The 144,179-nt window shown below is 48.9% G+C and overlaps 2 protein-coding genes across 3 annotated transcripts; both read right to left on the minus strand.

Annotated features, from left to right (window-relative positions):
• Positions 1–8,554: 8,554 nt before the first annotated feature.
• On the minus strand, positions 8,555–33,035 carry cav1 (caveolin 1). 2 transcript variants are annotated; one of them, XM_072485265.1, is made up of 3 exons: positions 32,836–33,035; positions 24,078–24,242; positions 8,555–10,707 (listed from the first exon to the last, which is right to left on the minus strand). In XM_072485265.1, the coding sequence occupies exons 1-3, from the start codon at positions 32,863–32,865 to the stop codon at positions 10,366–10,368; spliced, it is 537 nt and encodes a 178-aa protein (XP_072341366.1). In that variant the 5' UTR covers positions 32,866–33,035; the 3' UTR covers positions 8,555–10,365. The 2 variants fall into 2 exon arrangements, with proteins under 2 accessions (XP_072341366.1, XP_072341367.1); XM_072485266.1 differs by lacking the exon at positions 32,836–33,035 and adding an exon at positions 32,409–32,522.
• Positions 33,036–54,910: 21,875 nt separating this feature from the next.
• On the minus strand, positions 54,911–64,678 carry LOC140396539 (caveolin-2-like). Its single transcript, XM_072485267.1, has 3 exons — positions 64,447–64,678; positions 62,719–62,906; positions 54,911–57,583 (listed from the first exon to the last, which is right to left on the minus strand). The coding sequence occupies exons 1-3, from the start codon at positions 64,588–64,590 to the stop codon at positions 57,433–57,435; spliced, it is 483 nt and encodes a 160-aa protein (XP_072341368.1). The 5' UTR covers positions 64,591–64,678; the 3' UTR covers positions 54,911–57,432.
• Positions 64,679–144,179: the final 79,501 nt, after the last annotated feature.

Consider the following 144,179-nt stretch of genomic DNA (forward strand, 5'->3'; position numbering starts at 1 on the left):
CTGCACCCTACTTAAGGCCACACCTCCACCCTATCCCCATAACCCAGTAACCCCACCTTACATTTTCTGACACTATGGGGCAAGTTAGCGTTGCCAATCCACCTAGCCAGCACATCTTTGGACTGTGGGAGGAAACCAGAGCACCCGGAGGAAACCCACTCAGACACGAGGAGAACGTGCAGACTCCGCACGGACAGTGACCCAAGCCCGGAATCGAACCTGGGACCCTGGAGTTATGAGGCAACTGTGCTAACCACTGTGCTACCGTGCTACCCTAAGGTAAAGCATTGTTATAAGAGGTGATTTAAAAGCCTGTTTTTGAGAATGGAGTTTGGAAATTCTCGTGATCATCATTGGGGGAGATTCTGAGGAGGCATCTACAGACACCAACTTGGGTTCAGAGCGGTGTGTGTATTTGGCCACCGTCATCTTGTGTTTTTAAAGGGGACTTTGTGGGCTAATGAGGTCATTGTAGCTCAAGATGTACTTTGTAATCCATGTCAATCCTAAATCCTGTGTGTGATTGTTCAACTAAAGGGGGAGTAAAGGAGTATTCTATTATAATCATTTTTTTTCATATTTAATAAATGTTTTTTCTTGTTGTTAACACTAATACTGGCCTGTGACTCTGTCCCTCCAAGTTTTATATAAAAACGTTGGTACAGGATTCTCCGTCCCGCCAGCTCCGCATTCCGGCGTGGCGCGCCTCCCCCAGGAGCGGGATCCTGCACTCCGGCAGCCGGCCAATGGGGTTTCCCATTGTGGCCATCCCATGCTGCCAGGCAATCCGAGGGCGCAAGTGCGCTTCCGGAGAAGCGGAGGATCCCGCCGATGGAGAATCCCCCATATGATCCACTCTGGGATCTTCGCGTCCATTTGTAACATCAACTGGGATCGTAACACCACCTTCCAAGCTTCTCAACTGGGAATCACATCTTTGTGGTAAATGTGAGGGAGGAAAGAAAATACAGCGAGTTCCACCCTTAAAAAAAACTTGGACCGAGAGAGTTGGAAATCACAAGCCATTCAGTTTCTTATTTGGTAATCTCCCATAAGGCAGTGCAACAGGTACATGTTCAATAAAGGAAGAAATTCGGCAAACCTTTCAGGGCCCCATCGCCATAGGTGCAAATCCCATTATGGCCACCAACTCTTGCAAGACGGCCAAACGGGATTTTCACCAGCGAGATTTCTGGGCGCACTATTCCTGGGCCCTCCCGATGATCCGATAATGTTCACGCCAAATTCCAATAAATTAGAATGCATTTAAATGTAGTTAAATGGCTTGATGCCGCATCTTTGGATAATTTAAGGTGCACTCTTCCCGACCCCTTGATGTCACACCGGCGGGAATTACTACTGATTTCCAAACCAGAAATCAGTTATGATCACCACATCGGGGACGCGGAGATCAGTATAGCTCCTGGATGGTGGTGGACATGGCTGGCGCCGCCTGGGAAAAGTGGCAGGTTGGCAGTTCCAGGGGACAGGGCCAGGGGTGGAGACTGTAAGGATCCCTATCGGGTGTTCTGATTATGTGAACACCTGATCCAGCACTCTGTGCAATCTTTAGGAAATTCCACCCAAGGCACAGCCTGATGTATTATTTCTAGTCACTTCTCTGATCCTACTTTACTTCGCTGACAACAGACATAGCTCTGTTACCAACACTTCTCTCTTTGTTTTGCATGCTTTTGTTCAATGTGAGCTTTGTAGCTCATTAAATAGAATGAGATTTTCCGTCCTCCCCGTGGTGTTTGTCGGCGGAAGGAGGTGGCCCGTCATTGGCCAGCGGTGAGACATTCTGATGCCGACGATGTCAATGGGATTTTCCATTGGATCCACCCCACGCCGGCAGAAAACCCCGTGGTGGAGGTGCTCCATCGGAAGACCTCGCCCATGGTGCAAAGCCAATGTGTTGGATTTTCTGGGGGGGGGTGGTCAGCGTTGACTACAACAACAACTTATATTTATATAACCCCTTTAATGGAATGGGAAATTCCAAGGTGCTTCACCGACGTATTATAAAACGCAATTTGACATTACGGATGGTTAGCCCCTGCCTGCGTTAGGCCGGCAAGGAGGAATGGGAACGGAAATTCTGTTTATTGTCAGCTCTCAAGGGGCTGCAGTCCACAATTAAAGGGTTGTGGCTCTGACACTTATGAAGTGCGTTATTCATGATACAATATACCACTGACTTATTTGTCATGGTATGTACATATTTACAATACTTAAGTTACTAAATTACTTAGGTATCAGAGAATACACCCAAACTGGGGAAAGGGTTTGAAAATAAATGTCTTGAATTCTCTTGGAGGAAGCCACTGTGGATATTGTGTACAGAAAAACATGAAGAGGTGTGGAACGTCAAGCCATAGGCTTCTTCCAAGTTCAGAGAGAATGCTATCCAACTTGTCCTATGTTCCAATTTGGATTTACCACCAGATAAACATGGCCCAAAGTCAGGAGCCTTTCTGAAGCCTTAGAACATAGAACATAGAAAATACAGCACAGAACAGGCCCTTCGGCCCACGATGTTGTGCCGAACCTTTGTCCTAGATTAATCATAGATTATCATTGACTTTACAGTGCAGAAGGAGGCCATTCGGCCCTTTGAGTCTGCACCGGCTCTTGGAAAGAGCACCATACCCAAACTCAACACCTCCACCCAACACCAAGGGCAATTTGGACATTAAGGGCAATTTATCATTGGCCAATTCACCTAACCCGCACATCTTTGGACTGTGGGAGGAAACCGGAGCACCCGGAGGAAACCCACGCAGACACGGGGAGGACGTGCAGACTCCGCACAGACAATGACCCAAGCCGGAATCGAACCTGGGACCATGGAGCTGTGAAGCAATTGTGCTATCCACAATGCTACCGTGCTGCCCTTAAGAACAAACAAATCTACACTATATCATTTTACCGTCATCCATGTACCTATCCAATAGCTGCTTGAAGGTCCCTAATGTTTCCGACTCAACTACTTCCACAGGCAGTGCATTCCATGCCCCCACTACTCTCTGGGTAAAGAACCTACCTCTGATATCCCTCCTATATCTTCCACCTTTCACCTTAAATTTATGTCCCCTTGTAATGGTGTGTTCCACCCGGGGAAAAAGTCTCTGACTGTCTACTCTATCTATTCCCCTGATCATCTTATAAACCTCTATCAAGTCGCCCCTCATCCTTCTCCGCTCTAATGAGAAAAGGCCTAGCACCCTCAACCTTTCCTCGTAAGACCTACTCTCCATTCCAGGCAACATCCTGGTAAATCTTCTTTGCACCTTTTCCAGAGCTTCCACATCCTTCCTAAAATGAGGCGACCAGAACTGTACACAGTACTCCAAATGTGGCCTTACCAAAGTTTTGTACAGCTGCATCATCACCTCACGGCTCTTAAATTCAATCCCTCTGTTAATGAACGCGAGCACACCATAGGCCTTCTTCACAGCTCTATCCACTTGAGTGGCAACTTTCAAAGATGTATGAACATAGACCCCTCTCTCTGCTCCTCCACATTGCCAAGAACTCGACCGTTAACCCTATATTCCGCATTCATATTTGTCCTTCCAAAATGGACAACCTCACACTTTTCAGGGTTAAACTCCATCTGCCACTTCTCAGCCCAGCTCTGCATCCTATCTATGTCTCTTTGCAGCCGACAACAGCCCTCCTTACTATCCACAACTCCACCAATCTTCGTATCGTCTGCAAGTTTACTGACCCACCCTTCAACTCCCTCATCCAAGTCATTAATGAAAATCACAAACAGCCTTCAGAGAGAGAAAGATACTCTGTACTTTTATTGGCTATCCTTGCTTGTGAGTTTTATTGGAATGTTGTGCAGCAAACCGTCAGTGTCCTCAAACACAGTTACCTCAACTGGGGAACCCTTCAGCACTTGTCAGAGTGAATCCCCAAATTCATGGTGGTCTGCTGTGTTTTAAAATCATAGAATCATAGAATCCCTACAGTGCAGAAGGAGGCCATTTGGCTCATTGGGTCTGTACTGGCCCTTGCTCAGATAGAGCACCCTCTAGGTCCAATCCCCCACCTCTAGCCCGTAACCCCACCTACCCTTTTGGGCAATATTAGCATAGCCAGTTCACCTAACCTGCACATCTTTGGACTGGAAGGAAACTGGAGCACACGGAGAAAACCGAAGCAGGCACGGCGAAAGGTACAAACTCCACAGAGGCAGTCACCCGATGCCAGAATTGAACCCGGGTCCCTGGCGCTGTGAGGCATCAGTGCTAACCACTGTGCCACAGTTGTGATGATATATCATCTAAGTCTATAATATAATAACCAAACCGTATGTAAATATTAGTGCCTGTATGTATAGATTAGTATTCTAGCATACGACCACAGGTGGCGTGATGACAGGAGAAGGTTACTGGAAGATGGCCACATGGTGAGACAGGACACATTCTAGCATCCGACCACAGGTGGCGTGGCTGCAGGAGAAGGTCACTGGAAGACACCCACCTGTGGGAGACGTATTCTCCTGGAGAGCACAAAGACACAAGCTGGGCAGCAAGCACAGACTGCAGTCACAGATCGAGCAGCTCCTGAGTCACCAATAATTAATATTAGTTAATCATAATCATGTATTTAGCTGTCATATCCGACTGTAATCTTAGTAGACACCATAGAAACTCTTCAGTTTTTCAGTTAATTAATACACAGTTTTGTTCATTTACAAAGCCATATATTCTCTGATCACTTCAACCCCAAAGACCTCGCCATCCGTGCAAACAGAGAACATTACAACCGTGTTGCCCACAAGCTGCACACTTGGAGTGCAGGGGCTGGAAATTTTATCGTCCAATATGTTCTTTCAACTATTTTATTCATGGGCAGCACGTGGCGCAGTGGTTAGCACTGCTGCCTCACGGCGCTGAGGTCCCAGGTTCGATCCCGGCTCTTGGTCATTATCTGTGTGGAGTTTGCACATTCTCCCCATGTTTGCGTGGGTTTCACCCCACAACCCAAAGATGTGCAGGCTAGGTGGATTGGCCACGTTAAATTGCCCCTTAATTGGAAAAAAAAAATGAATTGGGTACTCTAAATTTATTAAATAAAAAAAAAAGAAGATTTATTGAATGGAAATTTGGCAGGGGAGTGGTGAGCACAACTTTAGAACGTAACACTTCATGTAACGGGTTGATATTAATAGGCCAGTGTTACCTATCACGCTAGTTGGATTGTTTACACCATTTCTGACAAAGTTTAGAACACACATCATTAAAATCAACCACAGACATTACAGCGACAAGTTGGAAATCTGTGTGATTTATTTTTGTTAATGGCAGGTTAGAAAACAAACTATGCTTTAAACAAATTCAGCAACAGACATCAAAAATGGTATTGAAGCAGAGACGGAACTTTGCTGCACAGACTTGCATGCACCGAAAAGGATAGTTATATTTTACCATTAATAGTCATTTGATCGTATGGAACTGGAAACTTGCTGAAAAAAGTGACATTTGTTGAAGTTTCTCATCTTGCATTCAACAGGACATTTGCAAGAATAAAATGTAAGGGAATTCAACACATTTATACTGTATGAGAAGAGAGTGCTGATTGGTTGGCAAGTGGGCTCTGATTGGTAGAGGAGTTGTCATGGAGAATGCACCAGTGATGGTGTCTGACAGTTAACTGTCCAGCATTGTTTGAACTCAGACCAGGCAGCTTGACTTTGATTGGTCTAGACATTGCCCTGAGGAATGAACCAGTGAATGTCTATCGCTTATTTTGTTTAGCTGAAGCAGACACAATGTTTGTACATGTTTTATTTTGTTGCAAAGAACCAAGGTGCTGTGCATTAATGTGTGTAGCTTCCAGTACACGCAAATGGACTGTGAGCATGGCTGACAATCTTAAATTGGTGGTCAGCATAATTCTCAGCACACTGAGCATTATTTAGCAAATGTTGTTTAGTCGTGGAATCAAAGGTAATATTGGACACTATGTTTCAAGTTTTGCAAGCATGGGCTGGTTGGGTATAGTCTGTATCTTGCCTGTTGCAAACAGCAGAAGAAACATGCTGTTTGATATAATCCATCAGTCTTTGTGATGTGCAGCCTATATATCTGCTTGGATAATGATGACTGGCCAATGACCCTGATATTTACCAGGAGCCAGGGAGGCAATGGGTTTCACCTGTCAACTGTCAGGAAACTCCAATGTGCTGGGAACTTGGAGTCCTTCTGAATTTAACAGCAAGCTCCCATTAGAATTTTTAAAACTGTGTCTCCCACCTGGCAATCGAGGGTTGGTTGTGGAGGCTTGGAATGTGGTGGAGAGATGGAGTAGAAGGAGGGACAATTTGTGGTGGAGGGAGATTGAGGGGGAGGAGACCTTCGCTGCGGGAGGGCTAGATTGTAAGAGAAGAAGGGGAAGGTTGATCGAGGTTGAGGGCGGCAGACTGCGGAAGGTCTGTTTGAAGGTTCTGGGGTGAAGCACTCCGGTTCTTCCTGGCCCAAACATCGGGCTGGAAATGCACTGAACTGGATCTGGTCATTCCTGCCTCCCTTCAGCTGTTGGGCTGCCAGAACCTTGGGAAAACAAGCCCGAAGCGGCTAAATCCAAACTGCTAACCAAACCTGTGGCTCAGAGCTTCATGTAAATGTTATAATTACTGCCCTGCCTCTTAAGAATGGTTTTCTTGGCTGACCTCAAACCCAACAGATTAAACCAGAAGTAGTTGCATTTGGGATTTCCTGTCACTAACAATTTAATCCGCTATTTTAGCCAACACACTCCTGACCATCTTGGTGGGATTGGGGGGGGGGGGGGGGGGGGGGGGGTCGGGCACATGGTGAGTGGTTGTGGTTAAAATTACCCCCAAATAGATCCTGGTTAAGAAAGGTTTTTGTTGTGAAAGTTGTTTTTATATCAGTGTAACGCTTAACTAAGCTGGCGAAGTTCACCCGTATTCCCAGATATAAAATGAGGAAAGATTTGCATTTAAGTGGCACCCTCAGGATGTCCCAAAGTACTCTACAGCTAATTAAATAATGCAAGAAATGCAGAAACCAAATTGTAAGCAACAAACTCTGACAAACAACGATGTGATAAGGACCAGATAAAGTTTTTTGTTTTGTTACGTTTATTGAGGGATAGATTTTGACCAGGACGTGAAGAAGAATCCAGGTATTCTTGTTCATAAGAGTCCCATAGTTTCAAACAATACTGCCTGGGACTCATTTTTATCAACTGGGCATCCTTCAGGACCCACGCCGGCCGGTTTTCGTGACCCATGCCGGCCGGCTTTCGCGACCCATGCCGGCCGACCTTTGCGACCCACTATTTTTGCTTACCTTTAATGTGACAGGTGAGCCTGCTCGGTCCTCACGACCTCACTTGCTTTGTTATTCAATGTTAATTTCTGATAATGACTTCACCTGACATGTAAGATCTCACTGCATCCGTTGAAAAAAATAAAGAAGTTTGCCCTTGAACTCGTCATGTTTAGCCTTCAAATGTCTTTGAAATTTTGAGAGTTTTAAACTTACATTTGTCAGTGCTTACCTGCATAGAACACACGTGAACCTTGCATCCTGATGTGCATCGGCATAATTAATAACCCATACCTCAAGCAATCATCTTATGTTGCTTTGTGGGTTTCTTCTTCATGGGTTGTTCACCAGAGGCCCTGGAGTTCACACCAGCACTGCTGGCAGCTGCAAAATGGAAGAATCTCTCTCTCGCGTGCCGTTGAGCACTTCTTTCCGTGATTGGGAATGCAGCGACGCATGGCCCCGCGACCCACCCGCGGGTCACAACCCGGGGTTGAAAATGACTGTTTTACAGCCTTTTGAGAAAGCCTTTGTTAAGTTCCTCATCTGAACTCCAGCAGAGCAGTACTTTCCCCAGAACTGAAGTGCCTGATTTTTATACTCAAATCTCTGGAGTAGCACTTGAACCCACAACCTTCTCACTCAGAGGTGAGAGCACCATCCTATACAGAATAATTAAATTAGATTGTTTGTGAGCATCTGACTGGAATTAACAGTACAAATTGCAGGATAACATCGGAATGAATACGCAATTAATTATTTACAATGCTCACCTCCAAGAGCATTTCTTGAATTGTTCATATTAACAGTATCTTACTTATCTTTACATTTAACTTGCGATGATACCAAATACTATTCCACACGAGAAGTTAAAGTGGCTGTTACTCTATTGGTGAGGCACAGTGTCTGTGGCTTCAGGGTGTCGAACAACTTAATCGAGAAATTATTTTCACTTTTGTAACATGAATTCATGTGTTGTCAATATTAGAAAATGCTCTCCACAACTCTGGTGCAGCAATAAATATGTTGTCAGATTACTACATAAACATCAAGCAGCATGAATTCCGATACTACTATTGCTCTGTAAAACCTATGTGAAATGTTAGATAAATTATCTCTATGGCTATGATTAAGTTGCAAAGACCAAATTTGATCTTAGTGAACTTGAGGAAGGAACTTTGTACATTACAGGATTAATACAATAAATATTGCATTCAAAATAAACAACTCAAACCCATTAGTGTAAACATCTGGTTCTTTATTTTTTTTCAAATAATTTCAGCTCTTACATGCTAACATACTTTAAATGGTTGAAAATCTACTGCGTCAATAAGCTCCAATTTGACTTGGAAAGGTCCACTAAGAGATCAAATAATTTGCAACACAATTAAAAGGTGACAATTAAAAAATAAAGACTAACTTTTATATACTTAATGATTAATAATTGATATAATTGCATTTGTAGAAAATAGCTTCTGCAAAAAAAACCCTCCTCTGATTATAAAATTCTTTCTTTAATTTTGCGGAAGACCTTAAACTATATTTTGACTATATACAACCCCCATAAGAACTTTCCAACATGGCCTATGTAAAACAGCAGATGTAGCAATCCCTATTCTAACTTTTTGTTCAAATGTGGCATGAAAAGAGATTGGGCCCATGGATACGTTTGAAGGTTTAAAAAGTGGAAGGTGTGGCGCACACAGTGTTCCACAGGTAACTACTTATCAAAACATATCCTACTTCAGTAGTATGTGTGGTGGTTTTGGCATTAGGCGATTGCTGCCATTGATTAAGCTGGAAAATTCTGGATATTAACCCCTTTGGGTTGCATATTGCCTATTTCTTTTAAGATAGCTGGTTCGCATGTTGCAATGTACAATGTGGAGAACCTTAGGTACATTCAGTAATTTAATGTGATCATCCATGTGACGCGGTGACAATTTATCGGCACATTTCAAACGGTGCAAGAGTCAGGTGCATTGCAATTTTTATTTTTGACGTTGCTCTCTTTTTAATTCTCTGGAGCAGGTTAAAGTGTTTCAGAAGTTACAGGCAAAGGAGGCAAACATCGCTCAACCGCTTGCGAAAGGAAAACTTTAATAAGGGATATCATACATTTTGAATGGTGGTGTGGGAGGGTTCCAGCCTGATGGCATCCAAACACTACATAGCTCCTGAGGAGCTATTTTCTTTCAATGAAGATGATCATTCAACACATGTCCAGCTGTAGGCTATTCTGGACTAACGCTCTAAATGTGTAAATTATAATTAAACTTTGGTTTTGAGGAAGCCCAACAACCTGTGTGTAAGATTAAACAGTGGAAATTATTTGTTGCATTGCGTCTTCAGAAATAAAACTATCGTCTCACTGCAAAATAATTCTAATCTCACCTTGTTGCAAGTCTCTGCTATTTAAAACACCAGGTCAAAGTCCAACAGGTTTGTTTCAAACACTAGCTTTCGGAGCACTGCTCCTTCCTCCTTCCTTCATTCACCTGAGGAAGGAGCAGTGCTCCGAAAGCTAGTGTTTGAAACAAACCTGTTGAACTTTAACCTGGTGTTGTTAGACTTCTTACTGTGCTCACCCCAGTCCAACGCTGGCATCTCCACATCACTGCTATTTAAACAGTGTGAAGGATCCTACGCTCAGTGTTTAATCCTTGATCTTGGCAAGTACAGTACTGTGAAATGGAGAATCGGTCTCTGGTTTTATGGATGGGACACAATAGAGTGAAAAAGCAGTCGGGCTAAATTACTGGTGAAAGGCAATGACTCGTTTTGTTTACAAAAGCAGTCATATAGTATATAATAGTGAAGGAATGTAGGTGTTAAGCTTAGATCAGTGTTAAAACGCAGAGTACCTTAAAAGGGTAACAAAACACTCCAGGGATAAGTAATAAAATGTAAGATCATGCACCATTGTATTCCTATGACAGTGATATTAGTTTAAAGGCACCAACTTGTTTCTCTGAAAGGAAACCAAACTTCCATTTGGGTGGGAAGTGATATATGATAAAGTGATCAGCCACTTCTATCAATATTTTCCTATTTACACTTCTTTCTGAATTGTTACTCGGATCTTGCTGAACATTTTCCCCACTGCTTCGTAGAGAGGGTCACAGAAGGTGCGAATGCAAATGGAGAAAACTCTGCTGATGCACTGGATTTCAATCATATAGCTCTTAATGCAGGGCATCACCGCCCAAATGTGGATGAATGTTAAAATTGCAAAGTAAATTCCCCAAATGACTGCTAAAGGTATGCCAAAGAGCGCCGACAGCAGGCGGTAGCACCAGTATTTCGACACTGTGAAGACAGTAAAGCTGGCTTTCCAAACACCATCGAAGCTGTGAGTTCCCTCGGGTTCAGCAATCACTTCTTCAAAGTCCACCTACGGCAAGAGAAATACAGAAGCATTCTGATTAACCTCTACTGCAGATGCATAACTTTTGTCCACAAGTTAACCATCAAAATATACTGGGTCGCAACAACACTGAACTGCTTATTCTGCATGAATAATATCTAAATTTTAAAAAAAGCATCGTTCTCCATGAATCAGAAAGATTGGAAAATGTCACATTCACCACCTCGTTACTTGCGAACTCCAGTAAGCGGGCAAGATTGGCAAACTAATGCCACTTGCCTGCTCAGCAACACCCACACTTGTCATTTTCAAATTCTTCTCTGCTGCCCTGCATTTTGGCTGCATTCAATCATTCATCTTTTTGTTCAGAATTGTTTCTTTCAACTTCCTCATCATTTAATATCTAAGCTCTACCCTTTCTCCTTTCTCCATATTTAAACAAAAAAGAAAGTGGATTCCTTGGGTTACAATTTTCGCTTTTGGCTTCTCTCCATTAGGACTGAGTTGGAAATGTTAAACGCTCATTATAAGAATGGCCTATTCGACAGGACGAAAGAAAATGTTCATTCTACCCTCCTGACATCCTCCCTTTAGCAAAAATAGGGAAAAGAAACTGGTTTAGCTTTTGTGATGAAAATCAGATCGGTAAGTACGTGTGGCAAACAATGGAAATGGGATAAACACAGTGGAGATTGAGTTTGGAGTCCAAGATACTTTGGGGGGGGGGGGGGGTGCAAATGAGGTGTGACTGCACCTCATGAGGCTGCAGTCAAATCACAAACTTGGATGCAGATGGTAGAATCAATCAGATGGAATATTTCATATGATCATTTGGAAGAGTATATATGAGAGCTTGGAATAATGGTGCATTGTATTATGGAGCAGGTAAACCTCTAAACTACACTGAAAATAGCAATTATATAAACCCCCGGCATGAAAATATTCACATACCGGCAGATACATAGAATTTACAGTGCAGAAGGAGGCCATTCGGCCCATCGAGTCTGCACCGGCTCTTGGAAAGAGCACCCTACCCAAGGTCCACACCTCCACCCAATCCCCATAACCCAGTAACCCCACCCAACACTAAGGGCAATTTTGGACACTAAGGGCAATTTATCATGGCCAATCCACCTAACCTGCACATCTTTGGACTGTGGGAGGAAACCGGAGCACCCGGAGGAAACCCAGGCACACACGGAGAGGATGTGCAGACTCCGCACAGACAGTGACCCAAGCCGGTATTGAACCTGGGACCCTGGAGTTGTGAAGCAATTGTGCTATCCACAATGCTACCGTGCTGCCCACGGCAAGGTAATTGGTATTTGGATACCATTACATTCAAGTGATGACAAAAACTATAAACATGGACTAATTAGGATTATTTTTTAAAACTCCCCCTCCCCGATGTGCTTGAGAAAAACTCTGTTACTTCGCTCACATGTAATAGCTAGCGAAGCACTGGTGTTTTGCACTCTCTGAAAAACGCAACCAATCTGATATCACCAGGGAATAGAAAACTTCAGTTATAGAAACATTTAGCTCTTTAAGGAAATGTGTTACATTTATCCAGCAGTCTGATGATGTTCATGTGCACATGGGGGCACACAGGAAATGGCATTTAAACACTAACTCAAACTGACTATGGCCAATTTGGACTAATTAAATCAGAACGGCCTGCACATAATGAAAATAATAATGGCTTGCGATCATTCACTTACAATCTTTTGATACATCACTGTACTGGGAATACTACAGCTCAAGTACAGGAGACACAGTTCGGTAGTAAGTTTGCAGCTGGAAATAATTAGGCGATGAACAAAAAAGTTTTGAGGTATTATAATTCTTGCCTCAACTTAATTAGCAAGTGCTGTCTCCAATACTGACTGTGGATTTCATTTCTGGGAGAATAGCATCAGATAAGTGGTGTGTTTGAGAAAGATGTGGCTGAATAGGAGCTAGAAATGAGCTGACAGCAAGATGTCAGAGGGAAAGGAGTGGGAATAGAGGGCTATTTATTTAACCTCATTACATCTCTCAAAAACGCCTCAAATGTGTTTCAAGTGAACTGAATGTATTTGAAGTACAATGACTGTTATCAGAGTGACTGCAGAAGATATTCTGCACAGAGCAATGATATGAACATGTCACCTTCAAGATGCGAAAGGCGCTTTGTAAATGCAAGGGGCCGGATTCTCCCATTCGGCGGCAGAGTGTCCACGCAGTCGAAAACGGCATCGCGTTTCACGACGGCGTGAATGTGCCACTGGGTGTACCGATTCTGGCCCCTACAGGGGGCCAGCACGGCGCTGGAGCGGTTCATGCCGCTCCAGTCTCCCATCCTGGCGTGAACTGTGCGCCGCGGGATCTGCGCATGCGCAGTGGCGCCGGCGCCAACCCGCGCATGCGCGGTGGCCTCCCTCAACGCGCCAGCCCCGACGCAACATGGCGCGGGAGATCAGGGGCCGGCGTGTAAGAAGATCGGCCCGGGGAGCGATCGGTGGACCCCGATCGTGGGCCAGGCCCCATCGGAGGCCCCCCCCCCCCCCCCCCCCCCCGGGGTCGGAGCCCCCCGCAGGCAGCCCCCTGACCCTGCGCGCAGAGTTCCCGCTGGCTGGCACCAGGCCTTTTTCGTGCGGCCGCTCGGCCCATCCGGGCCAGCGAATTGGCGGCCCGGCCGCGTAGAGCGGCCCACGACCGGCGCCGCGCCAAACGCACCGGCGCCATTCTCTGCTCCGCAGAGACTCTCGGGGCGGCGGGGCGCGGTTGCGGGGATTCTCTGGCGCGGGGCTGGGAGAATCCCACCCCAGCTTTTTACTTTTCCTGTGAAAAAAATATTTGGCCACTCTACAGCTTCAGAGATGTGGCAAAAAAAAAGCTGCAGTATTTACTATTTAAAACAAGACCATAAGTGTCTTGTTTATTAATTTGCCATGGTCAACAGTCGAAAGTCCTGCACATGTGATTTCTTAAAAATGTTTACACATCTTGTATATAATAGTGTTTTATATCCATTTTAATCTCCTTAATCATGATGCTGCACTCATGTGGGCAGGAATAAGCTTTCTGTCAACAGTGGAAACTTATATTTAGCAATTCTGGTGAATTGCCACATTCTCGCATATGGCAATGATGATGATTAACATGTTTAACAATCCTCCCAAGGTAGAATCTGAAACTTTTGCAGCACAAAACTAGACCATTCAGCCCACTGCATCTTTGCCAGCTCTCGGAAACTTGGACTACTGCCAAGTTCTGTACCCATACATTTTTAAAATGTCCTCTTCAAATATTTCCCTGTGTTCGTCTTGAAAGCAAATACAGACACTAATTCCAGCACCGTTTCCAGTAGGGGAAATGCATGTCATAAGAATATAGGACTGAGGAGCAGGTGTATTCGATTTAACTCTTGGAGCATTCTCCACCACTCAATAGGATCATGGCTGATTATGTCCAAACTCCACTTCTCCATATTCCCCTCATAACTCTTGACTCCCTTTTCGATCAGAAAAATGCCTTGAATAAATCCAATTAGTCGGCCTCCATTAACAGCTCTTTGCGTAGAAAACCTAACCTTCTAACCTCTTCCTTTGCTTTAGTGATGTTTGTAAACTTAAACCTTCTGAAAGTTAATTAAACTGCCCACTTAAGGGCAATTGGCAGAGGGGCAGGCGGTGTTATTGACTTTCCTGTCGCGGACTTTGGAGTGGATGCAGGGAGGTGGTGGGGGTCCCCGTATGCCACTCCCACAACTGATTAAATGCCCCCCTCGTCACCAAATTCACCACGGGGAAAGCACAAGATTCTGTCCATTAAATCAGCTGTGGCCTAACCAATGGTTTCTACACATTTGCCATTACCTCAAGTAGCAGCCCTGGCTCAGCAGTAGAACTGTGGTTGTTGTTTCAAGCCTGCCTTCAGAGCTTTGAGCCAATTATCTAGGTTGGCAGTGCAATTCAGTGTCAAAATATGGATGTACTTTCTCTTAAATGGCACTTTAAACTGGTGTTGCCCAATAGAAATTGCTGATTAGTCACGAGTATGGTTAGGGCAACACAAATCAACTTTACTAGAAAGTGGCTTCTATACACTCATACAGTATAGGTATGCATGCTTCATGTATGTATGAAGTAAAAATCTACCACTATTCAGTTAAGAAGGGAGTGAAACATCCATAATATATTTTTTTAAACCCTCATAGTCCGCTTTTAAATTTACCAACAAATGCACATGAAAGTTTTTTTTTAAATTTAGAGTACCCAATTATTTTTTTCCAATTAAGGGGCAATTTTAGCATGACCAAGCCACCTACACTGCACATCTTTGGGTTGTGGAGGCGAAACCCATGCCAACACGGGGAGAATGTGCAAACTCCACACGGACAGTGACCCAGAGCCGGGATCGAACCTGGGACCTCGGCACCGTGAGGCAGCAATGCTAACCACTGCGCCACCGTGCTGCCCTAATGAAAGTTAAAGTGCATACTGTGTGACAATGAGAATTGAGATCACTTGCCCAAGTATCTATTACTCATTTTATTTTATTAATCAGTGATTAGTGACAAATGGATTCCCAATTAGTCACATGTGGCTAACGTATTGGACAACACTGTTTTAAACAACAAAGTGGCTGTTCAGTTTGGATGTACGGTAAATGATCTGTGGATGTCAACGTGCAAAGACCATGGGAAGAAGCAGGGTAGTTTTTCTGCTGCCTGATTAACATTTGTTCCTCAGTCAACACAAATTAAACTAGATTATTTGGTCATCTATCTCATTGTTATCTGTTGTTTTGTGAGGGCCACAAAGAATTCAGCACGTGTTTGTAGAGTCAAATAGAAAGTAACTTTATTTACAACAATATGTACACAGCACCGGTAACTCACCACTGGTTCCCTCTCTAGCCGGTACCACACTGGCCAGCTCTATTTATACAGCTGCACTGCTAATGATTGCCCCGCCCTCTCATTGGGGGAGCTCCTATTCCTCACGGAACATGAGGTAACCAATTGTCTCCAACCAATACGATCCGGACGGGTTATAACATGTGAGATCTTGTTTTGTGCATTTTCTCTGCCACGTTTGCCTCTATTACATCAATGGCCACACTTTAATGGCAATTCATTGGCTGGTAAGTATTTTGTGACTGCTCGCGGCTATGTAAAGTGCTATATAAATACGAGTTATTTTGATTCTCTTTGCTTACATATTCCTATTAAAAAATAACGGGCGCGATTCAACGGGGGAAAAATCGATGTCCGATTTTGGCCACATTTAGCCAGGTGTTTCATGCTGACTGCAACACCAGAATACCCCGCTATTCAACGTGCTTTTGCCTCGGGCAGTTTTTCTCCACTTAGGCCGCGCTTGGGTCATTTCGAAAAAGCTATTCGCAGATTGGGGCACCATTGTGTCTGGCTGCCCTGATCCTCCCCCCCTCCCCCCCCCCCCTCCTCCTTTCAGCCCCCCCTCCACCCCACCCCCCCACCCGCCCCAACCTCAGGGAGGCTTCCAGGAACCTCCTCATGGCAAGGGCCCCCCAGGCACGATCCCTGGCACTGCCACCCTGGCAGTGCCTATGCAAGGCTGGCAGAGCAAAGGTGCCCAGGTGCCAGAGGGAGTGCCAGGGTGCCACCCTGCCCTTACCTGACCACCCAGGGGTCTTTAATTAACTGGGCGATCCCTTGCCAGATGTCATTACGACCGGTCCATGTTTGTGAAAACCAGTGCTAAACGACGCACTAGCGAGGTCTCCCATGCACGGACGTTTGGTACCAGAGGGCCTCTTGTGAGGTTCAACCGCCTCGCCCCGACACCAAGTCGGGCATGACGAGGCCGCTGAATCGTGCCCAACATTTTGTGCTTCATATCAAATTACTCTCTCATTTTAAAGATTTTTGATCTTTGAACTCCGAAGCCTCTTCTGCTACTGCTTCTAAACCTCATCATTTCCTCGCATTCTTCCTTTCAAAATGTAACACTTCATATTTCTCTTTATTAAATTTCATCTGACATCTATCTACTGAACTTGCTAACCTCGGTGTCTCCATCCCCTTGATGTTGCCTACAGCCCTTTTTTAGAATCTACCAAACTGAAACAGGGTCATTTGACTGGCACAAGTGCGATGGGCTGAAGGGTCTTGTCTGTGCTGCAGATCATCTTTAAAAATAAATAAATTTAGAGTGCCCAATTCTATTCTTCTTTCCCGATTAAGGGGCAATTTAGCGTGGCCAACCCACCTAACCTGCACATCTTTGGGTTCCAGGGGTGAGACCCACGCAGACACGGGGAGAATGTGCAAACTCCACACGGACAGTGACCCGGGGCCAGGATCGAACCCAGGTCATCAGCGCTGTGAGGCAGCAGTGCTAACCCCCAGACCTCTATGCAGGGCGGCATGGCAGCACAGTGGTTAGCACTGTTGCTTCACAGCACCAGGGTCTCAAGTACAATTTCCAGCTTGGTTGACTGTCTGTGTGGAATCTGTACATTCTCCCCGTGTCTGCATGGTTTTCCTCCTGGTGCTCCGGTTTCCTCCCACAAGTCCCGAAAGATATGCTGTTAGGTAACTTGGACATTTTGAAATCTCCCTCCATGTACCCGAACAGGTGTGGAATGTGGCGACTAGGAGATTTTCACAGTAACTTCATTGGAGTGTTAATGTAAGCCTGCTTGTGGCAATAAAGATTATTATTATTTAATAATAAAGATTATTATTATTTGGGGCAGCACGGTAGCATTGTGGATAGCACAATTGCTTCACAGCTCCAGGGTCCCAGGTTTGATTCCGGCTTGGGTCACTGTCTGTGCGGAGTCTGCACATCTTCCCCGTGTGTGCGTGGGTTTCCTCCGGGTGCTCCGGTTTCCTCCCACAGTCCAAAGATGTGCAGGTTAGGTGGATTGGCCATGCTAAATTGCCCTTAGTTTCCAAAATTGCCTTTAGTACTGGGTGGGGTTACTGGGTTATGGGGATAAGGTGGAGGTGTTGACCTTGGGTAGGGTGCTCTTTCCAAGAGCCGGTGCAGACTCGATGGGCCGAATGGCCTCCTTCTGCACTGTAAATTCTATGATTATATTAGCTTCTACCCTAAAAGTCTTCTCCTTGAACATTTTCCGTTGCTTCTCTGTTGGCTTATATACCAGATTTCTTTTCTTTCAAATTTACCTGAGCTGATTCCTTTGCTTGTCAAGCTGACCATAATTTTCCAGAGAAGTACCATTATCTTAGGACTGTTCCCTCTCCTTTTTAGCACTTTTGCATTGAACCTGATTATGTAATAGCCACTGTTCCTTAACTTTGTCCCAACCTTTATGGGCACCTGCCTGTCCCACTTTAATTGTTTGGCACCTATCTCTTTTGTGCCATCAAAAGGTCTTTGTCTTTTGGTGAAGTGGAGGGCATCTTGTTGGTATTGCACTGCTGCACTATGTTATCATTTGACACAATTCAGCTCCACTGTAAATTAGTTTTGCTTCTGAGAACTCCCAACTTTGACTGGTTAAGAGTTCAGTAAAGTATGTGTGTTCTTTTCTCCCACTGCATTAAAAGCCTGGAGCCAGTCTTATTTCTCCCCGTGTAGTCATGTTTAAGTCTGGTTTAACCTGTTGTCAACAGCTGCTGGCAGCTTAAAGCGATTTGCCTTGCCATTGACACTTCCTTCAATGGCCAGCAGAATTACCAGGCCAAACACCATCTGCCAACGGTTGAAATATTGACGCAGGGCAGCACGGTGGCCTAGTGGTTAGCACAGCTGCCTCACACCGCTGAGATCGTGGGGCAGCACGGTAGCATTGTGGATAACACAATTGCTTCACAGCTCCAGGGTCACAGGTTCGATTCCGGCTTGGGTCACTGTCTGTGCGGAGTCTGCACATCCTCCCCGTGTGTGCGTGGGTTTCCTCCGGGTGATCCGGTTTCCTCCCACAGTCCAAAGATGTGCAGGTTAGGTGGATTGGCCATGCTAAATTGCCCTTAGTGTCCAAAATTGCCCATAGTGTTGGGTGGGGTTGCTGGGTAATGGGGATAGGGTGGAGGTGTGGACCTTGGGTAGGTTGCTCTTTCCAAGAGCCAGTGCAGACTTGAAGGGCCGAATGGCCTCCTTCTGCACTGTAAATTCTATGAAATCTATGAAATCCCAGGTTCGATCCCGGCTCTGGGTCACTGACCGTGTGGAGTTTGCACATTCTCCCCGTGTCTGCGTGGGTTTCGCCCCCACAACCCAAAAATGTGCAGAGTAGGTGGATTGGCCACACTAAATTGCCCCTTAATTGGAAAAAATAATTGGGTAATCTAAATTAAAAAAAAAAAAAGAAATATTGACGCAGGTAACAAGAGGTTGGAAATTGGCGTTTACCTTCTCCGGTACTTGGTAGTTTTATTTTAAATCAAAGCACCAGTCTCTCTCTCTCTCTCCTCTCAAACATGGTTCAATGTGGCATAATTCCAAACGTGCTCAAATGCCATATGATTCAGCGGGTGGGAGTGGGAGAGTGGGAGGGACAACAAAGAATTGTATTCACTGGACTCAGCTTCCATTTATCACTTGGTTAGATTTTTGTGCTCCCTTTTAACTGCCTGTGGTGGTTTCAGCCCAAGGAATAAAGTAACTAAACAGTTGTTGGGCGAATTAAATACAGAATCCATACCCATGGGAATACCACAGGGGAACAGCTGCATATTTGACCATCAGTTACTGGTACTCTGACCAGTGCAGGAGTAAAGCAAATCAAAAATGACAATTAGACATGGCTGTACGTTAAAATGGGCCATGTCATTAAAGGGAATGCTGCAATTGAGCTGAGGTGATTGGATAGTGTGGTGTTCTTTGCGTTGCGTAATTCAAGATGGTTGGCGTGGTGTTCACAAAGACCACACAATTGCTTGAACTTAAACAAAGCTATAAATTTATTAACACTACTAATTTGGATTCGACACGTACTCCTAAAGAATATACAATTGATTATTAACATGCTACAGCAAATCATAGTACTGATATAAACTACGATCTGCTCTCACTCACACTATTTATAATTCTGACTCTCTCCAGCGAACTACTGCACACACTCTCCCATAAGGCTTAGCACCGCTGCCTTGTACACTTGTAACCGTAGCTACCTCTAGTGGCTACTCTACACGCTTCATTAACCCGTGCAGTTCTTACAGTTATGATAATACCGCAGGTAGTAAATAGAAAAATCACATTCGAATGTTAGTTTTTTTTCAAAAGGGTGAAGGGTTTTGTTAGCTTTGAATGATCACAGAAGAAAAATGCTGATGTTGCAACACCTGAGTACAGGCCCAGGGGTAGACCCAGAACGAAAAGCGGCAAGTATTTTTGCTTCAGTTGAGCTATTTTTCAAAATCCGTATTTGCACACAGCTTTTCCAACCTGTCATTTTATAATTTTCCTGCCTGATACTGAGTAACAACAATGCGTCGCCTCAAAAGTGGTTCGCAGTGACCAGTGTACCATCCATACTCCTGGCCCATGCTGTTGATGTAACGTTTGCAGCTGTATTTTTTTAAAAATGGAGAGGGGCACTGTTTTTGTATACACTCAGACGCAAATGCCACACAAATGAAAACAGCTGACAGCTTACACTCGTGGTTCCTTCCACATTTATATAATAGACGTGTTAGTGTCGGGACGGCACGGTGGCGCAGTGGTTAGCACTGCTGCCTCACGGTGCCGAAGTCCCAGGTTCGATCCCGGTGCTGGGCCACTGTCCGTGTGTGTGGAGTTTGCACATTCCCCCCGTGTTTGCGTGGGTTTCGCCCCCACAACCCAAAGATGTGCAGGGTAGGTGGATTGGCCAAGCTAAATTTGAAAAAATGAATTGGGTACACTAAATTTATAACCAAAAAAAAAAAAGAAGTGTTAGTGTCAGAGGACTTCTGTTTAAGAAAAGAAACTGCCCCTTAAATAGGAGAACAGTTTTAAAATTAAAATGCACATGAACAACAGTTGAGTACATTTGCTTTTTGTTTCAAACTGTTACCCTTTTGATCACAATAAGTGGTTCACTCAAAATTAAGCAACATCTTTGAAGACTTGAAAAAGCATCTTTGTATTCATCAATGCAATGGTCCCGGGTAACAGCATGTAAAAGAATTGCTTTGATATGCCATGCTATCAATTTAATTTTCCTGTAGTAAAGATTGTTACTATACAGGTTCCATGTGTGGACTTTGGAAGCAACTGGGCATCTAACAAGTATAAATACATAGAATATAAAAATTCATGATCATCTAAACTTTTCCACGTGTTATGTTTCCATCGTGGTTGTAATTTATTAAGTGCAACATATTATTTTGTCTACAGAATTTTCATCGGGAAGAAATGGCAATAAGGCTATCAAAGTGCTCATTCGCCATCCTCATGGTTTCCAGGATTAGGGCTAAATGATGGTGTCACTGCATTTTCTTTGGTGGGGAACAGGCTTCAGTTGCTAATCAGATAGTACAGAAATTGTTTTTTTTACAGTAATAGGTAATGACTGAACAATGAGCTTTAGGAGTATAGTTTCTGTACTTTTTTAAAATTAAAGTGCAATCAAGTAAATTGAGTGTCAGGTACAAGAGTGAAACAATAACACCTGAACGGAATTGATTATTTCTTTGCACATGATCACATATGTAGCCTCGGTTGATATTGGATTGGATTTGTTTATTGTCACGTGTACAGTGAAAAGTATTTTTCTGATACGTTATTCATGTTATAATGCCCCTCAGAGATATTAAATTAGAACATAGAACATAGAACATTACAGCGCAGTACAGGCCCTTCGGCCCTCGATGTTGCGCCGACCTGTGAAACCACTCTAAAGCCCACCTACACTATTCCCTTATCGTCCATATGTCTATCCAATGACCATTTGAATGCCCTTAGTGTTGGCGAGTCCACTACTGTTGCAGGCAGGGCATTCCACGCCCTTACTACTCTCTGAGTAAAGAACCTACCTCTGACATCTGTCCTATATTGTTTCCACTGGTCGGGGAAGCAGAACTAGGGGGCATAGCCTCAAAATAAGGGGAGGTAGATTTAGGACGGAGTGTAGGAGGAACTTCTTCACCCAAAGGGTTGTGAATCTCTGGAATTCCTTGCCCAGTGAAGCAGTTGAGGCTCCTACTTTAAACGTTTTTAAGAAAAAGATAGATGCCTTTCTAAAGAATAAAGGGATTCGGGGATATGGTGTAGGGGCCGGAGAGTGGAGCTGAGTCCACAAAGATCAGCCATGATGTTTCAATTGTATACAGTACATGACCATAGTTTTTCCTTTGAATGTCGATGATTGTAAATTTATGGGGGTCAATTATTCCTGATTTTAATTGAAAAAAATTGGATGTTTTAAAGGTGCACGAGCTTCACAAGGAATGTTTGGCAAACCTGTTTTCATTTCTTACAGCTACGTCAGCAAGTCACTTGTGTGTGACGTCATGACAAATGGGGTTTAGCTCAGTTGGCTGGACAGCTGGTTCATGATGCTGGAGCAAGACCAGCAGCGATGGTTCAGTTCCCGTACTGGCTGAGGTTATTCATGAAGTCCCCGCCTTACCTGGCGTGTGGCGACCCTCAGGTTAAACCACCACCAGTCAGCTCTCCCCCTCAAAGGGAAAAGCAGCCTGGCGCCATCTCATACTATGGCGACTTTAATTAGTTTGACTTTTATGACAAATATAAAAAAACTCAAGTCTGTCTTTTCTCATGTAAATACTTTGCCATTTGCGATGGTTCCCTCACCCATACAAAGTGAGTCTGCAATTTATGAACCAGCTAATTCAATTTGTTGGATTATTTTGTTATATACACATATAAATTAGCAATATGTTTGCAGGGGTATCATAAAGTTTTTGATTCTGACCAACACTGAGAACATTATCTGCTACAAGTTGAACTTTTTAGAGCATAGTTGGGTGGACTGAGCTCAGTGCTGGATTGAGTGGGAGAGGTGTAGGCTGGACTGAACTCATTGCCAAATGTAGTGTGTTGGGGGCTGGGCTGATGGGATGAGTGCAGTGAGGAGGGTGCAGTGGACTTGGCGCTGGATGTAGTTAGCTGGGGTCTGCGTGCAGTTGGTTGAGGAGTGGGTCAAGTGGGCTGGGTGCCATTGGTTGGGGAATAGGTTCAGTGGGTGCAGTCCTTTGGAAAATGTATCATGTGGGTTAGGGAATGGGCTGGGTGCTGTGGGTGGGGAATCGTGCATTGGGTTCAGGGATGGGTCAAGTGGGCATGGTGCAGAGGCTGGGGAATGGGTGCAATGGTTGGAGAATGGTGCAGGGAGTGGCGAATGGGTGCAGTGGGTGGGGAATGGGTGCAGTGGGTGGGGAATGGGTGCAGGGAGTGGAGAATGGGTGCAGTGGGTGGGGGGTGGGTGCAGTGGGTAGGGGATGGGTGCAGTGGGTGAGGAATGGGTGCAGTGGGTGGGGAATGGGTGCAGTGGGTGGGGGATGGGTGCAGTGGGTGGGGGATGGGTGCAATGGGTGGGGGAATGGGTGCAGTGGGTGGTGGATGGGTGCAGTGGGTGGGGAATGGGTGCAGTGGGTGGGGAATGGGCGCAGTGGGTGAGGAATGGGTGTTGTGGGTGGGGAATGGGTGCAGTGGGTGGGGAATGGGTGCAGTGGGTGGGGATGGGTGCAGTGGGTGGTGGATGGGTGCAGTGGGTGGGGAATGGGTGCAGTGGGTGGGGAGTGGGTGCAGTGGGTGGGGAATGGGTGCAGTGGGTGGGGAATGGGTGCAGTGGGTGGGGAATGGGTGCAGTGGGTGGGGAATGGGTGCAGTGGGTGGGGAATGGGTGCTGTGGGTGGGGAATGGGTGCAGTGGGTGGGGAATGGGTGCAGTGGGTGGGGGATGGGTGCAGTGGGTGGGGGATGGGTGCAGTGGGTGATGGATGGGTGCAGTGGGTGGGGAATGGGTGCAGTGGGTGCGGGTAGGTGCAGTGGGTGGGGGATGGGAATGGAGCTGGGGGCAGTGATGTGGGGGTGACTATAAGGGGCTGGGGGCTGGTCAATCCCCCAGATGAGGGTCTTTGCAGCCGGCTGGGGCAGCACCCTCGGTTTGTTCAGTCTGCTGACGGACCAAGTTCTGGCTGCAAGCTGGAATCTCAGCATTTCACGGCTGATTTGTCGCTTAACCCATTCCATGTTTGTCCTTGCAGCCCTGAGACGGGTTGTGACTGGCAATCCCGAGGAAGGCAAACCCATCCCAGCACCTCAGGGGGTAAAACCCCCAAAACACTTCCCCAGGGAGACAGGAGCCGCAGGCAAATAGGGACGAGGTCAATTTGGGACAGACACTGTCAACAGAAAGTTTGGAAATTGCAAATCTCTGATTCTCTTCCGCAAATATGTTCAACTCGAATCCTTTGCACAAACTCCAACTTTGTCAAAGCTCCCTTACCTTAACCACATCATCGTTCAGATGTTTGGGATCCCTGTCGATCAAGTCGATCTCTTTGGTGTGAACATCAGTCACGTATTTCTCGTTCAGCTTCTCATCTTCCATTTTATTGTTGGGTTTGTAAATATTCCCGTGGTCTCTGATCGTCGATGGGTAGAAAAGTCCCTGGGAAAAGTGGAAATAGCTCTTTCTTAAACCAGCTTCCAGCCGCTCGCAGCCCAAACCCCGGAGGTAGCCGCCTGCTGCCCGAGCGCAGCTTTTTGCAGCCTGATCGCGGAGAGGCACCACACCCCTGGAAAACCAGCAGCCGCTCAGTCCCACAGCGGCAGCAGGGGGCAGCACATAGAATCACCCGGGACACAGCCAGGGACTCCAGCAGGGAACTGACCATCTACCGGGAAATCTGTCACTGAGAGACATAGTGAGGGACTCCAGCAGGGAACTGACCATCTACCGGGAAATCTGTCACTGAGAGACATAGTGAGGGACTCCAGCAGGGCACTGACCATCTACTGGGAAATCTGCCACTGAGAGACATAGTGAGGGACTCCAGCAGGGAACTGACCATCTACAGGGAAATCTGTCACTTAGAGACTCCAGCAGGGCACTGACCATCTACAGGGAAATCTGCCACTGAGAGACACAGTGAGGGACTCCAGCAGGGCACTGACCATCTACTGGGAAATCTGCCACTGAGAGACACAGTGAGGGACTCCAGCAGGGCACTGACCATTTACTGGGAAATCTGCCACTGAGAGACACTGTGAGGGACTCCAGCAGGGAACTGAGCCGTCTACTGGAAAATCTGTCACTGAGAAACACAGTGAGGGGCTCCAACAGGGAACTGAGTCGTCTACTGGGAATACTGTCACTGAGAGACACAGTGAGGGACTCCAGCAGGGCACTGAGCCGTCTACTGGGAAATCAGTCACTGAGAGACACAGTGAGGGACACCAGCAGGGAACTGAGGTATCAACTGGGAAAACTGTCACTGAGAGACACAGTGAGTGACTCCAGCAGGTAACTGAGCCATCCACTGGGAAAACTGTCAGTGACGGACACCAGCAGGGAACTGAGCCATCTACTGGGAAAACTGTCAGTGAGGGACTCCAGCAAGGAACTGAGTCATCAACTGGGAAAACTGTCACTGAGGGACACAGTGAGGGGCTCCAGCAGGGAACTGAGTAATCTACTGGGAAATCTGTCACTGAGAGACACAGTGAGGGACACCAGCAGGGAACTGAGTAATCTACTGGGAACACTGTCACTGAGAGACACAGTGAGGGACTCCAGCAGGTAACTGAGCCATCTACTGGGAAAACTATCACGGAGGGACACAGTTAGGGGCTCCAGCAGGGAACTGAGCCATCTACTGGGAAAACTGTCACTGAGAGACACAGTGAGGGACTCCAGCAGGTAGCTGAGCCATCTACTGGGAAAACTGTCACTGAGGGACACAGTGAGGGGCTCCAGCAGGGAACTGAGTCATCTACTGGGAAATCTGTCACTGAGAGACACAATGACGGGCTACAGCAGTGCACTGTGTCATCTACTGGGCAATCTGTCACTGAGAGACCCAGTGAGGGACACCAGCAGGGAACTGAGTCATCTACTGGGAAATCTGCCACTGAGGGACATAGTCAGGGGCTCCAGCAGGGAACTGAGACATCTACTGGGAAATCTGTCACTGAAAGACACAGTGAGGTGCACTAGCAGGGAACTGTGCCATCGACTGGGAAATCAGTCACTGAGAGACACAGTGAGGGACTCCAGCAGGTAACTGAGCCATCTACTGGGAACTATGTCACTGAGATACACCACCAGGGACTCCAGCAGGGAACTGAATCATCTACTGGGAAATCTGCCACTGAGCGACACTGTGAGAGACTCCAGTAATGCACTAACCAGCTACTGGGAAATCTGTCACTGAGGGACACAGTGAGGGGCTCCAGTAGGGAACTGAGCCATCTACTGGGGAAACTGTCACTGCGAGACACAATGACGGGCTACAGCAGCGCACTTAGTCATCTACTGGGAAATCTGTCACTGAAAGACAGAGTGAGGCACTCCAAAACGGCACTGACCGTCTACTGGGAAATCAGTCACTGAGAGACACAATGCGGGACACCAGCAGGGAACTGAGTCATATACTGGGAAATCAGTCGTTGAGAGACACAGTGAGGGACTCCAGCAGGGAACTGACCAGCTACTGGGAAATGTGTCACTGAGAGACACAGTGAGGGGCTCCAGCAGCGTACTGGCCATCTACTGGGAAATCTGTCACTGAGAGACACAGTGAAGGACTCCGGCAGGGAACTGAGCCGTCTACTGGGAAATGAGTCAGTGAGAGACACAATGAGGCACTCCAGCAGCTCACTGACCATTTACTGGGAAATCTGTCACTGAGAGACACAGTGAGAGACTCCAGAAGGGAACTGAGTCATCTAGTGGAAAATCAGTCAGTGAGAGACACAGTGAGAGACTCCAGCAGGGCACTGAGTCACCTACTGGGAAATATGTCACTGAGAGACACAGTGCAGGACTTCAGCAGGGAACTGAGTCATATCTTGGGAACACTGTCACTGAGAGTCACATTGAGGGGCTCCAGCAGGGCACTGAGCCATCTACTGGAAAATCTGTCACTGAGAGATACAGTGAGGGGCTCCAGCAGGGGACTGAGTCATCTACTGGAAAATCAGTCACTGAGAGACACAGTGAGGGGCTCCAGCAGGGAACAGAGTCATCTACTGGGAAATCTGTCTGAGAGATACAGTGTGAGACTCCAGCAGGGAACTGATTCATCTACTGCAAAATCTGTCACTGAGGGACACAGTGAGGGGCTCCAGCAGGGAACTGAGCCATCTACTGGGAAATCTGTAATTGAGAGACACAGTAAGGGACTCCAGCAGTGAACTGAGCCATCTACTGGGAAATCTGTCTGAGAGATACAGTGAGGGACTCCAGCAGCGTACTGACCATCTACTGGGAAATCTGTCACTGAGAGACACAGTGAAGGACTCCGGCAGGGAACTGAGCCGTCTACTGGGAAATGAGTCAGTGAGAGACACAATGAGGCACTCCAGCAGCTCACTGACCATTTACTGGGAAATCTGTCACTGAGAGACACAGTGAGGGACTCCAGAAGGGAACTGAGTCATCTAGTGGAAAATCAGTCAGTGAGAGACACAGTGAGGGACTCCAGCAGGGCACTGAGTCACCTACTGGGAAATATGTCACTGAGAAACACAGTGCAGGACTTCAGCAGGGAACTGAGTCATATCTTGGGAACACTGTCACTGAGAGTCACATTGAGGGGCTCCAGCAGGGCACTGAGCCATCTACTGGAAAATCTGTCACTGAGAGATACAGTGAGGGGCTCCAGCAGGGGACTGAGTCATCTACTGGAAAATCAGTCACTGAGAGACACAGTGAGGGGCTCCAGCAGGGAACAGAGTCATCTACTGGGAAATCTGTCTGAGAGATACAGTGTGAGACTCCAGCAGGGAACTGATTCATCTACTGCAAAATCTGTCACTGAGGGACACAGTGAGGGGCTCCAGCAGGGAACTGAGCCATCTACTGGGAAATCTGTAATTGAGAGACACAGTAAGGGACTCCAGCAGTGAACTGAGCCATCTACTGGGAAATCTGTCTGAGAGATACAGTGAGGGACTCCAGCAGCGTACTGACCATCTACTGGGAAATTTGTCACTGAGAGACACAGTGAAGGACTCCGGCAGGGAACTGAGCCGTCTACTGGGAAATGAGTCAGTGAGAGACACAATGAGGCACTCCAGCAGCTCACTGACCATTTACTGGGAAATCTGTCACTGAGAGACACAGTGAGGGACTCCAGAAGGGAACTGAGTCATCTAGTGGAAAATCAGTCAGTGAGAGATACAGTGAGGGACTCCAGCAGGGCACTGAGTCACCTACTGGGAAATATGTCACTGAGAAACACAGTGCAGGACTTTAGCAGGGAACTGAGTCATCTCTTGGGAACACTGTCACTGAGAGTCACATTGAGGGGCTCCAGCAGGGCACTGAGCCATCTACTGGGAAATCTGTCACTGAGAGATACAGCGAGGGGCTCCAGCAGGGGACTGAGTCATCTACTGGGAAATCAGTCACTGAGAGACACAGTGAGGGGCTCCAGCAGGGAACTGAGTCATCCACTGGGAAATCTGTCTGAGAGATACAGTGTGAGACTCCAACAGGGAACTGATTCATCTACTGCAAAATCTGTCTCTGAGGGGCACAGTGAGGGGCTCCAGCAGGGAACTGAGCCATCTACTGGGAAATCTGTCACTGAGAGACACAGTAAGGGACTCCAGCAGTGAACTGCGCCATCTACTGGGAAATCTGTCTGAGAGATACAGTGAGGGACTCCAGCAGGACACTGACTGTCTACTGGGAAATCAGTCAGTGAGAGACACAGTGAGGGACTCCAGCAGGGAACTGACCATCTACTGGGAAATCAGTCACTGAGATACACAGTGAGGGCTCCAGCAGGGGACTGAGTCATCTACTGGGAAATCAGTCACTGAGAGACACAGTGAGGTACTTCAGCAGGGAACTGACCAGCTACAGGGAAATCTGTCACTGAGAGACACAGTGAGGGACACCAGCAGGGATCTTGACCATCTACTGGGAAATCTGTCACTGAGAGACACAGTGAGAGACACCAGCAGTAAACTGAGTCATCTACTGGGAAATCTGTCACTGAGAGACGCAGTGAGGGGCTCCAGCAGCGTACTGACCATCTACTGGGAAATCTGTCACTGAGAGACGCAGTGAGGGACTCCAGCAGGGAACTGAGTCATCTACTGGAAAAATTGTCACTGAGAGACACAGTGAGGGACTCCAGTAGGGAACTGAGTCATCTACTGGGATGTCTGTCACTGAAAGACACAGGGAGGGGCTCCAGCAGGCAACTGAGTTATCTAGTGGAAAATCAGTCAGCGAGAGACACAGTGAGGCGCTCCAGCAGGGCACTGCACCATCTACTGGGAAATACATAAGAACATAAGAACTAGAAGCAGGAGTAGGCCATCTGGCCCCTCGAGACTGCTCCACCATTCAATGAGATCATGGCTGATCTTTTGTGGACTCAGCTCCACTTTCCGGCCCGAACACCATAACCCTTAATCCCTTTATTCTTCAAAAAATTATCTATCTTTATCTTAAAAACATTTAATGAAGGAGCCTCTACTGCTTCACTGGGCAAGGAATTCCATAGATTCACAACCCTTTGGGTGAAGAAGTTCCTCCTAAACTCAGTCCTAAATCTACTTCCTGTTATTTTGAGGCTATGCCCCCTAGTTCTGCTTTCACCCGCCAGTGGAAACAACCTGCCCGCATCTATCCTATCTATTCCCTTCATAATTTTATATGTTTCTATAAGATCCCCCCTCATCCTTCTAAATTCCAACGAGTACAGTCCCAGTCTACTCAACCTCTCCTCGTATTCCAACCCCTTCAGCTCTGGGATTAACCTAGTGAATCTCCTCTGCACACCCTCCAGTGCCAGTACGTCCTTTCTCAAGTAAGGAGACCAAAACTGAACACAATACTCCAGGTGTGGCCTCACTAACACCTTATACAATTGCAGCATAACCTCCCTAGTCTTAAACTCCATCCCTCTAGCAATGAAGGACAAAATTCCATTTGCCTTCTTAATCACCTGCTGCACCTGTAAACCAACCTTTTGCGACTCATGCACCAGCACACCCAGGTCTCTCTGCACAGCAGCATGTTTTAATATTTTATCATTTAAATAATAATGCCTTTTGCTGTTATTCCTACCAAAATGGATAACCTCACATTTGTCAACATTGTATTCCATCTGCCAGACCCTAGCCCATTCACTTAGCCTATCCAAATCCCTCTGCAGACTTCCAGTATCCTCTGCACTTTTTGCTTTACCACTTATCTTAGTGTCATCTGCAAACTTGGACACATTGCCCTTTGTCTACAACTCCAAATCATCTATGTAAATTGTGAACAGTTGTGGGCCCAACACTGATCCCTGAGGGACACCACTAGCTACTGATTGCCAACCAGAGAAACACCCATTAATCACCACTCTTTGCTTTCTATTAATTAACCAATCCTCTATCCATGCTCCTACTTTCCCCTTAATGCCATGCATCTTTATCTTCTGCAGCAACCTTTTGTGTGGCACCTTGTCAAAGGCTTTCTGGAAATCCAGATATACCACATCCATTGGCTCCCCATTATCTACCGCACTGGTAATGTCCTCAAAAAATTCCACTAAATTAGTTTGGCTCGACCTGCCCTTTATGAACCCATGCTGCGTCTGCCCAATGGGACAATTTCCATCCAGATGCCTCGCTATTTCTTCCTTGATGATAGATTCCAGCATCTTCCCTACTACCGAAGTTAAGCTCACTGGCCTATAATTACCCGCTTTCTGCCTACCTACTTTTTAAAACAGTGGTGTCACGTTTGCTAATTTCCAATCCGCCGGGACCACCCCAGAGTCTAGTGAATTTTGGTAAATTATCACTAGTGCATTTGCAATTTCCCTCGCTATCTCTTTTAGCACTCTGGGATGCATTCCATCAGGGCCAGGAGACTTGTCTACCTTTAGCCCCATTAGCTTGCCCATCACTACCTCCTTGGTGATAACAGTCTCCTTGGTAGACACAGTGAGGGGCTCCAGCAGGGAACTGAGTCATCTACTGGGAAATCTGTCAATGAAAGACACAGTGAGGGACACCAGCAGGGAACTGAATCATGTACTGGGAAAGCAGTCACTGAGATACACAGTGAGGGACTCCAGCAGGTAACTGAGTCACCTACATTGAAATCAGTCACTGAGAGACACAGTGCAGGACTTCAGCAGGGAACTGAGTCATCTCCTGGGAAAACTGTCATTGAGAGACACAGTGAGGGACACCAGCAGGGAACTGAGTCATCTACTGGGAATTCTGTCACTGAGAGACACAGTGAGGGACACCAGCAGGGAACTGAGTCATCTACTGGGAAATCTGTCACTGAGAGACACAGTGAGGGGCTCCAGCAGGGAACTGAGTCATCTACTGGGAAATCTGTCACTGAAAGACACAGTAAGGGACACCAGCAGGGAACTGAATCATCTACTGGGAAATTAGTCACTGAGAGACACAGTGAGGGTCATCAGCAGGGAACTAAATCATCTACTGGGAAATCTGCCATGAGAGACACAGTGAGAGACTCCAGTAATGCACTAACCAGCTACTAGGAAATCTGTCACTGAGGGACACAGTGAGGGGCTCCAGCATGGAACTGACCATCTACTGGGAAATCTGCCACTGAGAGACACAGTGAGGGGCTCCAGCAGAGCCCTGCGATTATTTAATGGGGAAATTCCCCACCAAGGACCCAGCGAACGACTCCATGCTCCCAGCTCCCCATTCCCAGGAAAGCTGCGGAATGATCTGCTGGGTAATCTTCCTTCAGGGAAAGCAATCAACCCAGGAGACGCACTCTGAACACAGCACTGGGACAATGTGGGCCACTGATCCGGTAAAGCACGGTGCAAGGTGGAAGGGGCGCGGAGGCTGGAGTTGGTGCTGTGGGTGATTTTGCAGGAACAAGTTGCTGGGACATTGATTCCAGTCTCACTCTCCCGGCACACGGGCTCCGGTACACAGCTGTATCCGGACTTTCACCGCAATCTCCGATTTCCACCCTCCCAAAAGTGATTTACCAAAAGAAACTCCCAGAAAATGCAGCATGGACAAATCGGTACCAGTCTGGGACATGGGGGGGAAAAGGGAAGTTTTGGGGAGCTCCCCCTGCTGGGTCAGTGAGTGTAGAGGGCGGCAGTGTAGTGCCCAATGTCCTCTCGTCCCAGTTTGTCCCCCCCCGTCCCAAGCTTGGTCTGTATAAACCTCTCGTCTGCCTGCCAACTGCTGGCAATTTCTGATATCAAAGACTGGATAAAGTCGACTTAATGCCACAAACAGAGAAATATAAAATACACCCCCCCCCCTCCTGCCCGGGGAATGTAGGGTACAGGGTCACAGCTCCAGCCTCTGAAGATGAGGAGGTCCTCAATACAGAGCTCAGGCGAGGAGACTGTTCGTTATTCAAAGAAAAGTGAATCTTTGAAATATTCCGCCCCGTTGTGAATGTCTTTCAGCACATTCCAGAGAGCTGGACACCATGGGACATGGGGACTGAATGGGAATGGGAATGTCCTGAGATTGGAAGCTGAGGATAAGGGGATCAGAATGACTGGATTACAGCGAAGGGTCGGGTGGCCTCGCTCCTGTTTCTTAACATCCCGAGGATAGCTCCGTAAGCTAATGATTTGAAACAAACCTGTTGGACTTTAACCTGCTGCTATAAGACCTCGAGTGCTGATCAACTCACCCTCCGAGGAGGAGGACAGACCAGTCCCGGATGTTATTCCGGCTCACTGACTCAAGCAAGCAAGACTTAAAAGTTTTTTTAAGAATCCTAGTTTGTTTGCAGAAAAGTCTGGTGCATTAACCAACTTCTTTTGTTTACTGAGCGCAGGACAGGATATTTTGCTTCTGCAGCAGCAGTTAGCTATTCAGCAGTGCCTGCTCCTCTCTATCACTCCAGCAGCTTGCCTCCATTCTGCAACATGGATAAGAGACAGTCAGCGAACACCTCCCCCCTCCCCGACTGGACTCAATCCTCTGCTGTGGACAGTGCACTCTCATTCTGCACAAGTCCAGCCTCTCACACTGCTGCTGGTGGCGGCTGCAGCCCCCCTCCTTACCTCGAAGTCTCCAGTCTTGTCACCAGACATAGCTCCCCCCCGAACAACGGGAAGGTTTTCAATCAGCCCCCGTTACAGTTTCCAGCGATGTTTGAGTAACCGCCCCTCCTCCTCCTCCCCCTGAGATCAATGAGAATGTGGAGGTGGCTGGGCTCCGGGGCCAGTGCCCCTGGGCTGGGCTGCGACCTGCGAGTTCGCTGCTTCTCAATGCACAGATCAGCGAGACCCCAGTGACAGCGGGAAGCAGGGCAGGGGATTGCACACACTCACACACTCACACTCACGCACTCTCAAACACTCGCACTCACACTCACTCTCACACTCACACTCACACACTCACTCACGTTCACACACTCACTCACACTCACACTCACTCACTCTCACATACTCACTCACGCTCACACACTCACACACTCACTCACTCACTCACACTCACTCTCACACACACACTCACTCACACACACACACTCTCACACACTCACTCACACTCATACACTCACTCACACTCACACACACTCTCACACACACACACTCACTCACACACACTCGCTTACACACTCACTCACACACTCACTCACACACTCACACACACACACTCACTCACACACTCACTCACACTCACTCTCACACACTCACTCACACACTCACTCACACTCACACACTCACACACTCACTCACACACTCACTCACACTCGCACACACACTCACACACTCACTCTCACACACTCACTCACACTCACACGCTCACTCACACTCACACGCTCACTCACACACTCACTAACACACTCATTCACACACACTCACTCACACACTCACTCACACAATCTCACACTCACTCTCACACACTCACTCACACGCACACACTCACGCACACACTCACTCACACACTCACTCACACACTCACTCTCACACACTCACTCACACTCACTCACACTCACTGACACTCACATACACACACTCACTCTCACACACTCACTCACACTCACACACTCACTCACACTCACTCTCACACACTCACTCACACATACGTGCCCAGGAGGTGAATCATCGCTAAGAACAGAGCTGTGGGGAGCGGGGCAATGGGCTGATCATGTCCCTGAGGAGAGGCGAGGAAAGCATTTGAATGGAGGGAGAGAGATGGAGAATGTGTGTGTGGGGTGGGGGTGCGGGGGGGGGGGGGTGTTTGTGGTGGTGGTGGTGGGGGGGGGGGGAGGGTGTGGTGGGGGGGTTGAGGGTGTGTGTGGGGGGGTTGAGGGTGTGTGTGGGGAAGGGTGAGTGTGGGGGGGTTGAGGGTGTGTGTGGGGGAGGGTGAGTGTGGGGGGGTTGAGGGTGTGTCGGGGGGTTGAGGGTGTGTGTGGGGGGGTTGAGGGTGGGTGTGGGGGGGGGTTGAGGGTGTGTGTCGGGGGGTTGAGGGTGTGTGTCGGGGGTTTGAGGGTGTGTGTGGGGGGGGTTGAGGGTGGGTGTGGGGGGGGTTGAGGGTGTGTGTCGGGGGGTTGAGGGTGTGTGTGGGGGGGGTTGAGGGTGGGTGTGGGGGGGGTTGAGGGTGGGTGTGGGGGGGGTTGAGGGTGTGTGTCGGGGGGTTGAGGGTGTGTGTCGGGGGGTTGAGGGTGTGTGTGGGGGGGGTTGAGGGTGGGTGTGGGGGGGTTGAGGGTGTGTGGGGGGGGTTGAGGGTGGGTGTGGGGGGGGTTGAGGGTGTGTGTCGGGGGGGTTGAGGGTGTGTGTCGGGGGGTGAGGGTGGGTGTGGGGGGGTTGAGGGTGGGTGTGGGGGGGGTTGAGGGTGGGTGTGGGGGGGGTTGAGGGTGTGTGTGTGAGGGGGTTGAGGGTGTGAGTGGGGTGGGTTGAGGGTGTGTGGGGGGGGTTGAGGGTGTGTGGGGGGGGTTGAGGGTGTGTGGGGGGGTTGAGGGTGTGTGTGGGGGGGTTGAGGGTGGATGTGGGGGGGTTGAGGGTGAGTGTGAACGGGGGTTAAAGGTGTGTGTGTGTGTGGGGCTGAGTGGGAGGGGCGTGTTGAGGGTGTGTGTGTGGGGGGGGTGTTGAGGGTGTGTGTGGGGGGGGTGTTGAGGGTGTGTGTGTGGGGGGGGTTGAGGGTGTGTGTGGGGGGGTTGAGGGTGTGTGTGTGGGGGAGGTTGAGGGTGTGTGTTGGGGGGGTGTTGAGGGTGTGTGTGTGGGGGGGGTGTTGAGGGTGTGTGTGTGGGGGAGGTTGAGGGTGTGTGTTGGGGGGGTGTTGAGGGTGTGTGTAGGGGGGGTGTTGAGGGTGTGTGTGGGGGGTGTTGAGGGTGTGTGTGGGGGGGAGGTTGAGGGTGTGTGTGTGTGGGGGGGTGTTGAGGGTGTGTGTGGGGGGTGATTGAGGGTGTGTGTGTGGGGGGGTGTTGAGGGTGTGTGTGTGTGGGGTGATTGAGGGTGTGTGTGTGGGGGGGGTTGAGGGTGTGTGTGTGGGGTAGTTTGAGGGTGTGTGTGGGAGGGGTGTTGATGGTGTGTGTGGGGGGGATTGAGGTTGTGTGTGTGTGGGGTGTGGGGTGTTCAGGGTGTGTGGGGCTGGTTGAGGGTGTTGTGGTAATACCAGGTATTGCGGTACCAGAGAAAGGAATAACCATTGGCTAGACCGTGGGGTCTACCATTGGGCAATGTACATAGCCCCGCCCTGAGAGGCGGGGTATAAGAACCAATGTCGTCCCAGCAGCCTTCACTTCTGCAACTTCGCTGCTGGGTACAGTTCTATCTGATTATATGACTCCACGTGGACTCAAGTGTATTTTGAAATTTTTCAAACAAAAATTTTTCCCGTTTTTACAACTCAACAAGGATTATACATGAAACATTATTTAAATAATATAGTGAGCTTATAACAAAACTAGAAAACAAAAAACAAATAGCAAAAACACAAAATAGTGCTCTCCCCTCCCCCCCCCTCCCCCCTGGGTTGCTGCTGCTGTCCTTCCTGTCTTTTCATTATCGTTCCACAAGATAGTCAAGGAACGGTTGCCACCGCCTGGAGAACCCCTGAGCCGATCCTCTCAACGCATATTTTATTCGTTCCAATCTTATGAACCCTGCCATGTCGTTTATCCAGGCCTCCACGCCCGGGGGCCTAGCTTCCTTCCACATAAGTAGAATCCTTCGCCGGGCTACTAGGGACGCAAAGGCCAAGATGTCGTCGGCCTCTTTCGCCTCCTGCACTCCCGGTTCTTCTGCAACCCCAAATATAGCTAACCCCCAGCCTGGCTTGACCTGGACCCCCACCACATTTGAAATGACCCTTGCCACACCCCCCCAGAACTCATGCAGTGCCGGACATGACCAGAAAATGTGTGTGTGGTTCGCCGAGCTTCCCGAGCACCTCCCACACCTGTCCTCCACCCCGAAAAACCTGTTCAGTCTTGCTCCCGTCGTATGTGCTCTATGTGGAGCTTTAAATTGAATCAGGCTAAGCCTGGCACACGAGGATGAGGAATTTACCCTACTTAGGGCATCCGCCCATAGCCCCTCCTCGATCTCTTCCCCCAGCTCTTCTTCCCATTTTCCCTTCAGCTCCTCTATCATCGCCTCCCCCTCGTCCCCCATCTCCCGGTATATTTCGGACACTTTGCCCTCTCCAACCCATGCCCCAGAAATCACTCTATCTTGGATCACTTGCGTCGGGAGCAGCGGAAATTCCCTCACCTGTTGCCTTGTATATGCCCTCACTTGCATGTATCGGAAGGCATTCCCTGGTGGCAACTTACATTTTTCTTCTTGCGCTCCCAGACTTGCAAACGTCCCGTCTATAAACAGGTCCCTCAGCTTCCTAATTCCTGCTCGCTGCCAACACTGGAATCCCCCATCTATCCTCCCCGGGACGAACCTGTGGTTATTCCTTATCGGGGACCACACCGAGGCACCCGTCACTCCCCTATGTCGCCTCCACTGCCCCCAGATCTTCAAGGTCGCCACCACCACTGGGTTTGTTGTGTACCTTTTTGGGGAGAACGGCAGCGGCGCCGTCACCAACGCTTTTAGGCTCGTTCCCTTACAGGACGCCATCTCCAGCTTCTTCCACGCTGCTCCCTCTTCCTCCCTCATCCACTTACAGACCATCGACACATTGGCGGCCCAGTAGTAGTCGCTTAGACTCGGCAGTGCCAGTCCCCCTCTGTCCCTACTGCGCTGCAGGAACCCCCTCTTTACTCTCGGGGTCTTTCCTGCCCACACAAAGCTCATAATGCTCCTGTCTATTTTTTTTAAAAAAGGCCTTTGTGACCAGGATGGGGAGGCACTGAAACACGAAAAGAAACCTCGGGAGGACCACCATTTTAACTGCCTGCACTCTGCCCGCCAGCAACAGCGGCACCATATCCCACCTCTTAAAGTCCTCCTCCATCTGCTCCACCAGTCGCGTCAGGTTAAGTCTATGCAGGGTTCCCCAGTTCCTGGCCACCTGAATCCCCAGGTATCGAAAATTCCTTACCATTCTCCTCAGCGGCAGAGCATCTATCCCCCTGCCCTGTTCTCTGGGGTGCATCACAAAAAGCTCGCTCTTCCCCATATTTAGTTTGTATCCCGAGAACTCTCCAAACTCCCTAAGTATCTGCATTACCTCTGGCATCCCCTCTACCGGGTCTGCTACATATAGCAGTAGATCATCTGCGTAAAGCGACACTCGGTGTTCCTCTCCCCCTCTAAGCACCCCCCTCCACTTCTTAGAATCCCTCAGCGCTATGGCCAGTGGTTCAATTGCCAACGCGAACAGTAACGGGGACAGGGGACACCCTTGTCTTGTACCCCTATGTAGTCAAAAGTATCCCGATCTTTGCCTGTTTGTAACGACGCTTGCCATCGGGGCCCCATATAAGAGTCTGACCCATCTAATAAACCCCTCACCAAACCCAAACCTCTTCAGCACCTCCCACAGATAGTCCCACTCCACCCTATCGAATGCCTTCTCTGCATCCATCGCCGCCACTATCTCTGCCTCCCCTTCCGGTGGGGGCGTCATCATCACCCCCAGCAACCTTCGTACATTAACATTTAGTTGTCTCCCCTTTACAAACCCTGTCTGATCGTCATGCACCACCCCTGGGACACAATCCTCTATCCTTGTCGCCATCACTTTGGCCAGCAGTTTGGCGTCTACACTTAGGAGTGAGATGGGCCTGTATGACCCGCACTGCAGCGGGTCTTTGTCTCGTTTCAGGATTAGCGATATCGTCGCCTCCGACATTGTCGGGGGTAGCATCCCTCTTTCCTTAGCCTCATTAAAGGTTCTCGCCAAAAGCGGGGCCAACAGGTCCATATACTTCCTGTAGAATTCCACCGGAAACTCATCTCGTCCCGGGGCCTTCTCTGCCTGCATGTTCCCCAGTCCTTTAATCACCTCATCCACCTCAATTAACACCCCCAGACCTGCCACCTCCTGCCCCTCCACCTCCGGGAACCTCAGCTGGTCCAGAAAGTGTAGCATTCCTTCTTTTCCACCCGGGGTTGGGACTTGGATAGCCTCTCATAGAAGGTCTTGAACACCTCGTTCACTTTCCCTGCTCTCTGCTCCATATTTCCCGTTTCGTCCCTAACTCCCCCGATCTCTCTCGCCGCCATCCTCTTCCGAAGTTGTTGGGCCAGCAGCCGGCTCGCCTTTTCCCCATTCCTCCACTGTGCCTCTGCCTTTCCCGTGGTCAGCAGGTCAAACTCCGTCTGTAGTCTTCGTCTTTCTCTGTATAGCCCTTCGTCTGGGGCCTCTGCATATTTTTTATCCACCCTCAAAATTTCCCCCACTAATCTCTCTCTTTCTTTGCCCTCTTGTTTCCCCTTGTGGGCTCTGATGGAGATCAGCTCTCCTCTAACCACCGCCTTCAGCGCTTCCCATACTACCCCCACCTGAACCTCCCATCGTCGTTGACCTCCAGGTATCGCTCAATACACCCCGTCACCCTTCCGCAGACCCCCTCGTCCGCCAGTAGTCCCATATCTAGTCGCCAGAGTGGGCGCTGCTCCCTTTCCTCTCCTAGTTCTAGATCCACCCAATGTGGGGCGTGATCTGAAACGGCTATGGCCGAGTACTCCATTCCTGCCACCTTCGGGATCAGCGCCCTTCCCAAAACGAAAAGGTCTATCCGGGAGTATACCTTGTGGACGTGGGAGAAAAAAGAGAACTCTTTACCCATCGGCCTGGCGAATCTCCACGGATCCACTCCCCCCATTTGTTCCATAAATCCCTTAAGCACCTTGGCCGCTGCCGGCCTTCTCCCGGTTCTGGATCTGGACCGGTCTAACCCTGGATCCAGCACTGTGTTAAAGTCCCCCCCCCCCCCCATTATCAAATTTCCCACCTCCAGGTCCGGGATACGTCCCAGCATTCGCTTCATGAATCCCGCGTCATCCCAGTTCGGGGCATATACATTCACCAGCACAACCGCCTCTCCCTGCAATCTACCACTCACCATCACATATCTGCCCCCACTGTCCACCACTATATTCTTAGCCTCGAATGATACACGTTTCCCCACCAATATTGCCACCCCTCTGTTTTTCGCGTCCAACTCTGAGTGGAATACCTGTCCCACCCATCCTTTTCTTAGTCTAACCTGATCTGCCACCTTCAGGTGCGTCTCCTGGAGCATGACTACGTCCGCCTTCAGTCTCTTTAAGTGCGCAAACACCCGTGCCCTCTTAATCGGCCCATTTAAACCTCTCACATTCCACGTGATCAGCCGGATTAGGGGGCCATTCACCCGCCCCCCCCCTCGTCGACTAGCCATCCCCTTTTTTAGGCCATCTCCTCATCCAGGTCCCGTGCACCCGTCTGTCCCCCAGGCAGCGCCCTCCTGCCCCGACCACCTCATCTCTTACCAGCGCCCCCTTGCACTCAGCAGCAGCAACCCAGTTAATCCCTCCCCCCCCCGCTAGATCCCCCTCTTGCTTGATTACACCCCCATATTGCTTCCGGAAGTCAGCTAACTCTGGCTGACCTCGGCTTCCCCCGCTCACTCATTGACCTCCCTGCATGTGAGGCTCCCTTCCTTCCTGCGCCCGTTTTCCCGCTATAATTTCCATAGCGCGGGAAAATACCCGCGCTTTCCTCTCGGCCCCGCCCCCTATGGCGCAGTTCCCTCATTCCCCTTCCCTGTCCCTTTTCCCACCAGCGCCCACATTTCTTCGTGTCCCCCCCATCGGGGGGAGAAAAATTCCCTTGCGTACGCCCCCGCATGCACCGCGCCCCCCTGGGCTGCGTGGCACCCCGCCGCAGCAGATCCCCAGACTTACCCGCTTAACCCCCAGACTTACCCGCTAACTCCGCAGGCCTGCGCGGCAAGGCGCCCCGCTACTGCCGCTGGCCAACGCTGCTTCTTCTGCGGCCAGGCGAATCACCCGCACGCGCGCTGCCCGGCCCACACCGTCACCTGCAAAGGGTGCGGCAAGAAAGGCCACGATGCCGCGGTCTGCCTCGCCCGCGCGGTGAACGCGGTGTCCAATGACTACCCTCAGCCATTCCTCCAGCCGCCCGCTGCGCAACCACAGCCGTTCTTCCACGTCCCGACCATCCCAGGCCCGCCGCCGCACTCCCTTTTCCCAGCCCCGCCGGCCCAACGCGCACCGCAGTCTTTGCCCCGCCAGGCAGCGTCGCAGGCGCAGCCATTTGTCCCCCCGGCAACCATGCTGGAGGAGTGCGCGCAGCCATTTTGTCCCTCGCTGGTCCAATCGTTGGGGTCTCCGTCCCCGAACTCCATGGGCGATCCCTGGCTGGCGCCATCTTGGATGGGGCCTCAAGCCCCCAGCGCGGCTGGCTATGTGCTGCCGGACCAAAACCCCTTGCTGCAGCTGGCCTCCGCCACACTGGAGCAGCATGCGCCACCAGTTTGCTCCTCCCCGCCGCCATCTTCCGAGTCACTGGACTCCACGTGCGATCCATGGCCGGCGCCATCTTGGATGGGGCCTCAAGCCCCCAGCGCGGCTGGCTACACGCTGCCCGACCAAAACCCTTTGCTGCAGCTGGCCTCCGCCTCGAGGGAGCAGAGTGCACCGCCATTTTGTCCCTCCCCGCCGCCATTTTGTTTCTCCCCGCCGCCATCTTCGGAGTCCCCGGACTCCATGTGCGATCCATGGACGGCGCCATCTTGGATGGGGCCTCAAGACCCCAACACGGCTGACGATGCGCTGCCCGATCTTCACTCCTTGCTGCAGCTGGCCTTCATTACCCTGGACCAGAGTCGGCCCCGAACGCTAGCAAAGGCCACCACGACGATCGGCATCAACGGCCACGTGACGTCATACCTCATCGACTCCGGGAGCACGGAGAGCTTCGTCCACCCCGGCACGGTAAGGCGCTGTTCTCTGGTCACCTACCCCACCCAACAAAGGATCTCCCTGGCCTCCGGGTCACACGCGGTGCAGATAAAAGGGTTCTGCCTCGCGAACCTCACCGTCCAAGGCAGGGAATTCCGCAATTTCCGCCTATACATGCTGCCGCACCTCTGCGCAGCCACCCTTCTGGGACTGGATTTCCAGTGCCACCTACAAAGCCTTACTTTTAAATTTGGCGGCCCTATACCCCCCCTTACTGTTTGCGGCCTCGCGACCCTTAAGGTCGACCCGCCTTCCCTGTTTGCGAACCTCACCCCGGATTGCAAACCCGTCGCCACCAGGAGCAGACGGTACAGCGCCCAGGACCGGACCTTCATCAGGTCCGAGGTTCAAAGGCTGCTGAAGGAAGGGGTCATCAAAGCGAGCAACAGCCCCTGGAGGGCTCAAGGAGTGGTGGTAAAGACCGGGGAGAAGCATAGGATGGTCATCGACTATAGCCAGACCATCAACCGGTTTACGCAACTGGACGCGTACCCCCTCCCCCGAATTGCCGACCTGGTAAACAGGATCGTGCAATACAAAGTCTTCTCCACGGTGGATCTCAAGTCTGCCTACCACCAGCTACCCCTCCGTAATAGCGACCGCCAGTACACTGCCTTCGAAGCAGATGGGCGGCTCTACCACTTTTTAAGGGTTCTCTTCGGTGTCACAAACGGGGGTCTCGGTCTTCCAGCGTGAGATGGACCGAATGGTTGACCGGTACGGCTTACACACAATGTTCCCGTATCTTGACAACGTCACCATCTGCGGCCATGACCAGCAGGACCACGACACCAACCTCCGTAAATTTCTCCAGACCGCGCACCTCCTGAATCTGACCTACAATAAGGAGAAGTGCGTGTTTAGCACCGACCGTCTAGCCATCCTAGGCTACGTAGTGCGAAATGGAGTCATAGGCCCCGACCCCGAACGCATGCGCCCCCTTATGGAGTTCCCCCTCCCTCACTGCCCCAAAAAGCGCCCCTAAAACGCTGCCTCGGCTTCTTTAGCTACTATGCACAATGGGTCCCTAATTACGCCGACAAGACTCGACCCCTAATCCAATCCACAACCTTCCCCCTGTCGACGGAGACCCGCCATGCCTTCTGACGCATCAAAGCGGACATTGCAAAAGCCACGATGCGCGCCATCGACGAGTCCCTCCCCTTCCAGGTCGAGAGCGACGCGTCTGACGTAGCTCTGGCCGCCACCCTCAACCAAGCAGGCAGGCCCGTGGCTTTCTTCTCCCGCACTCTCCATGCCTCTGAAATTCGCCACTCCTCGGTCGAAAAGGAGGCCCAGGCCATAGTAGAAGCTGTGCAACACGGGAGGCATTACCTGGCCGGCAGGAGATTCACTCTCCTCACGGACCAATGGTCGGTGGCCTTCATGTTCTATAATGCACAGCAGGGCAAGATTAAGAACGACAAGATCTTGCGGTGGAGGATCGAACTCTCCACCTTCAATTACGAGATCTTGTATCGTCCCGGGAAGCTGAACGAGGCTCCTGATGCCCTATCCCGCAGCACTTGTGCCACCGCACAAGTAGACCGCCTCCGAGCCCTCCACGAGGACCTCTGCCACCCGGGAGTCACCCGGTTCTTCCATTTTGTTCAGTCCCAGAACCTGCCTTACTCCATCGAGGAGGTCAGGACTGTCACCAGGGACTGCCGAATCTGCGCGGAGTGCAAACCACACTTCTACGGACCAGAGAGGGCGCATCTGATAAAGGCTTCCCGTCCCTTTGAACGCCTCAGCATGGACTTCAAAGGCCCCCTCCCCTCCACCGACCGCAACACGTATTTCCTGAACGTGATTGATGAGTACTCCCGGTTCCCATTCGCCATCCCCTGCCCGGACATGACCACAACCACCGTTATCAAGGCCCTCCAAACTATTTTTACACTGTTCGTTTTCCCCGCATACATCCACAGTGATAGGGGGTCCTCCTTTATGAGTGACGAGCTGCGCCAGTTCCTGCTTAGCAAAGGCATCGCCTCGAGCAGGATGACCAGCTACAACCCCCGGGGAAACGGGCAGGTAGAAAGGGAGAACGGAACGGTCTGGAAGACCGTCCTGCTGGCCCTTCGGTCCAGGAATCTCCCAGTCTCCCGCTGGCAAGAAGTCCTCCCAGTGGCCCTGCACTCCATTCGGTCACTGCTATGTACTACCATGAACCAGACACCTCATGAACGTCTCCTTGTTTTCCCCAGGAAGTCCTCCTCGGGGACCTCTCTCCCAACCTGGCTAGCAACACCCGGAACTGTCCTGCTGCGGAAACATGCAAGGGCGCACAAGTCGGACCCGCTGGTCGAAAGGGTCCACCTGCTGCATGCCAACCCCCAGTACGCCTACGTAGCGTTCCCCGACGGACGCCAAGATACGGTCTCCCTCCGGGACCTGGCGCCCGCCGGAGCCCCACGCGCGCCCGAGCCACTGTCCCCCCCCCCCGTCCCCCCCCGTACCTGACCGGGGGTCAGTACTGCCGGCAGAACCCCGACCCAGAGCCGAGCAGGCACCGACACCCCCTATAGGCACCCCTCCCTTCCGCCCATTTTTTGACCTTACAGCGCCACCTAGGGATGAGGAAACTGCCTGGGAGGAAGACACCACGTTCCCGGAGTCACTACTGCCGGGGCCCTCACCAGGATCGCCGCTGAAACTCAGACGCTCCAGGAGGACGACCAGGCCGCCCGATCGTCTGATTGCAGCACCATGAAGAAAATTAACAACGCAAGAACTTTCTCCGCAACCCTCGATAGCATGGTACCTGCAATACCTGGTCCTACCATGAAAAGGCGACAGTATTACTGGCCATCACCCCGCTGACTCTTTTTTTAACAGGGGGTGAATGTGGTAATACTAGGAATTGCAGTACCAGAGAGAGAAATAACCATTGGCTAGACCGCGTGGTTTACCATTGGGCAATGTACATAGCCCCGCCCTGAGAGGCGCGGTATAAGAACCAATGCCGCCCAGCAGCCTTCACTTCTGTAACTTCGCTGCTGGGTACAGTTCTATCTGATTAAAGCTGAATCGATATGACTCCACGTGGACTCAAGCGTATTGATTGTGTATCAGGTGTGTGTGTGGGGGGGGAATTGAGGGTGTGTGTGGGGGTGGGGTTGAGGGTGTGTGTGGGGGTGGGGTTGAGGGTGTGTGTGGGGGTGGGGTTGAGGGTGTGTGTGGGGGTGGTGTTGAGGGTGTGTGTGGGGGTGGGGTTGAGGGTGTGTGTGGGGGTGGGGTGGAGGGTGTGTGTGGGGGTGGGGTTTAGGGTGTGTGTGGGGGTGGGGTTGAGGGTGTGTGTGGGGGTGGGGTTGAGGGTGTGTGTGGGGTTGAGGGTGGGGGTGGGATTGAGGGTGGGGGTGGGGTTCAGGGTGGGGGTGAGGGTGGGGGTGGGGTTGAGGGTGGGGGTGGGGTTGAGGGTGTGTGTGGGGGCGGGGTTGAGGGTGTGTGTGTGGGTGGGGTTGAGAGTTTGTGGGGGTGGGGTTGAGGGTGTGTGCGGGGCGGGGTTGAGGGTGTGTGCGTGGGCGGGGTTGTGGGTGTGTGCGGGGGCGGGGTTGAGGGTGTGTGGGGGCGGGGTTGAGGGTGTGTGCGGGGGCGGGGTTGAGGGTGTGTGCGGGGGCGGGGTTAAGGGTGTGTGGGGGCGGGGTTGAGGGTGTGTGCTGGGGCGGGGTTGAGGGTGTGTGCGGGGGCGGGGTTGAGGGTGTGTGCGGGGGCGGGGTTGAGGCTGTGTGTGTGTGGGGGATTGAGGATGTGTGTGGGGGTGGGGTTGAGGGTGGGGTTGACGGTGTGTGGGGGCGGGGTTGAGGGTGTGTGCGGGGGCGGGGTTGAAGATGTGTGTGGGGGCGGGGTTGAGGGTGTGTGCGAGGGCGGGGTTGAAGCTGTGTGCGGGGGCGGGGTTGAGGGTGTGTGCGGGGGCGGGGTTGAGGGTGTGTGCGGGGGCAGGGTTGAGGGTGTGTGCGGGGGTGGGGTTGAGGGTGTGTGTGGGGGCGGGATGAGGTTGAGGGTGTGTGTGAGGGGGGGTTGAGGGTGTGTATGGGGGGGTGAGGTTGAGGGTGTGCGTGAGGGGGGTTTGAGGGTGTGTGTGAGGGGGGTTGAGGGTGTGTGTCGGGGGGAGGTTGAGGGTGTGTGTGGGGGGGAGGTTGAGGGTGTGTGTGAGGGGGGTTGAGGGTGTGTGTAGGGGAGGTTGAGGGTGTGTGTGAGGGGAGACTGAGGGTGTGTGTGGGGGCGGGAGAAGGTTGAGGGCGTGTGTGGGGGCGGGAGGAGGTTGTGGGTGTGTGTGGGGGGGGTTGAGGGTGTGTGTGAGGGGGTTTGAGGGTGTGTGTCGGGAGGAGGTTGAGGGTGTGTGTCGGGGGAGGTTGAGGGTGTGTGTCGGGGGGAGGTTGAGGGTGTGTGTGTGTGGGCGGGAGGAGATTGTGGGTGTGTGTGAGGGGGGTTGAGGGTGTGTGTGAGGGGGTTTGAGGGTGTGTGTCGGGAGGAGGTTGAGGGTGTGTGTGAGGGCGGTTGAGGGTGTGTGTCGGGGGAGGTTGAGGGTGTGTGTGGGGGCGGGAGGAGGTTGAGGGTGTGTGTGAGGGGGTTGAGGGTGTGTGTGAGGGGGGTTGAAGGTGTGTGTTGGGGGAGGTTGAGGGTGTGTGTGGGGGGGGAGGAGGTTGAGGGTGTGTGTGAGGGGGTTGAGGGTGTGTGTGAGGGGGGTTGAGGGTGTGTGTGAGGGGGGTTGAGGGTGTGTGTCGCGGGAGGTTGAGGGTGTGTGTCGGGGGGATTGAGGGTGTGTGTGAGGGGGGTTGAGGGTGTGTGTCGGGGGGAGGTTGAGGGTGTGTGTGGGGGCAGGAGGATGTTGAGGGTGTGTGTGAGGGGGTTGAGGGTGTGTGTCAGGGGGATTGAGGGTGTGTGTGAGGGGGGTTGAGGGTGTGTGTCGGGGGAGGTTGAGGGTGTGTGTGGGGGCGGGAGGAGGTTGAGGGTCTGTGTACAGAAACTGAAGGAACAGGGAGGACATGGTCTGAAAACAGGGCAGGAATAACGTCTGAAATGTTGGAAGGAAATAAAATCTATCCCTCAGCAAACCTCTGGAGACAGAGATACGGCTGTGGGGTTTTGTTTGCAATGTATTTGCCAAGGATATGTCCCCGTAAAATAAGCAAACAAGCAACTTAATTTCAATTGCATTGTTAATTAATAAGAGGACTTTATTAACTCTCTCTCTGCTATTCCGGTTGTCCTGTTTTGTACTAAAGCGGGGACCAATCTAAAATACATACGTGCCTGTATGTCTTGATCTACAATATAATTTAAGAATTACTCTATCTATATCATCAATACTCCCCTACAAGATTACATTCAGCGGAACAGGAGTAGACCATTCAGCCCCTCGAGTCTGTCCTGCCATGCAATGAGGTCATGGCTGCTCTGTGGCCAATATGCCTTTGGCTCATATCTCTTAATATCTTTGTTTAACAAAATTGAAACTGTTCTAGCTTTGACTGCTGCTTGTGGGAGGGTGGTTCAAATCTCTCCCACACTGAGTGGGAAGAAACGCGTCCACTTCCACTGATTTGCGGTACATTTCCTGTGATTCCAGGTATTGTCGCTCTCCAGCCTTTGGTATTGTGGAACACACCATCTCCCTTCACTAGCCTTTCTTTGACGCCATCATCCACAAATGTTGGGTCACACCGTCCATTACACTGAGACACCCAATACTCTTAACCTCTCCACTGCCCCAGTGTTGTCAGCCCGATTCTCCATCCAGTCTTAATTTTGTGCAGCTAAAAACTGACAAGGCTGCAACCATTTTCTGTATGCTACTCCTCTTACCCCATCTCCAATCCTATGATTCCACCCACTTCCCCAGACCCTGTTTGCAACATTAGTGTCCTGTTCAACCCCATTCCGCATTCCCTCCATCTCAAAGTTCAGTTGCGTCCAGGCCCATGGCATCACTCATCCTTCCCCATTGCTGCTCAGAACTTCATCCCAGCCTTTGAAACCTTTGGATCCGACTATTCTAATGTTCCCTCGGCCATTCACCCCCTCCATCCTGTCCCAACTTCAACTCATTCACAGTATGTAGATTGTCCAACCAGAGGAGGGACAATATTGGATTTAGTACTGGGTAATGAACCAGGGCAAGTGATAGATTTGTTAGTGGGGGAGCATTTTGGAGATAGTGACCACAATTCTGTGACTTTCACTTTAGTAATGGAGAGGGATAGGTACGTGCAACAGGGCAAGGTTTACAATTGGGGGAAGGGTAAATACGATGTTGTCAGACAAGAATTGAAGTGCATAAGTTGGGAACATAGGCTGGCAGGGAAGGACACAAATGAAATGTGGAACTTGTTCAAGGAACAGGTGCTACGTGTCCTTGATATGTATGTCCCTGTCAGGCAGGGAAGAGATGGTCGAGTGAGGGAACCATGGTTGACAAGAGAGGTTGAATGTCTTGTTAAGAGGAAAAAGGTGACTTATGTAAGGCTGAGGAAACAAGGTTCAGACAGGGCATTGGAGGGATACAAGATAGCCAGGAGGGAACTGAAGAAAGGGATTAGGAGAGCTAAGAGAGGGCATGAACAATCTTTGGCGGGTAGGATCAAGGAAAACCCCAAGGCCTTTTACACATATGTGAGAAATATGAGAATGACTAGAGCGAGGGTAGGTCCGATCAAGGACAGTAGCGGGAGATTGTGTATTGAGTCTGAAGAGATAGGCGAGGTCTTGAATGAGTACTTTTCTTCTGTATTTACAAATGAGAGGGGCGATATTGTTGGAGAGGACAGTGTGAAACAGATTGGTAAGCTCGAGGAAATACTTGTTAGGAAGGAAGATGTGTTGGGCATTTTGAAAAACTTGAGGATAGACAAGTCCCCCGGGCCTGACGGGTTATATCCAAGGATTCTATGGGAAGCAAGAGATGAAATTGCAGAGCCGTTGGCAATTATCTTTTCGTCCTCACTGTCAACAGGGGTGGTACCAGGGGATTGGAGAGTGGCGAATGTCGTGCCCCTGTTCAAAAAAGGGACTAGGGATAACCCTGGGAATTACAGGCCAGTTAGTCTTACTTCGGTGGTCGGCAAAGTAATGGAAAGGGTACTGAAGGATAGGATTTCTGAGCATCTGGAAAGACACTGCTTGATTAGGGATAGTCAGCACGGATTTGTGAGGGGTAGGTCTTGCCTTACAAATCTTATTGAATTCTTTGAGGAGGTGACCAAGCATGTGGATGAAGGTAAAGCAGTGGATGTAGTGTACATGGATTTTAGTAAGGCATTTGATAAAGTTCCCCATGGTAGGCTTCTGCACAAAGTAAGGAGGCATGGGATAGTGGGAAATTTGGCCAGTTGGATAACGAACTGGCTAACCGATAGAAGTCAGAGAGTGGTGGTGGATGGCAAATATTCAGCCTGGATCCCAGTTACCAGTGGTGTACCGCAGGGATCAGTTCTGGGTCCTCTGCTGTTTGTGATTTTCATTAATGACTTGGATGAGGGAGTTGAAGGGTGGGTCAGTAAATTTGCAGACGATACGAAGATTGGTGGAGTTGTGGATAGTAAGGAGGGCTGTTGTCGGCTGCAAAGAGACATAGATAGGATGCAGAGCTGGGCTGAGAAGTGGCAGATGGAGTTTAACCCTGAAAAGTGTGAGGTTGTCCATTTTGGAAGGACAAATATGAATGCGGAATACAGGGTTAACGGTAGAGTTCTTGGCATTGTGGAGGAGCAGAGAGACCTTGGGGTCTATGTTCATACATCTTTGAAAGTTGCCACTCAAGTGGATAGAGCTGTTAAGAAGGCCTATGGTGTGCTCGCGTTCATTAACAGAGGGATTGAATTTAAGAGCCGTGAGGTGATGATGCAGCTGTACAAAACTTTGGTAAGGCCACATTTGGAGTACTGTGTACAGTTCTGGTCGCCTCATTTTAGGAAGGATGTGGAAGCTCTGGAAAAGGTGCAAAGAAGATTTACCAGGATGTTGCCTGGAATGGAGAGTAGGTCTTACGAGGAAAGGTTGAGGGTGCTAGGCCTTTTCTCATTAGAGCGGAGAAGGATGAGGGGCGACTTGATAGAGGTTTATAAGATGATCAGGGGAATAGATAGAGTAGACAGTCAGAGACTTTTTCCCCAGGTGGAACACACCATTACAAGGGGACATAAATTTAAGGTGAAAGGTGGAAGATATAGGAGGGATATCAGAGGTAGGTTCTTTACCCAGAGAGTAGTGGGGGCATGGAATGCACTGCCTGTGGAAGTAGTTGAGTCGGAAACATTAGTGACCTTCAAGCAGCTGTTGGATAGGTACATGGATTACGGGAAAATTATATAGTGTAGATTTATTTGTTCTTAAGGGCAGCACGGTAGCATTGTGGATAGCACAATTGCTTCACAGATCCATGGTCCCAGGTTCGATTTCGGCTTGGGTCATTGTCTGTGCGGAGTCTGCACGTCCTCCCCGTGTCTGCGTGGGTTTCCTCCGGGTGCTCCGGTTTCCTCCCACAGTCCAAAGATGTGCGGGTTAGGTGAATTGGCCAATGATAAATTGCCCTTAATGTCCAAATTGCCCTTGGTGTTGGGTGGAGGTGTTGAGTTTGGGTAGGGTGCTCTTTTCAAGAGCTGGTGCAGACTCAGTGGGGCCGAATGGCCTCCTTCTGCACTGTAGATTCAATGATAATCTATGATTAATCTAGGACAAAGGTTCGGCACAACATCGTGGGCCGAAGGGCCTGTTCTGTGCTGTATTTTCTATGTTCTATGTTCTATGTTCATTCAGATCCCTGCCAAATGATTATCCATCCCATGTCAAGCCCCATTCACCCATCATTCGTGTTCTCAATGACCTTCATAGATTATCATAGAATTTACAGTGCAGAAGGAGGCCATTCGGCCCATCGAGTCTGCAGCAGCTCTTGGAAAGAGCACCCTACCCAAGGTCAACACCTCCACCCTATCCCCATAACCCAGTAACCCCACCCAACACTAAGGGCAATTTTGGACACAATAACGGCAATTTATCGCGGCCAATCCACCTAACCTGCACATCTTTGGACTGTGGGAGGAAACCGGAGCACCCGGAGGAAACCCATGCCCACACGGGGAGGATGTGCAGACTCCGCACAGACAGTGACTCAAGCCGGAATCGAACCTGGGACCCTGGAGATGTGAAGCAATTGTGCTATCCACAATGCTACCGTGCTACCAATCAGCCCCCTGTCCACCAACACCTCAAATGTAAAAAAGTGTGATGCATTTCGGGATGACTAACAAGGCGAGGGAATACACAATGAATGGTAGTACTCTAGGAGGTAGAGAGGACCAGAGGGATTTTGGGAGGTGTGTCCTAAACACAGCAAGACAGGTAGATAAAGTAGCTAAGGAGGCGTATGGGAGCCTGTATTAGCTGAGGCACGGAATATAAGAGGCATAGAATATAAGAATGGGGAGATTGCGATGGAACAGTATAAAACGCTCATTAGGCCACAGCTAGAGTACCGTGTGCAGTTCTGGTCGCCACACTATAGGAAGGATGTGATTGCATTAGTAAATGTGCAGACGAGATTCACCAGGATGTTGTCGGGGTTGGAGCGTTTCAGCTATGAAGAGAGGCTGGTAAAGCTGGGATTATTGGTCACCTTAGAGCAGAGAAGATTCAGGGGGACTGAATTGAGGTGTACAAAAGTATGAAGGGTATAGATAGGGTAGATAGGAAGAAACGTTTTTTCCTCAGTTGAAGGGTCAATAACCAGGGGGCATAGATTTAAGGGAAGGGGCCGGAGAATTAGAGGGGATTTGAGGGAAATCTTTTTCACCCAGAGGGGGGTGGGAATCTGGAACTCGCTGCCTGAAAGGGTGGTAGAGGCGGCTTTTAGGTGAATTTAGGTGCTGGCAACATGGTGGCGTAGTGGTTAGCACTGCTGCCTCACGGCGCTACGCACCCGGGTTCAATCCGTGTGGAGTTTGCACATTCTCCCCGTGTCTGCGTGGGTATCACCCCCACAACCCAAAAAGATGTGCAGGGTAGGTGGATTGGCCACGCTAAATTGCCCCTTAATTGGAAAAAGGAATTGTGTACTCTAAATTTATAAAAAAGAAAAATGCCTTTAAATGCCCAGTCAAGGACAGGGTTGGGAAGTTGTGTGTGGAGTCTGAAGAGATAGGCGAGATACTAAATGAATATTTTTCGTCAGTATTCACTCAGGAAAAAGAGAATGTTGTGGAGGAGAATGCTGAGACCCAGGCTATTAGAATAGATGGCATTGAGGTACGTAGGGAAGAGGTGTTGGCAATTCTGGACAGGCTGAAAATAGATAAGTCCCCGGGGCCTGATGGTATTTATCCTAGGATTCTCTGGGAAGCCAGGGAAGAGATTGCTGAGCCTTTGGCTTTGATTTTTATGTTATTATTGGCTACAGGAATAGTGCCAGAGGACTGGAGGATAGCAAATGTGGTCCCTTTGTTCAAGAAGGGGAGTAGAGACAACCCCGGCAACTATAGACCGGTGAGCCTCACGTCTGTTGTGGGTAAAGTCTTGGAGGGGATTATAAGAGACATGATTTATAATCATCTAGATAGGAATAATATGATTGGGGATAGTCAGCATGGCTTTGTGAAGGGTAGGTCATGCCTCACAAACCTTATCGAGTTCTTTGAGAAGGTGACTGAACAGGTAGACGAGGGTAGAGAAGTTGATGAGGTGTATATGGATTTCAGTAAAGCGTTTGATAAGGTTCCCCACGGTAGGCTATTGCAGAAAATACAGAGGCTGGGGATTGAGGGTGATTTAGAGATGTGGATCAGAAATTGGCTAGCTGAAAGAAGACAGAGGGTGGTGGTTGATGGGAAATGTTCAGAATGGAGTTCAGTTACACGTGGCGTACCACAAGGATCTGTTCTGGGGCCGTTGCTGTTTGTCATTTTTATAAATGACCTAGAGGAGGGCGCAGAAGGGTGGGTGAGTAAATTTGCAGACAACACTAAAGTCGGTGGTGTTGTCGACGGTGCGGAAGGATGTTGCAGGTTACAGAGGGACATAGATAAGCTGCAGAGCTGGGCTGGGAGGTGGCAAATGGAGTTTAATGTAGAGAAGTGTGAGGTGATTCACTTTGGAAGGAATAACAGGAATGCGGAATATTTGGCTAATGGTAAAATTCTTGGAAGTGTGGATGAGCAGAAGGATCTCGGTGTCCATGTACATAGATCCCTGAAAGTTGCCACCCAGATTGATAGGGTTGTGAAGAAGGTCTATGGTGTGTTGGCCTTTATTGGTAGAGGGATTGAGTTCCGGAGTCATGAGGTCATGTTGCAGCTGTACAAAACTCTGGTACGGCCGCATTTGGAGTATTGCGTACAGTTCTGGTCACCTCATTATAGGAAGGACGTGGAAGCTTTGGAACGGGTGCAGAGGAGATTTACCAGGATGTTGCCTGGTATGGAGGGAAAATCTTATCAGGAAAGGCTGATGGACTTGAGGTTGTTTTCGTTAGAGAGGTTAAGAGACTTAATAGAGGCATACAAAATGATCAGAGGGTTAGATAGGGTGGACAGTGAGAGCCTTCTCCCGCGGATGGAAATGGCTAGCACGAGGGGACATAGCCTTGAACTGAGGGGTAATAGATATAGGACAGAGGTCAGAGGTAGGTTCTTTACGCAAAGAGTGGTGAGGCCATGGAATGCCCTACCTGCAACAGTAGTGAACTCGCCAACATTGAGGGCATTTAAACGTTTATTGGATAAACATATGGATGCTAATGGCATAGTGTAGGTTAGATGGCTTTTGTTTTTTTGACTTTCCATGTCGGTGCAACATCGTGGGCCGAAGGGCCTGTACTGCGCTGTATCGTTCTATGTTCTATGAGCACCTGAAATACCTTAGCATACAAGGCTATAGATCAAGTGCTGGAAAATGTGATTAGGATAGGTGCTTGGTGGCTGGCACTGACACGATGGGCTGAAGGACCTCTTTCTGTGCTGTACAACTCTGTGATTCTGTCATCCTTGTGATTAGATCCCTTCTGGACCTCACCATTCGCATTCCTGCATACTCTTCCAGCTTTAAACCTGCTCCTTGCCCCAACTCTGGAATCTTGTGCATACATTACCTTGTTGGAACTGCCATCTTCCAGATGAGATGGTAAAACCAAGGCCTTGTCCTCTCTCTCTCTCAGATGGAATTAAAAGACCCTGTAAGATGATTCAATGAAAAGTAGGCAAACTCCCCTTGGTGCCCTAGCCAAACATCACTCGGCAGATTTACCGGCCATTATCAGTTGCTTCTCGGTACTTGCAGTCCATCCTGTTTCCTCCATTTTAACAGTGACTTTATGAAATACTGAATTATTTGTGAAGTGCCTTGGAATGTCCTGAGGTAATGAATGCTGCTCTAAACATTCAGCTTCGGACCTGAGGAATAAAGTACAGAAACCAAGAAGTTATGCTAAATCTATCTGAAACACAAATTTGAAACCAGGTGGAGTATTGTGCCAAATTCTGGGTACAACATTTCAGGAAATTTGTGAAGACTTTGGAAAGTGTGCAAAGAGATTTACTGGAATGGTTCTGTTGTTGAGGGATTGCAGTTATTTGGACAAGTCAGAGCAGCTGGAGATGATTGCCTTAGAGCTGAGAAGGCTAAGAAGAGATTTCATAGAGACGTTTTAAATCATCAAGTGTTCAGATAGAGTAAATGGAGAAGAGTCAACGACCAGGGGCACAGATTTCAGCTCATTGATATAAAACTAGAGGTGATACGAAGAAAATCATTTTGACTCAACGAGTGGTTGAGATTTGGAGTAAGGTGATGGATACAGATTCAATCGTGGTCTTCAAGAGGGATAGGATAACCAATAGATCGAGAAAAATATTCCAGGTTTATGGAGGAATGGTACTAACTGGATTACTTTGCACAAGAACCATTGTAGACTCAATGTGTCAAAAAGCTATCTTATGGGTTGTACTAGTCTATACTTCCTTTGCTTTCCTTTCTACATGTATTCTAGCTCAGATATCTACATGCTTCCAAGGTTTATTGGATAGTCAAGTTAGCTTACCATGAAGCCTCATCAGGTCAAGAATCAAGATTACAATCAGCATTTATGTTACGTACTGGGGTTACAATTGTTAATTTAATTAGGCTTTGAGATTATAGTTGGTGTTTAGATTTGGGTGTCGAGGTTATCAACAGAGCTTTAATTGTGAATTGAGGCTGCAGTCGGCATTTGAGGCAGTAGCTATTCATCAGAGTATAGATCATTAGACACGAAGACACATTAAACAGGATGCAGTATCTCAACCGTAAGTGGATTCTCTTTGTTACAGTGCTGTAAGTTGCGTTCAAAGTCCAAGATTGCCAGACAGTACAGCAAGACTGCATTTAAAGTTTGCATTCCGTGTGACTTCAGCTGACTTTATGGTTCTGTCTGCGAGCTTCCTCTCGGTAGTTTGTGGTGAGCTTTCCACAGCCAAAGGGCATTGAATCAATTGCGGTACTTCAGTTGTTGCCCTGGCTGTGGTCAGTTAACTCAGCATCAAACAGAATCTGGTTTGTCTGACAAAACAAAATAGAAAGTGCCTTTAGCTGCACACCATGCAGAGAAATCGGAGCGGAAGGTTTTATTTAAAAAAAATAAACCTACTGTAACTGCATTCAATAATGGTACAGCCAACACGATCAACTGTCTCTAAATTTAATATTTTCTTAAAATTTGTATCATAATAGAATTTGGTTTCAAACTAATATTGGATTAAATCATGTAAGGTAAATAAATAGAAAAGTATGATGCCGCTGAATTGTTTTAATTTATAACTTTGTAATGGTACCTCAAAATAAATCTTACCTGGGTACAATCTGTGCACAGAACTCAGCCTTTTAAAACACAGGTGCCACTATCCACTGATATACAAACATTACACAGCAGATTTACACAGAGTCCTTTATATAAGTGCAGTGCACAATCTTTTCGAGTGCTGCAAGATACGTGTAAAAGATTATCAATGTTGCACCATAATTATGTGTAGTTACAATAGCACAACTTTGGTCGAAAGTTACAACATACAGCATTATAGTAAAGAAGCGTGTATACGTATTCTTATTTTGAATATTAATATCCACTTGATTTGATAAAATTAAAGTAAAACCCAGTCATTTTAAGCAGAAAGGGATGAGATTATTTTGAATTTCAAAGTATTGGGTATTTAACCACAACTGTGATGACTTATAACATAAGATCATACGAAATAGGGTCAGAGATAGGCCAGTCAGTCCCTGGAGACTGCTTCACCATTCAACAGGATCATGGCTCAACTGATTGTGGCCTTAACTCCACTTTCCTGCCTGCTCTCCCTCATGATCCTCGACTCCCTTGCCATTCAAAAGCCCGGCTAACTGTGCCTTGAATATGTTCAATGACCCAGCCCCTCTCTGAAAGAGAATTGCAGACACTGACAACCCTCGGAGATGAAATTCATCCTCGCCTCCATCGTAAAGGTGAGACCTTTTATTTTGAAACCGTGCCCCCTAGTTCTTAATTCCCCTTCGAATTTACCCTGAATTTTATACTGTACTTTTATATTTTACTTTATGTTTGAATTTTATGTTGTACTTTTCAATAGGGTCACTTCCCATTCTTCTGAACGGCAATGAGTTCAGGCCCAAACTGCTCAACCTGATTTGCATTTAAATGCCTCCTTAGCTCAGAAGACGTGGCAAAGCACTTCACAGAGAAGGAGTAGAAAAGATGGATGGATTATGGAATGGGTGTCAAGACACCCATTGGAGGTAGCACAAGTGATTAGCACTGTGGCTTCACAGCGCCAGTGTCCCAGGTTCAATTCCCCGCTGAGTCACTGTCTGTGCGGAGTCTGCACATTCTCCCCGTGTCTGCGTGGGTTTCCTCCGGGTACTCCGGTTTCTTCTCACTGTCCAAGGACATGCAGGTTTGGTGGATTGGCCATGATAAATTGCCCTGAGTGACCAAAAAAGGTTAGGAGGGGTTATTGGGTTACGGGGATGGAGTGGAAGTGGGTCGTGCAGACTCGATGGGCCGAATGGCCTCCTTCTGCACTGCATGTTCTATGAGGAGCAGTGACTAAAAACTTGGATTTTGAGAAGGATTTGAAAGGTAGACAAATGAGAGATTCTCCGGTCCCCCAGCCGTCTGTTTCTCGGCGGTGCACAGTTCCCTGGGGGCGGGATTCTCGCTTCCTGCCGCTTGTCAATGGGATTTCTCATTGAACCCACCCTTCCCATGCCACCGGGAGAACCCGTGGGCAGGGGGTGCGCTGCTAGTGGGAAAGATGATCCCGCCGAGTTCTGGCCAGGGTTTCAGGGAAGGATATCCATAAAATAGGACGACGGTGACTGAGAACTCTGCCATCAATGGGAGGAGGGGATGGTGAAAAAGGCAAGAATTGGAAGACCAATGATTGTTGGAGGAACTCCAAAACTGAACAGGGGCGGAGATAAGGCAGGGGGCAGGCTGCAGAAGGATTTGAAGATGAGGGTAAGCATTTTAAACTAGAAGCCACTGTAGCTCAGTAAAGACATGCGCAATAGATGAGCATTTTAGACCAGTTGGAAATTGTGTTGGAAGACACTAGGCTAGTGAGGAAGACATGATGGAATGTGCCAATGTAAAAATAACACAAGACCCTAGTTGTACAAATTAAGTCTATGGGAGTTGGAGGTCATATTTTGAAAATGTACTCTGTACTAGAATATGCTTATAACTGAGTATTATTTATATCTTTTCACTGACACAACTGCACCCTCAGCATAGTCACCACTTATTGTTCTGCCCGATGCAGGTGAAATTAATTCTGCTTCTCCAGTTTTGTCTTCTAACATTTTCAAATAACACAGAATAATTACTGAAATGAATCAATTTCCTACCCTCAAAACCTATCAAAAAATTAGAGCTGTTTCTTGTTAAATGATTGGATTTTGATTTAACCTCACAAGGATATCAGATTAAGAGGATATGAATATTTGTTAATACATAATACAAGATTTAATTATTGCACAGCAATATCTTTGTAAAATATTCCTTAATTATTACCCGACACAGTGTGCATCCTGGCTTATAATAGAAAATATCAATTAATGAGCTTACATATTTCAAAATGAACATAATCATTTCATTTTCATTTCATGCGAAAGTGCGTATATACTTGAAAAAAGATACTTTCTGAAAGTGCATTTGGAATGAAAAGTATAAGAATAGATAATTGTTATTTTTTTTTGTATGATCTGGAAATAAATCCTATTAGGTACTGGTCGTTCAACCATCTTTTTCTTGATTCTTTAAACTCGAGCAAAGCGGATGTTGGCAGCAGAGAAGCGGAGGCCCACACTCTGATACAGAGGAGAAATAAACACGTCCATGAGAGTTTTCCAGATGATGCTAAAGGTGGGCTGCATCATCATAAAGGTCTTCACAATGGGCATCAGAAACCTGAGTTAAAGCATGGACTCAGTTACTCACAATCGTCTTACAGCTTCATAATGATACAAGTCAACATGTGGGGAAACACAGTCTGTGCATTATAAATCCACTGAGCCTGCCACAACCTTGGACTTCAAATCAATTCCCTACTGTCACATGCCTGGAACTGATAGGGTGGGATTCTCCGTAGCCTGATGCCAAAATAGTGTTCGGCAATTGGGCGGAGAATGGATTTTCTCGTTGAAATCGCCCCCTCCAAACTGGCGTCATCGTGACGCACGCATTTTCAATGGCGTTGGCACGTCATCGGCCGGCCCACCCACGATGCCTCCCCACCGATGGGCCGAATTCCCGACGCCGTTGGACACGAGTGGTCCCAGTGGAACCCGACGTGCCAGCTGCGGACTGTGTCCAGCGCCCCTACCCTCGGTTGGGATCCGTGCCGCTGGGCCAGTGGGGGGCTTCTGCGAGGGCTAGGGGGACTGGTGGCGGGTGACCAGGGGGTGGGCTGTGGGGTCGCGGATGGCAGGTTGGGTCCGCGCAAGCCTGGTGCCATGTTGTATGGCCCGGCGGCGGCAGGTCGTCAGCCGTGCGCATGCACGACCTGGGACCCGGCCGTTCTCCGGACATCTTTGGCGCGCGAGATAGGAGTTTCTGACGCCGCCGGTGTTAGCCCCTCACCAGTGCCTGAATCGATGAGGGTTTCATGCCAAATTTTCAGCTGTAAAAAACCACACATGCGCCGCTGGTGCCGTCACTTAGCCGCTGAAACGGAAAATCCAGCCCAAAGATTTTGCAATTTTTATACTTATTTTCATTCCCACTTGTTAATTGTGCATATATATATATAACCAGTTAATATCCTATAAAATGAATTTGTCCAACATCCATAAGCTCATTTGACCTCTGGGCCTGTTGCTTTGTCCTCCCCCTTTAGTTTCTGTAAAATGGGCTCCGCCTACCTCATCATGCGTATTGTGATGTGGAACCCCACCCGAAACATTCAACTTTCTCTTTCAGAAACTGACTGTCCTGGATATCTTCAGTATTTTCTCATTTTTACACATTTCAGTTTCCCACTCCTGTCCATTTCGTGACTATTAGACTGATAAAATATCCTCATCGCCAAATATGTTGTTCCATTCGATCTTAACAACATTAAAAATGGTGGAATATTTTGGGTTTTCTTTTAAAAATAAGTTAGTAGTATTTGGAAGCAATATCTAATAATTCCTATTAATACAACATTGGTCTTTCATCACCTTTGTTGCCAAAACATACAGTCCTTGTGTGAGGTTTTCCAACATATTTTCACTCAGCAGTAACAAACACATTCTGGCTACCAATCAAATACCTAGCTTAAAGGGTCAAGGAACTCTGGGCTGAAATGAATGAGTTATGTGCACAGCAAGTAAATGTCGGAATCTCCAATTTTTTAATGCCGCCTATCATTCCCTGCACCCACGCACAACTCTTCCCATAAAACTGGCCACATCCCAAGTTATAAATGCGAATTCTCTGCAACCGTGCTTTCTCAGAGGCCCTCTGAAAATTACAGTAAAAATTTCAGAAGCTGCAGCAAATGAAGTCACGTTTCTGACATTTTCTGTCGCTACTCTTTAGAATCATAGAATCCCTGCAGTGTAGAAGGAGGCCATTCAGCCCATCGAGCCTGCACCAACCCTTCGAAAGACTACCCTACCTAGGCCCAATCCCCCACCCTTTCCCTGTAACCCCACCCAATCTTTGGGCACTTAAGGGCAATTTATCATGGCCAATCCACCGAGCCTGCACATCTTTGGACTGTGGGAGGAAACCGGAGCACCCGGAGGAAACCCAGGCAGACATGGGGGAGAACGTGCAGACTCCGCACAGACAGTCACCCGAGACCCTGGAGCTGGGAGGCAGCAGTGCAAAACACGGTGCCGCCCGCATTTGTTTTCGCCCTCATTAAGACATGCTCTGTACCTTCTGTTTGCTTGAACACATTTATAAGGAATAAGCATAAGCCACACTGAGAGTTTAAAGACTTCCCTAACTGCAGGTACCTCACCATTTGTGATGAATTACACAAAACGTGCCACATTGAAACAGGTAATTCAGCCCACTTGGCCTGTGCTGGTGTTTGTGCACCACACAAGCATCCTTCCACCATACTTTGTCTATTTAACTTCTCCCTCGTATGTTTATCCAGCTTCTGTTTAAAAGCATCTACGTTATTCAACTGGACTACTCCATGTAATAGCAAGTTCCAAATTCTAACTAATCTCTCAATAAAGAAGCTTCTCCCGAATTCCATTTAGATTGATGAGTGACTACCCAATACTCCCTGGATGATCCCTGGAATCATAGAATCATAGAATTTACAGTGCAGAAGGCCATTCGGCCCATCGAGTCTGCACCGGCTCTTTGAAAGAGCACCCTACCCAAGCCCACACCTCATCCCCATAACCCAGTAACCCCACCCAACACTAAGTGCAATTTTAGACACTAAAGGCAATTTAGCATGGCCAATCCATCTAACCTGCACATCTTTGGACTGTGGGAGGAAACCGGAGCACCCGGAGGAAACCCACGCAGGCATGGGGAGAAGTGCAGACTCCGCACAGACAGTGACCCAAGCCGGGAATCGAACCTGGGACCCTGGAGCTGTGAAGCAATTGTGCCAACCACCATGCTACCGTGATGCCCCAAATGAAATGAAGTGAATGAAAATCGCATATTGTCACAAGTAGGCTTCTAATGAAGTTACTGTGAAAAGCCCCTAGTCGCCACATTCCGGTACCTGTTCGGGGAGGCTGATTCGGGAATTGAACCATGCTGCTGGCCTGCCTTGGTCTGCTTTCAAAGCCAGTGATTTAGCCCTGTGCTAAACCAGCCCAAATACACTATGAAGAACTTGCCGTATGAGGAACGGTTGAGGACTCTGGGTCTGTACTCGTTGGAGTTTAGAAGGATGAGAGGGGATCTTATTGAAACTTACAAGGTACTGCGAGGCCTGGATAGAGTGGACATGGAGAGGATGTTTCCACTTGTAGGAAAACCTAGAACCAGAGGAACAGCCTCAGACTAAAGGGACGATCCTTTAAAACAGAGATGAGGAATTTCTTCAGCCAGAGGGTGATGAATCTGTGAAACTCTTTGTCGCAGAAGGCTGTGGAGGCCAATTTACTGAGTGTCTTTAAGACAGAGATAGACAGGGTTTTGATCAACAAGGGGATCAGAGGTTATGGGGAGAAGGCAGGAGAATGGGAATGAGAAAATATCAGCCATGGTTGAATGGCGGAGCAGACTCGATGGGCCAAGTGGCCTAATTCTGCTCCTCTGTCTTGTGGTCTCAAGAGAAAGAGTTTCCTCGATCCTTTTGCCCAGCCTTTTCCATTCTCCCAGTGTCGGCCTCTGTTGCTTTCTTTCTGGATTTCCTGTTGGAATTCCATCCCGGATCCAAACTTCCTTCACAAATTTTGCTAGGAAACATACGAGCGTTGGGACGGGCACAGGCTCCGCAGCCCCTTTGAGTCTGTTCCCCCATTCAATTAGATCACACCAATTTGCATCCTAACTCCATCTTCCTGCTGACGTGCATCAATCATGGTCGAATGAATTGAAACTTGAATTTTCATATTATCCGCCCAGAGGTTGCTGCCAGAATGATGCAGTTTAATGGTGTCACTGTTATTAATGTGTATTAATGTGGCGAGGAGGAAATACGTTACTGTTAGCCTCATGGAAATTACAATGGGGCTGGTTTAGCACACTGGGCTAAATCGCTGGCTTTGAAAGCAGACCAAGGCAGGCCAGCAGCACGGTTCAATTCCCGTACCAGCCTCCCCGAACAGGTGCCGGAATGTGGCGACTAGGGGCTTTTCACAGTAACTTCACTTGAAGCCTACTTGTGACAATAAGCGATTTTCATTTCATTTCATTTTTCATTTTAATTTCTCTCCCTCAGCCTCCCTTTAATTGTCATGAAGTTCCTGTATTTGCACATTCAATGGCGATTAACCTTGCCACAGCAAGTTCGGGTATCTTTTTTGAAGAATACTGCAAATCAACCTCATCAGCCTAGAAAAGGGACAATTTAAATTGTAGAGACTCACTCCTACAGGTAGCAAATCGTTGGGGCGGTCTTGTGGCACAGTGGGTAGTGTTCCACTGCAAGGAGCCTGAAAGCCAGAAACTCTGGGTTCAAGTCCCATTCCAGCACCTGATGGCCAAGGACGATACCATCGTAACGGAGCCAAACAGGGTAGTGCGCCAGCTTGCCAATCCGGGGGCAAGAGCAGCAGAGATTGCTGGTTAGTCATGTGATTGAAATGGAACTGGGGCCTCCACCATCACTCCCCATCGCTCTGGACTGCAACATACATGTTTTTAAAAAAATCATATTTTCCTTCCTCCATTTCATTCCTTGCTTCCTCGCAACGTAATCTTTTCCCTCTCTCTCTCCTCTTTCTATATCTCATTTGACTGGAATTCTTCTTCTTCTGCAGTTCTTTTGTTTGATTCTTCACTCTCACTGATTCAGGAGTTAGACTGGTCGTTCCTTCAGTTATCTGTTGTAAGGCCATAAGACCAAAAGACATAGGAGCAGAATTAGGCCACTCGGCCCATCGAGTCTGCTCCGCCATTCAATCATGGCTGATATTTTTCTCATCCCCATCCCCCTGCTTTCTCCCTATAACCCCTGATCCCCTTATTAATCATCAACCTATGCTACCAGCAACTTCCAGGGAAAAACTATTTTGAGCTGAAGGAGGAGCAAAGAAGCCAAACTAACCGAGAGTGCCATGAGATGCTCCATTGTGGCAAACAGCTCAGGGCCTTCCAGAAGGGGCTCCGTTTGCCCATTCGGGTTTCCACCAATTTCTACATGCAGGCTATTAAATTGACAGGGAATTTGGAGATTGGGAGCAGTGGTGTGGGAATAGCTTCCAGGTAGGAAGCTCAAGATCAGTGTCACACAAAGCTGAATGCTTAGATTATGTTAGCAAACCAATTATTAGCAGGAAAGACATTTCTGTACGAGCATAATAGGAATTCATCTCAAAGATGAACTGGATGATTTTTTTATCCATTGCAAATAAGTTGTAATTAGTTATCAGCTGCACAACAGCTTGGATTTAGGGAAAAGGCACGCTTACCAAATGTGGATGTAAGTAATGATTGCAAATAAAATGCCAATGACAAAGGCGAGGGGGATGGCGAGGACCAGAGTGAGAACTTTGTACAGCACGAATTTGAAGAATTCGAACGAGACGTGGCTGCAGATCCAGGTTGAGTCCAAACTCTGAGTGCCAGCAGGTTCTGCGATCACATCTTCAAAAGGAACCTGAGAGAGAGGGAGAGGTGTGCAGAGAGGGAGGGAGTGAGAGAGAGAAAGGGAGAGAGGAGTAGAGAGAGGGAGAGAGGTGTAGAGAGAGGGAGAGAGGTGTAGAGAGGGAGAGAGGTGTAGAGAGAGGGAGAGAGGTGGAGAGGAGAGAGGTGTAGAGAGAGGGAGAGAGGTGTAGAGAGGGAGAGAGGTGTAGAGAGAGAGAGAGGTGTAGAGAGAGGGAGAGGTGTAGAGAGGGGGAGAGAGAGAGTGAGATGTAGAGAGAGAGGAGAGAGATGTAGAGAGATAGGAGAGAGAGGGAGAGGTGTAGAGAGGGAGAGAGAGGTGTAGAGAGAGAGAGAGGTAGAGAGGTGTAGAGAGAGGGAGAGGTAGAGAGGTGTAGAGAGAGGGAGAGGTAGAGAGGTGTAGAGAGAGGGAGAGGTAGAGAGGTGTAGAGAGAGGGAGAGGTGTAGAGAGAGGGAGAGAGAGAGAAAGGGAGAGAGGTGTAGAGAGGAAGAGAGGTGTAGAGAGAGAGAGGTGTAGAGAGAGAGAGAGGGAGAGAGGTGTAGAGAGGGAGAGGAAGAGAGGTGTAGAGAGAGAGAGAGAGAGGTGGAGAACGAGGGAGAGAGGTGTAGAGAGAGAGAGGTGTAGAGAGAGGGGGGAGAGGGCAGAAAGGTGTAGGGGGAGAGGTGTAGAGAGAGAGAGGGAGAGAGGTGCAGAGAAAGGTATAGTGAGAGGGAGAGAGGTGCAGAGAGAGGTATAGAGAGTGAGAGGGAGAGAGGTGCAGAGAGAGGTATAGAGAGGGAGAGGGAGAGGTGCAGAGGGAGGTGTAGAGGAAGGAATGTGAAGAAACTTCAGCAGAATGGCACCGGGCACAAATCCAACTCTCATCCCTTCTGCATTATCTCTGTTTTTAATGGGGGGGGTCACTTCTCACACAGACTGCTCCCCTTTAGGGACTGGGAGGGGGGGGGGCCTGTCGGTTTGAAAGCATCTCTCCCCCCTCCATTACACTAACAATAAATGTGTAGCTTCAGCCTCCCCCAAGCTGCTATTCGGCCAGGTGAGCAGCGCACGGTTGAAGGTCGGTGGTGGTCCTGGGGCGAAGGGCTGTCCTGGAGAGGGGTCCCAGGGAGGGGGGTGCAGGGGGGAGAGTATCCCGGGTGATGGGTGTCCCGGGGAGGGTGTGTCCCCCTGGGTGGAGGCGGGCTGGGGGTGTCCCGGGGGGTTGTCACTGGGGGGAGGGGGGGGGTGTTGCCCCGGGGGGGATGTCCCGAGGGTGTGGGGATGTCGGGGGGGGGGGGGGGAGTGTCCAGGGTGGGGGGGATGACCTGGAGGGGGGAATGTACTGGAAGGGGGGGGGTGTCCCCTGGGGGTTGGGGGTGTCCTGGGGGGGGGTGTCCTGGGGGGGGGGGGTGTCCTGGGGGGGGGGGTTGTCTTGGGGGAGGGGGGCCCTGGGGGGCGGGATGTCCCGGAGGAGGTGTCCCCGAGGGGCGGGATGTCCCGGAGGGGGTGTCCCGGGGGGGGGGGGGGGGGGGGGGGGTCCCGGCCCCGCTCTGACCTGTAGCTGGGTGTTGATGCCGCGGGGGTCTCTGTGCGGCTCCCGCTCCTCCCGCTCCTCGCGGCCGGGCAGCAATCTGGCCGCGTTTCCAAAGTCATCTTCAAACTTCAGCCCGCTTTCCATTGCGCCCGTTTCCATGCCCATTTCTCCCTCCCTCTCTCTATTTCTCTCTCCTTCCCTCCCTCTTTCTATTCCGCATTCCTCCCTTCCTCTCTCTATTCCTCCCTCCCTCTTTCTATTCCGCCTCCCTCCCTTTGCTCCCTCTCTCTCTATTCCTCCTCCCCTTCCTCTCTCTATTCCTCCCTCCTTCCCTCCCTCTCTTTCTATTCCGCTTCCCTCCCTTCCTCCCTCTCTATTCCTCCTCCCCTCCCTCCCTCTTTCTATTCCTCCTCCCCTTCCTCCCTCTTTCTATTCCTCCTCCCCTTCCTCCCTCTTTCTATTCCGCCTCCCTCCCTTCCTCCCTCTCTTTCTATTCCGCTTCCCTCCCTTCCTCCCTCTCTATTCCACCTCCCTCCCTCCCTTTCTATTCCACCTCCCTCCCTCCCTTTCTATTCCGCCTCCCTTCCTTTGCTCCCTCTCTCTCTAGTCCTCCTCCCCCTTCCTCTCTCCCTCTCTCTATTCCTCCCTCCCTCCTTCCCTCCCTCTCTCTTTCTATTCCGCTTCCCTCCCTTCCTCCCTCTCTCTCTGTATTCCACCTACCTCCTTCCTTCCTTCCCTCCCTCCTCTCTCGAACGCGGCTTCTGATTCGACTTCCTTTCCCTTCTTGTAAACTCTTCCTGCAGCTTGTGTCCTGTCCCCCCCGCCCCCCCCCCCGGTACAGCACAGGCTCGATGGGCCGGTCTGCCTGACAGCCACGCTCGCAGCCACAGGGAGCTGTCAACTCAGCCAAGCCCCATGTGGCCTATTTTAGAATCAAATCACAGAATCTGCAGCGCAGAAGGAGGCTATTTGGCCCATCGAGTCTGCACCGGCCCTTGCAAAGAGCACTCTATTTAATCCCACACTTCCACACTATCCCCAACTAACCTTTTGGACACTAAGGGGCAATTTATCACAGCCAATCCACCTAACCTGCATATCTTTGGACCGTGAGAGGAAACCGGAGCACCCGGAGGAAACCCACGCACACACGGGGAGAACGTGCAGAGTCTGCACAGACAGTTACCCGAGGCAGGAATCGAACCCGGGACCTTGGAGCTGTGAGACAACGGTGCTAACCACTGTGCCACCGTGCAGCAAGCGAGCACTGTCTGCACCCCTGCCTCCTCCCCCGCAAATCATACACACGCCGCACCTTGGAGAGATCTGGCTGGGCGGAGGGGCAGTAACTGGGAGGGGTGGGGGAACAAGTACAAATCCACCGACACAGTGGGCAAGCTGCCCCCCTTTTCTGGGCCTGCGACTTTCAGCCTATTAAATTCTGCGGCTTCAGTCAGCCGATTATGGAGACGCAGCAAATTGTTTCCCAGTGGATGGAACGGGCATTCCTTCTACCACCCCAAATCCAAATCATAACCAATGCAAACCCTCACGCTTTATTTTCTTGGGGAAGTGACAGACCTGGGGTGAAATGTAAAAGGGCGGCACGGTGGCACAGCGGTTAGCACAGCTCCAGGGTCCCGGGTTCGATTCCCGGCTTGGGTCACTGTCTGTGCGGAGTCTGCACTTTCTCCGCGTGTCTGCGTGGGTTTCCCCCGGGTGCTCCGGTTTCCTCCCATAGTCCAAAGATGTGCAGGTTAGGTGGATTGGCCGTGATAAATTGCCCTTAGTGTCTAAAAGCTTAGATCAGGTTATGGAGATAGCGTGGAGGCGTAGGGTTAAGTAGAGTGCTCTTTCCAGAGGTAGGTGCTGACTCGATGGGCTAAATGACCTCTTTCTGCACTGTAAATTCTCTGAGTCAATGATCCTGAACTGCAAATAGCATCAATACTTATTGGAGTTATTATCTTCACAATGCTTTTTTTTTGGCGACTCCTTCATGGGCAGTGGGCGTCATTGGCATGGCTGGCATTTATTGCCTCTGTGAAGGTTGAGGTCAGCTGTGGCGTTGAATCACCGCGATCTGTGTGGTGAGGTACTCTGGCAGAGCTGTGAGGGAGTTCCAGCAATATAGACCCAGTGAGGTTGAGGGAGTGGCTGTATCATTCCAAGTCACTTGGAGGAGAGCTTGCGGGTGGTGGTGTTCCCGTGTACCTGTTGCCTTGGTCCTTCCAGGTGGTGGCTATGTTTGGGTGGGAGTGTTGCCTTTTTCACCTGCTATGAATATGGCATCAATAAGGTTGCCCTTCTTTCTTTAGATATCTATATTATATTGCTCAGAATCGCCAGGTATCAAATGATACCACCACAAGGTTCAACTGGGTATCGATCAATGAGCCAAACACCAGTTAGTTAGTTCAAGGTCAAGGGTACTTTATTTTCACACACAATTAGCCATGCAACATAAACACTACGAGTTGAACTACACCTATCAACTATGACAACCTGTACTTAACTTCAGGCACCCGGCTTAGGTCAGAGGAACAGTGGCCTTTGTTCGATTCTGGATCTATCGGGTCTGGAGAACTAACTGCTGCTCAGCTGCGCTCATCCGTCTGGTAGCGGGCGTTGAACTTGAACTTGCTTCTGGTGGTGCTGCAATTGGAGGTAGACGTTGCCGGAGCAGCAGGTCCAAGACAGACCGAACGCATGCCGGTCTCTCTCTTTATCCTTGGGGAGTTTCGTGCCCTTTTGGGCGGTCCTTCAGTTTGGACCCCATTATTTGGGTAGTTCTGATCGCTGTATTCAATTTGAGCCAATAAAGGGGCGGGTGCCATGATGGCTGGGCGTGTCCTAAGCGGTCATTGACCTTGTTGTTGATGCTTCCCGAGTAAAGGGAGTGGCCCCGAAATGTCTGGGATTGTATCGGTTGCTCAAGTATCAGTCCTTTGCCTTATGGAGATGGGCCATCAAAATGCTAATCGGTTGGGGGTTTTGATGCTGTCTGGATTCGTCGCTCACAAATATACATTCAGGCTCTGAGCCTGCCTGAACCTTACATTGTCCATTTTTCCCGTTATGCTTTGCGACCATCCATGTTTCTTATTGTAAGTGGCCATCCCAGATGGCTACAGGGGAGAGGATGCTATTGAGGAGGTCTTTGTGAATTTCTACAGTGCACATGTAGATGGTACACATCGTCTGATGAAGATGGCAGATGTGGTGCCAACCGAGTGGGTTGCTTTGTTCTGAATGGTTTCAGGACTGGGGAGTGCTCCACCCGTTCGCTGGTGATGGGAATTTCTGGTCCCAGCGGCAGCTCCCTCCCTCCTTTGGGTTTCCCGGTGGCATGGGTTGGCTTGTATGGGAATTTCCATTGATAGCAGCGGGAACAGAGAATCTTGCCGTCAGTGCTTGTGACTGCGTCATGGGGAATTCCTGGAGCTGTAGTGGGCTCCAACAAGATCGGCCAATGTTCACTACTTTTTTTGTTGTGGGAAGTCTGGTCACTTCAATGCATGGAACCTTTCATATTTTTGTGCGATGGCTGTGCACATGCATTATCGTGAACGGGACAACTTGTGATCGGCCCGTGCAGGACCGTCTCGGTTACTCTGCATCCATACACTTTGCCCTTTGCCATCAGTCATCGTCCTTTGATCTAGGATTGACTGCAACCTGTGGCGAGATTTCCCCCTGATTCCCATTGACTTTCATTTCACCCGTCCATTTACTTTGATGCCACGCACGATCAAATGTTACATTTATAATCAACGGCAGTCATTCTCATCTCACCTCTGGGGCGTCATTCTCCGACCCCCCGCCGGGTCGGAGAATGGCCGTTGGCCGCCGTGAATCCGGCCCCGCCCCCGGCGAAGTCTCTGGTACCGGAGATTGGGCGGGGGCGGGAATCGGGCCGCGCCGGTTGGCGGGACCCCCGCTCAATTCTCCGGCCCAGATGGGCCGAAGTCCCGCCCAGAAATTGCCTGTCCCGCCGCTGTAAATCAAAGCTGGTATTTACCGGCGGGACCAGGCAGCGTGGGTGGGCTCCGGGGTCCTGGGGGGCGCGCGGGGCCATCTGACCCCGAGGGGTGCCCCCACAGTTGCCTGGCCCGCGATCGGGGCCCACCGATCCGCGGGCGGGCCTGTGCCGTGGGGGCACTCTTTCCCTTCCGCCTCCGCCACGGCCTCCACCATGGCGGAGGCGGAAGTGACTCTCCCCACTGCGCATGCGCGGGAAACTGTCAGCGGCCGCTGACGCTCCCGCGCATGCGCCGCATTCCCGCGCCAGCTGGCGGGGCAACAAATGCCATTTCCGCCAGCTGGCGGGGCAACAATGCCATTTCCGCCAGCTGGCGGGGCGGAAATCCCTCCGGCGCTGGCCTAGCGCCTCAATGTTGGGGCTCGGCCCCCAAAGATGCGGAGCATTCCGCACCTTTGGGCCGGCGCGATGCCCGTCTGATTGGCGCTGTTTTTGGCGCCAGTCGGTGGACATCGCGCCGTTGGGGGAGAATTTCGCCGCTGGAATTCAACTGTTTTGTCCATGTTTAGACCAGGGCTCTAATGAAGTATGGAGCTGAGTAAACCTGGTGGAACCCAAACTGAGGGTCAATGAGCAGGATATTGCAGTGTCAGTGCTGTTTGACAGAGCTGTTGACGACGCCTTCCATCACTTTGTTGGTAACCAAGAGGAGACTGAAGGGTCGGTAATTGGACACGTTAAACCGTTTTCCCTTTTGTGGAGAGGACATAATTGGTGCCAAGTGAGTGTCCCATTAAGAAAGGTTTTGTTTGACCACATGGCTTCAGTGATGTCATTTTGTGGGTGGAGCTGGGTTGTGGCTGTCAGGTGAGAAGGGGTTTAGTATTTTGTTTCATTTTCGGTTTGTTGCTTTGGACTGCAGAAGAAAAAAAGTGTTTCCCGGGGCTGGATTCTCCGCTCCCTGGAGCCAAAATCGCGTTCGGCGATGGGGCGGAGAATCCATTTTGACGCTGAAATCGGGAGCGGCGGCGGTTTTCGGTTTCTCCGCCCCCTGAAAAGCAGCCTACTCTAGGAGTACGCTGCACCAAGTATCCAATGCCTAAGGCCCACCCCGCGAAGCTTCGACCCCGACTGGCTGAGTTCCCGGCGGTGTGGGTTACGTGTGCTCACACCATTCAGGAACCTCGCGTGGCGGCTGCGGACTCAGTCCAGCACCGCCACAGTCGGGGGAGGGCTGAACCGCGGGCAGGGGGGGGCTTCATTCGGGGCTGGGGGCACTGTGGGCGGGCGGTCCAGTGCTCGCGAGCGGCCGAATGGGGGCACTATTCTTACGGTCCGGGTCCGCGGGCTGAGTCCACCATAAAGCAGGGCGGCCGCTGCAGGTTGCCACCTTGCGCACGCCTGGCCACGGAACCGGAAATGCTCAGGGCCGTATCGGCAGCTGGAGATGCGAGCTCTACGCTGCCTCCCTGCTAGCCCCCAGCAAAATGGGAAATCGGTGGCCGTTTTGCGCCTGTTTTCCTGGTGTAAAAGACCACCGTTTTCACGCCAGAGTGGGGGCGTTGTCTCCCAAATGGAGAATCCAGCCCCCTGTTTTCTCTGTTTTAATTTAAAACTGTTGGTGAACTGAAAGCACATAGGGAGTGGTAAACTGCCTTCGTAACCGTAAAGATAGATTGCTTTCTGGAAGGAGTTTTGAATTTGCTGGTTGTGGGTTGGACCAGAATCTCAGGGAAAGGACCAGTCCCATTCAGTCCCATGAACGGGGTTTTGGTTTATTGGAGTTTGTATTGAATTGGAACAGCTACAACATTGAGAGCTGAAGGGCCTGTTCTGTGCTGTAATGTTCTATGTTCTATTACTAAGGAGTATTCATTAAGAGTTATATACAGAGATTACTGTAGCTGTTGTGTGTTTTTTCATGTTTGTAATTGATAACAAATTCTGGATAAGCGTTTTATATATGTTAAATACATTCTTATAATAAACTTTGTTTTGATAAAAGTGCCCAGGAAGCCTGATGAATCACTCCTGAAGTGACGGCTCTTGTGCTCAGCCTAGCCAAATTCAACATAAAAGTTATAGGTCAGGTGAACTCCATAATACACTTTGGAGTTTCTAAGTCCTGGCCTATACCACTGGGCAATTTTCCATTTTTCGGGTTGATGCCAGTGGTATTGTACCCGGAACATCTTAACAAGAGTACAAGTCTTCAGCACTTCAGCTGGAATATTGCTGTGTCTTTGCTATATGAGTGTGCTCAGCTATTTCTTGATATCATATTGAGCAAATCAAATTCGCTGAAGACCGGCTTCTATTCTGAATGACTGAGGAGGAGGCCAGGATGGATCGTTTACTTGGCACTTTGGTGAAAGATAATTGCAAACAGTTCAAGTTCCACCTGCAAGTTCCCCTCCAAGCCACACACCAACCTGACTTGGAATGATATCACCGTTTATTTACTGTCGCCGGGTCAAAATCCTGGAATTCCCTTCCTAACTGCACTGTGGGTGTGCCTACACCACATGGATTGCAGCAGTTCAAGGAGGCAGCTCCCCGCCACCTTCTCAAGGGCAACTTGGGCTGGGCAATACAAATGCTGGCCTAGGCAGCGACGCCCACACCCCGGAAGAGAATGTTGAGAAAACCTCAGCCTAGTCTTTCGCAGCTGCAAGCTGGGCTGCCCCAGCATCGAGGAAGGTCCCGTGTGTTGCTATTATTCTTTTTTCATGGGTCTTTTAAAAGGGGAGCCAGTCTGGGGGTTCAGCCAGGATTCAAGAGCAACTATTTCAACACAGCCATGTTGGCTGCAAAAGTCCGCGCTGGTTTTGACTGGCACCTTTCAAGAAGGCCAAAGTATTAATAACTCTGGGGCACTTGCCAAAGAGCAAACTTCTCGAGAAGAAAAAGCAGGATGTGTTAATGTTTAAACTAAACTAAATCCTGTGAAAAATATATGGAATGTCTTAGTTGCAGGGCAAAGGTTAATCAATTCTACTTAAGCAATTTTTTTTGACACACAGATGTGGAACACTGCACAACACAGTGTTCCCTGAGAGGTATGACAAGAATGAAATGCTTTTTCTTGCTTTGGCTTGACAGCAGACTCTTGAAGTCCAGTTGCAATACATAAGGGGTGTGAGATTCAAATGTATAGTGCTGCCTTTAATGGCACTACAGGGGCCTCAGGTTACTTTTGTAGGACGCCCCCCCCCTCCCCCCAGGTACTTCCTACATGGTCCTTACATGTGAGGAGGAGGGCACAAAGTGGGGAGAACTTTGCTTGTGTCAGAGCCCGTGCGTTGATCCTGTCCTTTTGCCAGGATACCAAATTTGGCAGCAAATTCTTAGACTACTCTGCAAGCAATAAGCATTCTGCTGCAAAATAAGTCCTGCATTTCCATTATTTAAAGGATCAGGCATTCAAATTTTGAGAACATTTTCTGTTGCAATTTTCAATTGGCAATACTTTAGGTGCCTTTTGGAGGTGCTGTGGTGACTTCTTGGCTATTCCAGGTGTGAGAGGGAAGGGCCGTAGGCCTGCCCAGTGGTACACAAAGGTTACACTGGTGGGAGGGAGCAGTGACAGTGGTTCTGGGCCATCAATGACAGAGAGATGGAGAAAAGGTGGCAGAGAAGGCAAGACCTGTGCCGTGCCCTCTACCAACCTGGATTTGGATTCCTTCAGGAGGCCGCACTGCATGCCAGCCAATGCCCCCGGAATCTTGGTGTGCAACGCCCATTGGTGTTCTCCTATGTGCTGAACCATCGAGGTCTTCATGAGCCCTTTGCAGCTGAACTTATCTGTGACCTTGCCCTCCAGTGAGCTGGCAAATAAACCACCCTTTACTCCTGACCCGGTTGCAGGGCACTCATGCCCACTGTTAGGATATGGGACCAAACCTCAACACTTGTTAGGATACCGGACAAGAGCCCAAACAATTAATTTCAATTCGTAAAACTGTGAGAAAAGGACATTTCACACCAGCAGTGATGGCTCTGACCAATCGGTATCTTTTATGTTACAACAAACCTTAATTTAAACACAGAATTAACCACATTAACATCAAAGAAAATAGCTTTCCAATTATCCGTTAGACAGTTCTTAAACACAAGGAAAAACGTAAACTTACTATCTACACCTGCTACTAACTCCAAATGAGCAACACAATACAGTTCAATGCCATGTTAGGAATGGGTTAACAGACCTTCCAATTAAATACTAATTTTATATTAATTATTGAATAGAAGTCACTGATATATAAAGAGGTTACAGGTGGCACTATTTATTGGTGGAGATTTGTGTGTAAAGTGGGATCAAAGGAATAAAGGTGTTCTCCTGGAGAAGCCGAACTCTTGTCTCCTTTACTCTACAGAAAGCCAGAAACTTAATCATGCCACTTATAAATAAAGTTAACAAACAGATTACTTACTTCGTTGTGAAGAGGCTTTTGGGGGGAGAGACCCTTTCAAAAGCAGAACCAGTACATTTCTGCTCAGCCTAGCAGCATTTGGCAAAACTGCTGTTCAACTTGAAATCCTTCTGTTTTGTCAGACTCAAATCCTATGGCAAACAACACACAGACCTGGCTCCTCACATTAATTACATCATTGGTATGCCACTAAGATGGCACATGAGCTGCTTAGCTAGGACTAAACAAAACTCATAAATGTTTTACTCTCCAGGGAACCTCCAGCAATCATAACAATATCCCATTAGCCATTTATATGTAAACAAGTATTGATTAGAATAAATCATGACCTCGCCTTTTATGACTTCTTAATTACAACTTTAGTAGATACACAGTCTGGATACCTGAACCTAGGTTCTTTAAGAATATTACTGCAACAAATATATATCCTAAATCAGGCCTCAAAACCCTTACTGCAACAAATATAAAATACAACAGATTTATCAATTTCTTACATTCATCGTACCGCCTAACCAACACGTGCTGATCCCAACTCTCTATTTTATCCTCCAAGTGTAGTTAAATATCTGAGCTGGTTGCTGTGAGTACTGATCAAATCATGGGGCCTCTTCATCACTGGTCTGCTGTTGCTCTCTCCCTTTCTCCTTAGGCTGCTGTGGCTGTGCAGTTTTTGGTTGTCCAAAACAACAATACAGAAGGGGAAGGTTAGTGTGAGGGAAGGGGGTTGGTGTGGGAAGCAAGAGGTCCATGGTCGCGCGATAAGCAGCTTACTCATCATACCAAATAGCAGGGTGGGAGAGAGTTGGTAATTGAGGGGCATAAGTTAGGAAAATATTGTCATCTTCAGTATTCCTAGTGACACTGGGTGCCATAAGCTCGGTCACAGTCAACCACATGATGTGGAGTGCCATCGCCAACAAAGAACTTAGGAGATGCAAGGGCACTTGTCCTTGGCTGGTTCTGTTCTTCTCTTGTCCATGTGCCACCTGGTCCTGCAAGAGAGAGAGAGGGCATAAAGTGTTGAAAGATTGTTTTTGGGTGATGTGCCTGCCACAGCTGAATAGCTGGAGGTACGTGGAAACAATGAGGGATGGGTGTGAGGCTGGCAGTACTGGAAGGTGTGTGAGGGCGGGATTGAGTATCTCGATGCTAGGTATGCATCCTGAGCATGAGGGTGGTGCTTGTAAGGTGTGACACAGGAAGTGGCCTGAGCGATGTTGTGGTAGCCATGAGATGCCCTGCGAAGATGCATTCACTGACTTTGAGCAGTGCATGAAGTCATGAGACCTCTTGAGGCACTGCTGCCAGGCCCTTAGGCCCAGACCCGGGGAGCTGACCTCCCTGGCCACCTGCTTCCAATCCCCTCTGAACGTGGTCCTTGAGGGTCTTTTGGCACACCCCAACGGAACCAGGAATCTCACCTCCAGCACTAATGACGTCAGAGCCACAATCATCACCCTGGAATCTTCTCTCCGCCATCGTTTAAATTGAAAATATTCTTCAGTGCTGCTTCCCTTTAAGAGAAACAATAAATCTTTAAGAAGAGCAGATTGACTGCATTGTGTTCTTAGCACTGCTGCTGGGGTCCCCTGTTATGCGCAGAGGCAGCGGTAATGTAAGGCAGCAGTGGAGATCCACTCAGCCAGATGCCAAGTTATGGCCAAGTTATGTGGTTGACTGATAGCCTTTTTAAAAATTAAATTGTGATTTATTTTAACGCGGTGTAATTATTTCAAGTATTTTAAATAAGTTAAATTACGCAAACAGAACAAATCTAATTGGAACCCTCATAGGCCAGACTTGTGTAGCGTTCATTATCTAAATAAATTAAAATAAACACAGTGTATATAAAATATTAATTGTAAAACAACAGCAATATTAGGGTGTGTGAGCATCATCTGGTTTTACGGAACACCTTAAAGGAGGAAAGGTTTAGGGAGGGAATTCCAGAACTTAGAACTGAGGTGGCTAAAGGAAAATGGAGATCACAGTAGACTGGAATTGGTGGAGAATATTGGAAGTTTCTGGGTTATAGAAAGACTACAGAGATAGGCCTGGGATTCTCCACTCCACTCCCACGCCGGTTGGGAGAATCGCCTGGGCCGGCAAAATTTCCGGGGACGCCGGTCCGATGCCCTCCCGCGATTCTCCCAAGCGGCGGGAATGGCCCGGTCGAGTTTCGCGGGCCGCAGGCCGGAGAATCGCCGGAGACACCCAAAATGGCGATTCTCCTGCACCCCCGCTATTCTGAGGCCCGGATGGGCCGAGCGGCCAGGCCAAAACGGCGGGTTCCCCCCGGCGCCATCCACACCTGGTCGCTGCAGTCGTGGGCGGTGCGTGACCGCTGGGGGGGGGCGAGGGGGGATCCTGCACCGGGCTTCACCTGGAATGTGGGGTGGCCCGCGATCGGTGCCCACTGATCGTCGGGCCGTCCTCTCTGAAGGAGGACCTCCTTCCTTCCGCAGCCCCACAAGATCCGTCCCCCATCTTCTTGCGGGGCGGACTTAGAGATGACGCGGATGACGTCCGTTATGCGGCGCCGGCCGCGTCATCTATGCGGCGCCGCTTTTACGCGGGCGACAAGGCCTGGCGCGTGTAGATGACGCGGCCCCGATACTGGCCCATTGTCAGGGCCTGAATCGGTCGGGACCGGGGCCGTTCCGTGCCGCCGTGAACCTTGATGCCGTTCACGACGGCGCGGCCACTTCGGCGTGGGAGTGGAGCATCCCGCCAAGGGGATGGGATGCTCCGTCCCGGCGGCTGGGCCAATGGAGTTTCCCATTGTGGACACCCCCACGCCGCCATAGAGTCATCGATGTTTACAGCATAGAAACAGGCCCTTCGGCCCTGCTTATCCTTGCTTCCCAGTTTCTATCACTCAGCTAGTCAGGAAAACCATGGGCTTGAGTGCTCTGCCGATGAAGGGAGAATCCCGCCGACAGAGAATCCGGCCCAGGGAGAGTTAAAACTAGAAGGGGAACGAACACAAGGTTGAGAATTTTAAAACTGAGGCATTGCTGGATCAGGAGCCAATGTAGTGGGGGTTAGACCAAGATCAGAAGAAATGGAAATAGGAGTAACAGGAATGCAGCCACAAATCAATTCTTATTTTGATATAATATCCAGTGTTATTATCTACAACAGCCTACAATGTTGTCTTCTACATCAGACCAACTCTGACTTATGAAAGCGAGTTGGACAATCAGTGAAGCAATATGGAGGAGAATTGAAGCTGCAGATTTGTTGGTTTTGTGGCGAATGATGAAGGTACCTTGGACAAGTTACACCATCAATGATGAGGTGCTGGGAAAATCTGAGACTGAAGAAAACACTGCTGACCAAGATCAGGAAGAGGCAGTTTGAATTTCTTGGGTACTTAATAGTTAATTAGAAAGTCTGATGCGGATGTGGAATAGCGGTGGACAAGTGACTGAGGTAAACAAAGAATGTCCCCTTTAAAGAGCCGGGCAACTTGGATGTATGGACCACCAACGAAGATGGTCCATGTCTTTTTAGAACAAGATTAACAAGGAAGTCCATGGTCACCAATATTCTCCTTGGACCTGGTACCTGAAGAGAGAGAGAGGGAGAGAATGTTTTTATTTGTGGAGTATATATTGAGCAGCTGGGAGTTGCAAGATTGAGTTGCTCCAGTGGAAACCTGACAGAAGAATGTAATTATAACATGAAAATCACATCACCTTCTCTCCCTCCGATTCCTTATAGAACCATAGAATTCCTGCAGTGCAGAAGGAGACCATTCAGCCCACCATGTCTACACCAACCCTCTGAAAGAGCACCCTACCTGACTCACTCCCCCATCCTATCCCCATAACTCTACCTAACCTACATATCTACGGACACTAAGGGCCAATCTATCATGGCCAATCCACCTAACCTGAACATCTTTGGATGTGGGAGTAAACGGGAGCAGCCGGAGGAAACCCACGCAGACACGGGGAGAACGTGCAGACTCCGCACAGACAGTCGTCCAAGGCTGGAATTGAACCTGGGTCCCCGGCACTGTTAGGCAGCGGTGCTAACCACTGTGCCACCCTCTGGTATTCCTTCCTCAATCATCCCTCCATCCACCCTCTCTATTGTTATTGCCAAGCCTCACCAGGGTATCCTCCTTCAGCCTTCGTACTGAACAATTCCTTAAAAAGTGCAAAGTTGCTGGGTTTCTTTTTGGGAGGAACAGAATACAAAAGTAGGAAGGTAATGCTACATTTATATAGCACATTGATTATACCATTGTTGGAGAGTTGTGTGCAATTCTGCTCCTCATAGTACAAACGTTATATAGTAGCGTTGGAGAAAATGCAAGAGCGATTTACATGGAAGTTATCAGAATTGACAGCTTAAACTATGATCACCAACTCATATTTGAATTCCAATCTCCCTAAGACAAGGGCTATGATAGCCTCTCCTCCTTTCCCGAAGCATTTGGGTAGGATTCGCGAGCTGTATGATAATAATAATAATCTTTATTATTGTCACAAGTAGGCTTACATTAACACTGCAATTAAGTTAATGTGAAAAGCCCCTAGTTGCCACACTCCGGCGCCTGTTCGGGTACACTGAGGGAAAATTCAGAATGTCCAATTCACTAACAAGCACGTCTTTCGGGACTTGTGGGAGGAAACCGGAGCACCCGGAGGAAACCCACGCAGACACAGGGAGAACATGCAGATGCTGCACAGACAGTGATCCAAGCCGGGAATCGCAATGCTGTAAAGCAACGGTTCTTCCAAATTGTCCATCAAAGCTTGAATTATATAGTTGAGAATAACCTCATGATCTTCTCACCCTTGTGTTCTGAGGCTATGCCCCTTTAATTTTGAAAATATGCTTTTATAATTTTCAATTGACTGGAAATTTTGCAATTTGAAATGGGCAAAACATACGACTTAAAAAGGCAAGGCCCACTTTCCAAGGTTAAGGCGGAAAACAAAGAAGTCACCCTGAGGGAAGTGTGATGAGAGAGACATATCCTATAATTCAGAGTGCATTGAAATTCATCAATGTCTGAGGAAGGGACACTGAAATACAAAGTTCTTGACATTGAAATAATGGATTGAACAGACGGACACACCCAGAACCCCTTGGAAATACACAATGGGTGAAGTATTTCAGGCCAGTCTACTGCCACTGCAGAGAGGTTGCAAGAACACTTTCAGCAGAGGTGACAGGTTGAAAGCTGAACTCTCTCTTTCTCTCTCTCTCTCTTTCTCTCTCTCTCTCTTTCCCTCTCTCTCTCTTCTGGAACAAGTGTATTGCTCGGTTTGTAAGTCAACTTTACAAGATATCTACCAGTGCATCACGTTCTCGCAATAATTGCAACATCTTCTACATTTGACCATGTTCATAAGAATAGCTAATCCAAACTGGCTGCAGCATTTAAAAATCTATGCCTCAAGGTAAAACAAAGGGCAATTAACCATATCTTCTTCTAACTTTTTTTATTAAACTCTTAACTTCCCTTACTCCTGATACCTGTGTGAATGTGTGTATGTGCAAGTGTGTATGTGTGTGCGTGTGTGATGTCATTGGCGGGATTCTCCCATCTCCGATGCCGAAATCGCGTTCAGCAATCGGCTGGAGGATCCCCGTTGGCGCCGAAATTGGAGGCGGCGCCGCTTTTGCGATGCTCGACCCTCTCCAAAACGGAATACTCGCAGAGTATGCCTCATGCCATTGGGATGGTCTCAGGACTGTATCTGAGGCCTTGCCCCCATGCTCCGCCCTCGGTGGGCCGAGTTCCCGATGGCGTGGGTCTCTCATGCTGTTCTTTTTCAGGAACCCAGTGTGGCGGCTGCAGTCAAAGTCCAGTGCCGCCACAGTCAGGGGGAGCAGATCTAGGGGGGACTTTGGTGGGGGCGGGGGGCACTGATGGGGGTGTGGTCCGTGAGTGGCAAGCCTGGCCAAAGGGCGGCACTATATGGCAGGCCCGTTCCGCGCGCGGCCAGCGCCATGTTGCACGGCGTGGCCACTGCAGGCCGCCGCCCTGCGCATGCGCGGCCACGGACCCGGCAATTCTCCGGCCGTGCCCGTAGCCAGAGCCGGGGGCTTACGCTGCATGCCTGCTCGCCCCCCACCAGGCGCAGAATCGGTGGATGTTTTGCATATGCTTGTGAGAAAGAAACTTAAACATTTGTTGTGACCAATCAAGGAGGCTTGATAGAGGGGAGCCAGTCCACCCCTCACCTGGTTATAACACCTGTATAACTGAGAGATCCATTAAACCTCTGTTGTTCCCCAGAATCCCAACTCTGCCCTTCGCATGCTGGTAATCCTATACCGGATGTGGATGTTTTATTGCGAAGGAATACCCCTTGTATTCTGTATATTATTCAAACTGATTGGAAGTTTGTAATGGGATACAATCTGTCTTCAGCTACAGTCACAACACAACCAGCAATCTTACATTTTACTGCTTCACGAATGGCTGTCTTAAACTGAGGAGTTGTATTGCTAACTGATGGCTCAATGGAACAATGTCTTACAAGGAAGCAGCCCATATCATCCTACAACAGGATCTGGACAACTGACAGGCAATCCGTGTGACAAATAAGCGCCGTGCATTAACTACAGCATCCACAGAATTCCTGCAGCGCAGAGGTAGGCCATATGGTCCATCGAGTTAGCACCGAACCTCTGAAAGAGCACCCTACCTAGGCCCATTCCCCTGCCCTATCCCTGTAACCCCACCATCCCTGGACACTAAGGGGCAACTCAGCATGGCCGATTGACCTAGCCTGCACATCTTTGAAATGTGGGAGGAAACCGGAGCACCCGGGGGAAACCCACACAGACACGGACAAAAGTGCAAACTCCACACAGACAGTCACCCAAGGCCAGAATTGAACCCGGGTCCCAGGCGCTGTGAGGCATCAGTGCTAACCACCGCACCACCGTGCCACTCCAACAAAAGAAGTCCAAACCATCTTCCTCTGACCCGTTACAGCACAGCTATCATCGAGTTACCAATCACCAACAACCAACATCCTGAGGATACCATTGACCCAAAGTTTATCTGGACCAGGTAATTCAACACAATGGCTACAATAGCAGAGCAGGGGATGACTCATATCTCAATGATTTCCTACTTCAATCTTTGTTGAAAACTGAGCACCTTCTTTGGGTTGAACAATGAATTCCTTGCATAGATAGAATGGCTAGCATCTCAGCAGGACAGGAAGCCAACCCACAAAGTGTACAAGACTAGTTCCTTGTTTATGAACTCAATACAGAGACTTTTCAACATCTGGCAAAGAATCCATGAAATTAGAGTAGTCAATGTAAACTATGGAAGCAATTCTTTCGATAGCAATCCTGTAGAGATGTACAACACATAACCTAACAGTGTGACTTCTTGGTTTTCAAATTAAAGGATTTCTTTTTCAGCCAGTCATTTAAAAGCGACCTTCTGGTATAGTCTTAATTAATTGTTCCAGATGGACATGGTGCATTTCTCCATCCAGAATACGAATGAAAATATGACGAAAATCTCTGACGTACAGTAGCACAAGTGGATAGCACTGTGGCTTCACAGCGCCACGGTCCCAGGTTCGATTCCCCGCTGGGTCACTGTCTGTGCGGAGTCTGCACGTTCTCCCCGTGTCTGCGTGGGTTTTCTCCCGGTACTTCGGTTTCCTCCCACAGTCCAAAGATGTGCAGGTTAGGTGGATTGGCCATGTTAAATTGCCCCTTAGTGTCCATAAAGGTTAGAAGGGTTACGGGGATAGGGTGGAAGTGAGGGCTTAAGTGGGTCGGTGCAGACTCGATGGGCCGAATGGCCTCCTTCTGCACTGTGTGTTCTATGTACACCATTTTCAACGAAGAATGGCTTTAAAACCACTTACTGACAGAAGATCAGGCAAAATGGATTTTTAACAGTAATTGGTTACTTGTTGATAACACCAATTGGTAATTATTACTAAAGTGGAACTAGGCGGCATTGTGGCACAGTGGTCAGCACTGTTGCCTCACAACGCCTGGGGCCCCGGTTCCATTCCGGCCTCGGGTGACTGTCTGGTGGAGTTTGCACTTTCTCCCCGTGTCTGCGTGGGTTTCCACCGGGTGCTCTGGTTTCCTCCCACAGTCCAAAGACGTGCAGGCTAGGTCAATTGGTCATGGTGAATTACCCCTTAATGTCCAGGGATGTGTAGGTTGGATGGGGTTACAGGGAAAGGGCAGGGGAGTGGAGCTAGGTAGGTTGTTCTTTAGAGGGTGGGCGCAGACTCGATGGGCCAAATGGCCTCCTTCTGCACTGTTGGAATTCTATACTACAGTTAAAAAGTTACTCACCGCGTTTATTCTGCTTCTGATCAGTTGGAAAATGTAACTGATGCTAAAATTTGCACATTGGCTGGTAGATGTTTTGGAAACTAACTTGCTTCCATTGTATTTTTTGAAGGACAATAATGATGTAATCGAATTAGGGAGTTCCTATTCTAAGCACTTCCTGCGATAGGTTGAATTCCTTGTTGCACCCATTTTCCTGCAGTTGTTTTTCTAATTAATATGTGCAGCGATGTGTGGAAAAAATGAAAAGTTACAAAAATTCCAGTTTTTAACGCAGGAAGCACTTATAGCTAGAATATCCGGTCGTGTATTGTTGTATTGTGGAAAAATACTTCCATAGTTCACAGCTGCATTTGTTTATAATGCATGGATAAGATTATAGTTTTTACAATATCAATTCTAATGAATGAGTTGGCTGGTTATGATATATAGAAGGGTCCAAAGGAGAGCAAATTCTGTACAGCGAAAAGCAAACTGCAATCAACTCATCTGAGACAACAGCAGCCTCAGGCTGTGACCAACGTTTGGCTGGGTGATCATCTTTTCTTGTCAGAGGCAGAAATCGGCAAGGCAGCAAACGGACCAACCGCTGATCGATCTGCATCTTTGCTCAAATTTTCTGAGCAGAAAAAGAACTGTCCAGACATGCTTCATTCTCACATACCTAACGAGCCAACCAATCCACAACATTCATCTCTGCACCAGTCACTAATTTGGAATTCTGTACGAAGAGTAGCATTTGCTTGGCTGCAGGAACTGGCCTGGAGCATTGCAAAAATATTCTTTATGTGCAGAACAGTTCAAATGGCTACCTCAGTTCCACTGTGACTGAAAGCAGTGCAAAATCCATTGCACAGATCCAAAAGTTAGTTCTCTGTTCTATACTCCTAAATGTACACATGGATCATAATGCCTCCTTCTGCACTGTGGGGCAGCATGGTAGCATTGTGGATAGCACAATTGCTTCACAGCTCCAGGGTCCCAGGTTCGATTCCGGCTTGGGTCACTGTCTGTGCGGAGTCTGCACATCCTCCCCATGTGTGCGTGGGTTTCCTCCGGGTGCTCCGGTTTCCTCCCACAGTCCAAAGATGTGCAGGTTAGGTGGATTGGCCATGATAAATTGCCCTTAGTGTCCAAAATTTCCCTTAGTGTTGGGTGGGGTTACTGGGTTATGGGGATAGGGTGGAGGTGTTGACCTTGGGTAGGTTGCTCTTTCCAAGAGCCGGTGCAGACTCGATGGGCCGAATGGCCTCCTTCTGATTTACATAGAATTTACAATGCAGAAGGAGGCCATTCGGCCCATCGAGTCTGCACTGGCTCTTGGAAAGAGCACCCTACCCAAGGTTAACCCCACCCAACACTAAGGGCAATTTTGGACACTAAGGGCAATTTATTCTGCACTGTAAATTCTATGATGATAAGTATCATCCTGATCTCTAAGTGACAGTCAAGGCCTCCACCCCCCGACCCCTCACACACACAATATCATTGGCATTGGGGCTTCGGTGCCCCGCCTACATCCTCACTCTCATCAAACCCCTCTCCTCCCCCACAACCCCCAAGGGCTCTCTTTTCAGAGCCCCCCCTTCTCACTGGCATCAGCCCCTCCCCCTCAACAATCGGCACAAACCCCATTTAGGGGCTCTCCCGCTATTCTCCCCACATAACGGGAATCACCTCCCTAGTTTCACATTACGATTTCTCAAACATCACACAGTGATCCACACAAGCTATTTTTCAAAAACAATGTACCGCACTACTTTTCAAAAGCTTTATGCGGCAATTTGAGTTTTTTTAAAACCCATAATCTATTGGGGAGGAGGTAGTGGAGATGCAAACAAGTCTTTAAATTGTGAATCATGTCAAATAGTTGGAAGTATTACATCCCTGTTTGACATTAATGGCAGATGTAAGTGTAGCCATCTCAGATGGCCACCTGCAAAGGACCATGGGAATTATGGCCAAACCAGGACTCAGACAGACTCAGAGCTTGTGTGTGTATTTACAACCCAGATAGCTAGACGCGATCGAAACCCCCGCTCGTTTGCATTCTAATGGCCCATTTCCCCAGAACAAAAGGACTGTACTCAGGTAACCGATACAGATGCAGACTAACCAGCGCCACTCCCTTTGCTAAGAAAGCCCAAGCAGCCAAGGTCAATGACCGCTAAGGACACGCCCAGCCATCAAGGCACCCGCCCCTTTATTGGCCAAAATCGAAGGCAGTGATCGAAGCCTGTCGAATTATTGGGTCCAAAGCTAAGGACCGACCCAAAGAGCACAAAATCCCAGAGGGATAAAAAGGGACACAGCCATGTGTTCGGTCTCTCTTGGCCCCGGCCTACGCCTAAAACCAAGTGTAGCATTACGACCAGAAGACAAGTTCAAGACCAACGATCGCTACCAGACGGATGAGCCCAGCAGAAACGAAGCCACTTCTTCCACCCAGCCACGCAAGATCCCAACAAAGGCCTTGTTCATCTGCAAAGAGCCGGTTGCCCTGAAGTTAAGTATAGCTTATTGTAGTTATTAGGTGTAGTTTAACTACTTGTAGTGTTTTATGTTGCATGTCGAAGTAATCCTTGTGTGTAAATAAACTATCTTTGAACTTGAACTGATTAACTGGTTGTTTGGTCTTTGATCGATATCCAGTAAAGCCTTGTGGTGGTATCATTTGATACCTGGCGACTCTGAAAAGCAATATTATCCTTAATAACTGCCATATCTAGTTAATTTGGCAACATTATTGGCGACTCTGGTGGGATAGTATTCTATTAAAAAGAGCAACATAAGCCAGGACAATTAGCTTTACGTCCATTGAGGGTAAAAGGATTTTCCTTTTTGTTGTAACAGTGGAAGACCTTCGGTGAAGCAGGAAATCCTCCATGCTGTACACCAACCTTTGTCAGTTTCCTGTGGTTGGGGTATTCTCTATAATTTGACTATTTCTGCTGCTTCAGGTGGGGGTAGGGAATTTGTTCCAACACTTACTCCACCGCTATCAGTGGAGCCTACAGAAAATAAAAAATCAATTTGCAAAACAATTCTATTCAATTCTGCCCCTTTGATAACCACACAAAGTCTCCTTGATTGATTAAAACTAGTCAAGGTAGCCATTTAATTTTAAATCCCCGCCCTGTGCCCATTGTAGAAAAGCAAATTACTGCGGATGCTGGAATCTGAAACGAAAGAGAAAACGCTGGAAAATCTCAGCAGGTCTGGCAGCATCCGTAGGGAGAGAAAAGAACTAACGTTTTGAGTCCAATGACTCTTTGTCAAAGCTCTTTGACAAAGAGTCATCGGACTCGAAACGTTAGCTCTTTTCTCTCCCTACAGATGCCGCCAGACCTGTTGAGATTTTCCAGCATTTTCTCTTCAGTTTCTGTGCCCATTGTAACTCTTTATATCGTAAATGGTGTTCTCAATGCTCACATTGCTAAGGTTAGATGATAGGAAGGATCCTGTATGACCAATACCTGGCATTTGTGATCTTAACCTAATATACTCACCCATTGATGGGTGCACATATCAGAACTGTGTAAAGTAAAAATGGGAAAATATGTCATTTGAAACATGGAAGTCTGGCAAAACCTGACCTGAGGGTACATGAGTAAATGTAGGGAAAAATCCCACGAAGGGTTAACAACAGCTGCAAAAGAAGGTTTTGAAATGCAGACAGCCTTTATCAAACAGGCGTTAAGAATACAGCTTGTGACTGCTCAAGCTGTAAAACTTATGCATGTCTTTCAAGTCAAAGCAGATTGAACCTTTAGTTAAATGAAAAAAAAAACAATATTTCGCACCTTCTTTGAAGTTATTTATTTTAGTAAGCAGCTAAAAAAGAATTGCCAGGATCTTCAGTTGAATTGGGTGACAAATGTTTAGGTGTGAAATCCTGCTGACACCAGTTGAATGTGGGAAGCTGGAGACAACGTGTCCACGAGAACACAAGTTAACCCCAAATCGGAGTCAGAGTTCTGACAAGCTAAGGGCACTATTTGGTAATAAAGCAACTTTAGAAGTGACAGGAACCAGAACCCCTCTAGGATCAAAGCACTTTTGAACATTACAAAGGAAAAAAAATGTAATCAGAATTCAATGAGCTAAAGTCATGCTCAACATGAATAGGTAGTCGTATTAGAAGTAATTAAGATCAAAGGTACATTGAACAATCAAGAGCAAAACAAAGTTACTTTACGATAATGTCATTTAAACTTAATAACTGCTAGAAGGAAAATATAAACCCTAAATCGGTTTATATTTTCCCTCTCATAGCTGCCCTCGGTCATGGGAAGGATAGAACCCAGAAACCGAGCAGAACAGCGAATCCATCAGGAGAAAACCAAAAGATAAAGAAGAGAGATTGTCAAGGTAGACCTGAAGGTCTTTTCAACCAACCAGGAGACTCCAGAAACAAGATCTTTTTACTTTTCTGTAATGACAGTGATTGCATCTTTTAAAAGAAAAAATCTAATAATAAAATAACTTAAAGTTTTAACCTGAACCAGTGGTTATTACAAAGTCTACTTTAGTTACTTAGCAATGCGGGACCCAGGCTACTAAGTGGTAAATAGATGAAATTTTCTGTGAAGATATGGGTTATACCGGGGGATAACTTGGAAATATAAATTGTCCCGAATAGCAGCCAATTAAGTCTGCATAGGAGTCAGGGAGTGAGAATCCCTGTTCGCCATTTAGAATGTCGGCCCTTTTTGGTACAAGGGGAATTCTAAGAATAGTGGTGAGTTTTTTTACTTCAACTGGCATTGGGTGGCAGGAAGCTAGCACTCCTGACTCACTTCCTTCCCCACCTTCCCAGGATTCCCAATCCACAATATGGGAAGAAATGCAGGAACACTTTGAAAAGCACAAGCTAATCAGTGATAATATGCAAGGATTTGCAAAGCTCATGCTTGAGAAGTGAAATGAAAGTTTGAAGGAATCGCAGACATTGTAACGAATTATGCACTTCACTCAATTTCCGTCCTTTCATTTCCATTGATTTCACTGGAAATGAAAATAGTTGGAATTCTGAAATGAGCACCTGAAACCCATCTGTGCATTTTTCACCCGTCGAGAGACTGAACATTTACCCAGAGGCCATAAAGGAAATGCAAGAGGTGTTGTGAATCAGGATTTTCAGAAGACGTTTGAGAAGACTGTCTGCAAGAAACAGTAGCCTTTCCATGTCAAAGATAAAAATGCAATAGTGGAAAGAGCTGAATGATCTCAGCAGCGGAGGAAATGTGGACAAGAACCAGATGAACAAGCCATGACCTCGTTGAACGGCAGAGCAGACTCGATGGGCCAAATGCTCCTGTCTTATGTTCTCTAACCGCTATACTGTCATAAAATTGTTTCTGAACTTTATGGCTACACTCTAATGTTTCCTGTCACTCTCAAGGGTCATTGTATACAATTCAAAGAAGAACAGAGACATTTCGCCCGATGTTTATTTATTCCTCTACCAACATTACTCAAACATATCACCTCGATATTATCACAAGACGTTTTGTGAGACCTTGCTGTATGCAAATGGGTGCCAAATTTCCTACATCTCAACAGCGACTAAACTTCCAAAATACTTAATTGGCTGAGAAGCACATCCTAATTCCACATTTGTGGCATCATCCGACTCTATCCCTGCCTCAGCTCACCTGCTACTGAAACCCGCATTCATACCTTTGCCACCTCGAGACATGACTATTCCAATGTTCACCTGATCGACCTCCCACCTTCCATCCTCTGTAAAAGAGGGGCTAGTTTAGCACAGTGCTAAAGAGCTGGCTTTTAAAGCAGACCAAGGCAGGCCAGCAGCACGGTTCAATTCCCGTTCCAGCCTCCCCGAACAGGTGCCGGAATGTGGTGACTAGGGGCTTTTCACAGTAACTTCATTTGAAGCCTACTTGTGACAATAAGCGATTTTCGTTTTCATTTTCATTCACTTGAGCTCATTAAAAACTACTCTGCTGTGTGTGTCCTAACTCCAAATCCCATTCACCCCATCAGCTGTCTGCCCGCTGGCTTCCATCGGCTCCCATTTAGAAAATGTCCTAATTTTTAAATTCCCATCCTTATTTCTGAATCCCTCCACAACCTTGCCCCTTCCTATCCCTGTAACCCACTTCAACCCTCCAAACCCTATGATCTTTCAAATTGTCCAACTTGCACCTCTTATGCATTCCCTATTTTATTGGTTCCATCAATGATGGTCCTGCCTTCTGTTTCCTAAGCCCTTAGCTCCCTGGATCTCTCTCTCCCTGGACCCCTCCACCTTGGTGCCTCTCACTCTCTTCCGTAAAGATACTCCACATAATCGCCATTAAAATTATTCACTCAGAGGGTTGAGACTCTTTAGAATTTCTACTTTGGCTGCTCAGCTTTGAGATAAATACATTTTTGGATTCCAACAGAATTAGGGAATGTGGGACGAGAGCAGAAAAGAGGTTTTGAGAGATCACCAACGGAACTGAATGGAGAAGCAGGCTTGAATGGCAATATGGTCCACTTCTACCCCTATTTCTTTTGCTTTTCTTACCTCATTGGCCAAGCTTTTGTCATTTGTTTGAATGCCTCTTTACGCGGCTGTGTATCAAACTTTGTTCAATAATTTTCCTGTGAGGCGCTATGGGATGGCTTACCATAGTAAATCACTTAAGTGCAAATTGTTATCCTGAGGATGGGAAGGACACCATATAAATGCAAGTTCTTTCTTAGATCAAGGACCAGGCTAGTTAGCTCAGTACCAAAAGCGACTGGGCAGGATTCGTGGTCGGCCGATGCCGGAATTGGGAAACACGATTGGGCGGATAATCGTTTTTGACACAAGAATCATGGCGGGCTCCTGTTTCACGCCCTATCGCAGTTCTCTGCTGCCTTGACAGCGGCGTTGATGCATTCCAGAACGCAGGTACAGTAAACGCCATTGGCATATCATTAACGGGCCTTACCCGATATTCTCCAGGTCCTCTGTGATGCTCTGCCTCCACTGGGGAGGAATTCCCGACAGCGAGCGTCACTTGTGCTTTCAAAAATCATGAAACAGGCGCTGTGGCTGCTGAGGGGCAGCGAGGGGGTACGGAAAGTGTCCAACATCACCATAGTTTGCTGACAGTCGTGCGCTGGGCGGAGAAGCTTCTGCCAGGGCCGGGGGAGAAGCAGGAGGTGACCAAGGCTGTGGGGTAAGGGTGGGCGGGCACGGAGCACCATTGCCACGGCCTGCAAGGCAGCCGTGCAGCCGCGCACTCTGCTGACTGCCCACTGTGAACTGAGGGCCACAGGTCCGATGGGTGCCCCCGGGTCACCCTCCTAGGTGCCCTCTGGCCCCAGCCAACCCATCAGCGGGGTGGACGTGCTCCAGCACAACCAGTGCCATCTTGTTGGCTGGGATGGTGTGTGTGGGGATTGTAATGTGTATGTGCGGCTGCAGCTTGTCAACCTCCTGAGTGTCAATCATGGACCCGGCGAATCCCGCACCATCTCTCATTTGAATCGATTGTGTTCCACGGGGCACCAGTGCTCGCCCCTCCACAGTCACTGAATCAGTCCAAGTGCGATGCCAGCTTTGCTGTCATGGAAGTTCACGAATCCTTCAACACTCAGTCACAGGAATTGAGAATCCCACTAGGTCACTTTTAGAAGGAGTAACTCTGGTGGAATTAATTAAATAGATAGCGGGACCCTCAAAGCATTATGCCCATCATGAAAACTCTGACATATTTCCACAAGGCTAATTGCACTCCTTGATCTGAGTTCATTTATGCGAATTGCAGCATTTGAAACTGATGCCTGGAGTTCAAACACCGGAGGCTTTTCAAGTGTGTACAGACTTGCTATAATCTCTCCACATTTCATATTTGTGGTTTCGCTATTCTTGGTAAAACCTGTAGAACATAGTTAACCATTTTCCTGTTGTTTCATGATTCTTGCACATTTTAAGCATATTTTCCATACTCAGGAACCTATCAAGGGTAACCATCTATATCTCAGAGTGCTTACTTGTTCGAAAGGCAGTTGCTTGGTTTGTTGATAACGTAACCAGAGCAACCACATAATGTTAGTATTTTGTGACAACCGGCGAAGTCCCATCTCTGAATCTCACTACTTTAATAATGATACTATTGTCAACACTGTGGAAATTCACACAAGTGGCTCAATCATTATCTCACTTTTCTACTGATTAATTTTAACCCCTTAACAATCATTGCGCACCTCATCCAGGAATAGCACAGGCTACAAAGTTGAACATTAGAAAGATCTCTTAATCCGAACCTGAGAGTTAGTTACCTGTCACTATTATGTCAAGTCTCTGGTGATTGACTTGGTGGAGTGTCTCATTTTTGTAGAAAATAGCAGCTCTGGGGGGGAAAACTTAATTGCTTCTGTGACCGACTGCGATGCCAGAGAGCCCAGCAATCTTGAAGTCAGTGAGAATCAGAGCAACATGTCCGCTGGTTGAAGCTATACCAAGTACAAAGGCAAATGATTGGTGTTGTTGAAGACCAATCATCGCACCCCCCAGGACATTGCAACAAGAATTCCTTCAGGTCGTGTCCTAGGTCTAACCATCTCTAGCTACTTCATCAATGACCTTCCCTCCATCATAAGATCAGAGTGGGGATATTCACTGATGATTGCACAATATTCAGGACCATTTGTGACTCCTCAAGTACTGAAGCAGTTCATGCCCACATCCGTCAGGACCTGGACAATGTTTGTGAAATGAAATGAAAATCGCATATTGTCACAAGTAGGCTTCAAATGAAGTTAGTGTGAAACGCCCCTCGTCGCCACATTCGGGGGGGGGGGGGGCTGGTTTGTGCCACAAAAGTGCCAAACAATGACCAAATTCAACAGGAGAGAATCTAACCACCACCTCTTGATGTTCAATGACGTTACCATAGAATCCATAGAATCCCAACAGTGCAGGAGGAGGTCCATCCGTCCCATCGAATCTGCACTGACCTTCCGAAAGAACACCCTACCAGGGCCAACTCCCAAGTCCACCCTTCCCTATCCCAGTAACCTAACCTGCATGTCCCTGGACACTAAGGGGCCAATCCACCTAACCTGCACATCTTCAGACTGAGGGAGGAACCCGGAGCACGCAGATACGGGGACAAAGTGCAAACGCCACACGGCCATTCACAAAAGGCCAGAATTGAACCTGGGTCCCTGGCACTGTGAGGCAGCAGAGCTAACCACTGTGCCACCGTGCCACCCATGAATACATCAATGTATCCGCACCATCAACATCCTGAGGGCTTTCCATTGACCTGAAACCTAACTAGACCAGCCATAGAAATACTGTGGAACAGGTGAGAGACTGGAAATTCTGCAGTGGGTAATTCACCTGCTGACTTCACAAAGCCAGTCCACCATCTGCAAGGAAAGAATGTGGAGCGTGATGGAATATTCTCCACTTACCTGAATGAGTGCAACACCCACAACACTCAAGAAGCTCATTCAGGATAAAACAGCTCACTTGATTGGCACTCTAAACATTCATTGCATCCACCACCAGGGCACAGTAGTACCCATGTGTACCATTTTTAAGATGCACTGCAGTAACTCAGCAATGCGTCTTCGACAGCACCTTCCAACCTGGCGACCTCTAGAACCTGTGTGGCCAAGTGAGCACCAGAGGCACCTACAAGTTCTCCTCCAGGCCACTCGCCGTCCTGCCTTGGAAATATATCGCTGTTCATTCACGTTCGCTGTGTCAAATCCTGGAAACACCCTTCCTAAGAGCACTGTGGGTGCACCTACATCTTTTGGGCCTCATTCAAGAAGGCCACCGCCTTCTCGAGGGCAATTAGGAATGGGCAGTAGCTGATGGCCTAGAAAGTGACACCCATATCCCACAAAAGAATAATAAAATGTCGAAGAGCTAAATGAAATAGCATTGCCAGCAATAAAGCAAAAATACAACCTTTGTCTGTAAATAAAAACACAAACCTCCATTGTAGCTCTGTTAACATCTCATCACTGTAACTAAACTTCTTTGTTGTTTGGTCATCGTGAATACCTGAGCTGGTCAGTCAGCAGCAGTGACACGAATACTGTGTATCTGCCTGATTTAGATATTTACAATTGAGTCTGCCAAAAGAGATGACTTTTAATTCCAACCTTCATTTATGAAGTGAAATAATCCCAAAGAGACACACACACAGCTGCCCTACCAAGAGGAACAGTCACTCGTTGATCAATCGACAACTAACAAGTCCAGGCTTGAATCCTCACTAGGCGGATAGCTCATTCTACAGACGTTTGCAAGTACTGGCATCGTCCTCAGCACCACCCTATGAAATGGTGGTTTTGCTATTTTGTTATTCGATACAGAGCAGCTACTTCTGCACAATCCAACAATGGTAGGAGCTGAGTTTTCCTTCATTCATGATTCAAATCCAATCTGGATATTGAAGTCAGGATCCCACTTACTTCCTGCCGGGGTGCCCTGTGTGCTTGCCCAGAAGAGCAAAAAAAACATGGGAAAGGAGCAGGATCAGAGGGGGTGACTGCATTTTAATTGCCCCTCTAACCTGGCTTCCATTGGGAGAGGGGAGTTAAAATTTGGACCTCTTTTCCCTGCTGAAGAAATGGTCTTCATCCTGGTGTTTTTGTATACTTTACACAATCTAGTACCAGTGCATTATTCAGGATTTTAAAAGTGCCATTCCTGACAATTAAAATTAATATTGTATAGGTTTTATATACTAGTGTTCCATGCATACTTTTAACAAAATAATTATGAAAAGCCGCTTGGACGTATAGAACTTGAAAAGAGAGACATGTTGTCGAAGCTTTCTGTCAAGCACTCATCAGGAATGGCAAATTTCAATGATCACAACAATTCACACTACAGGTGAAAAGGGTGCTGATTGGTTGGCAAGTCGACCCTGATTGTCTGAGGCATTGCCATGGGAAAGGGAACACTGAAGGATAGGTTCCCCAAGCTCCCAGGTAATTCAAAAAAGGTGAAAGGCTTGAACATATTCCTTTTGTTTGCAGAGAATGGGTCTCTGCATATGAATGAGTGTGACTTATAGCAAGTGTGAAAGAGCCAGTTACGAGTTTAACTGATTACCTTAAGTCGGTTGTTCGTGTAGCTCTTCACGTACTCAGGATTGCGCAGCAAGTGCAGCCCAGCCTTGGGATCACATTTCACAGTAGATCTTTTGTTTTGGGTTTTGCAAGCGCAGGCTGGCTGTGTATGGTCTGTTCTCTGCCTGTTACAAACAACCAAAAGTACCTGCTGTTTAATTCAATCAATCATTCGTTGGGATGCATGGTTTGGGTACCTAGCATTGCACCAGCATTGAAATCCATAAACAATGTTGCTCAATTGTGGGGTCAGCATAAATAATAAATAATACACAATAATAAATAATTATGCCTCAGATGTACACTTGTGGAGCAGAAAGGAAATACACTGCTCCCCACATAGTAAAGAGATAATCTATTGTTGTGGCTTGTGAATTTGAATATTTGAACAGGCATTTTAATATTAGAAAAACCTCTTTAATTAACGGTATATGCTGTATTCTCACTGGAGTGTGCCTCGTCCCAATTATTCACTGATCTTACATTTTCAATGACTCCCAGATGGATGTTTTAAGTGCAAACTTCCGATTGTTTAGCTGTGCAGCTGTGTGTGTCAGCAGGAGCACTCTGGGCCTCTGTCGACAAATGAACAATCAAGTCTCACTCCTGAGATTTGTGCATGTAATACAGGTAATTGTATTGGGAGACATTGAGAGACTGCTGGAAGTGACTACTTTCAGATGAGATATTAAACTTGATGCCCTGTTTGCTGGCTCAGGTGGATGTAAATTGGATTGGATTGGATTTGTTTATTGTCACGTGTACCGAGGTACAGTGAAAAGTATTTTTCTGCGAACAGCTCAACAGATCATTAAGTACATGAGAAGAAAAGGGAATAAAAGAAAATACATAATAGGGCAACACAAGGTATACAATGTAACTACATAAGCACCGGCATCAGATGAAGCATACAGGGTGTAGTGTTAATGAGGTCAGTCCTGTCATAATATACACCAGTATATCATGGTGCAGACACACACTGATAGACACACAGCAAGACCAATCAACACACACAACACCGCAGCCAATCACCAGTTAGAGCACACTCACTATAAAGACAGAGGGCATCAGTTTTCCCGCTCATTCGGGATGCAGCCTCTCAGAAGGACAGAGCTTACAGTTTACAACACAGATCTTCACCATGTGCTGAGTGCATAGACTGGTTAGGACAGGCATAGGTCTTTAGTTTAATCTAACATCGTGTTAACCCACAGTGAAAGTATGTTCAACAGTTTCTAGCTTAATAAAATAGTGTTGTACTATTACAAGTGTTGGTAGCCTGTCTATGTTACTGCTAAGGTAAACGCAGCCTCCACAGATCCAGAGTACCCAACACATCAAGTCCATAAGAGGGTCATTTAGGAGTCTGGTAACAGCAGGGAAGAAGCTGTTTTTGAGTCTGTTCGTGCGTGTTCTCAGACTTCTGTATCTCCTGCCCGATGGAAGAAGTTGGAAGAGTGAGTAAGCAGGGTGGGAGGGGTCTTTGATTATGCTGCCCGCTTTCCCCAGGCAGCGGGAGGTGTAGATGGAATCAATGGATGGGAGGCAGGTTTGTGTGATGGACTGGGCGGTGTTCTCGAGTTTCTGTAGTTTCTTGCGGTCCTGGGCCGAGCAGTTGCCATACCAGGCTGTGATGCAGTCAGATAAGATGCTTTCTATGGTACACTACATGAACATAGAACATAGAATTTACAGTGCAGACGGAAGCCACTCAGCCCATCGAGTCTGCACTGGCCCTTGGAAAGAGCACCCTACAAAGCCCACACCTCCACCCTATCCCCGTAACCCAGTGACCCCACCTAACCATTTGGACACTAAAGGCAATATAGCGTGGCCAATCCACGGACTTTGGACTGTGGGACCAGCAGAAAGGTCTACTTATGTGACAGATTGTACAGTATGATGAAGAAAAAGGTAAGATGATTTACCTTCTCTGTCGGTGGTTTCAGAAGTGTCTCTCCCTGCGCAATGCTGAAACGTTTCAAATTGACTGGTGAACCTTGGGTGAACTTATATCTTTGGTACTAAGGTGCCATTGAGCTGTTGACAAAAACACATACGCACAATGATTTATATAACAGATGACTCCCCTATTGTTTGGTTAAATAATGTAATACTTCCATGATCAGTAAGCCAGCGTTCCTCAGTCAATCGTGAGGTGTGAGTTCTGCTCAGCGAGTCACTGGGTTCACAATTCACGCAAAGAGGAAATAACCATTTCTCTACGGACCTTGTGGAAGTCCAGTGTGCTCTTCAGCTTTACAGATTTTATCTTCACCTTCGATCCAGCACAAAAGAAAACACATTTACGTTAAATTAAGCATTCCATGCCATAAACACACAGTAAATGCTGCTTGTAGACAGGGATGGGGTTTGGTTTCTAAGCCCTTGCTACTTTGCTCAGTTACTTCCTTATGCTCCCTCTTTCCACTCACACACGAAGGGTGGCCATTTCGGTTTCTGAGGTTTCTGTATGTCAAGGAACATGTCACAGTCTGAGTGAATGCGAGCAAGGGGAGAATAATAAAAGCTCCATGGGATAAATTACTTGCAGAAGCAATAATAGCATTATTCGTAATTTTCAGAGATAGATGTGTAAAGGGGAATAATATTCATATAATGAAATTAAAAACAATAAATTGTGGAGTCGTCTCTGAGCTTCAGGGAGTTGCTTGGGGGGAGGGGGGTGTTACCCCAAAGATGCAGGGGGGGGAACACCCCCCATTTATAAATAAGGTTTGTACTGCAATTGCCCTGCACTGGAAACCATCCGCAAATGTGACTTAACTCGCAACACTTGGGGCGGCACGGTGGCACAGTGGATAGCACTGCTGCCTCACGGCGCTGAGGACCCGGGTTCGATCCTGGCTCTGGGTCACTGTCCATGTGGAGTTTGCACATTCTCCCCGTGTCTCACCCCCACAACCCAAAGATGTGCCGGTTAGATAGATTGGCCAAGCTCAATTGCCCTTTGATTGGGGAAAGAAAATGAATTGGGTACTCTAAATTTATAAATAAAACTTGCAATGTCATAAGATACACCAGTATATCATGGTGCAGACACACACTGATGGACACACAGTGGGACCAATCAACACACACAACACCGCAGCCAATCACCAGTGAGAGCACACGCACTATAAAGACAGGGGGCATCAGAGTTCCCGCCCATTCGCGTTGCAGCTAGCTAGGAGGACAGAGCTCACAGCCTGCAACACAGACATTCACCATATGCTGAGTGCATCGACTGGTTAGGACAAGGCAAAGGTCTTTAGATAAAGCTAGTATCATGTTAACCCACAGTTTGTATGCACCAAACGAGGGGACGGCGACATTGAGGAACGTAATGCACAGGCGCGCCCACGCACGACCACACTGCGCATGTGCGGTGGTGCAGCGAACATGCTGATGTCACGACATGTGGCCACTGTGGTTCCGCCCATTTAAAGCGCCAATGCCCCGCAAAATCTCGACAATGCCTACGATGTGGAAGACTTGGCCACTATGCTGCCTTCTGTCGAGCAGCTCAGCCTGCCAACTCATATCGCTTCAGCCAGTCTCGCAGGAATGTTCGGGCAATTCAACCCATGGTCACCGAGTCCAATGCGGACCTCCCACACAACAGTGACACCGAGGACCCGAAGGCGCCTTTTCGAGTCGGTGTCGTAACGAAAAACAGGCTAGCCCCGAAGCAAAGACACCAGCCGCTGTCGGTATACAGCATCGATCCAGACGATGAGTGGTGTGCCACCCTGACGGTCAACCAGAATTCATCGCCCACCTCAGAGACTTAATTTGTGAACTTTGTGGACTTTTGGACTTTCTGATTTGTTCTGTTCTTCCGTTTAATCGTTCAAGTGGTTTGTATATAGTGTTCATCTCATTATTCTTGTGACACACTGTTTTCTGCACCACGCACCTTCCCCTGTAAATAGCTTAGTTTTTATGTACAAAGTCCTGTAAATATTTTGCACGCACCTAGTCAGGAACATTCACCATACACTATTTATTGCCACGCAGGTACATTTTTCTATAAAAGGGGGGATGTCATAATATACACCAGTATATCATGCTGCAGACACACACACTGATGGACACACAGTGGGACAATCAACACACACAACATCGCAGCCAATCACCAGTGAGAGCACACGCACTAAAAAGACAGGGGGCATCAGAGTTCCCGCTCATTCGAGTTGCAGCTAGCTAGGAGGACAGAGCTCACAGCCTGCAACACAGACATTCACCATGTGCTGAGTGCATCGACTGGTTAGGACAAGGCAAAGGTCTTTAGTTAAAGCTAGTATCGTGTTAACCCACAGTTAAGTATGTTTAAACAGTTAATGATTCAATAAAATACTGTTGCACTATTTCAAGTGTTGGTGACCTGTATGTGATCCAGAACACCCAACACATCATGCAATACTTGGATGGTTCCGACTGTGCTACATCAATAGTTCCCAGAAATAGTTAGAAGAATTAAATGTTTTCTAACTTCTGGGTAACTATTATACAAACCCACAACCACCCCACAAGGGTCCCCCTACATCCTTAAACCCTGAGGGGACTCGCAAAACCCCTTGACTTGCCCCCTCATTGAATCCCCCCACACTCCAACCACTCCACTCCACAAGACTCCCCTACCTCTAGGGGTACTCTTCCCTCCTCCCACCAGTCCTGACTCTCAGCCCCTTCACTCCCGGCCATGCCTGACTCCCCCCCCCCTCTCTCCCTCCCCCTTCCATCAGGCCCGCGAGGCCCAACACTTACTTCCTCCCACTGCCCCACATGCCCAAACTGCCCCCCCCACTTATCCCCCCCCCCACCCACCCCCTATGCAGCCCACCCAAAGCCCGATCCGAGCTGACCTGATTCAACCACTGCCCCACTGAGGCCTGATCCGACCTGACACCCCTCACCCTCGTGATCTGACCCGATGTCCACTCCACAGGCCTGACCTGACCGAAAACCCCCTCCCAATGCCCGTCCGCCCCAAACCCCCGACGCACAAAATGTAGGAGCATTTAAGACATGACCACTCTTTGCGCCGAATGCCAATGATATTTCAAAACAGTGGCTTTTCACTTTTGTACTCAGAGTATAAGTCGACTCCTGTTTCTGGAGGATTTTGTTTTCGGCTTTAGACAGCGATTTATATGCTGCAATCTGCGATAATGTTGAGGCAGCACGAGGTTTGTGGGGTGATTGCACATTGCAACCCTGTGCCAAAGAGGGGTCGTGACAGATTTTGCCCCTTTGATCTTTAATGGGGAAATTCTAACTCCCCGACATAACAGGCAGACAGGATTGTGTGGGCAGTTAAATCAGCAAGCATGTGAAAGCCAACTCCAAAAACTGGTCAATATTTATACCTTTACCAACATCATTGGAATCATAGAATCCCCACGGTGCTGTAGGAGGTCATTCAGCCCATCGAGTCTCTACTGGCTCTTGGAAAGAGCACCCTACTTAAGCCCACACCCCACCCTAACCCCGTAACCCAGTAATCCCACCTAACCTTTTCGATACTAAGGGGCAATTTGGCATGGCCAACCCACCTAACCTGCACATCTTTGGACAGTGGGAGGAAACCGGAGTACCCGGAGGAAACCCACGCACACACGGGAAGAACGTGCAGACTCCGCACAGGCAGTGACCCGAGGCCGGCATTGAACCAATGTCCCTGGCGCTGTGTGGCAGCAGTGCTAACCGCTGTGCCACCCTTTGTGCCACCTTGGCCATCCTAGAAACTGGAACATATGGTCATTAGCTCAGTGATATTTGTGGGGCTTTGCACTGGATGAATTGCTTTTAATACTTTATGACAGTGACTGCACTTCAAAAGTCCTTAAGCTGTAGTGAAAATACCTCGACAGTATGAAAGATGTGACGTAAATGCAAGTTTGTTCTTCATAACCCTCAAATTTTACTCCGCTCCCTTTTTTGACCAGAAGCAACGCGTTCAAACAAATGGAAATTACAAATCCTTCCAAAAGTCGCACAGGGTCGTAAAGAATTTTTGTATTGTATGTGTTAACACAAACAATGGCAGAATTTCCAGATATTGTGTCTGTAGGATGCAAAGTTTTTCCCCTCGCACATTCTTGGCACATGATGCCTGAGCCTTGCTGCGACAGTAATACACGGTCGCTGGTCGGGATTGTTTTGCTGTGCAGGTTAGACAGCATTCAAATTAACTTACATTGTCAGCAGCGGTATTGTGAAATCTGACAGGTCATCACAATAGCTTTCAGCCTCTGAATGTCCCAGCATATATATTCCATTCAGAATTGCATTCGGAGTGCTTCTCAATCTGAGTTTTGAAGTGAAATGGAGATGTCGGTGGAATCACAAAATGTACCTCATCATTTTTTTGTGCAGGCTACACCTTCATTTGAGTATCTAATAACCTAGAAATCTGAGGTTGACCTTTAAACTGGGCTTGTTTGTGATTTATAATGGTTGGCCAACATACCAAAGCAACAATTGTCTTTGGATGCAAATCATCCTGTTCTGTCAAAATAACTCCTTTGAGCAGAAATATTATGGTTGAAATCCAGTTGGTCCACTTCGCCGCCTTCTCCAGTTTTGTAGCTGAGGAATGTTAATTGCACAAAATTCTTCAAAGGGCTGGACTCCACAATCGGGTTAGAGAGTTTGGAAAGCAGCCAGTTCTGCTGCCTTTTCCATTTGTGTCATTCACAATCCTTCGGCAAATTCAGCATTCGTGTCCTGGGAACAGGGTCTAGCTGCATTGAATTAGTGAACTGGGTTAGCAGATAGTGTCCCTTACCTGTCAGAACCAGCTCAAGCTGGAAGCTTTCTGCCCATCAGCTACAATGGTCAACAGGGACTGGTTTAGCACACTGGGCTAAATCGCTGGCTTTGGAAGCAGACCAAGGCAGGCCAGCAGCACAGTGTCAGCCTCCCCGAACAGGTGCCGGAATGTGGCGACTAGGGGCTTTTCACAGTAACTTCATTGAAGCCTACTTGTGACAATAAGCGATTTTCATTTTTTTTCATGAAATGCACTTGGCCAGTACTGGGATACTTCGAAAATGGAACTCAACCCCCCCCCCCCCCCCCAATTGGCTGTGCTGTACCTGCGCTCGATACTGGCAATGCGGGCTCTCCATGGACAAACCTTCAATTTTACAACACAGGTGAAACAGGAACTCACCAGTGATGTCAATACATTAGTAAATTACTATCGTTTTTAAAATTGCTTTCAGGTCACAAATATCGTAACCTGATAACAGATCATTAAAAAGAAGTAAACAGATACCAAAAATAATTAGGTTTCAGTGCTTCTCCTGCTCACTGATAGACAAAGAATTGTCATCTCCTCCAATGCAGATCTTGAGCTAATCGTGGTTAGGTGCTGGAAACTGACATCTGGAAAGACTTGTCTGACCAATTTTTCCCAGAGAGGGTGGAATGAGGGAGCACACTTGATGTGGTCATTATCTCAGTTTCAAAGTGCATTTGATAAAGTATCGCATAACAGCTTGACAAAATTGAACCCAGAGAATAAAGGGGAAAATTGCAACATGGATACAAAATTGGCTAAGGAGAGTTATAGTGAATGGCTATTTTACACATTGGTGGGAGTTGTACCATGGTGTTCCCCATACTGGGATCACTGCAGTTTTTGATATGTATTAATGGCTTGGGTGATTGTACAGGGTGCAATTTCAAAAATCTGCAGAAGACACAAAGCTTAGAAAGATAATAAACTCTGAGTACACATCCCTCGTTCAAAAAGGGAGGGGGGCAGAAAGCAGGAAACTACAGGCCAGTCCTGAGACCCTAGGATGAAGTCCATCAGGCCTAAGGATTTGCCAACTCGCAGCTCCAACAATTTGCTCAGTACCACTTCCCCAATGATTGTAATTTTTCTGAGTTCCGCCCTCCCTTCCATTTCCTGGTTTGCAGCTATTTCTGCAGTGATCTCTATGTGCATGTACACAAGGGGTTAATGTGTAATCAGTAGCACCAGATGATCACTAGAGGGCTGGACCAACAGGGGTATGAAAACAACCGCATTGAGCCTCTCTCTCTTTCGGGTGTACTGTGACCAGGACAGGACTATCAGATTAGCTCAGATGGTTAGTGTAGTTACGCATAGTTGCTGTAGTTAGATCTTGTTAACCTTATCACTAGTATCAATGTTAAAGTAAAGAACTCATGCAGTTATTGTTATAGTTACTCAATAAACCTTTTGTTACTACTGGACGAGTTCGAGTCTTCTTCATCGAGATTCAGAAAACCTCATCAGCAACCAAGGTTTGAGTAACACATGTTACACTTCATAGTATACCAAAACACACAAAGAAGTGTAATAAAAGATGATACAGGAGTGTAATAAAAGAATTTCTGGGATGTTATTTGTATCCTCTTGTTGTAACCGCAATGGAGGTCCTGGGATCAGGACAATATGATTTCCCATGACCACCCTGGAATACGAACTTCCCCTTTAAGGGGGGGACTTCCCCTTTAAGGGGGTGGGGCTTCCGCTCTACAAGGAGAGCCCCAGCTGTATACAAACCCTGACCTAAGTGCAGGTCGGGGAAGGAGACCCTTTGGGGGGAGGAGTATTCGAATTGTATTGGAATGAACTTTGCTCGTAATGTCTACTATCGTCTATATGTATACCATTAGTCTGAATGAAATTCTGGAACTCTTTCCGTGGAAAGGCGGTGCCCTTGTCCAAAGCGATAACTTCTGGGAGGCCATGAATCTCGAAAGCGCATCTTAAAATTTCGAGGGTGGCTGCTGAAGCCATTACTTGGATGTCCAACCACTTGGAGTGGGCGTCCACCAATACTAAGATGATTTTACCCAAGAATGGGCTGACAAAATCTATATGCAATGTGGTCCAAGGGCAACCTGACCCTGCCCAAATGTGAAGTTGAGCTGCAGGTGGCAGGGTCTGCAGTGACTGGCTGTGGTCACACTGGTGGACCAGGTGCTCAATGTCTTTGTCAATGTCCCACCACCATATGTAGCTCCTGGTTAACATTCTCATTATGGTTTGGACAATGTGCGCGCTATGAAGTTCTAGCAGTAGTGGCTCACACGCTGGGGCTGGTATCAACGTCCAGGAACCCCACAAAGTAATGCCCCATTTTCGCAAACTGAATTTGTCTTTCCTCAGTTGGTCGGGTCTGAGCTGCTCGGAGTTGTCATCGAGCTGGCCACCCAAAAGCATCCTCTTCACTTTTGAGAGGGCCGCGACCCTCTGAGTCAAGTTCCTGATGTGAACAGCTGAGGCGGGCAAGGTGGCCAAAAAATGAAAAGCCCGGGTGACTTCCCGTGGCAGAGGTCGAGCACCGGAGCGGAGCTCCAAGCTGGGGTCACCACTGGTGGGACCACACCCTGAGGGAGTGGGAGTCAACTCAGGGCATCAGCAATGGAGGCCTAAGTCGCCGGTTGATGCCGGAAAACATAACTATTAGCACCCAAATGCAGAGCACACCGTGGGACCTTAGCTGAGGCAATCGCTGGAATGGGCTTATCCTCACGGAGTAAATCCAATAACGTGTCTGGTGGCAAAACAGTGACCATAAACTTATTGATGAAACTTCTTTATGCTGTAGATCACTGCCAGGCCCTCCTTCTGAATCTGTGACTATCTTAATTCTGTATTGGTTAACAACCGGGAGGCAAAAGCAATGCGCCGCTTGGTGCTGTCTTCCATTCTCTGTGACAAGAAGGCTCCTAATAATAATAATAATCTTTAGTGTCACAAGCAGGCCTACATTAATACTGCAATGAAGTCACTGCGAAAAGCCCCTAGTCGCCACATTACGTATAGTGAAGGATTGCGTGTTAAGATGATCTGCTTATCTGAGTCAAAATGAACTAGTAGGTTGGACGATTGTAAAGCGAGCTTAACATTCCTGAAAACCTGTTGCTTAATGTCTCTCCAGTGCCAACATTGATGTTTTCCAAGGAGACAGTGCAGTGGTGCTAATGCTGTTGCCAGATTTGGGATGATAGTAGTTACCATGTCCGGAAACTATTTTAGTTCCACGAAGGTTTTTGGTGCAGAAACCTCTCTGCTCAGTTTTATTGCTGATGGCAGGAATGTTCCCTTCCAGTCGGAGAACACTTCAGCAGTCAAGGGCATTCAGCCTCTGATCTCCGGGTAAGCGTTCTCCAAGGCGGCCTTCAGGACGCGCGACAACGCAGAATCGCCGAGCAGAAACCTATAGCCAAGTTCCGCACACATGAGTGCGGCCTCAACCGGGACCTGGGATTCATGTCGCATTACATTCATCCCCCACTATCTGGCCTGCGAAATCCTACCAACTGTCCTGGCTTGATGTAATTCACACCTCTTTAACCTGGGGTTACCCCATCTCTGGATCTGTAAAGATTTAATCACCTGCTAATGGTCGCATTCCAAGCATTGTTTGGCATCTTTGAATTTGTCTATATATGTGTTTCTGGAACATACCTCTTCATTCACCTGAGGAAGGAGCAGCGCTCCGAAAGCTAGTGACATCAAAACAAACCTGTTGGACTTTAACCTGGTGTTGTAAGACTTTGTACAGTTTTATTTTGTTCTATAAAGGGTGTAGGCCATTGGCATCAACCTTAAACCCTAAATATGTAACTTTGCTGGCCTGGAAGGTGCGCTTTTCCCTTATAGGTCTTATGCCTGCACCTGTAAACCTGTATACTGGGAAAGTCACTTGCATGTTGGTCATTCCATATTTCCTGGAGTCGCAACATGGCGCAGGACAACAGGGGCCGGCGTGGAACAAAGGAGACCCCCAGCCCGAGAGGCCAGGCCACAGCGGAGGGCCCCCTCCTGGGGTCAGGCCGTCCCTCCCCCCCCCCCACCAGGCTGCCCCCAGATCCATCCACGCTGAGGTCCCGCCGGGTAAGACCAGGTCGTTGTACGGCCGCTCGGCTCATCCCGGGAGGAGAATCGCTGGGGGGGGGGGGGGGAGAGCCCCGTAGAGCGGCCCCCGACCAGCACCGCGCCGACCGCGCCAGTGCCAATGACGCCGATTCTCCACTCTCCAGAGAATCACGTCCCGGCGTCAGGGCGTGATTCGCGCTGATCGTGGCGATTCTCCGGCTCGGCCCCGGGGTGAGAGAATCCCGCCCCTGATACGTGTCGACTTGGGCCTCATTATTTTGTGGTGAATTTGTAATCATCACAGATTCTGACAGTGCAGTCAGGCTTTAGGATAGAAACAATAGGGGCTGCCCACTCAGAGAACTGCACCGGTCTTCTGATCCCTAATTCCTCCAAATGTTTTAACTTGTCCTCAACCTTCAGGTGCAAAGCAAATGGGACAGGTTGCGCTCTGAAGAATTTTGGTGTAGAATTGGGGTTGACAGAGATTTTGGTGTTTCCACCTTGCGTCCTGTCGATCATCCCCTGCACCTGAGGCATGCCAGCGATGGCGGTGAATCCTGCTGCCCGACCAACCTGGTGGGCTGAGTCCATGTTGAAGGTGATTACGTGATAGATTACATAGAACATACAGTGCAGAAGGAGGCCATTCGGCCCATCGAGTCTGCACCGACCCACATTAATCCCTCACTTCCACCCTATCCCCGCAACCCAATAACCCCTCCCAACCCTTATGGACACTACGGGCAATTTTTAGCATGGCCAATCCACCTAACCTGCACGTCTTTGGACTGTGGGAGGAAACCGGAGCACCCGGAGGAAACCCACGCAGACACGGGGAGAACGTGCAGACTCCGCACAGACAGTGACCCAGCGGGGAATCGAACCTGGGACCCTGGCGCTGTGAAGCCACAGTGCTATCCACTTGTGCTACCGTGCTGCCCAAATGATGTACATCACTTGCACATCACCCAAGTGATGTACAGGGCACGGATGCACCTGTGCACCGAGGACTAGGGGATCCTCGACAGGTCCCCGCTCGGCGCTTGGAAGGACCCGTGGCAAAGATGTTCAGAGCGACCATCACATTGACTGCCACCGGGAGCGTGTCTCCTCCCCCAGATGTGCCATGATCCGGCACAGAGGTTGCATGGTCTCTCTGCTCAGCCGCAGTTGTCGGCCGCATTCCCGCTCCGGCAGGTCCTCCTACGACAGGTGCTGTCGGTATAGACAAGGCCTGATACAACGCCTCCATCACACCTCCTTCGCGGCCTGCTGGGTGGCTGGATCACCATCGTCACCGGCTGGCTCCTGCTCCTCTGGGGCAGGCTCCTTTTTTGCAGGGACCTCCCTGAACATCTCCTGCTCGGCAGCCTCAGTGCATCCGCCAGAGCTCCGGCGGCAAGGCAGATGCCAACCACACCCGACTGTACACCAAAATCCATTCTCTGCAGAGGGTAAAGGGGCAGAGATATTAGTATGGTGAGTATTCCGTGCCCACCGAGGTCCAACGGTTACCTGGTGGTCCTGGCCTGCACTGCAGACACGGCCTCCACATTTCCCCTCCCCCTTCCCAATGCTAGCCCCACTCCCGGCCGCTTCCCCCGCACTCTTCCCTCCGCACAACGCCCCTGGCTCCACCGTGCCTGTCACCACGGGGCCTACTACCCTGCCATGCATCCCTGTCAGCGTCAGTCTCTCCGACTCCTGTCCCATGTCCTCCTTGAGTGGGCTACATGTTACCCTGCCAGCAGTGTGCCACCGGGTTGCATTGGGAGCACCAAGTGCCACCGACCCAGCGCCATGCTTGGTGGCATTCATGTGGGCTGGTGAGGGGGTTGGGCGCCTTGGAACCATAGCTGTAGTGTGTGCATGGGCCCTCTGTGCAATGCATGGATTGTGCCCACCTGTCCAGGGATAGGATGGATGGGAGCAGGAGCAGTGGGCAGGCAGGGCTTGGTGCCGGCTGGTGTTCCTGTGGGTTTGGCTGGCTGGTAGTGCCACAGGTGGAGCATCCTGGGGGGCGGGGACAGTGTGCCAGGGAGGGTGGCAAGGGCCAAGATGCATGTGTTTGCTGTTTGCAGTGCACTCTGCACCGCCCCCAGCTCATCTTGCCGTGGGGCAGTACCTTGGACGGGTGCACTGTGACGTGCCGATACCTGGTGGGCTACTGGCTGCGCTGGGCCACACATATCCCATTGATGGGTTGGCAGGCTGGGACAGGGGGGATGCCTGGGAGAAGGGGGTGGAGGGGGCGCTCTGCACACATACGGGTCAAGGTGGGCTGTCGGTTGAGCGCGCAGCCAGATGGCTGCCTTGCAGGTCGCGGCAGTCCTGGTGCCTCCAGTCCGGGCCCACCGTCCATCTCCTGGTCGTCCCCCGCTACTTCCCCCAGCCCATTTAGACGTGCACCCAGCCAGCGGCACAACTTGCAGCCCACGGTTGCGCCTTTGGAAACACGCCTTATCTCCTCTCACTCCCTCAGCGGCACGGCTCCCGGCTTCCGCCTTGAAACACCACCGGTGAACCGCACCGTCGTTAATGCCACCTGGCGGAGGTGGAGCATCGCGGGAGGCTGGAGATGAGGTGCGGGCCCATTAATGGTCGTTACTGTACAATTTGGATGCCCACACCCGCGCGGGGCATGGAATGCATCCACGCCGCCAGCGAGACTCCGGAGCTTGGCTTTCGGTTAGGCGGCGTGCGCGAATCTCGATTTTCGGTTGATGCGTGATTCTCCGCCCGATCGCATTCATGATTCCGCTGTCGCTCGACGGAGAATTCTGCCCCTCACCTATGCTCCCTGTGCCCATCTGTTTTTTCCAGTCTATATTTAGATTAAAATCCCTGATAATTATTTCTGTATCTTTCTGACAAATGACTTCTAGTTTTTATCGTTCCTTATCTCAACCCAAAACAGCTTCTAATTCTCGGTTTCCTTGGCCATCACTCTCTAATGTGCTGACACCATCATTAATTAACAGAGCCACTGTCCTTCCTAAATGTCACACATGCTTCAATATTCAGGTCCCAATTTCTGTAATCCTGCAGCCATATTTTTGTAACGGCGATCACATTGGACTGATTTATTTCTTTTTCAGTTATCACCGGCATCGTTGGGGGGGGGCGGCGTGAATCCCGCCCCCGCCGGCCGCCGAATTCTCCGGCACCGAAGATTCGGCGGGTCGGGAATCGCGCCGATCCGCGGGCGGGCCTGTGCCGTGGGGGCACTCTTTTCCTTCAGCCTCAGCCATAGCCTCTGCGAAGGCCGATGTGGAAGTGACCCACCCTGTGCATGCACGGGTATGACATCAGCAGCCGCTGATGCTCCCGCGCATGCGCGCACTTCCGCCGACCGGCAGAGTCCCTTCGGCCCCGGCTGGCATGGCGCCAAAGGCCTTTCCCGCCGGCTGGTGGCGTGCCAACCACTCCAGTGCGGGCCTAGCCCTTCAAGATGAGGCTTGGCCCCTAAAGGTGCGTCAAAATCCACACTTTTGGGGCAGCCCGACGCCGGAGTGGTTCATGCCACTCCATCCCGCCGGGACCCCCCGCCCCGCCGGGTAGGGGAGAATCCCGGCCCTGTTCATCTGTTTTGTTTCAAATGCTACGTGCATTCAGGTACAGAACTTTTAGTTCTATCCTTTTATTATGTATGTAACATCTAGTCATATCTGCTGATTTACTCTTAGATTTGTGCTCTCATTCCTGCCTGTCACGGTTTGTTTATCACTCCCCACAATCGTACCTTCCTCTCTTGCCTTGCCGCTACTCTTTGGTTTACCACATATTCCCAAATCTGTTCCCTTGCTTTGGTTTAAAACCCACTCTACTGTGATGATTTGCATAAGCAATCATGTACAGAGTAACATACCAGACCTCCAACCAGCAGGTGGTAGTAGAGAACAACCACGTGACACTGTTACCTCAGGGAGTTGGTAGAGGGTCTTCGTAGTGGATAGTCACAATTTGTGGTAGCTCGTAATTAATTGATTATAGTTCGTAGTTTTTGATAATATTGTCATGGTTTTCTTACTCACGCTATTGTTCAACAATAAAACTTTAATTAATCAAGAACTAAATGTTCTTTAGTGCATTTATTCCAACCGGCCAAGCACCAGAACATCTACCTCCCTAGCTATGCAGCTCGCTAGAACACCAGCCCCAGCTTGGTTTATGTGCAGACCGCCCCAACGGTACAGTCCCACTCTCCCCAGTCCTGATGCCAGCGCCCCACAAACCAAAACCTACTTTCCCCACACCACGCATTAATTTCTCTGATCTTATTTGCCCTGTGCCAATTTGCATGTGGTCCAGGTAACAATCCAGAGATTATTACCTTTGAGGTTCTCCTTCATTTGGTGCCTAGCTCCTCAAGCCGACTATGCAGAACCTCCTTCCTCGTCCTGCCCATGTTGTTGGTACCCACATGGACCATGACAACTGGATCCTCCACGTCCCACAGTAAGTTCCTCTCCAGCCCCGAACAAGTGTCCTGAGCCTTGGCACCGGACAAATACTATTGCTAAATTCCATTACTTCTTTGAACAGCTGCCAGATTATTTTTTGCTCTGTGATTCCATTCTCCTATCTCTTCACAGCACAGTGAGAACAGTGACCATCAACGGACAGTTCTGTGAGTGTGCATCTTTTACATATTTTCAAAAAATAGCTTTGTTTATTTTTAAACATACATATTCTCCTGGTTATATTCCTCGGAGATTTGCAGTGCTAGCAACGAAACTGAATAAACACCCTGAAAAAAAATGGGTGTATATTTCAGTGAATGCAGTGAAATCAATGCACTGTTTCTGCAGGAACCAATAATTGGCAAGCTCTTCCGGCTGTTTATGCCGGTGGAATCTTCCAGTTCCGCCGACGGTGGACCCCTACCGCGCGTTTCCCAGCGACATGGGGTGGATTCAATGGGACCAGACGATCCCACCACCAGCCAATGGTGGACCACCTCCTGCCATCGAGAAACACACCGCATCTCGCCCTATTCTATAAAACTATAAAACTCCACTATTTAAATATTAACAGAGTTGTACATAATCATACCTACAATGAGTAAAATAAACCATGAGATTTTAAGTGTGACTGGAATTAATAGCAGTTGGCAAATATTCCAACATTTCTCCATATTGCTCACATCAAGAAGGTATATTTATGGAAGCAACTAAATACCCTCCATCGTTTAGTCAGAGGCAAGTGGGATAATGTAGCTAGATGTTGCCCTGCCTGTCCCTGCTTGTTCCCAGAGGCCCATCGCCAGCATGGGCCTGGTCTCCGGCAATCCACCGGCTGTCAGGGACCTTGGCTGTCACATCTTCCATCAGCTACTGCAACGTGTCTGTGATGTGTTCACCAGATTGTGACCCCGAGCTTAATTGCGAATGCATTCCACTGAGGTGACTGCCTCTGTGCGAGCGGAGGGTGCGTCCTCTGAATGTTCTGTGTCATCACCCTCAGAGGCGAAGCCAGCTGTGCCGCAGACTCTGTGTGACGTGTCTCCTAACAGTAAGGAGAAGAACACAAAGAATTAACTTGCAGTTATGCACAATCCCTTTACCCGTCATTGTAACACACATGTCCCCCGTATGCCCAGTTGTTTGGAGGCATCCTCACTCTCATTCCTTGAAGTTCCAGCCTCTCCCTCCACAACTGAGTGCTGCCTTTGTCCTCTGGAGGTTTTAAGGCCTCTTCCTCTGGAGAAGAAATGACGCAAAAGTCAGGGGCAAGCCACCAGACTTTGAATGCTACCTGGCATTATTTTATATATTTTTTATTCGCAGGACATGGGTGTTGATGGCCAGACCAGCAATGTTATTGCCCAATCCTAACTGCCCTTGAGAATATGTTGGTGAGCTGTCTTCTTGAACTGCTGCGGTCCATGTGGTGTAGGTACGCCCTTCGTGCTGTTAGGGAGGGAGTTCCAGGATTTTGACTCAGCGACAGTGAAGGCGATATGTTTTGGAGTTGGCATGGAGAATGGCTAGGAGGGGAACTTCCAGGTACTGATGTTCCCAGGTATCTGCTGCCCTTGTCCTTCGAGATGACAGTAGACGTGGGTTTGGAAGGTGCTGCTTAAGGAGACGAGGTGAGTTCCTGCAGTGCATCTTGTACTTGGTACACACGGCTGCCACTGTGCATTGATGGTGGAAGGGTTGATGTTGGGGGAGTGCCAATAAAATGGCCGGCCTTGTCCTGGGTGGTTCCCAGTTAGTACACTTCGAGTATAGGTGACTGTTGTGTTTTGTCTAATAACAGGATGTTTGGGAAAGTAATCGACAATGATGATGAAGTCAGTGCTGGACGTGAAAGAGTTCGAATGCGATTTTGCACCAAGGATGGGTGGGAACAGCATGTGGAATCAGGAATTCTTGATAAAGTTGTTGAAGAAAATCAGGTCACAAACATTCTGGTATGATGACCTGGCTGCCTTTAAAAATGATTGCCCGGGATATTCCTAGCAAGGGTCAAGAGCTTCAAGTTTTTAGGTGTCCAGATCACCAACAACCTGTCCTGGTCCCCCCATGCCGACACTATAGTTAAGAAAGCCCACCAATGACTCTACTTTCTCAGAAGACTAAGGAAATTTGGCATGTCAGCTACGACTTTCACCAACTTATACAGGAGCACCATAGAAAGCATCCTTTCTGGTTGTATCACAGCTTGGTATGGATCCTACTCTGCCCAAGACCGCAGGAAATTACAAAAGGTAGTGAATGTAGCCCAGTCCATCACGCAAACCAGCCTCCCATCCATCGACTCTGTCTACAATTCCCGCTGCCTCGGAAAGGCAGCCAGCATAATTAAGGACCCCACACACCCCGGACATGCTCTCTTCCACCTTCTTCCGTCAGGAAAAAGATACCAAAGTTTGAGGTCACGTACCAACCGACTCAAGAACAGCTTCTTCCCTACTGCCATCAGATTTTTGAATGGGCCTACCTCGTATTAAGTTGATCATTTTGCTGTGTTGGGCAGGCTGGGTCGATGTGGACTGCACTTGATGCAGTGTAGCGAGAGACAGACCTCCAACACTTGATAAGATGCAACACGATTTTATTTAACATCTAAACTATTATACATGTTCAACTGTGGGTTGACACTATGCTGACTTGACTAGAGACCTGATACTAGCCTAACCAGACTTACGAGCTACCACATGGTGTTTGCACTGGCCAGCTCACGAACTCTGACTGTCTCAGAGGCTGGGTCCCGAGAGAGGGGCAAACTGGTGCCCTCTGGCTTTATAGTGGTCGTGCCCTGTCTGGTGATTGGCTGCTCTGTTCTGTGTGCTTACTGGTCATCCTGTGTGTCAATCACTGCCTGTCTGCACTCCATTGTATACATTATGGCACTTTTCTCTATACCTTGCTATAACTGTAACATTATATTCTGCAGTCTCTCCTTCCTTTCCTATGTACGGTATGCGTTGTTTGTACAGCATGCAAGAAACAATACTTTTCACTGTACACTAATACATGTGACAATAGTAAATCAAATACATTTTTTTCTTTAAAAGCTCACCCCGGTAAGGCCGAACATGGTCTTGCGTGTTTGTGGCCATGCGGAGTTGAATCAGGCCATCGTTCGATGCTGGTTGTCCGCAGTTTCCGCTGTGCAGAAAATCTTTTGCTGTTTCTCCTTAAAGCTGCCGCATTGGTGTTACACAAATGAACCAGATCAACTTAGAACCATAGAATCCCTGCAGTGCAGAAGGAGGCCATTCGGCCCATCAAATCTGCACTGACCCTTGGAAAGATCTCACTACCTTGACACCCACCCTATCCCAGTAACCCCACCTAACCTTTTGGACACGAAGGTCAATTTATACCAAAGAATCCATACAATGCAGTAAGAGGCCATTCCACCTATCGCGCCTGCACTGACCCTCCGAAAGAGCACCCTAACAGGGCCCACAGCCCCACCCTATCTCCGTAACCTCACCTAGCCTTTTGGACACAAAGGCGAAATTTAGCATGGTCAATCCACCTAACCTGCACGTCTTTGGACTGTGGGAGGAAACCGGAGCTCCCGGAGAAAACCCATGCAGACACGGGGAGAACGTGCAGACTCCACACAATCACCCCAGGCCAGAATTGAACCTGGATCCCTGGTGTTGTGAGGCAGCAGTGCTAACCACTGTGCCACCGTGCCGCCCCTTGGACAACATCCTCCAGTTTGATGTCAATGAAGTAAATTTGCAGATCCAAAGATATATCTTCTGTTTTGACTCTCTCAGCCATCGCCTTGAACCATTAGCAAGGGACATTACAATCTTGGCTGTGCACTGGTCAATGTTTTACACCAAATTATCTCCTGTGGATTGTGGTCATCTCAAGCACAAATCTTTTGCCAAATAGATCGGTATTAAAACACATTGGGCGGGATTCTCCCACCCCGTCCACCATAAGAACACCACGGGCGAGACGACGACAATAGATAAATCCACCTCACGGTGCTCACTGGGCACAGAAACCTCGATCGTTCTGGTGGATACCATGTGCTCCCTTTCCAGGGACACAGTGGCGAGCAGAGCTGCAGAAGAGGGACAGACAACCCCCACGACTGCCCGCTGGATGGATCTATTAATGGCCCGCTTGGCCAGTTCTTGGAACAGACCCACGAGGCGGCCCTTCACCTTCCCTTCCCCCATCCGCACCCGAAGATCTGGGGGTGGGGCTAAAGTACAATCAAAAAGAAAGTAACAGATTTTTCAGAAAGGCTGCAGTCTAGGACAACTTACTTATGAGTGGTCTATGGACTCCACAAGGCTGCAAACGATGCAGGCATCTTGGGATTTTGTGAACCAACGTGGCTTACGGTTGTATGGGACTGCAACGTGCAACACCCTCTATCCCAGGCCCCGGATAGTAAGGGGGAGGACTCCCGTACAGAGTGTCTGCCAGTGGGGACCTCCACAGCTGGACAGCACCGAGGCATGTCCGGGTGGCAGGCCAGGGCAAGGAGGTGAAAAGTATGCAGCAGCAGAACATACAGGAAATCCCTCCATGCCATGATCAGAGCTGTGTGCGTGAGTCTCTGCTCTAATCAAAGGGAAACTTAGACTGGATTACATGACACATTTCCTTTCCAGTGATGTTAAAGGGACATTACAACAGGGAGTTGGAGGTAAGGGCAGGGCTGTCATTCATGTCGCGACCCTCGATCAGGCAGATAATGCCTGATAGTTGTCATGATGTGCAGACATGCAGATAATGATATACAGATAGGCAGCTAATGAACACAGAGAACAGGACATGACCAATGAGCAGGCTGTAGCACCATCGATCACACACGAGGCGAGACGTAGAGAACTTCAATCAAAGCTTTATTCAGCAGACGTGTTCAGACTTGTTCCCCAGCAGCTCAGTCACAGAATGCAGCTGCGGGGAGTAAACCGGGTTCTTATACCCCGCCTATCTGGATGGAGCCCAGTAGGCGGCAGATCCAATCGGGACCCAGCATCTGTCCTCCAATAGCTCCTCGGCATTCATGGTGTACCGTATTACCCCTAATACATACCACCACACAGGCAGGACACACAGGGGTGGTATCTCACTATAAAAGGCAGAACGAGGCGCTCACACTCCGCCTCTTTCCACTGATGAACATCTACAGAGTGAGTCAGGGTGTATGTAGAGTATCACACCTCACGCACGTGGCTAAGAGATAGTCTGGTTCAGTCAGACAGAGTAACCACACTTAGGTTAGCAGAGAGTCGAACTTGTAGAGAACTGTGATACTGGTTCAATAAATCAGACTCAACTAACTTCAAGGTCTGGAGTATCTTTTGGTTAAAGCTGCATCCAGTTGCAGCCTGTGTTATCCCAGCGTACATAACACATCAATAGTGAGGGACCCTCTTGTTCCCGATAGGCTGCTGGCAAGCTTGACAGGCTTCGCTGGGTGGCCTTCAAGGGGCTCAGGAAAGTCTTGTGACTCCTACTTAATCCTTGACTCACCACCAAATTCCAGTCTGGGATAACCGGTGTCAATTGACTCAATAATCAGCCTAATTTGAATGCCTCCCCGAGCTTTCCCGCATGGGTCCATTTCCACCTTCAACATTGTTGTGACAGATATTGATATGCGACTTCTCCAGGATTAAGTGTGCCTGGTCACCATGTTTTCCCATCACAAAGCAGTGGATTAAATGCTGCTCTTGGTTGTGGTTTATGAACTCAATAAATTCACCAATTGTTTTTAATGCATTTTTTCTCACTCAAGACAAAACTATGATATTATGGTGTTCTATTTCAGGTACCAGCAAGCACAGTATCCGCACTTTCTATCCAGATTGTCACGGATTGAAAAATGAAACCGCGCTTTCTAAGTACCTATGTTCTGGTATTTTGTTACGATTGGACAAAACAGGAACTCACCTTTAGGTTTCTCCCTCCTTCTGCTGCAGTTCCTTTTTGGATTTGAACAGTCAGCAGGAGCTCTACCTGAAGCATTGGACAGTTATGTAAACTCTACTTTGTTACAATTGCTATTTTTGTATGTAACTTGACAAAGTCAGCATGCAGAGCCGGGCAGATTAACCCTGAATGCCTTTATTTGTAAACCCATAAAACCCAAGCACACCCATAAATCCCATAACACACTTGATAAAACTTTACTCGAACTCCAGAATGAAGTTCTAAATAGCAGCCTTTTCACAAAACAACAACTACAGCTCGTTCCAAAACATCCCTTTTGGAGTTTGGATTGAGTGCTACTAGAAAGAGACGTGTTACCAAGTGTGACTTGATAAAATGTCCTAAAATGGGTAAATCAGTTTCTCAGTGAACAATTTCACGAGCACTGGATGGTCAATTGGTGTGTGTGGAATTTATGGGAACAGACGGCTTCTGCCAGCATGCATAGGAGATGTTTATGGCCCATGACTGCTAGGCTTTGCTGTTACTGATAGGCCCAACATTAGGTGGGACTGTCACGATTCTTGGTTCAAATTGCATTGGGCTCATAATTGCGCCTGATCCTGATTTTAATGTAGTCACGAGATCACATTGTCAGATGCCTTGTACGCCCCTGCAAAGTGTAAAGTCAAACTAGCGGGGGCACACTGCCTCAAGATATCTGTGAGAGTGTGGAATTGCGACAGCCTCCAATCAAGCAGCCACTCGCTGTCCAGGAGGTCCTAGAGGGCAATCGAGGGCCAATTTTGCTTTGTCACAACGCTGTAGTGTCCTCACAAGCCTTGCTGGATACAACAGTAGGACAGAGGTTTGCTACAGTGTTGGATGCTCTATCCCCAGTGTGAATGATCATCTAGCAAAGGCTGCGTGCTGGGGATGCAGGATTGTTGAATTTTTCCTCATATTTGACACAAGTTGATGAGGGGAGGAGGAGAGAGTGTGAGGAAAAATTAATACTGAATGACTAAAAAAGGAAGTCTACACCAACCAACCCAATTTCAAAACAGGATGGCAAACTAGTGTTCTCTAATTGCATTTTGAAATTTGTTTGATTCGGTAGACATGCAACATCCTCCATAATATAATTATTGTGTATAATATATAATTATTGTGTCCACTGAACTAATAATTAACACAGAGAATTGTTTCCATTGTCAAAAATAAATAATCTTATTTACTCTATTTGGGAAAACCTTGTCATAAAGTCACTTCAAAAACAGATGGTTGTTATGATTAGTTTATGTGGCGGTTTTGCAATCTTACATGTCGAAAGCAACATTCCTGTGAATAAAGTCAAAATGCATGTTTAAGTTGTACAAAATTGGCTGGTTTTGCTGAACAAGCAGTTGCAGAAAAATGCTCCCATTTTCTGAGCACATGACCTTACCCTAGATGGTTGCTGTAACCTGAGCTGCCCTTCAAAACGTGGAGCTAGGGAAACACTCTCAAACTTCACAGTATCTCCCAAAATGCTTCGGCCGACCTTCCAATGAAAACATATTTTTAAAACTACCCACTTCACCTTTAGCAGCCTTTTGCTTCAAGCTATAGATAGTTGCATCACCGGAATAAAAAGTAAGCCTGAAGGGTTGGGTGCTCTGAGGTACAGACGAACCAACACGGTTGCGATTGGTACAACGCAGTTTTATTCCATTTAACTATTTATACATCAGACTTGGTACTCAGCACGTTGTGACGGTGTGAGTGTCTTGCTATGAGGTCCTGGCCCTGTGCTGTCTCCAGATGGACTGCCCAGGAAGTGTCGTGTTTCTTGTCTTATACTGTGTCTGCCCCTGTCTGTGATTGGCTGTCGTGTTATGTGTGCTAATTGGTCCGTTGGTCTGTCTATCATTATGTATGTGTTATGATGTATGTTTGAATATCATGACATCCCCCCCTTTTTTTACAAGATTATGTGCCTACGTGGTTATAAATATAAATGTGTCCTGAGTGCAGCTAAAGGTGTGTGTGTGTGCGTAATATTTACATCATGTACATGGGGCTTAACTATATACAAGGGGCGATGTCAGGTGTGACATGCTAACGAGGTTGTACCATAACAAAAGAAGAACAACGTTGAAATTTGGAACGATCAAACGAGGCCTGTAACGATAATACAGTGACATGTTATAAAACAGTGGTTGCAAAAGTTTGACGTGTGAACAGTCTCATAAGTCCAGTCTAGTAGGTGGGCGGCGAATTCGGGTTGACCGCCTCAAGGGTGGGTCGAGAACCACCGGTTGAGGTGCGAGCCTGGCCAGGGGCAGCGATAGAAGGGGCATGGTCTGTGGCAGCTCCACGAAGTTGCTATCAGGAACCAGTGGAGGACACGGCGTCTGTGTAGGGTCCCATTGTGAGCGTGGAAGTAAGCGAAGGGCTCGGCGATTGCGCCTACGCACGGATCCATCCGGCATGCGTACCAGGAACGAGCGGGGAGCCACGCGTCGGAGAACTTCGGCAGGTGCTGACCAGCCACCGTCTGGTAGGTGAATGCGGACGTTGTCTCCAGGGGCCAGGGGGGGAAGATCAGTTGCCCGTATGTCGTACGACCTCTTCTGGCGACCGCACTGCAATTGCATCCTATGCAGTACCGGAGCATGGTCTATTGTTGGTGCCAGGATGGAAGGCACAGTGGTTCTGAGGGCGCGACCTATCAGCAGCTGTGCTGGTGAGAGACCAGTGGCTAGTGGGGCCGAGCGATAGGCCAGCAGGGCGAGGTAGAAATCCGACACGGCAGCAGCAGCCTTGCAGAGGAGCCGCTTGGCAATGTGAACGCCCTTCTCCGCCTTTCCATTGGACTGGGGATGCAGAGGGCTGGACGTCACGTGTGTGAAGCCATACGAAGCAGCAAAGGATGACCATTCATGGCTGGCAAAACAGGGCCCATTGTCCGACATGACAGTCATCGGAATGCCGTGGCGAGCAAAGGTGTCTTTGCAGGCCCTGATGACAGCAGACAACGTCAAATCGTGCAGGCGTATGAATTCTGTGTAGTTTGAGAAGTAGTCAACTATGATGACATAGTCCATGCCGAGCGCGTGAAATAGGTCGACACCCACCTTCGCCCAGGGGGACGTCACCAGCTCATGGGGCAGAAGCGTCTCAGGCGGTTGCGCCGGCTGAAACCTTTGGCAGGTTGGGCAGTTGAGCACCATATTGGCAATATCGTCACTGATGCCCGGCCAGTATACCGCCCCTCGAGCCCTCTGTCTGCACTTCTCGACCCCCAAGTGGCCTTCGTGTAGTTGGTCGAGAACCAGCTGGCGCATGCTATGCGGAATCACAATCCGGTCCAGCTTCAGAAGGACACCATCAATGATGGCTAGGTCGTCTCGTACATTGTAGAACTGCAGGCACTGCCCTTTGAGCCATCCTCCCGTCATGTGGCGCATCACTCGCTGCAGAAGGGGGTCGGCCGCAGTCTCTCGGCGGATACGGGCCAGACTGGAGTCGTCAGCCGGCAGATTTGCCGCTGTAAAAGCCACCTGTGCCTCAACCTGACATACGAACCCCTCCGCATCTGGCGGCGTGCTCACTGCTCTGGATAGGGCATCCGCCACGATGAGGTCCTTCCCTGGAGTGTAGACCAGTTGGAAGTCGTACCTCCTGGGTTTAAGTAGGATGCGCTGGAGGCGAGTGGTCATCTCGTTCAGGTCCTTGTTTATTATGCTGACCAGGGGGCGGTGGTCAGTTTCGACCGTGAACCGTGGAAGACCATAGACGTAATCGTGGAACTTGTCTAAACCGGTTAGCAAGCCCAGACATTTTTTTTTGATTTGCGCGTAGCGATGCTCTGTGGGGGTCATGGCCCGCGAGGCACAGGCCACTGGGGCCCATGATGACGTGTCATCCCTCTGCAGGAGCACTGCTCCAATGCCGGATTGGCTGGCATCAGTTGAGATTTTGGTGGCACGAGACGTGTCAAAAAATGCCAACACTGGTGCAGTGGTGAGTTTGCGTTTGAGCTTCTCCCATTCCAGCTGGTGTGTGTGTTGCCACTGGAACTCTGTGGATTTTCTGACGAGGTGGCGCAGAGTCGTTGTGTGGGAGGCAAGGTTGGGAATGAACTTCCCCAGGAAGTTGACCATGCCAAGGAAGCGTAGGACAGCCTTCTTGTCGGCCGGCTACGGCATGGCTGTGATGGCGCTCACCTTGTCTGCATCCGGACGGACCCCTGACCGGGAGATATGGTCCCCCAGGAACTTCAACTCGGTCTGGCCAAAGGAGCACTTGGCTCGGTTGAGCCGCAGGCCGTTTTCCCGTATGCGGGCAAAAACGCGTTGGAGACGATGTATGTGCTCCTGCGGTGTGGTGGACCAGATGGTGACATCGTCCATATATACGCCACCCCTTCGATGCCTTCCATCATCTGCTCCATGATTCTATGGAAGACCTTGGATGCCGAGATTATGCCAAATGGCATCCGGTTATAGCAGAACCTGCCGAAAGGGGTGTTCAAGGTACATAGCTTTCGGCTGGACGGGTCCAGTTGGATCTGCCAAAATCCTTTAGAAGCATCCAGTTTCGTGAATATCTTCGCCTGGGCCATTTCACTGGTGATCTCCTCCCTTTTGGGTATGGGATAATGTTCCCTCATAATATTATTATTGAGGTCTTTGGGGTCAATACAGATGTGGAGCTCGCCAGAGGGCTTCTTGACACACACCACGGAGCTGACCCATGGCGTGGACTCCGTGACCCTGGATAGGACCCCTTGGTCCTGGAGATCCTGCAGCTGCTGCTTGAGGCGGTCTTTGAGTGGCGCTGGAACCCTGCGAGGTGCGTGAACGACCGGGATGGCGTCCGGTTTGAGGCGAATTCGGTAGGTGTATGGCAGTGTTCCCATGCCCTCGAGTGCCTCCTGGTTGTGGGCGAGGAGCAATTGGAGCTGTGCGTTGAACTCTGCATCCGGGAAGTCAGATGTGCCGTTGGCAGAGAGAGAGTGGACTCGTTGCACGAGGTGCAGAGCCTTGCATGCCTGTGTGCCTAGCAGGGAGTCCTTCGATGAGCCGATTATCTCGAACAAGAGTGTGGCCGTGTGTGTGTTGTCTGTCACCTGGAGCTGGCAGGATCCCATGGCCGGGATAACGTTCCCGTTGTAGTTGACCACCTTGCACCGGGATGGCTGGATTGGTGCCTGACCTTCATGGTGTAGAAGGCTGACCATGCTATGAGGTTGGCGGAGACGCCAGTGTCCAGGCGGAAAGTGATCGGCGATCGGTTGACCGTTAGGGTGGCACTCCATTCATCGCCCGGATTGATGGTGTTGATCCGGTTCGCATCAATGACCGCAACCCGGAAGGCGTCTTAGTCATCTGAGTCGTCGGTTTGGATGTCGTGATGTGGAGGCGGAATGGTCCGCACGTTCCTGAGAGGGTGTCGGAGATGTGGAAGATCAACAGGTTGACAGTAGGCAGCGTAGTGGCCCATCTTGCCACAGCGTAGGCATTGTCGAGTTTTTGCAGGACATTGCCCTTTTAAATGTGCAGCTCCACAGTTGCCGCACGTTATGACGTCATGGCGTTCGTTACGTTCAGTCTTGCGTCGGGCGCGCCTGTGCAGCACGTCCCTCAGTGTTGCAGTAGGTTTTGGCGCGCACAAACGCGGGAGGCCTTAAAAAGCGCGCGAAGAGTTATAGCTGGGGGAAGGGCAATTAAGATGCCATTAGACGTGACTTGGGGGGGATAAGGTGGAGAAGTAGGCTGCAAGTGTTGGGCACACTGGATAAGTGGGGCTTGTTCAAGGATCAGCTACTGCGTGTTCTTGATAAGTATGTACCGGTCAGGCAGGGAGGAAGGCGTCGAGCGAGGGAACCGTGGTTTACCAAGGAAGTGGAATCTCTTGTTAAGAGGAAGAAGGAGGCCTATGTGAAGATGAGGTGTGAAGTTTCGGTTGGGGCGATGGATAGTTACAAGGTAGCGAGGAAGGATCTAAAGAGAGAGCTAAGACGAGCAAGGAGGGGACATGAGAAGTATTTGGCAGGAAGGATCAAGGAAAACCCAAAAGCTTTCTATAGGTATGTCAGGAATAAGCGAATGACGAGGGAAAGAGTAGGACCAGTCAAGGACAGGGATGGGAAATTGTGTGTGGAGTCTGAAGAGATAGGCGAGATACTAAATGAATATTTTTCGTCAGTATTCACTCAGGAAAAAGATAATGTTGTGGAGGAGAATGCTGAGCCCCAGGCTAATAGAATAGATGGCATTGAGGTACGTAGGGAAGAGGTGTTGGCAATTCTGGACATGCTGAAAATAGATAAGTCCCCGGGACCTGATGGGATTTATCCTAGGATTCTCTGGGAGGCCAGGGAAGAGATTGCTGGACCTTTGGCTTTGATTTTTATGTCATCATTGGCTACAGGAATAGTGCCAGAGGACTGGAGGACAGCAAATGTGGTCCCTTTGTTCAAAAAGGGGAGCAGAGACAACCCCGGCAACTATAGACCGGTGAGCCTCACGTCTGTAGTGGGTAAAGTCTTGGAGGGGATTATAAGAGACAAGATTTATAATCATCTAGATAGGAATAATATGATCAGGGATAGTCAGCATGGCTTTGTGAAGGGTAGGTCCTGCCTCACAAACCTTATTGAGTTCTTTGAGAAGGTGACTGAACAGGTAGATGAGGGTAGAGCAGTTGATGTGGTGTATATGGATTTCAGCAAAGCGTTTGATAAGGCTCCCCACGGTAGGCTATTGCAGAAAATACAGAGGCTGAGGATGATTTAGAGATGTGGATCAGAAATTGGCTAGCTGAAAGAAGACAGAGGGTGGTGGTTGATGGGAAATGTTCAGAATGGAGTACAGTCACAAGTGGAGTACCACAAGGATCTGTTCTGGGGCCGTTGCTGTTTGTCATTTTTATCAATGACCTCGAGGAAGGCGCAGAAGGGTGGGTGAGTAAATTTGCAGACGATACTAAAGTCGGTGGTGTTGTCGATAGTGTGGAAGGATGTAGCAGGTTACAGAGGGATATAGATTAGCTGCAGAGCTGGGCTGAGAGGTGGCAAATGGAGTTTAATGTAGAGAAGTGTGAGGTGATTCACTTTGGAAGGAATAACAGGAATGCGGAATATTTGGCTAATGGTAAAGTTCTTGAAAGTGTGGATGAGCAGAGGGATCTAGGTGTCCATGTACATAGATCCCTGAAAGTTGCCACCCAGGTTGATAGGGTTGTGAAGAAGGCCTATGGAGTGTTGGCCTTTATTGGTAGAGGGATTGAGTTCCGGAGTCGGGAGGTCATGTTGCAGCTGTACAGAACTCTGGTACGGCCGCATTTGGAGTATTGCGTACAGTTCTGGTCACCGCATTATAGGAAGGACGTGGAGGCTTTGGAGCGGGTGCAGAGGAGATTTACCAGGATGTTGCCTGGTATGGAGGGAAAATCTTATGAGGAAAGGCCGATGGACTTGAGGTTGTTTTCGTTGGAGAGAAGAAGGTTAAGAGGAGACTTAATAGAGGCATACAAAATGATCAGGGGGTTGGATAGGGTGGACAGTGAGAGCCTTCTCCCGCGGATGGAAATGGCTGGCACGAGGGGACATAACTTTAAACTGAGGGCTAATAGATATAGGACAGATGTCAGAGGTAGATTCTTTACGCAAAGAGTAGTGAGGCCGTGGAATGCCCTACCTGCTACAGTAGTGAACTCGCCAACATTGAGGGCATTTAAAAGTTCATTGGATAAACATATGGATGATAATGGCATAGTGTAGGTTAGATGGCTTTTGTTTCGGTGCAACATCGTGGGCCGAAGGGCCTGTACTGCGCTGTATTGTTCTATGTTCTATGAAACGGCCTCCCTCGTCCGGGCCGCGGGCCGGGAGAAACTCGATTGCCTGGACACGTTCGGCCTCGTGGGCGGCTAGGCTTGCCGATTCGATTGCGTGGGACCCCCTCCGTGCCGATTCGGTCGCCTGAAATTGGGCATAGCGGCTGGTCGCATTCTCATGCAGGACACAGGCTTCAACTGCAGATGCTAAGGTCAGGCCTTTAATTTTTAGAAGCTGCTGGCGTAGGCCACTGGAGGCAACGGCAAAAACGATCTGGTCCTGGATCATGGACTCTGAGGTGGTGTCGTAACCGCAGGACTGTGCGAGTATGCGGAGGTGCGTCAGCAAGGACTGAAAGAGCTCATCCTTACCTTGCAGGCGCTGCTGAAAGACATACCTCTCAAAGCTGTCGTTGACCTCAACGTTGAAGTGCTGGTCGAGCTTGAAGAGGACCGTGTCATACTTAGCTTTGTTCTCGCCTTCCGCGAATACCAAGGAGCTGTATACATCGATGGCGTGCTGACCTGCGGTAGTGAGGAGAAGGCAATCTTTGTTTCGTCCGAGGCGCCCTGTTTTTCATTGGCTTGCATGAAGAGTTCGAAGCGCCGCTTGAAGAGCTTCCAATTTGTGCCCAGGTTCCCAGCAACTTGCAACGGCTGCGGTTTGTTGCGGGTGTCCATGGCTCAGGATGGCAGATTTGCCGGTAGGTATCGATTCACTCCTGGTATCATGAAGTGTTGGGTGCTCTGAGGTACAGACGAACCAACACGGTTGCGATTGGTACAACGCAGTTTTATTCCATTTAACTATTTATACATCAGACTTGGTACTCAGCACGTTGTGACAGTGTGAGTGTCTTGCTATGAGGTCCTGGCCCTGTGCTGTCTCCAGATGGACTGCCCAGGAAGTGTCGTGTTTCTTGTCTTATACTGTGTCTGCTCTTGTCTGTGATTGGCTGTCGTGTTATGAGTGCTAATTGGTCCATTGGTCTGCCTATCATTATGTATGTGTTATGATGTATGTTTGAATATCATGACAAAGCCTTTGCATGTTTATTCAAACAAATTAAAAATAACACTGCAGCCATGGTAACTGCACAATCATAGTGCAGCGAGCATCCTCCAAAATGCTTTGATGACTGTTTTGTTTTGCTGATCAGCTGATGACTGCAGAAAGTCGCCCCACCTTTTCAGCCTTGGTAATCAATACCTCCCTTCTCGAATTCACTTTTTGGTCAACTTGGTGTCTGATGTGTGGAAACTCGCGATTAGCATTGTCTCAATTCAACCTCAAAGGAAGTCTGCAAGTTTGAGTTGTTTCAGAATAAAACACTTTGCATTTATCCTGGTCCAGGAATCTTACTGGCGACAGCCAAGATCGGAGAACCCCGAACTCATGCTCAAGATGTAGAACAGCAGTCAGCAAAGCAAAAAAAAACTTCTGAATTGTGCAGCAGTATAGCCCTGATGCACGATCAATTGCACAAAGACTAAAGTTGGGTACACCTGTGGCTTTAGTACAGTCAGATGCGTGGCCTCCTGCTGCAGCTGGCGAAATGGCAGGGCACTGGAGGTCATGCATATTTATACAGTTCTCCGTGGGCGGAGCCAGCCGGCAGGAGCTACCGGCGAACCTGTAGTGCAGGTCCTACCTTACATCTCCTATTACAGTGGTTCACCACAAGCCCAAGCCGAAGGAAATCACGCTCATGTAGTGCGCCACTCAAACCATGGCCCGAATTCTCCGGCAGTTGCGATTCATTTTTCCTGCTGGCAGCGTAGGTTGGCTAAATGGGAAATCCCATTGACAAGCGGCAGGAGGATGGAATCCTCCTCCCAGCGAAGGACGCGCTGCCAAGAAACAGGTGGCTGGGGTACCGGAGAATCCAACTGAGCCCAGTTCTTTTAATGTAGTCACAGAAGAGACCTTGGGTGTTGGCTTAGGTGGGAGATGGAGAGGATGGGCCAGGGTGCTGGACCTAGGGAGCAATTGGTACAGGGAAGCAAAGTCATACAATTCTGGGAAACTGGCCAAATATAATTGGCAACCAAACTGTTAACAAGGGAGTACCCAATGCACAGCAGGGTGGGCTTTGGAGCTCTGACCTCCAAAAATTAATTGAGATGAAAGTTGGAGCCTCTTCTCAGCCCTGGAGGCCCATCTAATCTCAGGGGGAAAAACAAGTAATTAAAATGGGATTGAAAAATGATCTATAATATATTAAATTCAAAATGAGTATGTGAATCTGCTTTTTTTGTTTCAATTCTTTCATGGGGGTGGGCTTCACTGACAAGGTCAGCATTTATTGCCCTAATTGCCCTTGAGAAGGTGGTGGGTGAGCTGTCTTCTTGAAACACTGCGGTCCATATGGTGTAGGTACACCCACAGTGCTGTTAGGGAAGGAGTTCAGGATTTTGACACAGCGACAGTGGAAGAACGGTGACATAGTTTAAACAAAGAATGGTGTTTGGTTTGGAGGGAACTTACATATGCTGTTGTTCCATGTGTCTGCTGCTATTGCCTTCTGGAGGTTATGATTTGGATAATATTATCAACGGAGCGTTGGTGAGTTGCTGCAATGCACCTTGTATATGATACACACTACTGCCAAAGTGTGGTGGTGATGGAGGGAGTGTATATGGGTGCCAATTAAGCGGGCTATTTTCTCCTGTATGGTGTCAAGTATCTTGAGTGTTACTGGAGTTGAACTCATTTGGGCAACTGGAGACAATTTCAGCAGTTTCCAAACCCACGATCGCTACCATCTAGAAGGACAAGAGTAGCAGATACCTGGGAACCCCACCACCTGGAGGTTTCCCTCCAAGTCACTCACCATCCTGACTTGGAAATATATCGCCGTTCCTTCACTATCGCTGGAGTAACATCCTGGAACTCCCTCCCTAACAGCACAGTGGCTGTACCTACACCTCAGGGACTGCAGAGGTTCAAAAAAGCAACTCACCACCGCCTTCTGAAAGGCAATCACCGTACGGTTGCCCTTACTTCAGTCGTAATGAAGTGCTTCGAGAGTTTGGTCGTGAAGTGCATCACCTCCATACTCCCAGAACACCTTGATCCACTGCAATTCGCATACCGCCGCAACCAGTCCACGTCAGGCGCCATCTCCCTGGCCCTACACTCATCCCTAGGGCATCTGGGCAACAAGGACTCCTACATCAGACTCCTATATATTGACTACAGCTCTGCCTTCAACACCATAATTCCAACCAAGCTCATATCAAAGCTCCAAAACCTAGGACTTGGCTCCTCACTCTGCAACTGGATCCTCGACTTTCTGACCCACAGACCACAATCAGTAAGAATGAACAACAACACCTCCTCCACAATAGCCCTCAATACCGGGGCTCCACAAGGCTGCGTACATAGCCTCCGACTCTACTCCCTGTACACACGACTGCGTGGCAAGATTTGGTTCCAACTCCATCTACAAGTTTGCTGCCATACGACCATAGTGGACCAGATCTCGAATGACGATGAATCAGAATACAGGAGGGAGATAGAGAACCTAGTGGAGTGGTGCAACGACAACAATCTCTCCCTCAATGCCAGCAAAACTAAAGAGCTGGTCACTGACTTCAGGAAGCAAAATTCTATACACACCCCGGTCAGCATCAACGGGCCTGAGGTGGAGATGGTTAGCAGCTTCAAATTCCTAGGGGTACACATCACCAAAAATCTGTCCTGGTCCGCCCACGTCAACGCTACCCCCAAGAAAGCACAACAGTACCTATACTTGCTCAGGATACTTCCTTTGTGGATTGTGGACTGGCTTTGGAGAGTCATGAGGTGAGTTACCCGCCCTCAAAAGTCCCAAATTCTGACCTGCTCTTCTAGTCACAGTATTTATATTGCTGCTCCAGTTAAGTTTCTGGTCAATGGCGACACCCCAGGACGTAGATAGTGGGAGATTCAGGGAAGGTAATACCATTGAATGTGGAGGGGAAGTGGTTAGCTTCTGTCTTGTTGGAGATGGTCCGTGCCTGGCATTTGTGTAGTGTGTAGAATGTTACTTGCCACTTAACAGCCCGTGCTTGAATGCTTTGTGCTTTAATGCGTGGAGCATTCGCAAGTGGATGAATTAATCACGCAAACAGATGTAAACGGGTGTGGTGTCGTCAGGGTTATGGAGACATGGCTGCAGGGTGACCAGGGATGGGAACTGAACATCCAGGGATATTCAGAATTGAAGAAGAACAGAAAAAAGAAAAAGGCGATGGAGTTGTGTTGCTGGTTAAAGAGAAAATTAACACAAGGATGCCAGCTCCGACGATGTGGAATCTGTATGGTTTGAGCTGAATATTGGGCCAGGCAGCCTGACTTCAGCAGTGGGGAAATTGCTAAAAGGTGAAATAGCAGAGAACGTGGAAAACTGTGGCAGCATCTGATAGAGTCAGAAACGGAAATCAAGGGCAGCACGGTGATGCAGTGCTTAGCACTGCTGCCTCACGGCGCCGAGGACCCAGGTTTGATCCCGGCTCCGGGTCACTGTCTGGGTGGAGTTTGCACATTCTCCCCGTGTCTCCGTGGGTCTCACCCCCACAACCCAAAAAGATGTGCAGGGTAGGTGGATTGGCCACACTAAATTGCCCCTTAATTGGGAAAAAAAAAAAATCGGGTACTCAAACCTCGGTATCGCCACCAGAGCAGGGCGCCCGAAGCAAAGATAGGTGCAGACTTCGATTTTGCCCGAACGCCCGATCGCAGTTCGCGTTTGCGATGTTGCGAGGCAGAGAATTTTGCCTAATATCTCCAAATTTGCAGATGACACAAAATTGGGTGGGAGGGTGAGCTGTGAGGAGGATGCAGAGGTGCTTCACCGGGACTTGAGTCAAATTGAGTGAGTTGGCAAATGCATGGCAGACGCAGTACAATGTGAGGTCATCCACTTTGGTAGCAAAATCAGGAAGACAGATTGTTATCTGAATGTGCAACGAGACCTGAGTGTCCTTGTACACCAACCGCTGAAAGTAAGTGTACAGGGCCTTGGTGAGATGACACCTGAAATATTGTGAGCAGTTTTGGTCTCCTTATCTGAGGAAGGATATTCTTACTCCAGAGGGGGTGCAGCGAAGGTTCACCAGATTGATTCCTGGGATGGCAGGATAACATATGTGTAGAGATTGAGTCAGTTAGGATTGTAATTGCTGGAGTTCAAAAAAATGAGCGGGTTCTCATAGAAACCAATAAAATTCTCACCGGGCTAGACAGGTAGATGCAGCAAAGATGTTCCCGATGGCGGGGAAGTCCAGAATGAGGGGACAGTCTGAAAAGACAGGGTAGGCCATTTAGGACTGAGATGAGGAGAAGGTTCTTCACCCAGAGAGTAGTGAGCCTGTGGAATTCGCTACCACAGGTAGAAGTTGAAGCCAAAACATAAGTTTTCAAGAAGTAGTTGGATACAGCACTTGGGGCTGAAAGGGATCAAAGTATATGGGAGGAAAGCGGGAACAGGTTACCGAGTTGGATGATCAGCCATGATCATAATGAATGGCAGAACAGGCTCGAAGGGCTGAATGGCCTCCTCCTGCTCCTATTTTCTATGTTGAGCAGGTCTTGTTGCATATTGGGACAGACTGCTGTGTTTACTTGAAGTTCTGCCCGGCTTTACCAGTAACTCATGTTGCTGCATGCAGATTGTGTCGAAGTAGAAATCATTTTACTCCCCCTATATAGCCTCTTACCTATAAATCACAACATCAATTTTGCTGCTGCATCTCTTCAAGGCTTTATTGCCGCATGCAATTTCCTGCCCCGCATTTTCCAGCCCCAATATCACCCAGAAACCTGGCACAAATAAGTAATAAGATCTTACCCTGGGAGGTCCCACAAGGTTGTCCTGACATGATATTGATCAATGCTAAGCTCACTGCTTTGTGCGATGCTCTGTTTGAATTAAAGGATTTTCCAAAAGAAAGCTGTACTGTGCTGAGAGTGCCAGTGTTAGCTTAAGGGATTTCCTTTTAAGAATCTCAAGTTAAGCATAATGGGAGTTTGAGCTGAGCAATCTGTACCCGTTCTCAAATGATCCTTGCTGGATATTCGCCTGTGTCTGTGTTTGACCCGGACAGGATTGGGATCAGCTGTCATGCTCACTGCAGAAACAGGCAAAATGCAAAGGTCGAAGGTTCGGGGGCTAATTGGGTGTTTGTGGAAGTGTGACTCAGCAGTGAGTCAATAATGTCAAGAGGATAGGAAAGGGAGAAAATTGACAGGAAAAGAAGAAAATATTATGCGTTGGAAGAGGAATTATGCTCCTCTACCAATGTAGATAGAAGCTCATATGTGCCAACGTTAATTTATTTTCAAATTTCCCCTTCTACAATTAGAGAATTATGAAAGATCTAATGCATCAGCCATCAATGTGTATCATAAATGAGGTGGGGTAATTTAGTTCATAAATGAATATTCCCATTTTGTAGACGTTCAACTGAATATATCCACATTAATAATAACCTTTATTAGTGTCACAGGTAGGCTTACATTAACACTGCAATGAAGTTACTGTGAAAATCCCCTAGTCGCCACATTCTGGCGCCTGTTCGGGCACACTGAGGGAGAATTCAGAATGTCCAAATTACCTAACAGCACGTCTTTCAGGACTTCTGGGAGGAAACCGGGGAACCCGGAGGAAACCCACTCAGACATGGGGAGAACGTGCCGACTCCGCACAACAGTGACGCAAATCGGGAATCAAAGAACAAAGAACAAAGAAATGTACAGCACAGGAACAGGCCCTTCGGCCCTCCAAGCCCGTGCCGACCATGCTGCCTGACTAAACTACAATCTTCTTCACTTCCTGGGTCCGTATCCCTCTATTCCCATCCTATTCATGTATTTGTCAAGATGCCCCTTAAATGTCACTATCGTCCCTGCTTCCACCACCTCCTCCGGTAGCGTGTTCCAGGCACCCACTACCCTCTGTGTAAAAAAACTTGCCTCGTACATCTACTCGAAACCTTGCCCCTCTCACCTTAAACCTATGCCCCCTAGTAATTGACCCCTCTACCCTGGGGAAAAGCCTCTGACTATCCACTCTGTCTATGCCCCTCATAATTTTGTAGACCTCTATCAGGCCGCCCCTCAAACTCCGTCGTTCCAGTGAGAACAAACCGAGTTTATTCAACCGCTCCTCATAGCTAATGCCCTCCATACCAGGCAACATGCTGGTAAATCTCTTCTGCACCCTCTCTAAAGCCTCCACATCCTTCTGGTAGTGTGGCGACCAGAATTGAACACTATACTCCAAGTGTGGCCTAACTAAGGTTCTATACAGCTGCAACATGACTTGCCAATTCTTACACTCAATGCCCCGGCCAATGAAGGCAAGCATGCCGTATGCCTTCTTGACTACCTTCTCCACCAGTGTTGCCCCTTTCAGTGACCTGTGGTCCTGTACTCCTAGATCTCTCTGACTTTCAATACTCTTGAGGGTTCTACCATTCACTGTATATTCCCTACCTGCATTAGACCTTCCAAAATGCATTACCTCACATTTGTCTGGATTAAACTCCATCTGCCATCTCTCCGTCCAAGTCTCCAAACAATCTAAATCCTGCTGTATCCTCTGACAGTCCTCATTGCTATCTGCAATTCCACCAACCTTTGTGTCGTCTGCAAACTTACTAATCAGACCAGTTACATTTTCCTCCAAATCATTTATATATACTACAAACAGCAAAGGTCCCAGCACTGATCCCTGCGGAACACCACTGGTCACAACCCTCCAATTAGAAAAGCATCCTTCCATTGCTACTCTCTGCCTTCTATGACCTAGCCAGTTCTGTATCCACCTTGCCAGATCACCCCTGATCCCGTGTGACTTCACCTTTTGTACTAGTCTACCATGAGGGACCATGTCAAAGGCCTTACTGAATCCATATAGACAACACCCACTGCCCTACCTGCATCAATCATCTTTGTGACCGCCTCGAAAAACTCTATCAAGTTAGTGAGACACGACCTCCCCTTCACAAAACCATGCTGCCTCTCACTAATACGTCCATTTGCTTCCAAATGGGAGGATCCAAAGATTTCTGTCAAGGCCTCAGCAATTTCCGCTCCAGCCTCCTTCAGTATTCTGGGGTAGATCCCATCAGGCCCTGGGGACTTATCTACCTTAATATTTTTTAAGACGCCCAACACCTCGTCTTTTTGGATCTCAATGTGACCCAGGCTATCTACACACCCTTCTCCAGACTCAACATCTACCAATCCCTTCTCTTTGGTGAACACTGATGCAAAGTATTCATTTAGTACCTCGCCCATTTCCTCTGGCTCCACACATAGATTCCCTTGCCTATCCTTCAGTGGGCCAACCCTTTCTCTGCCTACCCTCTTGCTTTTTATGTACATGTTAAAAGCCTTGGGATTTTCCGAAACCCTATTTGCCAATGACTTTTCGTGACCCCTTTCTAGCCCTCCTGACTCCTTGCTTAAGTTCCTTCCTATTTTTCTTATATTCCACACAGGCTTTGTCTGTTCCCAGCCTTTTAGCCCTGACAAATGCCTCCTTTTTCTTTTTGACGAGGCCTACAATATCTCTCGTTATCCAAGGTTCCCGAAAATTGCCGTATTTATCCTTCTTCCTCACAGGAACATGCCGGTCCTGAATTCCTTTCAACTGACACTTGAAAGCCTCCCACATGTCAGATGTTGATTTGCCCTCAAACATCCGCCCCCAATCTAGGTTCTTCAGTTCCTGCCTAATATTATTATAATTAGCCTTCCCCCAATTTAGCACATTCATCCTAGGACCACTCTTATCCTTGTCCACCAGCACTTTAAAACTTACTGAATTGTGGTCACTGTTCCCGAAATGCTCCCCTACTGAAATTTCTACCACCTGGCTGGGCTCATTCCCCAATACCAGGTCCAGTACCGCCCCTTCCCTAGTTGGACTGTCTACATATTGTTTTAAGAAGCCCTCCTGGATTCTCCTTACAAACTCTGCCCCGTCTAAGTGAGTCCCAGTCAATATTGGGGAAGTTGAAGTCTCCCATCACCACAACCCTGTTGTTTTTGCTCTTTTCCAAAATCTGTCTACCTATCTGCTCCTCTATCTCCCGCTGGCTGTTGGGAGGCCTGTAGTACACCCCCAACATTGTGACTGCACCCTTCTTGTTCCTGATCTCTACCCATATAGCCTCACTGCCCTCTGAGGTGTCCTCCCGTAGTACAGCTGTGATATCCTCCCTAACCAGTAGCGCAACTCCGCCACCCCTTTTACATCCCCCTCTATCTCGCCTGAAACATCTAAATCCTGGAATCGAACCTGGGACAATGGAGCTGTGAAGCCACAGTGCTAATCACTGTGCTACCATTTGGACATGTTTTAAACATAGGTCCATAGAAAGGTCACAGCACAGCAAGAGGCCATTCAGCCCACTGGGCCTGCTCCGACTGAAAAATAAAAAATAAAAAACTAGCTGCCCCATTCTAATCTCACCTTCCAGCACCTGGTGTGCGGCCTTGCAGGTTTCAGCACTTTAGGTGCAGGTCCAAGTACCTTTGAAATAAGTTGAGGGTTTCCGCCTCAGCCATCAAGCCAGGCAGCGAATTTGCAACACCCACCACCCTCTGAATGAAGGATTTTTCCTCATGCCCCCTCTAATCCTTCTGCCAATCTCCTTAAGTCTGTGGCCCCTGGTAATTGGCCTCTCCACTGGGGGATAAAGAGCACCCCTGTCTACTCGATCCAGGCCCCTCATAATTTTGTACACCTCAATTGGATCACCCCTTAGCCTCCTCTGTTCTAAGGAAAACACCCCAGTTTAACCAATCTTTCCTCAGAGCTGCAATTTTCAACACTGGCAACATTCTTGGTAGTCTCCTCTGCCTTCGCTCCAGAGCAATTATATGCTTCCTGTAAGGTGGTGACCACAACCGGGCACACTACTCCAGTTGTGGCCTAAGCAGTATTTTATATAGTTCCAGCATTACATTCCTGCTTTTGTAGTTTATGCCTTGTCCAATAAAGGATAGCATTCCACATGCTTTCTTTACCACCTTATTCACCTGTCCTACTAATGTCAGGGACCTGTGGACATGAATTTCCAGGTCTCTCACTTCCCTCTTTATGTCCTGCTGTTTGTTGAGCATTCCATTGTTTTGTTTGCCTTCCCCGAATGCATTACCTCAGACTTCTCCAGACTGAATTCCATTTGTCACTTTTCTGCCTACTCAACCAAACCATGGATATCATTCTGGAGACCACAGCTGTCCTCCTCACCATCAACTACACGGCCAATGTTTGTGAGGTCTACAAATTTCCCAATCATGCTACCCACATTGAAATCCAAGTCATTATGTACAACAAACACCAAGTGACCCAACACTGATTCCTGTGGTACGCCACTGGAAACCACTTACTATTCGCCAGAACATCCATCAACCTTTGTTTCCTGTCAAATGAAGGCAGGGTACGACCAAAAAAAGAAAACTGAAAGGATACTGAAAAGGACACAAAGCTGGGCAATTCTATCCAATGATAATTTTCTTTATAAGGGCCAGCGTGCCCACGATATGATTGAACAGTTTTTGCAGTACAGAGTGACAATTAAACCAGAAACTCCGTTTGCCTCTTGTGCGGGGTCGCAGGAGGGCAGCGTGTCCGGGATATGTGGGCGGATCATGGGAAAGAGCAGGGTTTGGTGGAGGAAGTTAAGGCTCGATGGGAGGAGGAGCTGGGACCCATTCTGGAGGAGGAGGTGTGGAGCGAATGAGACATCATTCTGCGCGAGGATGAGTTTGATTCAGTCAATGGTGGTGTTTAGGGTGCACCTCACTAGGGCAGGATGGCGATTTTTTGTCGGGGTCGAGGATAAGTGTGAATGGTGCTCGGGAGGGCCTGATCCCCACATGCATATGATCTGGTCCTGCCGTATGCTGGTGTATTTTGTTTTAGCACCATATCGACTATCCTGAATGTGAATCTGGAGGCATGCCCGTTACAGGGGCTGGTTTAGCATAGTGGGCTAAACAGCTGGCTTGCAATGTGTGGTGAACGTATTGCTACTACAATTCACCACTGTATTGTATTGTATTATGTTGATGCCCTTGTGGGCTCCGCCTGTGGCTCCGTCCCCTCTACGGTGGTATATAAATCTGCAGCCTGTAGGCAGCACTCAGGACAGAGCAGTCGCAGGCAGGCACAGATCTAGCCTATTAAAACCACTGTTCACTTCTACTAATCGTCTTGTGTGAATTGCTGATCGCATCACAATGCAGAACTATGCCAGCTGCGCGGGTTCAATTCCCGTCCCGGCCTCCACGAACAGGCAGCGGAATGTGGAGACGAGGGGCTTTTCACAGTAACTTCATTGAAGCCGACTTGTGGCAATAAGTGATTATTATTATTATTTGTTGCTGTGTTTGGGGTGTCAGACTTACCGGAGCTGAGGACGGAGGCGGGGGCGAACGTTCTGGCATTCTCCTCGTTGCTGGCCCAGCGGAGGTTTTTGCTGAGTTAGAGGCCGGCGACACCACCTATTCCCGCAGCATGGCTGGGCGTTTTGATGGAGTTATTGTACCACAAGAAGGTCAAGTTCACAATGAAGGAGTCGATCGATGGGTCCTGTCGTGGATGGCAACCATTCATATTGGACTTTAAGAAGGTGGGGCAGGATTCTCTGCCGGCCAATGCCGAAATTGTGATCGGCGATTGGCTGGAATTGGGCCTGGCGCTGGTTGCCGATTCCCCCCCACCACCCCCCCCCCAAACCGACGTCATTGTGAAATGCGGCGCGCGCAGTCGCAATGCCGCTGGTGCCTCATCGGCCCGCCCGCCCGCGATGCTCTGCCCCCCGATGGGCCGAGTTCCCGATGCAGTGTGTCCAGCGCCGCCACACTCGGCCGGGATCCGTGCCGCTGGCCGGGGGGGGGGGGGGGGGGGGTGGCGGGGGGTTGGGGGCGAGGGCGAGGGGTCTGCTAGGGCTGGGGGGACTGGTGAGGGGTGGCCAGGAGGTGGGGGGGGCACGGGTGAGGCGTCTGCCAGGGCTGAGAGGTGGTCGGGGGGGGTGGGGTCACGGTTTGCGGGGTAGTCGGCGCGCACAGCCGCCGCCATGTTGCACGGCGCGGCCGGTGCAGGTCGTCAGCTGTGCGGGTGCACGGTCGGGGACTCGGCCATTCTTCGGCCATTTCCGGCACAATCCGTGGGGGTTTCACGCAACGCCAGTGCTAGTCCCTCACCTGTACCGGAATCGGTGAGGGGTTCACGCCGATTTGCTGGTCGTGAAACACCACGGCTCCAACGCTGGCTCGGAACTGAGCCGCAGAACCAAAGAATCACATGTGTTACTGTGATTGTGATTTGTGTAAAATGAAAGACGTTTAATAAAAATATTTAAAAGAAGAAACTCAATTTGCCCTGGGAAGAATAACTGTTCCTGGAACAGCTGCAACCTCAAATTAAAGCTTTCACTACTGAACAAAATAATAATCAGCTACTGGCCACAACCCCAATTGTACTTCAAATACTATTTAGTGAAACCGCAGCAACTCCAGTCTCGGCCATTCTGAAACCAACTCTGACATGCTGTGGGTTTGCGTTGAGCTAGATTTTCTTCAGAATTATTAAACCCCTTCCTGTTGCTGTGAAATAGTTAACGTACTCCTTTAAATGAAATGAAACGAAATGAATGGAAAATCGCTTATTGTCACAAGTAGGCTTCAAATGAAGTTACTGTGAAAAGCCCCTAGTCACCACATTCCGGCGCTTGTTTCGGGAGGCTGGTACGGGAATTGAACAGTGCTGCTGCCCTGCTTTGGTCTGCTTTCAAAGCCAGCAATTTAGCCCTGTGCTAAATGTTTATGATCCAGGAAAATTAGCTGATATATTTTAAATGGGCATGTGAAGATGTGCAGCAGGTGAGTAAAGCATTAATTCTTCAAAGTGTAATGATGTTGTCTGAGTTGACAATGGGATGGGAGGATATCAGGTGTCGTTCCTGGTTTGGAACACGGCATACAGGAAGATTTAAGCCACGGGTCAAAAAATTGTGGGCAGAGTGTAATACAACCTTCTTCTTACCACTGATTGTGGCCAGGGTGCTGAATTTTATTACGTTCCCAGGCAAGACCCCAACAGTGGCTAGGATACTTGACCAAAACCCCAATATTTTAGTTATTTGTGAGGCTGTGCAGAAAGAATGATTTGTTCCAGGAGTGATTTCATGAAAAAAATAGAGTTTTGACATTTCTAAAACAAAACGTTATTATAAATACAATATTAAACTTTTAACTGCACACCTGAAAAGAACAGCTTACAATTACCCTCTTAACACTACTATACAATTTCCCATTAAACAGCAAATAAAGAAACATACAGCACTTAATCCATTTTAAAATTAGCAGGGCATAGAGTAATACTTGCTTTATAAAACAGATTTAGCTTTGGCTGTAACCCCATCAGACTCTGGCTGAATATCTTCACATAGCTGCTTCAACGGGTTGTTTCAGCCTCTTTCTTGGCTTCAGACAAGATTGCTCTGCTTTAAAATATTATTACTCTCTATTTGGAAATAATTGTGCACTCAGAGTCAGTTTTACTCTCTCTCTCAAAACTTTTCCAAACTTGTTGCCTCGCTGAGCTCCACTCAGCAATGACCTCATCTCCCCAAGCTTGAAAACATCCCTTCAGGCTGCAAAAGCACATTGGGTGCAATTCTCCGAAATGGAGACGAAGTGTTTGCGTCGTCGTGAACGCTGTTGCGTTTCACGACGGCACGAAACGGGTGCAGGGATAACCGGGGCGAAATTCTCCTACCCGCCCCGCCACATTTCTGCCCCGACCGGCCGGCGGGAGTCTCCGTAACACCGGCCGGTCAATGGGGTTTCCCATTGTGGGGCAGCCCCACGCCGTCGAGAAACCCCCGGGCGCCAGCAAAACGGAGACTCCCGCCGGCGGAGAATGACGCCCCCGATTCTGGCCCCACTGGGGGCCAGAACAGCGCTAGAGCGGTTCACGCCACTCCAGCCTTACATCCTGGCATGGACTGGGGGAGGCGCCAACCCGCGCATGTGCAGTGGCGAAGCGCCAACCGACGCATGTGCAGTAGACTCGCGGTACGCTCCGGCCCCGACGCAACATGGCGCAGAGGTTCTGGGGCCGGAAGCGGAACAAAGTAGGCCGGGGGGAGGGGGGGGGGGGAGAGGCCGGCCCACCGATCAGTGAGCCCCGACCATGGGCCAGACCCCATCGGAGCCCCCCCCCCGGTGAAGGAGCGCTTTTCTCCGCCCCACAGACCGCCCCCCCCCCCCCCCGACCCTCCGCGCAGAGTTCCCACCGGCAGCGACCAGGGGTGAACGACGCCGGTGGGACTCTGCCGTTTCCACGCGTCCGCTCGGCCCATCCGGAGAATCGGTGGCCCGACTGGCGCCACGACAAACGCGCCTGCGCAAATGGCACCGATTCTCCGCACCTCGGAGAATCGCGCGCCGGCTTCGGGGCGGCGTGATGCGGTTGTGGCGATTCTCCGGCTCAGCGCGGGGCTGGGAGAATCGCACCCATTAACTCCTCAGGGATCTCTCGGGTCAAACCACAGTCCATTAGCCTTGACTGAAAAACACATTCCTTCGTCAATTTAACCTGCCGTTTCCTCGAAGAAAAACAAACTCCTTTTTAAAACACACTATTCCACTAGGCGTTTAACCCTTACATTGCTTAATAATTAGAATCCAATGTTCTTAAATTCTTCCAATCATCGCAATATGCAAGAATGAGGGAATAAGCTGAACTTAATTCATGCAGCCTCAGTATTGTAATCCAGGTTTAAAGAACAAAGAAAAATACAGCACAGGAACAGGCCCTTCGGCCCTCCAAGCCTGTACCGGTCATGATACGAACCTTGGCCAAAACCCTCAGTACTTCCTTGTGCTGTATCCCTCTATACCCATCCTATTGATGTATTTGTCAAGATGCCTTTTGAATGCCATTAATATATCTGCTTCCACAACCTCCCCTGGCTGCGTGTTCCAGGCACTCGCCACCCTCTGTGTAAAAAACCTGCCTCGCACATCTCCTCTAAACTTTGCCCCACAGACCTTAAACCTATGCCCACTGGTGACTGACCCCCTCCACCCTGGGAAAGAGTGCCTGCCCATCCACTCTATCCATGCCCCTCATAATGCTGTAGACATTTATCAGGTCACCTCTCAACCTCCGTCGTTCTAATGAAAACAGTCCGAGTCTTTTCAGCCTCTCCGCATAGCTAACACCCTCCAGACCAGGCAACATCCTGGTAAATCTCCTCCGCACCCTCTCAAAAGCCTCCACACCCTTCTGGTAGTGCGGTACTGAGATCTGTGTAGTGGAGAGGATTAGAGTGACAAACACAGAGGGGTAGAGTGGAATAGAGTGACAAACACACATGCAATGGCAGGGTTTATTCAGGAGGTAGAGAGGTGTGGCCCTATGTCATCAGCGCACACGTGGAAGCTGCCCCTGTATGATTGGATGATGTGCTAAGAGGGCCCAAATGGGCAAGGAAAAGGATGGGACGCAGAGTAGACCTTTGGGAGACTCTGGAGGTAGTGGTTTAGTGAGTTACAGACAAATGCATTTCAAAACAAAAAATAATTTATACGTTCAGGCTTTGGTTTGGAATTTCACTCCACCAGGATGCAGAGACTCAGTTGCATCCCAGTGAGCACGTATTGTCCCAGCAGGACACATTTGCAAAATTACTCTGAAGGTAGGACGTCTTTACATCACTGTCAGGTGTTTGAAAAAAGAAACTAATCATGAAAGAACTTTAAGGTTTATGCAAAAAGGCAAGTAAGCGAATCAGTGATTCCATTGCTGGCTGTAGATCTTTCTTTGTGTGCAATATAACATCTGTGACTGTTCATAACTGGTGAAAGACTCAGCTATATGATAAGGCCTGATAAAAATGCAAGTGTGTTCTTCTCTGCTTGCTATGTGTGGCAGTAAACCAGCTTTTGAAGTTTTCCTCCAATTGCAATCTCTCACTATCCTGGAAACATTCACAACTTCATTAGGAATCAGAGGAATACATTGGTATTTGCAATGTTGCTACTAGCGACCCAGAGGACACTGGTTACAAAATTCATTAAGCACTATCATGAAGGCAATTAAGCAGCACCCGTCACTTCTGATGTTGGCACCCAGCCAACTTCAGGTTGCCAGCTATTCTGCAGGATTGTTGGATGCACACTGTTGAGTGGCTGCAGGCCTAGGCAGGGGCCTCTATTTGTGCGGGGCTGGAGATACTTAAAGCTAGCCTGCACTATGTAAAGCCAGACTGCACCTCTTAAAATGAATGAATCAGTGGGCAGAAGAGTGGTAAGTGGAGCTCAATCCAGAGAAGTGTGAGGTCGTACAAGGTGCGGGAAGGCACAATAAAAAGTAGGATTTCGAGAGGTATAGAGGAACAGAGTGACCTTGGAGTGCATGCCCACAGATCCTAAGCGTGTTGGAAAATGCTCAAGCCATGTGTGATACTTGCCTTTAATTGCCTAGGCAGAGAGTGCGCAAGCTGGGAGGTTGTTGGAACTGCATAAAAAAGCAGCTAGGATACACCTGGAGTTCTGAATGGAATTCTACTGTACTGTAGGAAACCTGTGGGTTTGAATTTTAACCCCATACTCTGACAAGTTTTAAGGCTCTGTGGGGGCGGGGGGGGGGGGGAGCGTGAAAATGCATGGAGGCATGCCCTCCGGGATCCTGTCTCCCCCAATCTGGAAGCAATTTGTACAATGGGGTGAGCAGGGCATCAATGGGGAACCCTGCCATTGCCCCATTAAGGCCCTTAAATCGCCACTTCGCGGCCACTTAATGGTCTTTTCCAGGCTGGCAGACGCTGGATAGATCAGAGGGGAAAATTTGAAAGGCTAAATCACGGCAGGAAGACGGTGGAGGAGCATCTCCATCAGGAGCCTCCATCCGAAGCCCTCATCTGACTGGGCATATCCCACCTCGCTCCAGGAATGGACACCTCTAAATTTCCCTCCCTCTGCTGTCCACCTCCCGATACCCCAATTGCCCCACTTGTGACCCCCCCCCCTCCCAGGAGCCCTGTACCCTCCCCTCTCTGAGCCCCCTGTCACGTACCTGGCCTCCATGTCTCAATACCGAATCCCAGGCATGCTGCTCCACTGCCTCATCCGGCCACTGCCAGCCAATCTGATTGGCCAGCAGCTCTCCAAGGTAGGCCATCCATCCAAGTGAAGACAGAAGTCCTGCGTGCTGCCAATCAACACGTAGTTAGAGCTTAAAATGGCAGTGGGCCTGTCGCAGCTGGCGGGGTTACGTTCCCGGACCCAGCCCCCACCATCCTAAAGATTCAGGATGTGATTTCACTCGAAGGGGTACAGAGGAGGTTTACGACACTATTGCCTGGACTGGAGAATTTTAGTTACGTGGAAAGAATGGGTTCGCCAAGATTGTATTCTTTAGGGCAGAGGAGATTAAGGAAAAGTCTTATTGAAGTGATCAAGAGGGGTTCAGATAGACTGTATAGGAAGGCATTATTCCCCTTGAATGAGGGGTCCATAATTAGGGAGCATGGATTTGCGATAATCGGTGGGAAGTCGAGAGGGGAAATATTTTTACTGAGAGGGCAGTGGGGATCTGGAAAATGGCAGTGGGGCCATGCTAAATTGCCCTTAGGTTAGGTGGGGTTACTGGGTTATGGATAGGGTGGAGGTGTTGGCTTAAGTGGGGTGCTCTTTCCAAGAGCTGGTGCAGACTCGATAGGCTGAATGGCCTCCTTTTGTACTGTAGATTCTATGATGCTTAGAGTTTGAACACACACTACCAGCTGCTGAACAATGACAGCAGCGTCAGTCAAATACATTCCAACAGACACACTGACACACTTCTCTCGTACAGGGCAAGGTGAGGCAGGAGATGGTAAGCAGTGGTCAACAGATGCAGCCAGAGGAGGTGGAACTCGCCTTCATTGAATTGGTGGGTCTGAAGTCTTGGAAAATGACAGCATCGCCATCCCTAATCTTCTTGCGCGCATCCCACTTCCCCTTCAACTCACAACATATTTCTGATTTACAAGCTGCAGACTGTGTAAGCATGTCCCTCGTACGTCCCCCATCACCAACCTTCTCTCGCGTCAACCCGGCTCTGTGCCTGACTCATTTCAGATATCTGAGAACGCAAACCTGGCCTGACATTGGTGGAAGATAAAGAAGAAGGAGAACAAAGAGAGAGTGATGATGAGAAAACATCATCATTCGATCTCATACCCACAGCCACCAGTTCGGATCCTGACCTTGGCTGGGATCTTTCACTCCAATTCTCATTGTGTGGGCTCGGCATTGGTAGCAGAAAGTTTCGTGAGAAAGGCCAAAGTTGCAGTTCAGGATGTCAAACCAGGAAATAATTGTCCCCTCCCCTCATCAGTGAGGAGCCGCGTTTGCCGAGTTTCAATGATGGTAACCACTTCCTACGCACAGCCTAGCGCCCTCACCAAAATGGGAGCCAATGTGCTGAAAATAAGGGCATTGAGAAATTTTGCAGATATTTCGTCGACTGGCTAATTCTCAAGAACAATTGAAAAATGACCAACTTTCTGTGTACCTTGTGGCTATCAGATTCTCAGTAATCTGTGGGTAGCACGGTAGCACAGTGGTTGGCACTGTTGCTTCACAGCGCCAGGGTCCCAGGTTCGATTCCCGGCTTGGGTCACTGTCTGTTTAGAGTCTGCACATTCTCCCCGTGTCTGAGTGGGTTTCCTCCGGGTGCTCTGGTTCCCTTCCACAACGTGCTTGTTAGGTGAATTGGACATTCTGAATTCTCCCTCAGAACAGTCGTCGGAGTTTGGCGACTAGGGGATTTTCACAGTAACATCATTGCAGTGCTAATGTAGCCATGATGTGGAGATGTCGGCGTTGGACTGGGGTGAGCACAGTAAGAAGTCTGACAACACCAGGTTAAAGTCCAACAGGTTTGTTTGGAATCACTAGCTTTTGGAGCACAGCTCCTTCCTCAGGTGAATGTGTTAATGTAAGCCTACTTGTGACATTAATAAAGATGGTTATTATATGCATATATGTGAAACTCCTATGATCTGACAGAAAGCAAGGCAGGGCCAATAGTACAACGCAACACTTTCAACCCTGTATTGCTCAAAGCAGATAGAACTCTCAGCATAACATGTTATTAGATATAAAAACAGAAAATGCTGGATGACTCAAAGCGTTAACTCTGTTTCTCTCTTCACTGATGCTGCCAGACCTGCTGGGTTTATCCAGCATTTTCTGTTTTTATTTCAGATTTCCAGCGTCCGCAGTATTTTGCTTCTCTTGTCATTGGTTAGTGAAACGCCATCTCACACAGCATTTAAACCTTAGAATGTCTACAGTGCAGAAGGAGGCCATTCAACCCATTGAGTCAACACCGACCCTTTAAAAGAGCACCCAACCTAAGCGCACTCCCCCACCCTTTCCCCGTAACCCCATAACCCCACCTAACCTGCACATCTTTGGACTGTGGGAGAAAACCGGAGCAACCGGAGGAAATCCACACAGACACGGGGAGAACGTGCAAACTCCACACAGACAATCACCCGATGTCGGAATCGAACCCGAGCCCCTGGCGCTGTGAGGCAGCAGTGCTAACCACTGTGCCACCATTCTGCCCAAAATAGGTGTGACTGGAGTATCATTGCTATCCCAAATTGTTGGATTTTTTGGTTGAGGATCTATCAACCAAATTGTGGTGGCTGCTTGTTCCAGTAATAAGGTCATTCTAAAGTATGAATGTTCTAAGCAGCTATTACATTGACTTACGGCAGTTCTTTGATAAGATGCCACGTAAGGAACTCAAGGGAATGTGTGGAACCAGGGGTCAGGAAGCAAAATTGATTGGAAGATGCCAAAATAGGTTGAAGGGCTAAAAGATCTAGGAATGCAGATAAACAAATCCCTAAATGTAGGAATGCATGTTGATAAAGCGAATAAATACTGGAGACCATTTCAAGAGTAATGGAAATACAGTACAAGTTGTGAGGCAATGTAAAATTTCCATAGAACCTTGGTTAGACCACAGACTGAACACTGTGAATAAATATTGTCTCCATACCACAGTATATAACTTCATTTCATTTCCTCCAGCCAAATAGAAGTGGATTTGGGAGGGCGGGGCGGGGGGGTTTGCAATGTTTGCAGGTTTTGCCATTCAGCAGAGTGACATTGACTGTCCGGGCATCGCTTTGTGGATGCCACATGTCAACTCGGCCACGTACTGGAACTGTGAGGGACTCCTCCACTACCTCAATATGCAGCTGGTGTGCGACCACAAGCAGCAAACCATGCAGCTCAATACCAGATTTCGTGGGATAATATTAATATAATAATAATCTTTTTGTTTTCACAAGTAGGCTTACATTAACACTGCAATGAAGTTACTGTGAAAATCCCCTCGCTGCCACATTCCGGCGCCTGTTCGGGTACACGGAGGGAGAATTCAGAATTCTCAGCTGCTACGGGAATTGAAACCACATGGCTGGCCTTGTTTTGCATCACAAACCAGCTGTCTAGCCCACTGAGCTAAACCAGCCTCCCAGACATGGGGCGGGATTCTCCCATCCCGCGGCAGAGTGTCCACGCAGTCGTAAACGCCGTCGCATTTTATGACAGCGTGAACGGGTTGCTGCCAGGAGTAATTCTGGCCCCTACAGCGGGCAGCACGGTGCTGGAGCGGTTCACGCCACTCCAGCTGCCGATCCCGGCGTGAACTGTGCGCCGTGGGATCCGCGCATGCGCAGTTGCGCCAGCGCCAACGTGCGCATGCACAGTGGCCTCCTTCAACGCGCCAGCCCCGACTCAACATGGCGCAGGGCTACAGGGGCCGGCGCGTAGTAAATGAGGCCCCCAGCCAGAGAGGCCGGCCCGCGAATCGGTGGGCCCTGATCGCGGGCCAGGCCACATCGGAAGCCCCCCCCCGGGGACGGACCCCCCCTTCCCCCCCCCCCACAGGCCCCAACCGATCCTGCAACGCCGAGGTCCCGTCGGCTCAGAGCAGGTTAGAACGGCGGCGGCGGGACTTGGTTATTTTTCTTACGGCCGCTCGGCCCATCCGGGCCGGAGATTCGGCGGGCCGGCCGCGTAGAGCGGCCCGCGGCTGGCGCCGCACCAACCACGCCAGCGCCGATGGCGGCGAGTCTCCACTCTGCGGAGAATCGCATGCCGGTGTCGGGGCGACGTGGCGCGATTCGCGCGGCCCGCTGTCGATTCTCCGAGCCAACTGTATTACTGCCACACGTCAAAGCAGAGGGTTTATACTGGCCAACAAGACTTGCCCACCTATAACATGACTCCTGGCTCCCAATGGACACATGTGCAACATGTATACAATGACAGCCCCACTGTCACCTAAATGTGATAGAGAAAGTTATTGGCACGTGTAGGCGGCAATGATTCTGCTGTTTGACAAGTTCTGGAGGATGAGCAGATATACGTGTATGCTACCTACTTGCCATTATAAGGTGTGTATGGGTACTTCCTGTTGATTCCCTCATTCCCCCTTTCTTTTATTTTGCTATTTTCATTTTTGATCCATGGATGATTGATGGACATGTGTCTTTAAGTCAAGCGGCTGAGAGAATGAGGAATTCAGAGATTACAGGATAGAGCACTCTGCTAGTTTGAACAGGAGCTTCAGACCTGTCGGCACCAGAGAGAGAGAGAGAGATGGGGTGGGACTCAGTTTAATTGATTAGCTAGTGGCCAAAGAATTGGCCCAAAAAGCCATACTCTGCCCGACAACAGGTGGTGATTGAATCTTATCCCAGTGGAATGAGTTTCAGAGTCCAAAGGAGCTCAGTTTGACTCCTGGAAGCACGGGGACAGGGGGCGGGATTCTCCGGGAATCGGCGGGGCGGGCAGAAACGCGCAGTGGAGTGGCGGGAACCACTCCGGCGTCGGGCCGCCCCAAAGGTGCGGAATCCTCTGCACCTTCAGGGGCTAGGCCCGCCCCGGAGTGGTTTGCGCTCCGCCGGACGACATGGAAGGCCTTTGCCGCCGCGTCCGCGCATGCGCGGGAGCGTCAGCGTCTGGCACGGAGGAATGGAGTGCCCCCACAGCATAGGCCCGCCCGTGGATCGGTGGGCCCCGATCGCGGGCCAGGCCACCGTGGGGACACCCCCCCGGGGCCAGATCGCCCGTGCACCCCCCCCAGGACACCGGAGCCCGCCCGCGCCGCCAGGTCCCGCCGGTAAGGGACCAATTCCAATTTACGCCGGCGGGACCTGCATAGAATGGGTGGGACTTCGGCCCATCGCGGGCCGGAGAATCCCGGGGAGGGGGGCCCACTGACCGGCGCGGCGTGATTCCCGCCCCTGCCAAATCTCCGGCGCCGGAGAATTCGGCAGCTGGCGGGGGTGGGGTTCATGCCGCCCCCCTGGCGATTCTCCGCCCCGGCGGGGGGGGGGGGGGGCGGAGAATCCCACCCATGGACTCTCTCTCTCTGCTCCGTGTTTTCTCCAGAAAGACTGAAAGTGCTGTATTCATGAAGCTGTACAGAACCCGAATGAATGAATCTACAGGAAAACCATTACAGGTTGCCAACAAAGACCAGGACTCACACGCACACACTCTCTCTCTCTCCTCTCTCTCTCGCTCTCTCTCTCTGTCTCTCGCAAGAAAGCCTATAAGCAGTACATTTTTAAACTCTAGAGACCTGAATGAATTTACAGTAAAGCCTCGAACTGAAAGCACAGTTTTATGAGGAATAAGGTGCTGGAAACAACCATCTGGCACAAAGACTCTTTTTTCCTTTTACTTCTGATTCTTACCCCTTTCTTCCCATTTGTGTTTGTCTGTCTTGTGTTTGTGTGTAATGGGTAGAGGTGGGGGCAAGTTAAAG

Source organism: Scyliorhinus torazame, chromosome 19, assembly GCF_047496885.1.
Source record: "Scyliorhinus torazame isolate Kashiwa2021f chromosome 19, sScyTor2.1, whole genome shotgun sequence".
In the NCBI taxonomy this organism is placed as follows: Eukaryota; Metazoa; Chordata; class Chondrichthyes; order Carcharhiniformes; family Scyliorhinidae; genus Scyliorhinus; species Scyliorhinus torazame.

What these genes read in the sequence shown, in the direction of transcription:
- cav1 (XM_072485265.1), bottom strand. Translation starts at nt 32,865, where the DNA reads ATGTCTGGTGACAAGACTGGAGACTTCGAG. An exon ending in ACAAGACTGGAGACTTCGAG is followed by an intron (nt 24,243 to 32,835) that starts GTAAGGAGGGGG and finishes CACTTTTCCCAG; the next exon opens with GGACTTTTCTACCCATCGAC. An exon ending in TGAACGATGATGTGGTTAAG is followed by an intron (nt 10,708 to 24,077) that starts GTAAGGGAGCTT and finishes CTCTTGCCGTAG; the next exon opens with GTGGACTTTGAAGAAGTGAT.
- LOC140396539 (XM_072485267.1), bottom strand. Translation starts at nt 64,590, where the DNA reads ATGGGCATGGAAACGGGCGCAATGGAAAGCGGGCTGAAGTTTGAAGAT. An exon ending in GCATCAACACCCAGCTACAG is followed by an intron (nt 62,907 to 64,446) that starts GTCAGAGCGGGG and finishes CCTCTCTCTCAG; the next exon opens with GTTCCTTTTGAAGATGTGAT. An exon ending in ATTACTTACATCCACATTTG is followed by an intron (nt 57,584 to 62,718) that starts GTAAGCGTGCCT and finishes GCTTTAACTCAG; the next exon opens with GTTTCTGATGCCCATTGTGA.